Source organism: Triticum aestivum, chromosome 2B (assembly GCF_018294505.1).
Source record: "Triticum aestivum cultivar Chinese Spring chromosome 2B, IWGSC CS RefSeq v2.1, whole genome shotgun sequence".
Classification (NCBI taxonomy): domain Eukaryota; kingdom Viridiplantae; phylum Streptophyta; class Magnoliopsida; order Poales; family Poaceae; genus Triticum; species Triticum aestivum.
Window position 1 is genome coordinate 719,398,590 of NC_057798.1, and position 144,179 is coordinate 719,542,768.

Genomic DNA, 144,179 nt, shown 5'->3' on the forward strand with positions numbered 1-144,179 from the left:
CATAGTGTCCAGCAGATATAAATCCCAAGTGACTCAAAGAATAGAGCTATGCTCCCCGGCAACGGTGCCAGAAAAAGGTCTTGATAACCCACAAGTATAGGGGATCACAACAATTTTCGAGGGTAGAGTATTCAACCCAAATTTATTGATTCAACACAAGGGGAGCCAAAGAATATTCTCAAGTATTAGCAGCTGAGTTGTCAATTCAACCACACCTGGAAACTTAGTATCTGCAGCAAAGTGTTTAGTAGCAAAGTAATATGATAGTGGTGGTAACGGTAACAAAAGTAAAGACAGCAAAAGAAATGTTTTTGGTATTTTGTAGTGATTGTAACAGTAGCAACGGAAAAGTAAATAAGCGAGAACCAGTATATGGAAAACTCGTAGGCACCGGATCAGTGATGGATAATTATGCCAGATATGGTTCATCATGTAACAGTCATAACATAGGGTGACACAGAACTAGCTCCAGTTCATCAATGTAATGTAGGCATGTATTCCGAATATAGTCATACGTGCTTATGGAAAAGAACTTGCATGACATCTTTTGTCCTACCCTCCCGTGGCAGCGGGGTCCTATTGGAAACTAAGGGATATTAAGGCCTCCTTTTAATAGAGAACCGGAACAAAGCATTAGCACATAGTGAATACATGAACTCCTCAAACTATGGTCATCACCGGGAGTGGTTCCGATTATTGTCACTTCGGGGTTGCCGGATCATAACACATAGTAGGTGACTATAGACTTGCAAGATAGGATCAAGAACTCACATATATTCATGAAAACATAATAGGTTCAGATCTGAAGTCATGGCACTCGGACCCTAGTGACAAGCATTAAGCATAGCAAAGTCATAGCAACATCAATCTCAGAACATAGTGGATACTAGGGATCAAACCCTAACAAAACTAACTCGATTACATGATAAATCTCATCCAACCCATCACCGTCCAGCAAGCCTACGATGGAATTACTCACGCACGGCGGTGAGCATCATGAAATTGGTGATGGAGGATGGTTGATGATGACGACAGCGACGAACCCCCCTCTCCGGAGCCCCGAACGGACTCCAGATCAGCCCTCTCGAGAGAGATTAGGGCTTGGCGGCGGCTCGTATCTTAAAACGAGATGATTTCTTCTCTCTGATTTTTTTCTCCCCGAAAGCCAATATATGGAGTTGGAGTTGGCGTCGGAGGGCCACCAGGGGGCCCACGAGGTAGGGGGACGCGCCCAGGGGGGCGCCCCCCACCCTCGTGGACAGGGTGTGGGCCCCCTAGTCTTCATCTTTGGCGAGGATTTTTTATTGTTTTTTCTAAGATGTTCCATGGAGTTTCAGGTCATTTTGAGAATTTTTATTTTCTACACATAAAACAACACCATGGCAATTCTGCTGAAAACAACGTCAGTCCGGGTTAGTTCCATTCAAATCACACAAGTTAGAGTCCAAAACAAGGGCAAAAGTGTTTGGAAAAGTAGATACGACGGAGATGTATCAGCTTGTTAGATGATAATATCCCATTTATCTTTATATGATCATTCACTTTGCTTGGTGATGAGTGCATGTATTCAATCTTTATTATTTTAAGCGCTCCACCAAGATGTATGTGACATGGAAGAGTAACCCATGAGCCTAACTCCTTGTGCATTTGTAGTCCAAAGCAAATCTTAAACTATGCACAAATTTAGGGGGAGCTCTTGCTTATCACATACTTCTCAAAGCGACGATGTTTTTCAATCTTATTATCATTTGTCGAAGCTTTGATCTATATGTTGTCATCAATTACCAAAAAGGGGGAGATTGAAAGTGCAACTATCCCTAGGTGATTTTGGTAATTCCTAACAACATATAGCTCATTGAGCTAATACTATTCCAGGACAAACATTTCAGGAAAAGCTCAATGAATGGCATGGCATGGATGAGGAAAGTGGATCCCTCAAAATTCTAAGGATAAAAGGATTGGCTCAAGCTCAAAAGCTCAAGACTCTACATTTTACATTTTAGTGATCCAAGATCACATTGAGTCTATAGGAAAAACCAATACTATCAATGAGGGATGAGGAGTTTCTTAATGAGTTTCTTGCTTCAAGTGCTTATTGATATGCTCCAAAACCCTCAACTACTTTCTCATATCCACACATGACCTAAACCTAAAGTCAAACTCGGCCCCACCGATTCTTTCTATCCGGCGCCATCGAGTCCAGATGTCATAGCCACTGCCACAAACCCTAGGAAAATCGGTCTCACTGATAGGGATCTCGGTCTCACCGAGATGGGATTGTAATCTCTTTGTTTCCCTTCGTAACATTTCGGTCTAACCGAAGTGAGCGATCGGTCCCACCGAGATTGCAATGTAAACTCTCTGTTTCCCTTTCATAACATTTTGTGTTGGGGAACGTTGCAGAAAATAAAAAAATTCTATGCTTCACCAAGATCAATCTATGGAGTTCATCTAGCAACAAGAGAGAGGAGTGCATCTACATACCCTTGTAGATCGCGAGCGGAAGCGTCCAAGAGAACGGGGTTGAGGGAGTCGTACTCATCGTGATCCAAATCACCGATGATCCTAGTGCTGAATGGACATCACCTCCGCGTTCAACACACGTACGGTTGGGGAAGACGTCTCCTCCTTCTTGATCTAGCAAGGGGGAAGGAGAGGTTGATGGAGATCTAGCAGCATGATGGCGTGGTGGTGGAAGTAGAAGCGATCTCGGCAGGGCTTCGCCAAGCTCTACGAGAGGGAGAGGTGTTGCAGAGGGAGAGGGAGGCGCCAAGAGCATGGGTGCACAGCCCTCCCTCCCCCCTCTTTATATAGGGGCCCTGGGGGGCGCCGGCCCCCTAGATATTGGATCTCAAGGGGGGCGGCGGCCAAGGGGGTGGCTTGCCCCCCAAGCCAAGTGGGGCGCCCCCCACCCCTAGGGTTTCCAACCCTAGGCGCAGGGGGAGGCCCAAGGGGGGTGCACCAGCCCACCAGGGGCTGGTTCCCCTCCCACTTCAGCGCATGGGGCCCTTCGGGATAGGTGGCCCCACCCAGTGGACCCCCGAGACCCTTCCGGTGGTCCTGGTACAATACCGGTGACCCCTGAAACTTTCCCGATGGCCGAAACTGGACTTCCTATATACAATTATTTACCTCCGGACCATTCCGGAACTCCTCGTGACGTCCAGGATCTCATCCGGGACTCCGAACAACTTTCGGATTATCGCATACTAATATCTCTACAACCCTAGCGTCACCGAACCTTAAGTGTGTAGACCCTACGGGTTCGGGAGACACGCAGACATGACCGAGACGACTCTCCGGTCAAGAACCAACAGCGGGATCTGGATACCCATGTTGTCTCCCACATGTTCCATGATGATCTCATCGGATGAACCACGATGTCTAGGATTCAAGTAATCCCGTATACAATTCCCTTTGTCAATCGGTATGTTACTTGCCGAGATTCGATCGTCGGTATCCCAATACCTCGTTCAATCTCGTTACCGGCAAGTCACTTTACTCGTACTGTTATGCATGATCTCGTGACCAAACACTTGGTCACATTGAGCTCATTATGATGATGCATTACCGAGTGGGCCCAGAGATACCTCTCCGTCATACGGAGTGAAAAATCCCAGTCTCGATCCGTGTCAACCCAACAGATACTTTCAGGGATACCCGTAGTATACCTTTATAGTCACCCAGTTATGTTGTGACATTTGGTACACCCAAAGCACTCCTATGGTATCCGGGAGTTACACGATCTCATGGTCTAAGGAAAAGATACTTGACATTGGAAAAGCTCTAGCAAACGAACTACATGATCTTGTGCTATGCTTAGGATTGGGTCTTGTCCATCACATCATTCTCCTAATGATGTGATTCCGTTATCAACGACATCCAATGTCCATAGTCAAGAAACCATGACTATCAGTTGATCAACGAGCTAGTCAACTAGAGGCTCACTAGGGACATGTTGTGGTCTATGTATTCACACATGTATTACGATTTCCGGATAACACAATTATAGCATGAATAACAGACAATTATCATGAACACAAAAATATAATAATCATTTTATTATTGCCTCTAGGGCATATTTCCAACAGTCTCCCACTTGCACTAGAGTCAATAATCTAGTTACATTATGATGAATCAAACACCCATAGAGTTCTGGTGTTGATCACGTTTAGCTCGCGGAAGAGGTTTAGTCAATGGATCTGCGACATTCAGATCCGTATGCACTTTGCAAATATCTATGTCTCCATCTTGAACATTTTCACGAATGGAGTTGAAGCGACGCTTGATGTGCTTGGTCTTCTTGTGAAACATGGGCTCCTTGGCAAGGGCAATAGCTCCAGTGTTGTCAGATAAGAGAGTGATCGGCCCTGACGCATTGGGTATGACTCCTAGGTCGGTGATGAACTCCTTCATCCAGATTGCTTCATGTGCTGCCTCCGAGGCTGCCATGTACTCCGCTTCACATGTAGATCCCGCCACGACGATCTGCTTGCAACTCATGGTTTTTGAGTCGCGACTCATGCGAGTCACTCTGGGACAGCGACTCGGAAGAAGTCGAGGTTGCGTTGTGACTAGTCGTGACTCAGGGTTGCGAGTCGACACTAAGCTAAGTCGACCATATTTTTGCGACTCATAGACTAGTCGTCGACTAGTTATGACTAGTCGAGCGACTCAAAATCCATGTTGCAACTGCACCAGCTTAATACCCCACCATTCAAAATATACACGTATCCGGTTTGTGACTTAGAGTCATCCAGATCTGTGTCGAAGCTAGCGTCGACGTAACCCTTTACGACAAGCTCTTCGTCACCTCCATAAACGAGAAACATGTCCTTAGTCCTTTTCAGGTACTTTAGGATATTCTTGACCGCTGTCCAGTGTCCTTGCCGGGATTACTTTGGTACCTTCCTACCAAACTTACGGCAAGGTTTACATCAGGTCTGGTACACAACATGGCATACATAATAGACCCTATGGCTGAGGCATAGGGGATGACACTCATCTCTTCTATATCTTCTGCCATGGTCGCGCATTGAGCCGAGCTCAATCTCACACCTTGCAATACAGGCAAGAACCCTTTCTTGGACTGATCCATATTGAACTTCTTCAATATCTTATCAAGGTATGTGCTTTGTGAAAGACCTATGAGGCGTCTCGATCTATCCCTATAGATCTTGATGCCTAATATGTAAGCAGCTTCTCCAAGGTCCTTCATTGAAAAACATTTATTCAAGTAGGCCTTAATGCTTTCCAAAAGTTCTATATCATTTCCCATCAAAAGTATGTCATCTACATATAATATGAGAAATGCTATAGAGCTCCCACTCACTTTCTTGTAAACGCAGGCTTCTCCATAAGTCTGCATAAACCCAAACGCTTTGATCATCTCATCAAAGTGAATGTTCCAACTCCGAGATGCTTGCACCAACCCATAAATGGATCGCTGGAGTTTGCATACCTTGCTAGCATTCTCTGGATTGACAAAACCTTCCGGCTGCATCATATACAGTTCTTCCTTAAGATAGCCGTTAAGGAATGCCGTTTTGACGTCCATTTGCCATATCTCATAATCATAGTATGCGGCAATTGCTAACATGATTCGGACAGACTTCAGCTTCGCTACGGGAGAGAAAGTCTCATCGTAGTCAACCCCTTGAACTTGCCGATATCCCTTAGCGACAAGTCGAGCTTTATAGATGGTAACATTACCATCCACGTCTGTCTTCTTCTTAAAGATCCATTTATTTTCTATCGCTCGCCGATCATCGGGCAAGTCTGTCAAAGTCCATACTTTGTTTTCATACATGGATCCCATCTCGGATTGCATGAATTCAAGCCATTTGTTGGAATCTGGGCCCGCCATCACTTCTTCATAGTTCGAAGGTTCACCATTGTCTAACAACATGATTTCCAGGACAGGGTTGCCATACCACTCTGGTGTGGAACGTGTCCTTGTGGACCTACGAAGTTCAGTAGCAACTTGATCTGAAGTACCTTGATCATCATCATTAATTTCCTCTCCAGTCGGTGTAGGCACCACAGGAACATCTTCCTGAGCTGCACTACTTTCCGGTTCAAGAGGCAGTACTTCATCGAGTTCTACTTTCCTCCCACTTACTTCCTTCGAGAGAAACTCTTTCTCCAGAAAGGACCCATTCTTGGCAACAAAGATCTTGCCTTTGGATCTAATGTAGAAGGTATACCCAATGGTTTCCTTAGGGTATCCTATGAAGACACATTTTTCCGACTTGGGTTCGAGCTTTTCAGGCTGAAGTTTCTTGACATAAGCATCGCATCCCCAAACTTTTAGAAACGACAGCTTAGGTTTCTTCCCAAACCATAATTCATACGGTGTCGTCTCAACGGATTTAGACGGTGCCCTATTTAAAGTGAATGTAGCTGTCTCTAGAGCGTATCCCCAAAATGATGTAAATCAGTGAGTGACATCATAGATCGCACCATATCCAATAGAGTGCGATTACGACGTTCGGACACACCGTTACGCTGAGGTGTTCTAGGCAGCATGAGTTGTGAAACAATTCCACATTTCCTTAAGTGCGTACCAAATTCGTGACATAATATTCTCCTCCACGATCTGATCGTAAGAACTTTATTTTTCGGTCACGTTGATTCTCTACCTCATTCTGAAATTCCTTGAACTTTTCAAAGGTCTCAGACTTGTGTTTCATCAAGTAGACATACCCATAACTACTTAAGTCATCAGTGAGAGTGAGAACATAATGATAGCCTCCGCGAGCCTCAACGCTCATTGGACCGCACACATCAGTATGTATGATTTCCAATAAGTTGGTTGCTCGCTCCATTGTTCCGGAGAACAGGGTCTTGGTCATTTTGCCCATGAGGCATGGTTCGCATGTGTCAAATGATTCATAATCGAGAGACTCTAAAAGTCCATCAGCATGGAGCTTCTTCATGCACTTGACACCAATGTGACCAAGGCGGCAGTGCCACAAGTATGTGGGACTATCGTTATCAACCTTTCATCTTTTGGTATTCACACTATGAATATGTGTAACATCACGTTCGAGATTCATCAAGAATAAACCATTGACCAGCGGGGCATGACCATAAAACATATCTCTCATATAAATAGAACAACCATTATTCTCGGATTTAAATGAGTAGCCATCTCGTATTAAACGAGATCTAGATACAATGTTCATGCTCAAAGCTGGCACTAAATAACAATTATTGAGGTTTAAAACTAATCCCGTAGGTAAATGTAGAGGTAGCGTGTCGACGGCGATCACACCGACCTTGGAACCATTCCCGACGCACATCGTCACCTCGTCCTTCGCCAGTCTCCGCTTATTCCGCAGCTCCTGCTTTGAGTCACAAATATGAGCAACCACACCGGTATCAAATACCCAGGAGCTACTACGAGTACTGGTAAGGTACACATCAATTACATGTATATCACATATACCTTTAGTGTTGCCGGCCTTCTTGTTCGCTAAGTATTTGGGGCAGTTCCGCTTCCAGTGACCCTTCCCTTTGCAATAAAAGCACTCAGTCTCAGGCTTGGGTCGATTCTTTGGCTTCTTCCCGGTAACTGGCTTACCGGGCGCGGCAACTCCCTTGTCGTCCTTCTTAAAGTTCTTCTTACCCTTGCCTTTCTTGAAACTAGTGGTTTTATTGACCATCAACACTTGATGCTCCTTTTTGATTTCCACTTCCGCTGACTTCAGCATTGAAAATACTTGAGGAATAGTTTTCACCATCCCCTGCATATTGTAGTTCATCACAAAGCTCTTGTAGCTAGGTGGGAGCGACTGAAGGATTCTGTCAATGACCGCCTCGTCCGGGAGGTTAATGTCCAGCTGGGACAAGTGGTTGTGCAACCCAGACATTTTGAGTATGTGCTCACTGACAGAACTATTTTCCTACATCTTACAACTATAGAACTTGTCGGAGACTTCATATCTCTCGACCCGGGCATGAGCTTGGAAAACCATTTTCAGCTCCTCAAACATCTCATATGCTCCGTGTTGCTCAAAACACTTTTGGAGCCCCGGTTCTAAGCTGTAAAGCATGCCGCACTGAACGAGGGAGTAATCATCAGCACGTGACTGCCAAGCGTTCATAACGTCTTGGTTCTCTGGTATGGGTGCTTCACCTAGCGGTCCTTCTAGGACATATGCTTTCTTGGCAGCTATGAGGATGATCCTCAGGTTCCGGACCCAGTACGAATAGTTGCTGCCATCATCTTTCAGCTTGGTTTTCTCTAGGAACGCGTTGAAGTTGAGGTTGACATGAGCGTTGGACATTTGATCTACAAGACATTTTGCAAAGGTTTTTAGACTAAGTTCATGATAAGTAAGTTCATCTAATCAAATTATTTAATGAACTCCCACTCAGATTAGACATCCCTCTAGTCATCTAAGTGATGCATGATCCGAGTCAACTAGGCCGTGTCCGATCATCACGTGAGACGGACTAGTCATCATCGGTGAACATCTCCATGTTGATTGTATCTTCCATACGACTCATGTTCGACCTTTTGGTCTCTTGTGTTCCGAGCCATGTCTGTACATGCTAGGCTCGTCAAGTTAACCTAAGTGTTTATGCATGTGTAAATCTGTCTTACACTCGTTGTATGTGAACGTTAGAATCTATCACACCCGATCATCACGTGGTGCTTCGAAACAACGAACTTTCGCAACAGCGCATAATTAGGGGGAACACTTTCTTGAAATTATTATGAGGGATCATCTTATTTACTACCGTCGTTCTAAGCAAATAAGATGCAAAAACATGATAAACATCACATGTAATCAAATAGTGACATGATATGGCCAATATCATATAGCTCCTTTGATCTCCATCTTCGGGGCGCCATGATCATCTTCGTCACTGGCATGACACCATGATCTCCATCATCATGATCTCCATCATCGTGTCTCCATGAAGTTGCTCGCCAACTATTACTTCTACTACTATGGCTAACGCTTTAGCAATAAAGTAAAGTAATTACATGGCGTTTAATCATTGACACGCGGGTCATACAATAATTAAGACAACTCCTATGGCTCCTGCCGGTCGTCATCCTCATCGACATGCAAGTCGTGATTCCTATTACAAGAACATGATCTCATACATCACATATATATCATTCATCACAACTTTTGGCCATATCACATCACAAGTCATATGCTGCAAAAACAAGTTAGACATCCTCTAATTGTTGTTGCATGTTTTACGTGGCTGCAATAGAGTTCTAGCAAGAACGTTTCTTACCTACGTAAAAGCCACAACTGATATGCCAATTTCTATTTACCCTTCATAAGGACCCTTGTCATCGAATCCGCTCTGACTAAAGTGGGAGAGACAGACACCCGCTAGCCACCTTATGCAACTAGTGCATGTCAGTCGGTGGAACCTGTCTCACGTAAGCATACGTGTAAGGTCGGTCCGGGCCGCTTCATCCCACGATGCCGCCGAAGCAAAATAAGACTAGTAGTGGCAAGAAAATTGACAACATCTACGCCCACAACAAATTTGTGTTCTACTCGTGCAAAGAAACTATGCATAGACCTAGCTCATGATGCCACTGTAGGGGAATGTTGCAGAAAATAAAAAATTTCTATGCTTCACCAAGATCAATCTATGGAGTCCATCTAGCAACGAGAGAGAGGAGTGCATCTACATACCCTTGTAGATCGCGAGCGGAAGCATTCAAGAGAACGGGGTTGAGGGAGTCGTACTCGTCGTGATCCAAATCACCGATGATCCTACTGTTGAACGGACATCACCTCCGCGTTCAACACACGTACGGTTGGGGAAGACGTCTCCTCCTTCTTGATCCAGCAAGGGGGAAGGAGAGGTCGATGGAGATCCAGCAGCATGACGGCGTGGTGGTGGAAGTAGCAGCCATCTCGGCAGGGCTTCGCCAAGCTCACGAGAGGAAGAGGTGTTGCAGAGGGAGAGGGAGGCGCCAAGAGCATGGGTGCGCAACCCTCCCTCCCCCCCTCTTTATATAGGGGCCCTGGGGGGGCGCTGGCCCCCTAGAGATTGGAGTTGTCCTTACTTCCCCTCCCACTTCAGCCCATGGGGCCCTCCGGGATAGGTGGCCCCACCCTGTGGACCCCCGGGACCCTTCCGGTGGTCCCGGTACAATACCGGTGACCCCCGAAACTTTCCCGATGGCCGAAACTGGACTTCCTATATACAATTCTTTACCTCCGGACCATTCCGGAATTCCTCGTGACATCCTGGATCTCATCCGGGACTCCGAACAAATTTCGGGTTATCGCATACTAATATCTCTACAACCCTAGCGTCATCGAACCTTAAGTGTGTACACCCTACGAGTTCGGGAGACACGCAGACATGACCGAGACGACTCTCCGGTCAATAACCAATAGCGGGATCTGGATACCCATGTTGGCTCCCACATGTTCCATGATGATCTCATCGGATGAACCATGATGTCTAGGATTCAAGTAATCCCGTATACAATTCCCTTTGTCAATCGGTACGTTACTTGCCCGAGATTCGATCATCGGTATCCCAATACCTCGTTCAATCTCGTTACCGGCAAGTCACTTTACTCGTACTGTAATGCATGATCCCGTGACCAAACACTTGGTCATATTGAGCTCATTATGATGACGCATTACTGAGTGGGCCCAGAGATACCTCTCCGTCATACGGAGTGACAAATCCCAGTCTCGATCCGTGTCAACCCAACAGATACTTTCGAGGATACCCGTAGTATACCTTTATAGTCACCCAATTAAGTTGTGACGTTTGGTACACCCAAAGCACTACTACGGTATCCGGGAGTTACACGATCTCATGGTCTAAGGAAAAGATACTTGACATTGGAAAAGCTCTAGCAAACGAACTACATGATCTTGTGCTATGCTTATCATTGGGTCTTGTCCATCACATCATTCTCCTAATGATGTGATTCCGTTATCAACGACATCCAATGTCCATAGTCAGCAAACCATGACTATCAGTTGATCAACGAGCTAGTCAACTAGAGGCTCACTAGGGACATGTTGTGGTCTATGTATTCACACATGTATTACGATTTCCGGATAACACAATTATAGCATGAATAACAGACAATTATCATGAACAAGGAAATATAATAATCATTTTATTATTGCCTCTAGGGAATATTTCCAACATTTCGGTCCCACCGAAATGAGCGAACCGGTCCCACCGAGTTTACCTGACCAACTCTCTGGTTAGCTTATTACCAAAATCGGTCTCACCGAGTTTGTGTAATCGGTCTCACCGAGATTACGTTATGCCCTAACCCTAACCATATCGGTCCTACCGAGTTGCATGTCGGTCCCGCCGAAAATCACTAACGGTCACTAGGTTCACTAAATCGGTCTGACCGAGTTTGTTGATTCGGTCCCGTCGAGATTGGTAAATTGTGTGTAACGGTTAGATTTTGTGTGGAGGCTATATATACCCCTCCACCTCCTCTTCATTCGTGGAGAGAGCCATCAGAACAAGCCTACACTTCCAACTTGTTGTTTATGAGAGAGAACCACCTACTCATGTGTTGAGGCCAAGATATTCCATTCCTACCATATGAATCTTGATCTCTAGCCTTCCCTAAGTTGCTTTCCACTCAAATCTTCTTTCCACCAAATCCAAATCCTGTGAAAGAGAGTTGAGTGTTGGGGAGACTATCATTTGAAGCACAAGAGCAAGGAGTTCATCATCAACACACCATTTGTTACTTCTTGGAGAGTGGTGTCTCCTAGATTGGCTAGGTGTCACTTGGGAGCCTCCGACAAGATTGTGGAGTTGAACCAAGGAGTTTTTAAGGGCAAGGAGATCGCCTACTTCGTGAAGATCTACCGCTAGTGAGGCAAGTCCTTCGTGGGCGACGGCCATGGTGGGATAGACAAGGTTGCTTCTTCGTGGACCCTTCTTGGGTGGAGCCCTCCGTGGACTCGTGCAACCGTTACCCTTCGTGGGTTAAAGTCTCCATCAATGTGGATGTACGATAGCACCACCTATCAGAACCATGACAAAAACATCCGTGTCTCCAAATTGCGTTTGAAATCTCTAAACCCTTCCCTTTACATTCTTGCAAGTTGCATGCTTTACTTTCCGCTGCTCATATACTCTTTGCATGCTTGCTTGAATTGTGTGAAGATTGCTTGACTTGTGCTAAGATAGCTAAAATCTGCCAAAGACTAAAATTGGGAAAAGGTTAAGTTTTTAATTGGTCAAGTAGTCTAATCACCCCCCCCCCTCTAGACATACTTCCGATCCTACACCGTGGAGTAACGCCTCATACTCAGATGCATTGTTAGTACAAGGAAACATTAAGCAGAGAACATAATGAATTTTATCACCTCGAGGGGAAGTAAGGACAACTCCAACCCCCGAGCCCTCCAATTGCCTGGATCCATCAAAGTGAATAGTCCAGTATGTGTTATCTGGTTTGTCCTCTGGTGCCTATAACTCGGTCCAATCATTGATGAAGTCAACAAGCGCCTGATATTTGATGGCTGTTTGAGGCATATACTTCAACCCATGGGGACCAAACTCAATTGCCCACTTTGCAACCCGGCCAGTTGCCTCCCTGTTCTGAATTATTTTGCCCAAAGGAGCAGAACTGACCACTGTGATGGGATGGCCTAGAAAGTATTGCTTGAGCTTCCGGCTTGCCGTAAAAACCCCATATACCAGCTTCTGCCAATGCGGATATCGTTCCTTTGACTCGATAAGCACTTTACTGATATAGTAAACCGGCCATTGAACCGGATATTCCTTCCCAGCCTCCTTGCGCTCAACCAGAATGGCCACACTGACAGCACGTGCATTAGCAGCAACGTACAATAACAAAGGCTCCTTGTCAACCAGAGCAGTAAGGACCGGCGGTTCAGCCAATTGCGCTTCAAGTCTTCAAATGCCGCATCAGCCGCATCACTCCAGACGAAAGTGTCTGTTTTCTTCAACATCTGATATAGAGGGATCGCCTTCTCTCCCAAGCAGCTAATAAACCAGCTTAGGGCTGCAATTTGACCTGCCAGACGCTGAACATCATTAATGCACGCCGGTTTAGCCAAAGACGTAATCGCTTTGATCTTTTCTAGATTAGCCTCAATGCCTCTGTTGGACACCAGAAAACCTAGAAGCTTGCCTGCCGAAACACCAAAAACGCACTTGTCCGGATTGAGCATCATCTTATAAACCCGAAGATTGTCAAAGGTCTCCTTGAGATCATCTATCAATGTCTCCTTCTTCCTGGATTTTACTACAATGTCATCCACATAGGCATGAACATTACGCCCAATCTGAGTGTGAAGACAATTTTGCACACAGCGCTGATAAGTTGCCTGGGCACTCTTGAGCCCAAAGGGCATAGAAACATAGCAGAAGGCTCCAAAGGGAGTGATGAAGGTTGTCTTCTCCTGGTCCTTAACTGCCATTTTGATCTGATGATAACCTGAATAAGCATCCAAGAAACTCAAACGCTCACAACCCGCCATTGCATCAATGATCTGATCAATACGCGGGAGAGCAAAAGGATCTGCCGGACAAGCCTTGTTCAAATCTGTGTAATCCACACACATGCGCCAAGTGCCATTTTTCTTAAGGACCAACACCGGATTAGCCAACCACTAAGGGTGAAACACTTCGATGATAAAACCAGCAGCCAATAGTCGGGCTACCTCCTCACCAATTGCCTTGCGTCTTTCCTCGTTAAAGCAGCGAAGAAACTGCTTGACCGGTTTAAACTTGGGATCAATATTGAGAGTGTGCTCAGCAAGTTCCCTTGGTACACCTGGCATGTCAGAAGGTTTCCATGCAAAAATGTCCCGATTCTCACGGATGAACTCGATGAGCGCGCTTTCCTATTTCAGATCCAGTTTGGTGCTGATGCTAAACTGCTTGGATGAATCGCCAGGAACAAAATCAACAAGCTTAGTTTCATCTGCTGGTTTGAACTTCAGGGTCGGGTCATGCTCAGTGGTGGGCTTCTTCAGAGGGGTCATGTTTGCCGGATCAACATTGTCCTTATAGAACTTCAACTCCTCTGTAGAACAAACCGATTCAGCATAGGCCGCATCACCTTCCTCGCAATCCAAAGCGATCTTACGACTTCCATGGATTGTGATGGTCCCCTTATGACCCGGCATTTTGAGCTGTAAATAAATATAGCAGGGCCTGGCCATGAACTTCGCATAAGCCGGCCGTCCAAGCAGTGCATGATATGGGCTCTGGATTTTTACCACTTCAAAGGTCAATATTTCAGACCTGGAATCGTGCTCATCTCCGAACACAACCTCCAAAGCGATCTTGCCAACAGGATATGCCGATTTACCTGGTACTACACCATGAAAAACAGTGTTTGACGGTTTAAGACTCTTGTCTGTCAACCCCATGCGATGGAAGGTCTCATAGTACAGGATGTTGATACTGCTCCCTCCATCCATCGGCACCTTGGTAAACTTATAACCTCCCACCTGAGGTGCCACCACCAAAGCCAGGTGACGCGGATTATCAACCCGGGGCGGATGATCCTCTCTGCTCCACACAATAGGCTGCTCGGACCACTGCAAGTAACATGGTATTGCCAGTTCAACAACATTAATTGCCCTCTTGTGAAGTTTCTGATCACGCTTGCACAAACTAGTAGTGAACACATGATACTGCCCACCATTCAACTGCTTTGGGTGACTCTGAAAACCTGATTGCTGCCGATTCCCCTGATTATTCTGTTGGCTATTGCCACCTTGATTGTTCTGGTTGCCCTGATTATTCTGAAATCCAGAGTTGGAACCACCGCCACTCTGAAAACCTGGACCTGAATCGCCCGACGGACCCTGATCATACCGAAAGAGATCAGAGTTTTGAACTCCTTCATGATGAAACAATCCTTCCAAAGATGTGTTGCTGGAACCTCCTTGGTCCCATGCTTTGGGCAGGGTTGGTTTAACAGTCGTTCCAGATTCATACTGCCACCGCGCTGGGGCGGTTTACCTTTATGACGCTGCATATTAGTGTTAGCCACAAAATCTGAATTATCTGCTTTGCGCTTACCATTATTCCCATGGCCCCCTTGGTTGTGCTGCTGTCCCTTTGCACCGTCGTTCTTCTTTCCCTTCTCCGGTTTCTCCTCATCAAAATCGGGATCCTTGGTATTATCAGAATCGACATATTTAACCAAGGCTGTCATAAGCGTTCCCATGTCATTGCAGTGGTACTTGAGCCGTCCCAACTTCATTTTTAATGACTTAAACCGGTAGTTACACTCCAGTGTTATGATCGCTTGGCCAGCATTAATCCGGTCCGACGAATGCAAAACTTCTGAAACCCGGTGCACCCAATGAGTTGTTGACTCGTTCTCTCCTTGAACACAGGCATCCAGATCCACAATGGACATGGGCTGTTTGCATGTATCCTTGAAATTTGCTATAAACCGGGCCTTCAATTGGTCCCATGTCTCGATGGAGTTAGCTGGCAGGTTCTTCAACCATGTACGGGTCGTCCCTTCCAACATCATTGTGAAGTATTTTGCACAGGCCGCTTCATCCACATCCAGCATATCCATCGCCATCTCATAACTTTCAACCCACGCCTCAGGTGGTTGATCGGCGGTGTAATTAGGCACCTTACATGGACCCTTGAAATCCTTGGGCAGTCACACATTACGGAGAGCCGGAATGAGACATGGCACTCCCAGGAACTGAAGGCAAGTCTGGTGCCTCGGTCTACTGACGCTGCTGGATGAACCGGGGCGGGTTGATAACGGCCTGTATATTGTGCTGCTAAAGCAGCCTCCCTTCATGCTCTGCCATTATCCACTACATCTTGAGCATTTACTTCACCACGCGCCGGATTGGGTCCTTGAGGGACATTACGGCGCCGCGCACTGCTGGACACCTCTGGTTCATCTATGTGCCTGCTATAGCTTTTGCTCGGACGGGGGGGGGGGGGTCATGTGAATCCCGTCTCGGCTATATGAATAAGCATGTTGCTGCACCATAGCAGTCTGAAGAAGATCCCTGGCCTGCCATGTATCAACCACCGCTGGCGATTCACCCTCCATCGGAATAGCTGCTAGCCGAGATGCCGCTGCTAGCATGTTATCCAAAGGGGTAGAGAAGTGACCCAGCGTGGGTGTTGTGTACCGCGGTGGGTTGTCTGTTCGTCGGGGTGGACCCATCACCTGAGGTTGATCCGGAGCTTCGGTCCTCGGCACGGTAGTCCAGTTTTCTGCTGCTGGGTTGCTAGTTCCTGCCCCTGGTGTACTGAAGAGATTCATTGCATTATAATCCACCGACAAGCGAGACTGATGTCTCCTACTCAATACTTCATTCGAGGCGTTTTGATCCAGCAAAAGTCGATAATTCTCGGCTTGAATCCTCTGCGCCTGGGCATCTAAAGCGGCCCGTTCCTCAGCCATCCTGGTATCCTCAACCGCCAAGTCCTCCTTGGCCTGCGTTATCTGATCCCGTAGCTTAGTGACCTCTGAGTTATGCCGATCTTGAGTCTCCGGGGTAACTGTTGTGACCAATAACGTCGTCCAGGCGTCCAACAAATCGGACAGAACTTGAGTCGGTCGGCGCGCGGGGCCTCCTGCCCCAGCTGCTGGTCCGGAACCCAATGCCGCCGCCATAGAATTTTGCAACGTTGGCTGTGTACTGGCCATGAAGATTGCGACTCGGTTTGGCGGTTCAAGAAATTCCGGAATACTAGTGCCATTGGAATACCCTTCGAACACACCGTCATGAACTTGGTACAGGGACTCGGTTTCGCCGATGGATGACTTGCCATTGGAATAGACGGCCGTATCACCTTCGGACACCGGTTCAGATCCAATCCCGTGTACACATCCTATGAACGCACGCTTCATGGTGGGCTGAATCCGGGCAGGACTCGCACGCTGAGCCGTTTCGACGAGGTCGGTGCAGATGTCCGGCTCAGGGCTCGGTTCGCCGATCTTGCCGATGAAGACGTGAATTCCTCCGAAGGGGACCCGGTACCCGTACTCGATTGAGTCGGCGTCGGGGCCCCAGCCTGCATCGTCGATGTAGAGCTTGCCGCGATGACTCTTGGTCATCTGGCCAACCGTGTATCCTTTGAGTCCTTCAAAGCTGCCCTTCAAGAACTCGAAACCATCGTGCGATAGCCCCACGGTGGGCACCAACTGTCGTGGAATTAACACGTCAGATGTCCTTGTGAAAGGACTTAGTCGTGGAGCCATCGCGACGGGTTAGCTTAAAGGGGTTAAACCAGACAAAGGACACGGGAGTTTTATACTAGTTCGGCCCCTTACGATGAAGGTAAAAGCCTACGTCTAGTTGTGATGGTATTATTGGGGTTTCGATTACCAGGGAGCAAACACGCTATGCCTGGCTTTCGAGTTGTTGTTTCTTGTCCCTGAACCAATGTTGGGTCGTCCCTTTATATACACAGGTTGACGCCCGGCCGGTTTACAGAGTTCCGAGGCCGGCTCATACAAGTGTCTGGCTCGGTCTTTGCCTCCTTAACTTACAATACAAGTTATACAACTATGGCGGTTTACAACTATGGGCCCTAATCTGCCTTTGGGCTTTGGGCCTCTAAGCTTCATCGGTAAAGCGCCATCTTCCAGGTCTTCATGGGCTTCAATGTAATTGAGGGTGAACCGGCCCCTCCTGGGCGGTTTACACCCAGTAGTTGTATCCCCAACAGAGGGGGCGGCCGGCCAGGGAGGAGGCGCGCCAAGGGGAGTCCTACTCCCACCGGGAGTAGGACTCCGTCCTTTCCTTGTCCAAGTAGGAGAGGGGGAAGGAAGGGAGAGAGGGGTGGAAGGAAAGGGGGGGAGCCGCCCCCCTCCTTGTCCAATTCGGACTAGAGGGGGAGGGGGTGCGCAGCCTGCCCTGGCCGCCCCTCCTCTTCTCCACTTTGGGCCCAAGTGGCCCATTAACCCCCCGGGGGGTTCCGGTAACCCCCAGGTACTCCGGTATATATCCGATAACCTCCGAAACTTATTCCGGTGTCCGAATATAGTCGTCCAATATACCAATCTTCATGTCTCGACCATTTTGAGACTCCTCGTCATGTCCGTAATCACATTCAGGACTCCAAACAAACTTCGGTACATCAAAACTCATAAACTCATAATATATCTGTCATCGAAACCTTAAGCGTGCGGACCCTACGGGTTCGAGAACTATGTAGACATGACCGAGAACAGTTTCCGGTCAATAACCAATAGCGGAACCTGGATGCTCATATTGGCTCCTACATATTCTACGAAGATCTTTATCGGTCAAACCGCATAACAACATACGTTATTCCCTTTGTCATCGGTATGTTACTTGCCCGAGATTGATCATTGGTATCTCAATACCTAGTTCAATCTCGTTATCGGCAAGTCTCTTTACTCGTTACATGATGCATCATTCCGTAACTAACTCATTAGCTACATTGCTTGCAAGGCTTATGTGATGTGCATTACCGAGAGGGCCCAGAGATACCTCTCTGTCACACCCTAGCTAGTTCATGCATTAGAGTGTTGCATCATGTCTATTTTTCTCAACAGAAACATGAAATGGGGATGACAGAACCCCCAGCCCCCTCTGAAACCAACTAGGGTTTACTAAAAATATTTTCAATGAACCTGAAGTGCCCTTCTAAAATGTCCATCATTTTTGTCTTGGTTCAGACCTTTGCCAAAAGTGGTGCACAATTTTCTAGGTCATCCTAAGGTCTTTGAATTAAGTCATAAGTATTTGAGTTTGGGCATTTAAATTATATAAATTATTTTAAATGCTCAAATAATCCCAAACTAAAATGTTCCATGCTGGATATATTTCAGTTGGTGGCCATGAGCAGTTTGGGAAATTTTGGAGTTGTTTAGGTATTTTTAGTAAGTCCACAAAGTTACAGAATAATTAAAAAAGATAAATAAGAGAGAGAGAGAGAGAGTGAACTAACCTGGCAGCCCGCCTAGCCAGCCCACCAGTCGGCCCAGCCCAGCAGCCGCTCCAGTGAGCTGCTTGCCTTCGCCAGGCAGGCAGGCAGGTGCTCGACGGCGACGCCAGCACGCGCCACACAGCTGCCCGCCGCCCTGCTTCACCCCCTCGCCTCTCTGCTGGCCTGGATGAGCTCCACCTCGTGCCCCGAACCCTGTGGACACACCCATTCGCCCCCAGCTCCTCTCCCTCGCTCTCCCGCAAGATGGCCGACGCCACCGCAGCCGCACCATCGCCGTAGTCGCGCTCTCCGTCGTCCCCGCGCCGCGCCACCGTGTCTAGGAGCTCCGCCGCCCTCCTCTCCTTCGAGCTAGTCGAGCCCCGAGCGCTCACGTGCCCCGAAGCCACTGCACCGACCTCGTCCGATCCGCCATCGCCGGAGATCCACTTCACCGTTGCCGCCGCACCAGCTCGTCCTCGACCGCGCCGTCTGGTTCCTCGAGATCGCCGTGAGCCCAGCTACCTCCTCCCCCCTTCCTCTCTCGCTCTCATGCACCACAGCGAGCGCACGAAGCTTCACCGCACGCACCGCCGCCGAGCTCGTCGCCGACGTGTCTCCGGCCAACCACCGGCCGCACCACCGTGTCCATCGCACTCGCCGCACCCGCAGGAACCCGTAGCATCACTCCACGCGCCTCGCCGTGCCCCATAGCGTCGAGTTCGACCTCTCCCGAACTCCGGCGACCGCCAAAGTCGTCGCCGGCGCCGTTTCCGGCCACCCCGACCCCAACCAACACCACCAAGAGTTGCGGCTTGGCCCCAGCTACACGTAGATGCCCTCCGCGGCTCTTTTGGTCACCGGAATGCACAAAACCACTTCCGCCGCCGCGTTCGGCCTCGTCGGCGGCTAAACGCCGGTTGACCCCGCTGACCCCTCGTTTAACCACGAGTGGGCCCAGTTTGACCCCCTGGGTCAATGACAGGTGGGGCCCAGCCCTGTTAACTATCAGGATTAGTTTTAATTAATATTTAGTTAAACTAATTACACTGACACACGGGACCCACTAGTCAGGGTTGACCTGGACTATTCCGTTGACCGCTGACGTCACCCTGACGTAATGCTGACGTAGTAATTAATTTACTGGAATTATTATTACACAGGAAATTACAGTAAATACCACAAACTTTGAAAAATCTTAGAAATTAATCTGTAACTCCAAATGCAAAGTTTTATATATGAAAAATGATCAGAAAAATCCAATCTATCCATCTGTACTGGTTTCATGCATGTTTAAGCAATCTAATCTGATGTTTAGTGCAGAACAAGATAAAGCACTTATAAGGGCCATGTATGAGTTTGGAACTTGAATCTTTGATTCAAAATGGTTCAAACCCATCTGGTCTTAGTTGCATTAGCCCAATACACTCATTTTGCCATGTCTCATGCATGCATCATATTGTTGCATATTGTTTGGTGATGTTTGTGTATCGGTGCTCTTGCGGCAGGTTCTGCCCCCGAGGAGTACCACGATTACCCTAGCAAAGATCAATATCAGTGCATCGACCCATCAGGCAAGCAACCAACCATTTGATCATATCGATACAATCCCATGTTCTCGCTTCTGCTCTCTTTTACTGCATTAAGACAACGCGTTTCAAACTGCTGTGTGCTATGGTAGTTGAACCCATTTCCTCTGCATGACGTGTCATTGCCACAGTAACTAGATGAAACCCACTAGCATGTGTAGGAGTTGATTGAGCAATATGTATGTGTTGTTCGTACCTTGCTATGCCTTCTATGCTTAGAGTCGTGTCAGGTCTAGTTCATCTGGGTGATGAGCTAGAGTGAAATGATCATGCCGGTAATAAGAGTGATGCGGTGAACACGATTTGGTAAAGGTATCGATGAGAGGCCATGTAGGAGTACATGGTGGGTTGTTTCATTGAAGACGACCTTAAGCACTAAGATCTGTATTTGTGATTTAAGATTCAGCTACTACCATGCATTGGGCCCTGAAATATGACCCCGCTCGACTTCTTATTCACCCTAGTCCTCTGTCCAGGAGTTGCAAGTAGTTTCTGGTGTTTGTAGCTTACTGGAGGCCGTGGACAGCGCTGACCCGCGGGGTGGGCTGTGATGCGGTAGGTACGTGGCACGGTGTACCGAATACCCGTTAGGTATCTCGGGAACCCTGTACACATCGTTCAGAGCCGTATGGGAAACCTCGGCCGGACTCCCTGCGGATGGAACCTGGATAGGCGATAAACCTGGACTATAGACTTAGGTGTTTAGGTAGGTCGTGGTCTACACCCACGTCGGCTTTCGCTTGAAGTCTGCCGAGCACATGTCGTGTGCAGACGCTAAGTGGTGGAAACATGTATGAAGAAGTACACCCCTGCAGGGTTAACATTATCTATTCGAATAGCCGCGTCTGCGGTAAAGGACTACTTGGTTGCCTATACAGTTCATAGACAAGTAAATGGATACTACTAAAATCCTCAAGATAAGCGTGAGTGCCGAGGATGGCTCTTCCGTAGGATGACGGAGGTGGATCCTTGGTGGTGTATTGAAGTGGTGAGTAGTGGACTCGTGTGCGCAAAACCATTTCAAGTTGGTGTATCGTAGGATAGCTTAGCCAAGAGTCAAAGCTGGCTTGCTGCAATAACCCCACCAACCCTTCTTGATAATGTGCATGTATGTAGGATCTGATGTAAGTCTTGCTGAGTACCTTTGTACTCATGTTGCTTTAATTTACATTTTTCAGAAGACGCTGCAACCCCTTCTGATGGGTTCTTCATAGACATTGACATCGATGAGTAGACTGAGGCCCAGGTGGTGACCCTGAGCTTGTGAAGGACCACGTAGTATAGCCAGGCTTTCCAAGCCTCTTTTATTTTACTAGTTGTCTGTACTCAGACAAGCTACTTCCGCTGTTGTCTTGTATGTCTGTATGACTTGAATGTGCGTCATGTGACCCGTACTTGTGTGTATGCTATGTATGGCTCTCTGAGCCCTTAAATAAAGTACTTGTGTTGTAGAGTCGTGTTGTGATGCCTTGTTGTATTTGCACATATCGAGCATATTGTGTGTATGATTGAAATGCTTGGTATGTGTGGGATCTGACTATCTAGTTGTTTATTCTTAGTAGCCTCTCTTACCGGGAAATGTATCCTAGTGTTTCCACTGAGCCTTGGTAGCTTGCTACTGCTCCGGAACACTTAGGCTGGCCGGCATGTGTCCTTATTCGTTCTTGTGTCTGTCCCCTCGGGGAAATGTCACGCGATGGATACCGGAGTCCTGTTAGCCCGCTACAGCCCGGTTTACCGGAGTCCTGCTAGCCCAGTGCTACAGCCCGGATTCACTTGCTGATGACCGACACGTTCGATGCTGGGTCATGGATGCCTGTCCCTGTAAGTCTGTGCCACTTTGGGTTTACGACTAGCCATGTCAGCCCGGGCTCCTTACCATATGGATGCTAGCGATGCTATCATATACGTGTGCCAAAAGGCGCAAATGGTCCCGGGCAAAGGTAAGACGACACCCGTGGGAATACCTTGCGTGAGGCCGCAAAGTGATATGAGGTGTTACATGCTAGATCGATGTGGCATCGAGTCGGGGTCCTGACAGCGTTGGCATCAGAGCCGGACTGCTTGTAGGTTCTCCAAGCCAAACTGGTCGATGTTGAGTCTAGAAATGCTTTAGTTATATGTAGGGGAATTGATTGTTGGATGGAACGTAAGGCTCTTTTTACTCCTTTATCTCATGACATTCTGATCTGAGTCAGTCTATTCTTCCACCGGGGGTTAAGGAATTAGGATCTCTTCTCTCTACCAGGTTCACGTGTTACTAATCAGTAGTACCTTATAGGGTTGATGGATACAAGCCTAGTCCAGTTCTACTACCCCATTATGTGCTAAGATGGACCTAGCACCTTGATATGATATTATTGAGTGGCTATGCAATTCTTCGTCAAATGCCTCAAAATCCTTTTTGAGCATTTACAGCCGTTATGCTGTCCAAATTCTGCTAGGAATCTTAATGTCTTGTGTTTATCATGTTCCAGATGGCGTCCCGTCCTCAGAATCAAGTGGTTCGTTTGACTCGATGCCTAGATGTACCCGGCCATACTGCCATGTTGGTCAGGGTAATGACTGAGGCTGGATACCGTTGGTATCCTGAGTACACGGTCGAAAGAAATTCCGAGACTTTAATCAAAGCCAATATTTTTGCATTGTCAGGATATTTCCATCTTATCCTGGATCTACCGAGCCCCTCCACTGCTCCTACGGACTCGGGGTTACTATTGAGATGGCTGTGCAGGATGCTGCCTACTCTATGATGACCATCATGCGAGTCAGGACTGGTTTGTTTCGGGACTCTGACTTCCGGTATATGCCAGCTTCACTCCCGGGAGCACAAGGGTATCTCCAGGCTATCTATGCTGACTCCACTCAGGAGGATTCACTGACCCGCACCACTGCACAGTTGCTTGAAGACAAGGACCGTGAAAATCGGGCCTTGAGACTAGAGCTTTTCAATACCCGTGCTGATCATTGGGCCACTTTGACTCGGTTTGCACTGGCTGTGCAAGCGGGATATATGGATATGCGAGATCTCTATCCGTGAGATCTGCTCTGCCAGACATGATGGATTGGCGTGATGTAGGAGGCATCACCCCACCTCGTGGTCCCCGCAGGCCACCATTTGTTGGTCCAAGACCTCATCCTAGCCCCTATGGTCCACAAGCTCCACGGGACTGACTGTTTCCGGATGATCACATTGAGCTTCCAGGCTATGGTGGTGACTTCTATGAAGACTACTACGGAGCTGTCTGAGTTAGTAGTAGTATCACTAGTATCGTACTAGTTATATCGTCCACCGTCCTGCGTGACTCGTGGGATATGACTTAGTTTTTACTGCCTTCCGGAGGTGTAGAAAAATAATGTATAGGAGCTTGGAATGCCTCCGATGAGATGTAATCCTCTTTTCACCGTAGTAGTACTTTGTTTGGTTCTGTACTAAACCTTGTATGGTGTGTATGACGATGGAATAAAAGAAGCGGTTTCTGTATCTACCATGTCATACGGATGATCATCTTACATTCCAAGTTATCCATTACATTCTACATTTCTATGTCAAAATCCTACCATCCTGGACTAAACCATTGTCTTGTTTCCTAGGATGGTTAACACCCGCACCAACCCTGCTCCCCCAAAGCAGGCCGAAGGCAGTAGAGTTGGGGGAACAAACCTGCCTCACCCTCCTTCTCTGGCCGAGGTTATGCTGGAAGCCGAGAGAAACAAGCGGGAGACCAACCGTTTGTTGGAGCGCATCGAGCAGAACACAGCACACCATCAGAGGAATAACTTGGTGTCACTCAGTGATTTCATCAAGTTACATCCACCCACTTTCCACCACTCCGTCGAGCCCCTCGACGCTGATGACTGGCTTCGCAGTATTACTCATAAGCTACGCTCTGCACTCGTAGCTGAGGCTGATAAGGTCACCTTTGCTGCATATCATCTCGAAGGCCCCGCCAGTCTCTGGTGGGAGAACTATGGAGCCATGCGCCCAGTGGGCCAGGTCACTACTTGGGCTGAATTCAGCGAGGCTTTCCGTGAACATCACATTCCGGAGGGTCTCATGGACCGTAAACGTGAGGAGTTCTGCAGTATCACTCAAGGTCGACTCTCTGTGGATGCATACAGCAGGGAGTTCGATAACCTAGCACGGTATGCAACTGAGGAAGTTTCCACTAATGCAAAGAAGCAAGCAAGGTTCCGCAAGGGACTTAGCCCTGAGCTTCGCCGTGACCTCCGTCTGCATGAGTGCACATCTTTTCAGAAGCTTGTTAACAAAGCCATCAGTGCTGAGTCTGGTCAGACTGATTATGAAGCAACCCGCAAGCATGGCCGTGACATGGGTTCCTCATCCGGTGCTGGTCCTCAGAAGCGTCGGGAGTGGGTGCCTAACACTGCCCTGCCACCCAGGTTCACACCGAGGCCATCCTTTCAGGCGCCTCATCCAGCTCAGCAGTTCGCACCAGCCAAGCCCTATGGTGGGCTAACCAACAATGCTCCCCCACGCACCAGCTCCGTGACATGCTTCAAGTGTGGGGAATCGGGCCACTACCTGCGCGAGTGCCCCTAGACCAACCCCAACCAGTCTGGAAAAGCTGTTGGCCGTGGCAAGCCGACAGGGAAAGTGTTCTACGCCAAACCGGCCACCGCTACACGTGGTCATGTCAACTGTATCTCTGCTGAAGAAGCTCAAGAGGATCCCAACGTTGTTCTCGGTACGCTCCTTGTTAACTGCCACCCGGCATCTGTTCTTTTCGATAATGGAGCATCTCATTCATTTATATCCGAGAGATATGCTCGTCTGCATAACACCACATTCTGTGAGATGCCCACCTCTATGGTAATTCAAACCCCGGGATCCAAATGGCAAACTTCTAGAGTAAGCCATGGGAATGAAATTCAAGTCGACAGACTTGTTTTTCTCGCATCTTTGATAGCTCTCAAATCTTCGGATATTAATATCATCTTGGGTATGGACTGGATGTCAGCCCATCATGCCAAGATTGATTGTTTCTCTAGGACTGTTCAACTCACACATCCTTCAGGAAAGATAGTCAATGTCTTGACCCGAGTAGCCAAGCGACAGCTATATTCTCTTAACGCCAGTCCGTTGCCAGACCTCGAAGACGTTCCGGTAGTCCGTGACTTTTCGGATGTCTTTCCAGAGGAATTGCCAGGTGTTCCACCTGACAGAGATGTCGAGTTCGTAATAGATCTCATTCCAGGAACTGTCCCAATTTCTAGAAGACCCTATAAAATGGCACCACTAGAACTAGCCGAGCTTAAGAAACAACTCGATGAGTCCTTGAAAAAGGGTTTCATCCGTCCTAGTTCGTCTCCATGGGCTTGTCCCGTTCTCTTCGTCAAGAAGAAGGATGGTACGGACCGGATGGTTGTAGATTATCGACCAGTCAACCTGGTCACAATCAAGAACAAGTATCCGCTCCCCAGGATCAACGACCTGTATGATCAGCTCGCTGGATCCTCAGTCTTCTCTAAAATGGATTTGAGGTTGGGCTACCATCAAATCAAAATCAGGAACGGGGACATTCCTAAAACGGCCTTTGTTACTCGTTATGGCCAATACGAGTACACCGCCATGTCCTTCGGTTTAACCAACGCCCCAGCCACCTTTTCTCGGTTAATGAACTCAATCTTCATGGAGTATTTGGATAAATTCGTCGTGGTTTACCTCGATGATATACTCATCTACTCCAAGAACGAGGAGGAACATGCCGAACATCTAAGGCTAGTGTTGATGAAACTTCGAGAGCATCGCCTTTATGCCAAATTTTCTAAGTGTGAATTTTGGTTGCCAGAAGTGACCTATCTAGGACATGTAATTTCTGGTAAGGGTATTGCTGTTAACCCCGAGCAAGTTCAAGTCGTCCTTAATTGGACTCCACCTGAATCGGTCAAGCAAGTTCGGAGTTTTCTTGGCTTAGCGAGCTATTGTCACCGCTTTGTCGAGAACTTCTCCAAGGTTGCTAAACCTCTAACTGAACTCCTCAAGAAAGATAAAAAGTTCGAGTGGACTCCACAATGTGAGCACAGCTTTCAGGAACTGAAAAGACGCCTGACATCTGCTCCCGTATTGGTATCACCAGATTTCTCTAAGGACTTTGTTATCTATTGCGACGCCTCGCGACAAGGACTAGGTTGCATTCTTATGCAAGATCGTCACGTAATTGCTTACGCTTCATGGCAATTGCACCCACAAGAGGAGAATTATCCTACTCATGATCTAGAGCTTGCAGCTGTAGTCTATGCACTTAAAACCTGGCGACATTACCTCCTCGGTAATCATTGCGAAATCTTCACCGATCACCAAAGTCTGAAGTACATATTCACCCAACCGGATTTGAATCTCAGGCAAAGACGTTGGGTCGAGTTGATCACAGACTTCGACTTAGGGATAACTTACACCCCAGGAAAGGCCAATGTCATGGCTGATGCACTAAGTCGTAAATCTTATTGTAACAATCTAATGTTACAACAAAGTCAACCACTTCTCCATGAGGAATTTCGGAAGCTTAATCTTCACATTGTTCCTCAAGGATTTATTTCCACCTTGGTGGCGAAACCTACTCTTACGGATCAAATCATCGCTTCCCAAAAACGAGATAAAGGAATATCTAGGATCCAGGAGAACATTGCTAGCGGAGGTGCTAGATGTTTCTCCACAAATGATCATGGTGTTGTGTACTTCGAGAACCGTTTAGTGGTTCCCAAGAACCAGCATCTATGGCAGTTGATCCATAAGGAGGCTCATGAATCTCCTCTCACCATTCATCCCGGTAGTACCAAGATGTATCAGGACCTACGCCAGAGGTTCTGGTGGACTAGGATGAAGAAAGACATTGCTCAGTTTGTTGCTAGTTGCGACGTCTGTCGTCGTGTAAAAGCAGAGCATCAACAGCCTGCTGGCACCCTTCAACCCTTAGCTATTCCTGAATGGAAATGGGATAAAATTGGTATGGATTTCATCACCGGTTTTCCCAGGACCAAGAGAGGGAATAACGCTATCTTCGTCGTTGTCGATCGTCTTTCCAAAGTAGCCCATTTCTTGCCTATTCACGAGAGTATAACCGCTAGTCAACTAGCAGACTTGTACATCTCCCGAATAGTATCCCTCCATGGTGTTCCACTGGAAATTAACTCGGATCGAGGAAGTCTCTTCACCTCTCGATTTTGGGAAAGTTTCCAAAATGCTATGGGAACCCGCCTTTCCTTTAGCACTGCCTTTCACCCTCAATCAAGTGGTCAAGTAGAACGCGTCAATTAGATTCTAGAAGACATGCTTCGAGCCTCTGTTATCTCATTCGAAATGGATTGGGAGAAATGTCTTCCATTTGCCGAATTTGCTTATAACAACAGCTATCAATCTAGCTTGGGTAAATCCCCTTTTGAAGTTCTCTATGGACGAAGGTGTCGAACGCCTCTTAACTGGTCAGAAACCGGGGAAAGACAATTCTTTGGCCCGGACATGATCCAGGAAGCAGAAGAGCAAGTTCGCATCGTTCGTGAAAAGTTGAAAACAGCCCAATCTCATCAAAAGAGTCAATATGACCGAAAACATAAGGCTATGACTTTTGAGGTTGACGAGAAGGCTTACCTTCGGGTTACTCCTCTGAAGGGAACCCATCGCTTCGGTATCAAAGGCAAATTGGCTCCTCGCTACATTGGACCCTTTCGCATTCTCGCTAAACGGGGAGAAGTTGCCTACCAATTGGAACTACCTCTGCATCTCTCCAGAGTCCACGATGTCTTCCACGTTTCCCAACTCAGGCGTTGCTTCTCGGATCCTATCCGTGGAGTGGACCACAAAACGCTTGATCTTCAAGATAATCTCACGTATCGAGAGTACCCCGTTCGTATCCTCGATCAAGCCGAGCGTACCACTCGACGTCATAATATCAAGTTTCTCAAGGTTCAATGGTCGCACCATTCTGAGAAGGAAGCAACTTGGGAAAGGGAGGATCGTCTTCGACTTGAGTACCCCGCCTTCTTTCCGGAGGAACCTAAATCTCGGGACGAGATTCTTTTGAGTGGGGGTGAGCTGTCACACCCTAGCTAGTTCATGCATTAGAGTGTTGCATCATGTCTATTTTTCTCAACAGAAACTTGAAATGGGGATGACAGAACCCCCAGCCCCCTCCGAAACCAACTAGGGTTTACTAAAAATATTTTCAATGAACCTGAAATGCCCTTCTAAAATGTCCATCATTTTTGTCTTGGTTCAGAACCTCTGCCAAAAGTGGTGCACAATTTTCTAGGTCATCCTAAGGTCTTTGAATTAAATCATAAGTATTTGAGTTTGGGCATTTAAATTATATAAATTATTTTAAATGCTCAAATAATCCCAAACTAAATTGTTCCATGCTGGATATATTCCAGTTGGTGGCCATGAGTAGTTTGGGAAATTTTGGAGTTGTTTAGGTATTTTTAGTAAGTCCACAAAGTTACAGAATAATTAAAAAAGATAAATAAGAGAGAGAGAGAGAGAGTGAACTAACCTGGCAGCCCGCCTAGCCAGCCCACCAGTCGGCCCAGCCCAGCAGCCGCTCCAGCGAGCTGCTTGCCTTCGCCAGGCAGGCAGGCAGGTGCTCGACGGCGACGCCAGCGCGCGCCACGCAGCTGCCCGCCGCCCTGCTTCACCCCCTCGCCTCTCTGCTGGCCTGGATGAGCTCCACGTCATGCCCTGAACCCTGTGCACACACCCATTCGCCCCCAGCTCCTCTCCCTCGCTCTCCCGCACCATGGCCGATGCCACCGCAGCCGCACCGTCGCCGTAGCCGCGCTCTCCGTCGTCCCCGCGCCGCGCCACCGTGTCCAGGAGCTCCGCCGCCCTCCTCTCCTTCGAGCTAGTCGAGCCCCGAGCGCTCGTGTGCCCTGAAGCCACTGCACCGACCTCGTCCGATCCGCCATCGCCGGAGATCCCCTTCACCGTCGCCGCCGCACCAGCTCGTCCTCGACCGCGCCGTCTGGTTCCTCGAGATCGCCGTGAGCCCAGCTACCTCCTCCCCCCTTCCTCTCTCGCTCTCATGCACCACAGCGAGCGCATGAAGCTTCACCGCACGCACCGCCGCCGAGCTCGTCGCCGACGTGTCTCCGGCCAACCACCGGCCACCCCACCGTGTCCATCACACTCACCGCACCTGCAGGAACCCGTAGCATCACTCCACGCGCCTCGCCGTGCGCCATAGCGTCGAGTTCGACCTCTCCTGAACTCCGGCGACCGCCAAAGTCGTCGCCGGCGCCGTTTCCGGCCACCCCGAGCCCAACCAACACCACCAAGAGCTGCGGCTTGGCCCCAGCTACACGTAGATGCCCTCCGCGGCTCTTTTGGTCACCGGAATGCACAAAACCACTTCCGCCGCCGCGTTCGGCCTCGCCGGCGGCTAAACGCTAGTGAGTTGACCCTGCTGACCCCTCGTTTGACCACGAGTGGGCCCAGTTTGACCCCCTGGGTCAATGACAGGTGGGACCCAGCCCTGTTAACTATCAGGATTAGTTTTAATTAATATTTAGTTAAACTAATTACACTGACACACGGGACCCACTAGTCAGGGTTGACCTGGACTATTCCATTGCCGCTGACGTCACCCTGACGTAATGCTGACGCAGTAATTAATTTACTGGAATTATTATTACACAGGAAATTCCAGTAAATACCACAAACTTTGAAAAATCATAGAAATTAATCTGTAACTCCAAATGCAAAGTTTTATATATGAAAAATGATCAGAAAAATCCAATCTATCCATCTGTACTATTTTCATGCATGTTTAAGCAAGCTAATCTGATGTTTAGTGCAGAACAAGATAAAGCACTTATAAGGGCCATGTATGAGTTTGAAACTTGAATCTTTGATTCAAAATGGTTCAAACCCATCTGGTCTTTGTTGCATTAGCCCAATACACTCATTTTGCCATGTCTCATGCATGCATCATATTGTTGCATATTGTTTGGTGATGTTTGTGTATCGGTGCTCTTGCGGCAGGTTCTGCCCCCGAGGAGTACCACGATTACCCTAGCGAAGATCAATATCAGTGCATCGACCCATCAGGCAAGCAACCAACCATTTGATCATATCGATACAATCCCATGTTCTCGCTTCTGCTCTCTTTTACTGCATTAAGACAACGCGTTTCAAACTGCTGTGTGCTATGGTAGTTGAACCCATTTCCTCTGCATGACGTGTCATTGCCACAGTAACTAGATGAAACCCACTAGCATGTGTAGGAGTTGATTGAGCAATATGTATGTGTTGTTCGTACCTTGCTATGCCTGCTATGCTTAGAGTCGTGTCAGGTCTAGTTCATCTGGGTGATGAGCTAGAGTGAAATGATCATGCCGGTAATAAGAGTGATGCGGTGAACACGATTTGGTAAAGGTATCGATGAGAGGCCATGTAGGAGTACATGGTGGGTTGTTTCATTGAAGCCGACCTTAAGCACTGAGATCTGTATTTGTGATTTAAGATTCAGCTACTACCATGCATTGGGCCCTGAAATATGACCCCGCTCGACTTCTTATTCACCCTAGTCCTCTATCCAGGAGTTTCAAGTAGTTTCTGGTGTTTGTAGCTTACTGGAGGCCGTGGACAGCGCTGACCCGCGGGGTGGGCTGTGATGCGGTAGGTACGTGGCACGGTGTATCGGATACTCGTTAGGTATCTCGGGAACCCTGTACACATCGTTCAGAGCCGTATGGGAAACCTCGGCCGGACTCCCTACGGATGGAACCTGGATAGGCGATAAACCTGGACTATAGACTTAGGTGTTTAGGTAGGTCGTGGTCTACACCCACGTCGGCTTTCGCTTGAAGTCTGCCGAGCACATGTCGTGTGCAGACGCTAAGTGGTGGAAACATGTATGAAGAAGTACACCCCTGCAGGGTTAACATTATCTATTCGAATAGCCGCGTCTGCGGTAAAGGACTACTTGGTTGCCTATACAGTTCATAGACAAGTAAATGGATACTACTAAAATCCTCAAGATAAGCGTGAGTGACGAGGATGGCTCTTCCGTAGGATGACGGAGGTGGATCCTTGGTGGTGTATTGAAGTGGTGAGTAGTGGACTCGTGTGCGCAAAACCATTTCAAGTTGGTGTATCGTAGGATAGCTTAGCCAAGAGTCAAAGCTGGCTTGCTGCAATAACCCCACCAACCCTTCTTGATAATGTGCATGTATGTAGGATATGATGTAAGTCTTGCTGAGTACCTTTGTACTCATGTTGCTTTAATTTACATTTTTCAGAAGACGCTGCAACCCCTTCTGATGGGTTCTTCGTAGACGTTGACATCGATGAGTAGACTGAGGCCCAGGTGGTGACCCTAAGATTGTGAAGGACCACGTAGTATAGCCAGGCTTTCCAAGCCTCTTTTATTTTACTAGTTGTCTGTACTCAGACAAGCTACTTCCGTTGTTGTCTTGTATGTCTGTATGACTTGAATGTGGGTCGTGTGACCCGTACTTGTGTGTATGCTATGTATGGCTCTCTGAGCCCTTAAATAAAGTACTTGTGTTATAGAGTCGTGTTGTGATGCCTTGTTGTATTTGCACATATTGAGCATATTGTGTGTATGATTGAAATGCTTGGTATGTGTGGGATCCGACTATCTAGTTGTTTATTCTTAGTAGCCTCTCTTACCGGGAAATGTCTCCTAGTGTTTCCACTGAGCCTTGGTAGCTTGCTACTGCTCCGGAACACTTAGGCTGGCCGGCATGTGTCCTTCTTTGTTCCTCTGTCTGTCCCTTCGGGGAAATGTCACGCGATGGATACTGGAATCCTGTTAGCCCGCTACAGCCCGATTTACCGGAGTCCTGCTAGCCCAGTGCTACAGCCCGGATTCACTTGCTGATGACCGACACGTTCGATGCTGGGTCATGGATGCCTGTCCCTGTAAGTCTGTGCCACTTTGGGTTTACGACTAGCCATGTCAGCTCGGGCTCCTTACCATATGGATGCTAGCGACGCTATCATATACGTGTGCCAAAAGGCGCAAACGGTCCCGGGCAAAGGTAAGATGACACCCGTGGGAATACCGTGCGTGAGGCCGCAAAGTGATATGAGGTGTTACATGCTAGATCGATGTGGCATCGAGTCGGGGTCCTGACACTCTCCGACAATCGGAGTGAAAAATCCTAATCTCGAAATACACCAACCCAACATGTACCTTCGGAGACACCTGTAGAGATCCTTTATAATCACCCAGTTACGTTGTGACGTTTGGTAGCACACAAAGTGTTCCTCCGGTAAACGGGAGTTGCATAATCTCATAGTTGTAGGAACATGTATAAGTCAAGAAGAAAGCAATAGCAACATACTAAACGATCAAGTGCTAAGCTAACGGAATGGGTCATGTCAATCATATCGTGCTCCTAATGATGTGATCCCATTAATCAAATGACAATTCATGTCTATGGTTAGGAAACATAACCATCTTTGATTAATGAGCTAGTCAAGTAGAGGCATACTAGTGACTTTAAGTTTGTCTATGTATTCACACATGTATTATGTTTCCGGCTAATACAATTATAGCATGAATAATAAACATTTATCATGATATGAGGAAATAAATAATAACTTTATTATTGCCTCTAGGGCATATTTCCTTCAGTCTCCCACTTGCACTAGAGTCAATAATCTAGATTACACAGTAATGATCCTAACACCCATGGAGTCTTGGTGTTGATCATGTTTTGCTCGTGGAAGAGGCTTAGTCAACGGGTCGGCAACATTCAGATCCATATGTATCTTGCAAATCTCTATGTCTCCCACCTAGACTTGGTCCCGGATGGAATTGAAGCGTCTCTTGATGTGCTTGGTCCTCTTATGAAATCTGGATTCCTTTGCCAAGGCAATTGCACTAGTATTGTCACAGAAGATCTTCATTGGTCCAGATGCACTAGGTATGACACCTAGATCAGAAATGAACTCCTTCATCCAGACTCCTTCATTTGCTACTTCCGAAGCATCTATGTACTCCGCTTCGCATGTAGATCCCGCCACGACGCTTTGTTTAGAACTGCACCAACTGACAGCTCCACCGTTCAATATAAACACGTATCCGGTTTGCGATTTAGAATCGTCCGGATCAATGTCAAAGCTTGCATCGACGTAACCATTTACGACTAGCTCTTTGTCACCTCCATAAATGAGAAACATATCCTTCGTCCTTTTCAGGTATTTTAGGATGTTCTTGACCGCTGTCCAGTGATCCACTCCTAGATTACTTTGGTACCTCCCTGCCAAACTTATTGCTAAGCATACGTCAGGTCTGGTACACAGCATTGCATACATGATAGAGCATATGGATGAAGCATAGGGAACACCTTTCATTTTCTCTCTATCTTCTGCTGTAGTTGGGCATTGAGTTTGACTCAACTTTACACTTTGTAATACAGGCAAGAACCCTTTCTTTGCCTGATCCATTTTGAACCTTTTCAAAACTTTATCAAGGTATGTGCTTTGTGAAAGTCCAATTAAGTGTCTTGATCTATCTCTATAGATCTTGATGCCCAATATGTAAGCAGCTTCACCGAGGTCTTTCATTGAAAAACTTTTATTCAAGTATCCTTTATGCTATCCAGAAATTCTATATCATTTACAATTAACAATATGTCATCTACATATAATATCAGAAATGCTACAGAGCTCCCACTCACTTTCTTGTAAATACAGGCTTCTCCAAAAGTCTGTATAAAACCATATGCTTTGATCACACTATCAAAGCGCTTATTCCAACTCCGAGAGGCTTGCACCAGTCCATAAATGGATCGCTGGAGCTTCCACACTTTGTTAGCACCTTTTGGATCGACAAAACCTTCTGGTTGCATCATATATAACTCTTCTTCCAGAAATCCATTCAGGAACGCAGTTTTGACATCCATTTGCCATATTTCATAATCATAAAATGCGGCAATCGCTAACATGATTTGGACAGACTTAAGCATTGCTACGGGTGAGAAAGTCTCATCGTAGTCAACCCCTTGAACTTGTCGAAAATCTTTTGCAACAAGTCAAGCTTTGTAGACAGTTACATTACCATCAGCGTCAGTCTTCTTCTTGAAGATCCATTTATTCTCGATGGCTTGTCGATCATCGGGCAAGTCAACCAAAGTCCATACTTTGTTCTCATACATGGATCCCATCTCAGATTTCATGGCCTCAAGCCATTTTGCGGAATTTGGGCTCATCATCGCTTCCTCATAGTTCGTAGGTTCGTCATGGTCAAGTAACATGACTTCCAGAATAGGATTACCGTACCACTATGGTGCGGATCTTACTCTGGTTAACCTACGAGGTTCGGTAGTAACTTGATCTGAAGTTTCATGATCAATATCATTAGCTTCCTCAGTGATTGGTGTAGTTGTCACAGGAATGGTTTCTTGTGATGAACTACTTTCCAATAAGGGAGCAAGTACAGTTACCTCCCTCCCACTCACTTCTTTCGAGAGAAACTCCTTCTCTAGAAAGGATCCGAATTTAGAAACAAAAATCTTGCCCTCAGATCTGTGATAGAAGGTGTACCCAATAGTCTCTTTTCGGTATCCCATGAAGACACATTTCTCCAATTTGGGTTCGAGCTTATCTGGTTGAAGTTTCTTCACATAAGCATTGCAGCCCCAAACTTTAAGAAATGACAACTTTGGTTTCTTGCCAAACCACAGTTCATAAGGCGTTGTCTCAACGGATTTTGATGGTGCCCTATTTAACGTGAATGCGACCATCTCTAAAGCATAACCCCAAAACGATAGAGGTAAATCAGTAAGAGACATCATAGATCGCACCATATCTAGTAAAGTACGATTACGACGTTCGGACACACCATTTCGTTGTGGTGTTTCGGGTGGCGTGAGTTGCGAAACTATTCTGCATTGCTTCAAATGCAAACCAAACTCGTAACTCAAATATTCTCCTCCATGATCAGATCGTAGAAAATTTATTTTCTTGTTACGATGATTTTCCACTTCACGATGAAATTCTTTGAACTTTTCAAATGTTTCAGACTTGTGTTTCATCAAGTAGATATACCCATATCTGCTCAAATCATCTGTGAAGGTGAGAAAATAACGATACCCGCCGCGAGCCTCAATATTCATTGGACCACATACATCGGTATGTATGATTTCTAACAAATCAGTTACTCGCTCCATAGTTCCGGAGAACGGCGTTTTAGTCATCTTGCCCATGAGGCACGGTTCGCAAGTACCAAGTGATTCATAATCAAGTGATTCTAGAAGTCCATCAGTATGGAGTTTCTTCATGCGCTTTACACCAATATGACCCAAACGGCAGTGCCACAAATAAGTTGCACTATCATTATCAACTCTGCATCTTTTGGCTTCAACATTATGAATATGTGTATCACTACTATCGAGATTTAATAAAAATAGACCACTCTTCAAGGGTGCATGACCCTAAAAGATATTACTCATATAAATAGAACAACCATTATTCTCTGATTTAAATGAATAACCGTCTCGCATCAAACAAGATCCAGATATAATGTTCATGCTCAACGCTGGCACCAAATAACAATTATTCAGGTCTAAAACTAATCCCGAAGGTAGATGTAGAGGTAGCCTGCCGACCGCGATCACATCGACTTTGGAACCATTTCCCACGCGCATCGTCACCTTGTCCTTAGCCAATCTTCGCTTAATCCGTAGTCCCTGTTTCGAGTTGCAAATATTAGCAACAGAACCAGTATCAAATACCCAGGTGCTACTGCGAGCATTAGTAAGGTACACATCAATAACATGTATATCACATATACCTTTGTTCACCTTGCCATCCTTCTTATCCGCCAAATACTTGGGGTAGTTCCGCTTCTAGTGACCAGTTTGCTTGCAGTAGAAGCACTCAGTCTCAGGCTTAGGTCCAGACTTGGGTTTCTTCTCTTGAGCAGCAACTTGTTTGTTTTTCTTCTTGAAGTTCCCCTTCTTCTTCCCTTTACCCTTTTTCTTGAAACTAGTGGTCTTATTGACCATCAACACTTGATGCTCCTTCTTGATTTCTACCTCCGCAGACTTTAGCATTGCGAAGAGCTCGGGAATAGTCTTGTCCATCCCTTGCATATTATAGTTCATCACGAAGCTCTTGTAGCTTGGTGGCAGTGATTGAAGAATTCTGTCAATGACACTATCATCAGGAAGATTAACTCCCAGTTGAATCAAGTGATTATTATACCCAGATATTTTGAGTATGTGTTCACTGACAGAACTATTCTCCTCCATCTTGCAGCTATAGAACTTTATTAGACACTTCATATCTCTCAATCCGGGCATTTGCTTGAAATATTAACTTCAACTCCTGGAACATCTCATATGCTCCATGACGTTCAAGTCGTTGAAGTCCCGGTTCTAAGCCGTAAAGCATGGCACACTGAACTATCGAGTAGTCATCAACTTTGCTCTGCCAAACATTCACAATGTCCGCAGTTGCATCTGCAGCAGGCCTGGCACCCAGCGGTGCTTCCAGGACGTAATTCTTATGTGCATCAATGAGGATAATCCTCAAGTTACGGACCCAGTCCGTGTAATTGCTACCATCATCTTTCAACTTTGCTTTCTCAAGGAACGCATTAAAATTCAACGGAACAACAGCACGAGCCATCTATCTACAAGAAACATAGACATGCAAAATACTATCAGGTACTAAGTTCATGATAAATTTAAGTTCAATTAATCATATTACTAAAGAACTCCCACTTAGACAGACATCTCTCTAGTCATCTAAGTGATCACGTGATCCAAATCAACTAAACCATGTCCGATCATCACGTGAGATGGAGTAGTTTTCAATGGTGAACATCACTATGTTGATCATATCTACTATATGATTCACGTTCGAACTTTCGGTCTTCGTGTTCCGAGGTCATATCTGTATATGCTAGGCTCGTCAAGTTTAACCTGAGTATTCCACGTGTGCAACTGTTTTGCACCCATTGTATTTGAACGTAGAGCCTATCACACCCGATCATCACGTGGTGTCTCAGCACGAAGAACTTTCGCAATGGTGCATACTCAGGGACAACACTTCTTGATAATTAGTGAGAGATCATCTTAAAATGCTACCGTCAATCAAAGCAAGATAAGATGCATAAAGGATAAACATCACATGCAATCAATATAAGTGATATGATATGTCCATCATCATCTTGTGCTTGTGATCTCCATCTCCGAAGCATCGTCGTGATCACCATCGTCACTGGCACGACACCTTGATCTCCATCATAGCATCGTTGTCGTTACGCCATCTATTGCTTCTACGACTATCGCTACCGCTTAGTGATAAAGTAAACCAATTACAGGGCGTTTGCATTTCATACAATAAAGCGACAACCATATGGCTCCTGCTAGTTGCCGATAACTTCGGTTACAAAACATGATCATCTCATACAATACAATATAGCATCACGTCTTGACCATATCAAATCACAACATGCCCTGCAAAAACAAGTTAGACGTCCTCTACTTTGTTGTTGCAAATTTTACGTGGCTGCTATGGGCTGAGCAAGAACCGTTCTTACCTACGCATCAAAACCACAACGATAGTTTGTCAAGTTAGTGCTGTTTTAACCTTCGCAAGGACCGGGCGTAGCCACACTCGGTTCAACTAAAGTTGGAGAAACTGACACCCGCCAGCCACCTGTGTGCAAAGCACGTCGGTAGAACCAGTCGCGCGTAAGCGTACGCATAATGTCGGTCTAGGACGCTTCATCCAACAATACCGCCGAAACAAAGTATGACATGCTGGTAAGCAGTATGACTTGTATCGCCCACAACTCACTTGTGTTCTACTCGTGCATATAACATCTACGCATAAAACCTAGGCTCGGATGCCACTGTTGGGGAACGCAGTAATTTCAAAAAATTTCCTACGCACACGCAAGATCATGGTGATGCATAGCAACAAGAGGGGAGAGTGTCGTCCACGTACCCTCGTAGACCGAAAGTGGAAGCGTTAGAACAACACGGTTGATGTAGTCATACGTCTTCACGGCCCGACCGATCAAGCACCGAAACTACGACACCTCTGAGTTCTTGCACACATTCAGCTCGATGACATCCCTCGAACCCAATCCAGCCGAGTGTCGAGGGAGAGTTCCATCAGCACGATGGCGTGGTGACGATCTTGATGTTCTACTGTCGCAGGGCTTCGCCTAAGCACCGCTACAATATTATCGAGGAGGACTATGGTGGAGGGGGGCACCGCACATGGCTAAGAGATCAAGAGATCAATTGTTGTGCCTTGAGGTGCCCCCCTGCCCCCGTATATAAAGGAGCAAGGGGGAGGGGCGGCCGGCCAGGGAGGAGGCGCGCCAAGGGGAGTCCTACTCCCACCGGGAGTAGGACTCCCTCCTTTCCTTGTCCAAGTAGGAGAGGGGAAAGGAAGGGAGAGAGGGGAGGAAGGAAGGGGGGGCGCTGCCCCCCTCCTTGTCCAATTCGGACTAGAGGGGGAGGGGGTGCGCGGCCTGCCCTGGCCGACCCTCCTCTTCTCCACTTTGGGCCCAAGTGGCCCATTAACCCCCCGGGGGGTTCCAGTAACCCCCCGGTACTCCGGTATATATCCGATAGCCTCCAAAACTTATTCCGGTGTCCGAATATAGTCGTCCAATATACCAATCTTCATGTCTCGACCATTTCGAGACTCCTCGTCATGTCCGTAATCGCATTTGGGACTCTGAACAAACTTCGGTACATCAAAACTCATAAACTCATAATATAACTGTCATCGAAACCTTAAGCGTGCAGACCCTACGGGTTCGAGAACTATGTAGACATGACCAAGAATCGTTTCCGGTCAATAACCAATAGCGGAACCTGGATGCTCATATTGGCTCCTACATATTCTACGAAGATTGTTATCGGTCAAACCACATAACAACATATGTTGTTCCCTTTGTCATCGGTATGTTACTTTAAGCCCAAGATTTGATCGTCGGTATCTCAATACCTAGTTCAATCTCGTTACCGGCAAGTCTCTTTACTCGTTACGTGATGCATCATTCCGTAACTAACTCATTAGCTACGTTGCTTGCAAGGCTTATAGTGATGTGCATTACCGAGAGGGCCCAGAGATACCTCTCCAACAATCGGAGTGACAAATCCTAATCTCGAAATACGCCAACCCAACATGTAACTTCGGAGACACCTGTAGAGCTCCTTTATAATCACCCAGTTATGCTGTGACGTTTGGTAGCACACAAAGTGTTCCTCCGGTAAACGAGAGTTGCATAATCTCATAGTTGTAGGAACATGTATAAGTCATGAAGAAAGCAATAGCAACATACTAAACGATCAAGTGCTAAGCTAACGGAATGGGTCATGTCAATCATATCATTCTCCTAATGATGTGATCCCGTTAATCAAATGACAACTCATGTCTATGGTTAGGAAACATAACCATCTTTTATTAATGAGCTAGTCAAGTAGAGGCATACTAGTGACTTTAAGTTTGTCTATGTATTCACACATGTATTATGTTTCCGGCTAATACAATTATAGCATGAATAATAAACATTTATCATGATATGAGGAAATAAATAATAACTTTATTATTGCCTCTAGGGCATATTTCCTTCATCACTCACCCTGAGTAGTCTCACAACTATGGCATGTAGAGAGGCTCTCAGTCTCATGGGTGAACTTCATTTTGGATAGTATTGTGTGTGGCCTCTGACTATCCGGAGGTTATACATGGTATCCAAGGGCGACAAAATGTTTATACGGTTAAATCCTTGAGGATATCAATACCAGTGCGGCGACCGAGAGGGAATTGTCTTTAGACATGGGAGCAAGAAATATAACAGTGAGGCTCGTGATATGGCTCATTTAACAACTACCCATTTAGTCGAACATCATGTTTGGTTCGCGAGCAGGGATGAAAATGGAGCAAAAGCGGAATAAAAATAGTGTTGCCACATGTGTTTTCACATTTCTCTCTGAAAGTGGAAACGAATATAGAAATCCCGGAAACGAATACTAACGGGAACAAATGGATAGCAATTATGGTGCAAACTCGGATACAAATTTGGATGTGTGTAATAACTAAAAGATCCCTTGAACCATTGAGAGAAACACAAGCAAACCAACAATAATTTAGATTGATATCACTACAATATTTATCGATGTTCTCCTAAGACATTGCCATAACACCTAAACCGGCCGCACCACATGGTGGTGCCTGGACAGTACAACAAGGATGAGTGGGTGGCATGTGGAATGGTTTCTTAAGGATAGGTGTTGGCGCATATCATGTCAATGGTGGCATGGATTTGTAAAACATAGAAGGGAATTAGGTTAGATATTAATGTTCTGGTTGTTGGACCACAATATGGGTTTTATTGAGTGTCGGCTTGAGCTACATAATGGATATAGAAAGTTACGCTGACGAGCTCCTCTACTCGGGGTACCTAACATAAAGGGCTCCAGCCTCGCCAGATACACAAGGCCCGCTAGGACCAACACTAGGAGGAAACCCTAAGAGGTGGAGGCGACCTTCGTGCTATTCAAGACTAGAGGGCGACGGTGCCATAGATGACATCTACCCCCCATGTAAACCCTAGACCTCTCCTATATATATAAAGGGAGATCTAGGTCCCCATTCATCATCCAATCTTAGACCCAAACTCTCGGTAGTAATCCGGTACACCATTGTAATCCTTTGCATGAGGTATCCCCTCACCATGAATAACAATAAGTAGGATGTAGGGTATTACTTTTCGGAGGCTCGAACCTAGGTAAAAAGTGTGTGCAGACTCTGTCTAGGTACTTCCGATCTCGTCATGAACCCTACCGATGGACCTAACGATATTTCGCTCCATTAGTTGGTGCGCCAGGTAATGGCAATGTTTATCGAAAACCTAACCCACTGCAGAGAATTAGAAGAGGACGGCAAGCTCCCGCCAGGCCAATCCCTCACGTTCGACTCTTTTGAGCTAGTCTCTGATGGATCAGGACGACTTTTTACATCTCGCCCTCACACCTCGTCAACCACATGTACGATTAGCAAGGGAAGGCCTTGGGGGTCTACCCTGGCCCTAACCACCTCACGTGGAAACGCGAGCGAGGAGTTGTATAGGCTCCACAAAGTCGTCAGCCCGCCGCTCACAAGACCTCTATGAATATGATATTCACGACGGCGGATACACGGCGAAAACAGAAACTTGGGCGATGCGCGATCTACGCAACAGAAAATGCAACCAGCGAGTGGCTTGCATGGACCTAGGAAATGGTGAACTTCAATGCCGGGGATCACCTCAAGGACGTCGTCCTCCAGGCAAGCATGCACTAGTGCTAGATCCAAACATGGGGGGCTGCTGCCTCTCACACGTCATAATGGATGGAGGCAGCGACCTCAATATTATCTTCACTAACACCCTGGAGAAGATGAAGATCTCAATGTCTACTCGACATAGGTCGGACGCGGGGTTTCATGGGGTGGTGTTGGGCCGCCCAGCCTGTCCCTTGCGGTAGATCGAGCTCGAGGTTGTCTCCGAAGACAGGCACAACTATGTAAGCAAAGCCGCAATTTGAGGTCGCTCGCTTTCAGAGTGGCTAGCACGTGATCTTGGGCAGGCTCGCATACGTGAAATCCATGGCAATCCCATCCTACGCCTATCTATAGATGAAGATGTCAGGCCTAAATGGCGCAAATACCTTACGGGGGAGCTCTAAAAGGCCTACGAAGCTGAGGTTGCCAACATGGAACTCGATGAGGCCACCTTGGCCTCCGCCGAGCTCGCCAAGATAAGAAAATGGATAGGGTCATCAAAGGCCGAGCTCCCATAGAAACCAAGGTCAGGGCCCGTGTTCTAGCCAGACAAACAAACAAAAAAATTCCAGATACACCCGGATGATCCCAACAAGACGATAACCATCAGCGGAGACCTCTTAGAGAGCCAAGAGGTTGAGTCCTCGCCTTCCTCCGAGCCAGCTGGGACATATTCGCCTGGAAACCGCCGACATGCCAGAGGTGCCAACCAACAAAGTCGAACACTGCCTAAACGCCCGCAAGGACGCGAGGCCGGTGAAACAAGCCACACACTGCTTTGCAACAGAAAAGCGAATGTCGATAGGGGAAGAAATAACGCGCCTGCTCGTGGCCAAGTTCATAAGAGAGGTCGCGCACCCGAAGTGGCTGGCAAATCCAGTAACGGTATTGAAGAAAAACCACACATGGCGCATGTGCGTGGACTACAACGACCTCATGTCATAGGATTTTGCCTTAATCCCTTCAAAACATGTAATCAAGTATTAGTTGCCCCCAAAAAAAGTATTAGTTGCCCAAAGAAGTAACACATGTGTTGTAAGCTATGAATCTCATATGAAGACCCCCACTAGTCAACAATATTGTCTAATTAGTCAAACCAAACACGTCATCACTACCATTATTTGTTGCCGCTTGCTTAGCCAAGTAGTCATCCTTTCTTCTTGGGATTTTATTGGGTCGTGCACGTGTGTTGAAGAAGCGGAGGTTCGTGCGTGCCTTGCCCGGGCTCTATGTCGGTATCAGTCTCAATAAACCCATTATTATAGAATCTGATAGCTCTTCTGTGTGGCCTCCTTTCTTGCAAATGATTTTCTTGTCGGGTCCCCTTTTGTTGATCTTAAGAGGGAAGCACGAAGTATTATGAAGCTTACAAATAATTTTAAGATTGTCGAGATCAATCGCCAGGCAAACATGGCGTCTTACAAGATTGCCAAGTTTGGTTTTGATAATAGGCCGGACGGTCTTCTTTACTATAGTGTTCCACTAAACCTGGGCAAACGTCGGGCCGGGCCGGGTTTCGGGCCGGGCTTGTAAAAGCCCGAACTTCATTTCTTAAGCCCGAGCCCGGCCCGAAGCCCGAAATACTCCCTGATTTCAAGCCCGAGCCCGGCCCAAAATCAAGCCCGAAGCCCGAAAGCCCGGCCCGAATGCTGTTTTTTAATATGTGTACGTGCAAGCCCTGCCCGAAGCCCGAAAACCCGACCCAAAAAATAGAAAGAGAGAAGCCCAAGCCCGGCCCGAACTACCTTTCGGGCTGCAAAACAAAGCCCGAGCCCGGCCCGAGTGTCAAGCCCGGCCCGGCCCGGCCCGGGTTTTTCGGGCCGGGTCGTCGGGTCGGGCTGCCCATGCCCGGGTTTATGTTCCGCCCTACACGGCGTATTATGTAATGAACGGTTGTAAGCATGTTTTAAGCTGATTAATATACGAGGCTGTTTTTTTTTCAAAAAAATGGTAGCAACATAAGCATTGTCATAGGCTCACAATGCATAAATTTCACCATTGTACATGGTACGCTCAGACTGGGTGCATCAAACATACCGATGTACTAACCGTCTTTGATGAAATAAAGTTACCGAAGTTTCAAAAAGTATTGTCTCACATTTTCATGTTTTGCTGAACTTTTTCACTTTTTGCAGATTCGCAGAAGAAAGAAATGACAAAAAGAAAAAGAAAAAGAAAACCCTGCCCGACCGCAACCGGGAAGGTACTGTAGACACGACAGGGGATATTTGGTCGATTTCGGAAAACCAGCCCAGCAAAACCCTCCAAAAATCCCCCAAAACCCTAGAGTATTGCACGCCAGATCCCCTCTGCTCTCCTCCCGGCCACCTCTCCCCATCCCCATTCCCCCCACGGCCAAGGGAAAATGGCGCCCTCCACCTCGTCGGCCTCCGCCCTCCTCCACGTCCCTGGCCTGCCTCCCCGGGGACCCCATAGAGGCGGGTGCCGGAACCAGCCGCGGCGGCCGCGCCATGCGGCCGTGCGGTGCTCCTTCGCGTTCGCGCCCGTGGAGACGGCGAGGATAAAGGTCGTCGGCGTAGGTGGCGGCGGCAACAACGCCGTCAACCGCATGATCGGCAGCGGCCTCCAGGTAGCGCGGTGCCCCTTGCTTGGACCTCCTCCCCTCCTCCCGCGGAACTGGGGTTCCTTTCTGTCCCGTGCTCGATGGTAGATCCATTTCCAGTCTGATTTGCAATTCGAACTTAGCAAGTGAACGAGCTAATCCGCGGCATTGTTTCCGCGCTGCCAATCCGTTTCAGGCCGTAATTCGTGGCATGCTTCAGCTCAGCGTACGAGTCTATGTAGGCTGATGTGAGGGTGTTCATATATGCTTACTATACATTGTTCCCTAAACAATAAAAATGTGTGCTTATAGATTGAAAATTATTCCTTGCCTTCGCAGAAGAATCCAGGGAAGTCTAATGCAGTATAATTTTATAGTGATGATGACTGCACATTCCTTGTCTGTTTTCTCAAATACTGATGACTGCATTTATACAATTTCAGGGTATCGAGTTTTATGCTATAAACACAGATTCCCAGGCTCTTGTGAATTCGCAGGCGCAACATCCGCTACAAATTGGAGAGCAATTGACTCGTGGACTGGGTAATACTTCCTATTTTCTTATGAAAGAAGGATGTCTCTATGGGCATTTTCACCCCTAATGCAAACTTGTGTTGGTGGCTTGGTGCACTGAAAAATAGAACAGAAATCAAACAGTATACCAGATGACACATGGTTACTGACTGTAAATTCCATTGCAAATAACACGTATGTTAACTAGACTAAATATGTCTGTGCAAACAGGTACTGGTGGAAATCCTAATTTGGGAGAACAAGCTGCCGAGGAATCAAAGGAAGTGATAGCCAATGCCCTCCGAGATTCTGATCTTGTCTTCATAACAGCTGGGATGGGAGGGGGTACTGGCTCCGGTGCTGCTCCAGTTGTTGCCCAGATAGCAAAGGAAGCCGGTTATCTTACTGTCGGTGTTGTCACCTACCCATTCAGCTTTGAAGGACGCAAGCGCTCTCTACAGGTATGTATTTGAACCCAAATATAAATAATTTTTGGTGTCTCGTTGAGCAATATTTGGTAATTTTGGTTAAGGTTGGAATGACTTTTGCTTACATCACTTTTTATTTATTTATCATATAGACTGTTATGCAAACGCTAGCTACAAGAGTTAGCCCTACCCTCCAGCAATGTCATTTTCAGTCCTTACAGTAGTCTTAGCGTCAGTCCCCTAATGCTGTTGTATACAGTTTGTTGCTATTTGTTTTGTGAAAATACCCCTAAAATGCATTCGATTATTAACTACCATCATTTGCCTGATCTGAATTCATTTGATTGCTAGTCATTGGAATTTCTGTTTGCGGTGTTACTCTTTCTTTTTGGACCACTCCTGCTTAAGTAGCTTTTGTTTTTCTCTAGTTAGTTTAATTTCTTGTCACCACTTCAGGCACTCGAAGCATTGGAGAAGCTGGAAAGAAGTGTTGACACTCTGATTGTGATCCCAAATGATCGGTTGTTAGATATTGCTGATGAGAATATGCCCTTGCAAGACGCGTTTCTCCTTGCAGATGATGTCCTTCGACAGGGTGTCCAAGGAATATCAGACATTATCACGGTGGGTTTTCCCCTTCTCTATGCTGCAGTTACTTAGTTGTGACTAGCACAATGTAGTGTGTTTTTGCTATTGTTAAAAACAAAACTGTATGCTTAAAAAGGTTGTTCTTGCTATTGTTAAAAACAAAACTGTATGCTTAAAAAGATTTTTAGTTCTAAGTTTGCCCTCAATTCCATCCATTTGTGACAAATTCAACGTGTGGTGTAAGCCAAACGTGAACAGATCGGCACCAGCAATTGACATCTTTATAGCAGTATAAAGATGACATAATATATCTTAAACTCTGTAGATACCTGGGCTCGTGAATGTTGATTTTGCTGATGTGAAAGCTGTGATGAAAAATTCTGGAACTGCCATGCTTGGAGTTGGTGTTTCTTCCAGCAAAAACCGTGCCCAAGAAGCTGCTGAGCAGGCAACTCTTGCCCCTTTGATAGGGTCATCCATTGAGGCAGCTACTGGTGTTGTGTACAACATCACTGGCGGGAAGGACATCACTTTACAAGAAGTGAACAAGGTCTCTCAGGTGCGTGAACAACATCACTGACTCCTTACCATTATCTTTGATGGTCTTTGAAGAATTGATGAAGGCCATTAGAACATCGAAACAGCCGGCAGTAGAACCAATGCATGCATATTTAGGTCATTGACATGGAAGTGCTGTACTGTTGACTGTTTTGAGAGTAACCACCATTCATTCACTTTCTGCAGATCGTGACAAGCTTGGCTGATCCCTCGGCCAACATAATTTTCGGAGCTGTGGTCGACGACCGTTATAATGGCGAGATCCACGTGACCATCATCGCAACAGGATTTCCGCAGTCCTTCCAGAAGTCCCTTCTGGCTGATCCCAAGGGAGCACGGATACTGGAGGCGAAAGAAAAAGCGGCTAGCCTCGCAACGGCTGCTGTGGCGCAACAACCGGCGGCGGCCGTCCCGACATGGTCCCGGAGGCTCTTCTCCTGAACACTGTTCACCAGGCAAACAACCTTGCGGTTGTGAGGCTGTGGTTCTCGCTTTCTCGAGGCAGTAGAGAGTTTTAGCCTGTGTTATTCTTTTTGGCTGTGTAAACACTCTGAAAACTAGTTTCGCGTAGTGATTAGGTTCTCGTCTAGTGTATGTATTGTTCAGACACTTGACTCGGCTGTTTTTGAAAGTGTTCTGTTCGTTTTATAGCTTTGGCAACCTCAGGGCTCGCCTGTTTCATTTTGTGGGTGTGTATGAGCTTGTGTTCGATTGTTGAATCCAGCTAGATTCTGCGTGTTAGTGTATCCACGTTCTTGCTCGAAAATGAAGGGGCTACGGAAATTGTCAAACTCTTTCAAATTTCATCCGTCTTTTCTACTGCCTCCGTCCTAAAATAAGTGTCTCAATCTTAATACAATTTTATATTAAAATTAGTACAAAGTTGAGACACTTATTTTGGGACGGAGGGAGTAGTAAGGAAGCTACAAATAATGCAACTATGAATTCTCATGGAGAGTTTGATCCAGTGTCATATGGTGTGCGTATGGTAGGGCTAGGGTTCCTACCGGCTCTACTCCATAGGTTATACGGGCAGAATAGCGAGGGTTGGGGGCGAGGGCGGCGGCTCCGGCGTGTTGGCGCCGTCGCGAGGGAGAAGAAGGCCGGCGGCGGCTAGGGTTTGGTGCGGCTAGGGTTTCCGGCTCCTCTGGAGCCGGGCAATATGATAGAACTATCTTTATTGCTTAATCTCAAACGATGTCTTACAACTAGTATTTATAACTTTAACCTAAGATAACTTTCCTAAAATAATTTGCCTAAGATAACTTGTGGGTCAAGCCCCTAATACTAAGGCCCGGTGGGCCTCTTTCGGTTATAGACCAAACCGGTCATAACATCTCTCCCCGCCTGTGCAAACAGCTCGTCCTCGAGCTGAAAATCTGGATAGTGTTGGCGGAATACTTCACGCTGCTCCCAAGTAGCCTCCTCCTCCGGAAGGCCTGTCCACTGAACGAGGATGAACCAGACGCCACGGCGAAGCTGTGCCTGCAACACCTTTGCCGGCTCTGGAAGAATGCGACCATCGGCGATGGGAGGAAGCGCCGGAGGAGCCGCCGGTGGCTCGCCACGGAAAGGCTTGAGCAGCCCCACATGGAAGACGTCGTCGATGCGAGCGCGGGCTGGAAGCTGAAGACGATAGGCCACCTTCCCAATGCGCTCCAAGATAGGGAAGGGCCCGGCGCAGCGCGGGCCGAGCTTGCGCCTTGCTCGCGGGTCGAGTGACTGCGTAGAGCGGTGGAGAAGACGCAGCCACACCCAATCACCCACCGCAAACTCCGCCTCGCGATGATGATCGTCGTAGTAGTGCTTGGCCAACTGCTGGGCCTGAAGGAGACGCTGACGAACCTCAGCAAGCATCTCGTCACGAGTGCGGATGAGTTCACCCGCAACCTCCGTCCGAGTTGTCTCCGGATCCACCGGAAGGATAGGTGGGGGTGGTCGCCCATAGACCACCTCAAATGGCGTAGCGCGCAGGGCGGAGTGATAAGAGGTGTTGTAGCAGTACTCCGCCCAAGAAAGCCAGTCCACCCAAGCGCGAGGCCGATCACCTGTCACACAACGCAAATACATGGCAATGACCTTGTTAACCACCTCGGACTGTCCGTCCGTCTGAGGATGGAACGCCGTACTCAGGCGGAGCTGGACACCCGCCATCCTGAAGAGGTCGCGCCATACATGGCTTGTGAAAACTGGGTCCCGATCACTGACGATCGAAGTAGGAAATCCGTGTAGACGGACGATGCCGTCGAAGAAGGCCCGGGCGCGATGAAGTGGGTGTACTTGGAGAAGCGGTCGACCACCGTGAGGATGACCGACTTGCCACCCACCTTGGGAAGGCCCTCAATGAAGTCCATGGATATATCCGCCCAGACCTGAGATGGCACCTCCAAGGGTTGGAGTAACCCGGCCGGCCTCAGGGTCTCTGTCTTGTTGCGCTGGCATGTCTGACAAGACCGAACCCAATCGCGGACCAGGGCGCGATCGCCAGGGATGTAGAAGTCGGCGCGAAGACGATGGAGGGTTTTCTGCATACCCTCATGGCCCGCCGAATGGGCGAGCTGCAACACCTGGTGACGGAGATCATCATGCGCCGGAACAAAGACCCGACGCCCATGTAGGAGCAGTCCGTCAGAGAAGCGCCAAGGCTCCTCCAGGTCGCCGGTCGTGAGCTGCTGCTGAAGACGGACGTCGTCGTCGGCCGTCGCAGTGGCGCGGCTAATGTCGGCGAAGAGGCCGAACGTCGGCCCAGAGCGGATGCACAGGGCCGCCCCGGTGGACTCGTCGGTGGAGGAAACAAAGTCGGAGTCGTGATGGGACAGTGCGTCGGCCACTGTGTTAAGGCGGCCCGGCCGATACTCGATGGAAAAGTCAAAGCCGAAGAGCTTGCTGATCCACTGATGCTGCGGCACGGTCGACAGTCGTTGATCCAGCAAGAACTTTAGGCTGTAGTGGTCAGTGCGAATGAGGAAGGACCGGCCCCACAAGTACGGCCGCCAATGACGAACGGCCTGTACAAGACCAATGAGCTCCCGCTCGTATGCCGCCAGCTTAAGGTGACGTGGAGCGAAAGGCCGGCTGAAGAAGGCGAGGGGCCCATCGCCCTGATGAAGCACGGCGCCGAACCCTGCGCCTGAGGCGTCACAGTCCACCACGAGCGGGCGGTCGAAGTCGGGCATCTGGAGGACGGGGCCCGTCGTGAGGGCCCCCTTGAGGGCCTCAAATGCCGTTGTCGCCTCGTCGTCCCAGGCGAAAGCGTCGCGGCGAAGCAACCGCGTGAGGGGCGCCACGATGAGCCCGAACTCCCGAATAAATTTCCGGTAGTAGCCGGCGAGGCCGAGGAACCCGCGGAGAGCCCGCGGCGAGTGAGGCGTCGGCCATGCGGAGACGGCTGCCACCTTGTCGGCGTCCATAGCCACCCCGTCGGCGGAGATGACGTGGCCCAAGTAGGCCACCGAAGGCGTCCCGAACGAGCACTTCGAGCGCTTAAGGTGGAGGTGGTGCACTCGAAGCTCGTTGAAGACGATGGCGACGTGCTGGAGGTGCTCGGCCCAAGAATCGCTGTAGATCAGAATATCATCAAAGAAAACAAGCACAAACCGGCGTAAGTAGGGCCTGAGGACGTCGTTCATCAGAGCCTGAAAGGTCGCCGGGGCGTTGGTGAGGCCAAAGGGCATCACCAAGAACTCAAAGTGGCCGTGATGAGTCCGAAACACCGTCTTGGCGATGTCATCCGGGTGCATGCGCACCTGGTGGTACCCCGACCGAAGGTCGAGCTTGGTGAAGAAGCGCGCCCCGTGTAGCTCATCGACCACCGGAATAGGGAACTTATCCTTAAGTGTGATAGCATTAAGGGCACGGTAGTCGATGTAGAAACGCCATGTGCCGTCTGACTTGCGGACGAGAAGCACCGGCGCAGTGAACGGCGAAGTGGAGAGCCGGATGATGCCGACTGCGAGCATGAGCGCACACTGCCGCTCCAACTCATCCTTCTGCAACTGCGGATAGCGGTAAGGGCGGACCGCCACCGGCGCGGAGCCTGGCAGAAGATGTATACGGTGATCATACGTGCGGGCGGGCGGCAGCCCCTGTGGCTCGGTGAAGATGTCATCATGCTGCTGTAGGAGGCTCTCCAAGAGTGGGTGCTCGGCCGTTGCGGTGGTCGCGGCTAGCTGTAGGGGTGGTGAGGGTGCGGCACCCCCAATGCCGTCCCACCGAATGCGGCGGCCCAACTGCCAGAAGGTCATCGTCAGCGCATCGAAATCCCAGAGAATAGGACCAAGAGTGCGCAAGAAGTCAACGCCGAGGATGAAGTCGAAGCAGCCCAAGTCGATGCCGGCGCAGGTGATGGAGAAGTGCTCACCGCCGATAGTGATGGGCACGTCACGGGCGAGCCCATGGCAGTGGAGACGGTCGCCATTAGCGACTGTGACTCGCAACTGCTCGCCGCCGGTGGGCTGTAATGCAAGGCGCCGCATGGTGGTCTCTGGCAGGAAGTTATGAGTGGATCCCGTGTCCACGAGGGCCACTAAGCGCTCGCCCTGGATCATGACCGGTAAGAGCATCGTCCGTTCATCACGGATACCGGCCAACGCGTGTAGGGACACCACGAGGGCGGTGGCCGGGGCGGACGCGGGCGCCGCTGCGGTCTCCGCAAGGGCTGGGGCGCCGAGGCCATCCTCCAGAGTCTCCTCGCCCGTCTCGTCTGACGTCTCCAAGTAGAAGAGGCGGGGACAGACATGGCCTGGTGCATAGGGCGCATCACAGTTGAAGCACAAGCCCAGGCGTCGGCGTTCCAGCTGTTCCGCCTAAGTGAGACGCCTGAATGGCCGCGTCGGAGCCGGGGTGGCCGCCGGGGCGGCCGTGGACGGCGTCGGTGCTGCCGGAGACGGCCGAATAGGCTGTCGCCCCCCCACGTGGCACGGATGGACGCGTCAAGGCCTGGGCGCGTTGTTCGAATGCTCGGGCATAGTACATGGTCGTCTGAAGGTCTTGGGGCCCCTTCATCTCGACGTCCACGCGAATGTGGTCGGGAAGGCCACCGATGAAAAGCTCCGCCCGCTGTAAGGCCGTTACACCGGGCGCGTGGCACGCCAGGGCCTGGAAGCGGTCGGCGAAGTCTTGTACCGTGGAGGTGAACGGCAGGCGGCCCAACTCGGCCAGGCGGCTCCCGCGGACCGGTGGCCTGAAACGAAGAAGGCACAGCTCCTGGAAACGATCCCACGGGGGCATGCCGCCCTCGTCCTGCTCGAGGGCGTAGTACCATGTCTGGGCGGCCCCGCGGAGATGGTAGGAAGCCAGCCAAGTGCGCTCCGACGCAGGCGTGCGCTGTCCGCGGAAGAACTGATCACACTGGTTGAGACAGTTAAGCGGGTCGTCGGAGCCGTCGTATGTGGTGAAGTAGATCTTGGCGAACCGGGGCGGCTGCTGGTGTGGCGCGCCCTGGCCCACTGCCTCGGCGGTGCGGAGGGCGGATGATGATGCGCGGTCCATGTGGGAAAGCCCGGCGTAGTTCCCGGTGGCGCCCGACGCCTCGGGCTGCAACGGAAAACCGGACGGTGGACGAGCCTCCGGGTAGGCCGAGGATGGCCCGTGGAGCCAGCCGGGAAGTGGCGAGGGTGACGACGGGAAGCGGACCTCTTGGATCGGAAGCCCGCTCGGCGACGACCGGCCCAGGTTAGGGCTGGGCGGGGGCGGTGGAGGACCCTGCTCCAGGGCCGCTGGCAGGGATGGCGCGGCGTGAGACGACACGGGCGGCGCGGTCCAGGTGGGCCACTGCGGCCCCGTGGTGGCGGCGAGTGGCGCGGTTGGCGCAAGCTGCGGCGGCCATGGTGGCCACAGCGACGGTGCGGCCGCCTGGGCGGGGAGCGCCGGGTAGCCTCCGGTGACGGCCCCCGGTACCGAGTACCACGGCAGCGCCTGCTGAGTTGCGGCCATGGCTGGATGGAGTGGTGGCGGCGGCCCGTAGGGACTCGCCAGGTAGAGACGGATGCCTTGTACCGCGGCGACGATGTCGGTGAGGACGCCGGCCATTGCCTCCGTTGTGAGCTGCGTCTGCGGGGGAGGTGATGGCGGCGGCGTAGGTTGGACGGGGGCTGGTGGCCGCCCGTGGCCCGGCGCGGTGCCGGGTGCCTGGAGGGGCGGCGCTGAGAGCGACGCCGTGACGCCCGCCAGGAGCGAGGCCGTGGTGCCCGGCGTGGAGGCGACGGCGGTGGAGGAGTTGGCGGCAGCGGCGGTGGTGGAGTAGACGGGTAGCGGCGGTGGTGGCGGCGGTGGATGTGGAGGTGGAGATGACATGGTCGAAACCCGGGTACCTGATACCAAATTGGTAGGGCTAGGGTTCCTACCGGCTCTACTCCGTAGGTTATACGGGCAGAATAGCGAGGGTTGGGGGCGAGGGCGGCGGCTTCGGCGTGTTGGCGCCGTCGCGAGGGAGAAGAAGGCCGGCGGCGGCTAGGGTTTGGTGCGGCTAGGGTTTCCGGCTCCTCTGGAGCCGGGCAATATGATAGAACTATCTTTATTGCTTAATCTCAAACGATGTCTTACAACTAATATTTATAACTTTAGCCTAAAATAACTTTCCTAAAATAATTTGCCTAAGATAACTTGTGGGTCAAGCCCCTAATACTAAGGCCCGGTGGGCCTCTTTCGGTTATAGACCAAACCGGTCATAACAGCGTACCCGCCTATTTATATTGCAAAAGTAGAAATGCTAAAATGCTGTCGACATACATGAGTTTTTTTTTTTGTTTGAGGGGTCACATACATACATGAGATTTGTCAAGTATAGATCAAGAAAACCAGTCATGTCCAAGCAATATACATCCGTCCATGCATGCCTGCAAACACATTTTTTTTTTGTGGGAATGCAACACAACGTTTTTTTGTGTGGATTTTTTAGGGGGTTTTATTGATGAGAATACATGCAGCACAGGTGCTCAACACCGGACAAGAAAGTATCGTATTGCGTCGTGCCGCCTCTGGCATTTCCTTTTTTTTTTAGGCAAGCCTCTGGCATTTGCTCCCCGGTAGTAGTATCACCGGGCCAAGAAGCCCACAGGGTTGCCCGCCCGTGAGCCCTTTGCCTCGGCCTTTTCCAGCTACTTGCGGCTGCGTGGAGGGGAGGCTTGCACTTCCTGCAGAGATTAGTCCCACATCGCTCCCTCGACGTCTACGGCGCTCGGAGGGAGCAGTATATAAGGAGGGTCAAGGCTTCCATTCGAAAGCACGCAGCTGCGCAGCGGGCACAAAGCGAACTATTCTTTCGCCTTTTACTAAAGAATACCGTGTGCACACTGCAATTAGCAGCATACCCTAATTTTTGAAGGGGATCCTCTTATCTGGAGAGCCCCACAATCAAAGAATAATCATTAGCTGGTTCTAGTTCGGGCATTTTAGTCTCAATGCCCAGAGTCAGACAGTAGCCGCCAACTGGGTTGTATCCACTACAAGAAGCAAGTTCCTTCAAATAAGGAGCTCGCTGGATTTTGTGGAGCGAGGCAGGTGGGAGAGAAGGATTTGGGACTTCCATGGCTGCTGGTGGCGCCACCGGGGGCACTCCTCCCCGTGAATCCGGAGCCCGCATTCCCTCCGCGCGCAACCGAGGCGTCCAAATCGAATGCCAGGTGCCACTCTCATAGCTACCCCGACGCGTCAAGGAGGAGTGCCGCTCGCCGCCGAACGCGGTCCCCTTTGCCATTACCTCAGCGGCGAAAGCAACAACGACATCTCTTCATCGTCCCGGAGCACCCTAACGACGCAGGAGTACGCCGACGCGGTCCCCTTTGCCATTACCTCAGCGGCGAAAGCAACAACGACATCTCTTCATCGTCCCGGAGCACCCTAACGACGCAGGAGTACGCCGACAAGGAGTGGGACAGGCGCAACCCGGAGCTGGCTTATGCCTGGGCCCTGGACCGCTTCGTGACGACCGTTGTGACGAGCAAGTGTCTTCTCCGCCGCCTCGACTGGAGATGGCCAAGTACGGCGAGGAGTGGTCTCTCAGTGAGTTCGCCGCCGTCAACGCTGCCTCTTCCAAGGCCCGTCGCCTTCTCCCCCCGGTCGGTGGCCGCGGCCGCGCACGGCGCCGGAGGAAGCAGCGAGGATCATCCGCGAGCGTTAGCCGGTTGCCAGGAAGCCCTGCCACGGCGCCGCCCCCGTCCTCCGCGTGAAGCCCAACTCCGACGACTCTAACGCCGGATCCAGCCGCGATGACGGAGGACCTGCCGGCCAGCCCGGCATGGCCTACGAGGTCACCGTCAAGTATATGGTAGTTTAGGGTTTTGTTTTGATATTTTTAGTTCACCTAACGAAATATCATCCGGTTTTATATAAAAGTTATCCTAGTTTAAATTAACTCTGTCCGGTTATGAAATCAATCGTGTTGGCATGTTCAAACAATACTTCAAATGTATGCGAGCAACGTTAGATAACGGCCTCAACATCAGTGTCCTTGGACTGGTCCCCTTGTCCGCTGCCTTGGAGATGCCCTAAGGGCCTGCATTATTGGATACTCCTAGCTTGCGGCCGCTTAATTAGATCCGCATGGAGTGAAGACCCCTTGTGCAACATCGTGGCATCCTACAACCCACAACATACGTCGACGTCTCGTAATTAGACCTTTCCATGCGGACGGCGTGTGAGTATATTAATACTCATCCAATCTCATCCAATAATAATACGGTAGGTGCTGATGCGTGGAGCAACATATCATTGACGCGCCTACATGTGCTCAAGTTGGCTTAGGCTATGACTGTCCCGCTCGGCGCTATATAAAACCCTAGAGCCACAGATCAACACATGCATTGCCCACTCACCAGTCACAAGTCACAACACATGGCTCGATCTCTCCGTCCGATGCATCTCGTCGTCCTGGTGATCCTTTCCACTATGCCCCTGCCTTCTTCGTGGGGTGCCATGTCCGACAACCATGACCTGCTGATGCTCGGCAGGTTCCACAGGTGGATGTCGACGCACAACCGCACCTACCCCGGCGCCCACGAGGAGCTGCGCCGGTTTGACGTGTACCGCCGCAACATGGAGTACATCGACGCTGCAAACGCGGGCGGTGAGCTCGGCTACGAGCTCGGGGAGAACGAGTTCACCGACCTCACCCACGAGGAGTTCACGGCACGGTACACTGGAGGTAAATTTGTCATGAACGACGATGATTTTGTTGATGAGACGATCATCACCACTCTTGCCGGGGATGTCCACGAGGGGCGCGAAACGATGGAGGACGAGGATAGCCTGGGACTTCCTGAAAGGTGGGATTGGAACGAGCAGGGCTTTGTTACACCGGCTAAAAACCAACAGAAATGCGGTAAGGCTGCACAATTCTGTGTTCATACACTTTTTTATACCTTGAATTTACGAGGAAATAATTTCACTCCGAGTCCTCATGGTAATTAGCTTTTGTGCTCGAAACTAACACCCTTTAATATTGTTTGTCCTAAACACTAATTTGCACCGGTTGAATACTGAATGGAACCGGGTAATACTTGACGACATGAAATAAACATTATTTGATTAGCAGTGCTCCTAAAAAATGAACATTTTTAAACTGTTTAAGATTTGAGAATATATAATTACTCCCCCCGTTTCAAAATAATTGAAGTTCCCTAGGATTGATTATCCTAAGTCAAACTTTTTTTTAAGTTTGACCAAGTTTTAGAACAATCCGCAAACACTGTGATCTACAAAACCAAAAACTTAATGAGAACAACACTGGCGGCGAATGAGAAAAAGCATGGGAATGATTGAAATACCTAACTAAGCTAGAAACAAATTGATTATATACTGACACATACGCTCATCCAAAACACTCTTTTTAATGAAATAGGGGCCACCCTCTCTGGTTTCTACTCCCTCCATTCCTAAATATTTGTCTTTTTAGAGATTTCAACGAGTGACTACATACGAAGCAAAATGAGTGAAGCTACATTTTAAAATATGTCTACATACATCTGTATGTTGTAGTCCATTTGAATATCTAGAAAGACAGATATTTGGGAACGGAGGGAGTATTACAGAAACCATTTGGTTCATGTATAACACAAATTACTAGCATATATCTTACAGGGAGCTCAAGATCACAACGGATCTCTGGCAGACAGAAGCAGCAAACCTACAACAAGTAATGCCCAACACCGTGATAACCGTTTCACCAGCCAACCCCAAACTCCAGACTAAGTTTAAACTTCGAATTACATCAAACATGACAACAAAAATAACATAACTAGTAAAGCAGAGATAAGAAAAACAACAAAAGGTGGATGAAGTTGGTGCAAAAACTTACGCAGAAACCAATAACAGAGCGTTATGCCTGCAATCACCAATCCGCAAAACGCCTTGCCTTCACCCCTATGATGTGCGATAAACTTCACTTGCTACTTGTTCTAGCAGTCTTGCCCTTAGCATAAGCAGCCTCCGATTTTCCTCCTTTATCTGTAGAATTGACCAGCCGGAAATCCAATAGCCAATCATTTTAATCAAATTCAATTGACCATTGATAATTTTTCTCTCAGAAATCACATCATTTTTGCATCTCCATATAGACTAGAAAACAGCAAAGGCCAAAGACCCCCTGCTAACACCAATTTCTTTTCATTTTTTGGATTCTTTTTAATGCAGTTCCGAAAGCATGAATTTAGGTCGGTAGGGGTTGAATGTAAACTAAAGGCACATTTCAGAAGACTCCGTATCAATCGAACAGCTGAATATTGAGAAAACAGATGATCAATACTCTCATCTTTGCCACAGAAGACACACTATATAAGTATATATACATCTCGTAAAAACATTATATGTATTGCAGGAGCATGTTGGGCATTCGCCACAGTGGGAGCAGTTGAAAGCCAGCTGAAAAGGAAAACCGGGGAGCTACTGGATCTATCTGAGCAGGAGCTACTAGACTGTGACACGACACAGAAACCCGGCGGCTGCAAGGGTGGGAATCCCTACAGGGCGTTTCTGTGGATAAAGAGCAAGGGAGGCATCATGAAGGAGGCCGAGTACTCATATGAGGCACAACAGGGGCAGTGCAGGACCAACAAGGACGCCACCCGTAGGGGCCTGGTCTACCGGGCACAACTACTGAGGTCAGGGGAGAGGTTTCTGCAGGAGGCCGTATATACGATGGGCCCGACGGTCGCCGGCATCGACACGCACGACCGCAGCCTGCAGCACTTCAAGAGCGGCATATACAAAGGGCCATGCGGCACTGCGCTGGACCACGCGGTGCTCGTGGTGGGATACGGGGTCAGAGACGGGGAGAAGTACTGGGTCGTCAAGAACTCGTGGGGGCAGACGTTTGGCGAGAATGGCTTCTTCCTCATGAGCAGGGGAGCTAATGGAAACGCCGGGCTGTGCGGCATCGGGAAGGCGGGCGTCTACGCCCTCGTGTAGTACAGCATGCAGCATCAGGCTGGCATGCATGATGGGTGCATGAGACGGTCGTCTTCTACATCAACTCGTGGTATGCGTTGTGATGATATAATATACTCCTACTACGTACATGGCTTGTGGGTGTTGCCAAATAAGATGCAGTGTCCAGATAAGATGCACTGCTGCATGAAGAATGACACAACGAAGAGCTCATCGACCTGGTGCAGCAGCCAGCGGGGTTTGTTGTGTGACGTGATTTCGATTCGTGTTTGTAGTAGTAACTACTATACCCTCATATATACAATGAATGAGTCATGAGGCGTAGTGTGTAATAACTAATAAATAAATCAATGTTTTATTTCATCGTCCAAAGTTGGCACACTGCTCGATTAGTTCATGATACTACGAGTGATATGAGTTGAACTTTCTCCATTCATTTCAAGGGAAAAAACAGCTTATAGCAGTATTGACTTTTCATGATCTGGTTTCACTGCTCCTAAATAGGGGGACTAGCGAACAGGACCTGCAACCAGGAGCACACCAAAATCAGGCACGGCTTCGTTCTTAAAATCTCTCCCTAATAATAAAGCACATATTGGGTCTCTGGGTTCACCGTCGCTGCGTTTTTGCAAACAAGTCCCTCATCTTTTATGAAATCAACCCGCACTCCATATGGGCATCATCAACCGGGTAGAGGAAAAAAACACGTCGTCGTCGGTCTCGCACACGAAGGAGCAGTCCGTCTCCAACACGAACACGAGTGCGAACTAAAAAAGTCTATCTGTCGCTGATTTTCCCCTCATCCCTGTCTCTTCTGATCTCTCTCACCTCTCGTTGCTTTCCGCCGTCGACTGATTCCGAAAAGCGCCGCGCTCGACGCAGGCGTGCTCGCTGCCGCCGCCGCCGCCGCCGCGCCCCGTCCCCCTCTCCCCGGTGCCCGTCCTCTTTCCACCGTCGCCGAATCCGGACGAGACCGGCAGGATCCGCCGCATCTCACGCCCGCGGCCCGCCGTGGCTTTCGGCGGCATCGGGGGCGCCGGTCCGCCCCCGCTCCTCCGGGGCTGGCAAAACGGCGGAGCGGCGCTCTGGTCAGGTTCCTCTGCTTCAAGGGCGGCGCGTGGGCTGATGTCGAGGGCGAGGCGGCTGTGCCTCTGCGCCGGGCGTTCCTGGACGGGAGGGTGGTCGCAGAGGCCGCGTATGGCGGCAGGGAGTTCCTGTTCGACTTCCTGTGGATGGTGCGCATCGACGCTGGCACCGCCGAGGTGGTCGCCATGGGCTGGATTGACCGCGGGGCCTGCTTCTTCCCTGTGCCAGAAAGCGGGAGGAAGAGGAAGAGGGGCGAGCATGAGCCGGGGGACGGGGCGTCGTCCGAGGTGGATGAGAGGTCCGACGAGAGCAGCGACATGGTGGAGTCCTCAATCCAGCCTAATCTCCTGCCACTCTCAAGCACTCCCCGTGCAGCAGGCCTGATGTGTAGGCTGCCATGGCAAGGCTACATCCATGCATTCGGTACTGCTATCTCCCCCTCTCTCTCTTGATTTGCCTCTTCCATTCTCTCATTTGATTTAATCCCTTGAGCATATTTTCTTATGTATGCCTACAACATGCTAGGTGATTGTCTGATCTACCATGTGATTTGCGGTTCATGCGAAGTCATGAAATCTGGTCCAGATAGTGACATGATTTACTCTGTTTGATCAAACAGGTAGAAGCCGAAGTTGTTTTACTTTAATCTGATGAAGTCCGTGCTGCTATAAGCTAGGAAATCGGAAAATTCAACATTGGCAAGCTGGTCTTGTGCTCTTTGTCTAAAAGCATATTCTGAAAGCGAGGTTCTTATTGTGGATGTTTCAGCGTCAACCTGAATTTTCTTTAACCTACTACAGAAAGACCTTCTAGGGTGATTAGCTGCAGTACTGTGACAAATAATCAAAAAAGATCATTGTTTTCTCATTTAATATTCTAGCTGCCGGCCAAACATTGAAGGTTGCACTACAACTACTTGATTACAAGTTTTATGTGAATTTTTTTTGTACAGCTTGCACAAACTCAGTGAGATCAGGAATCATCATCTCTCACATTTTTTCTCTTCAAAGGGAGGTGTCATCTCCTACATTTTTTTCTCAGAATCAACCATGTTTCTAATCCTAACCAGAAAGTTTCCATCGCTCGGCTCCTGATGGCATGATGCCTCATTTAAATTCTCTTATGTCATGGTGTTTGTATTCAGAAAATTAATTTATAATGCCTCATTTAGATTCTCTTATGTCATTGTGTTTGTATTCAGAAAAATAAGGCATGCTTATCTTATCTCGGTGTGTTTGTGCTTAGAAAATTAATTTGCTTATTTTTGCTTTTTGAGGGCTATAACAATAGATTTCATTTTTGAAAATCTGCTTCTTCCCTGTTCCAGAGAGCGGGATGAAGAGGAAGAGAGGCGAGCCTGAGCTGGAGTACGGGGCCTCGTCCGGCAAGATGAGAGGTCCAACGAGAGCAGCGACAAGATGCAGGGCCAGCTCCTAGCCGCTGCGCGCGGCGCCGACGGGGGCAATGCCAAGTTCGCGTGGTATGGCGCTCCATCGGTGGATGTGGCCGCGGCGGCGGTGGAGCACGGGTTCGGTAGGATGAACAACCGGGTCCTTTTCCATCACGCGCACGGCGACGACGTCCACCTCTCGCCGCCTCGGTCTCCTTATGCCAGGTCAGGTCAGAGTTCTGAATTTGTGGTTTTGATCGATGGCAAGCATGAATATAGGCATATAGCTGTAGGATAATTTATCAGACACAGTTACCAATTCAGGATCTGTTCCAAATTGCATTCATATTATCCCTCCGTCCCATAATATAATTGATTCCATGTTATTTTAGCCTTTGGTTTCTATATCTTGATTCATACTCCTAGCTCAAAAATTATGGGGAAACAAGTTTGCATGAACGACAGTATTAGTTTATCTATGAATGCAGTAATTTGATTGGGTAATGGTTTGTGGAAGGGAGGAATACGAGCAAAACTAAATCATGTTCCCTGCTACCTAGAGTCCGGGTGATGAAATATGTTCTGAATGTTCTGTGAAGGAGTGCATAAAGAAACTTACGAGTATGAAATCATTTTTATGCAGCGCAACGCTAGCAAATGTAGATGAGAACGGCGAGGCGCATATCATGTTGTGCCGTGTTCTGTTGGGCCGGCCAGAGGCCATCCCGGCCGGGTCCTCCAAGCTCCACCCCAGCAGTGACAATTACGACAGTGCCATCGACAACATGCAGAACCCACAGTGGTATGTTGTTTGGGGCAAGGACATGAACATGAGGATCCTCCCAGAGTACGTCGTCAGCTTCAAGTGTCCCAACCTCCATCAGATGCAAGGTTAGTGAGTGCTCCGTCTGAATTGGTGTTGTAATTGTTCCTAGATGTGCCTGGATCTCATGTTATTATTCGTTGAAATTTTGGGTTTCAGGATCATCGGGAGCGAACTCCACGCTAAAGAAGCCTTCGCCGGTGGCTCATGACATGTTTCCGACGCTTCTAGCAGAGATCCAGTGGTTCATGCCATCTTCCAAGCTGCAGACATCGCAGGGGACCTACAATTGCTTCAAGGTAAATTGGTGGGGGTGCTTATTAGTATAGGGTGTGCCAATATAATAGTAATTACGGAGAGAAATCTAGAGAATTGGTCTCTGGCAGGGGGACTCTTGAGAATGGAAAACGAGGGAAGGGAGATGAGTTTGGGTGTCTTTTTTTATATATAGAAAAAGAGAGTGTGTTTTATCTGTAAGTGAAGTGTGTACGTGAAGTGCTTTTTATTGGCTAAGCCTAAATGATGAAAAAAATAAAAAGAATCTTCCCAACCAAGCAACAAACTCTATTGATAAAAATCAACATAGTAAAAATAGTTAAAAAAATGTACATAATTATATATTTATTCACACTTTCTAAAAACTGGTCAAATTTTCCTTAAAAACCAAAATAAAAAGTATTCACAATATTTAAAAAACATTCAAATAATGTTCTCCCTAAAAAAAATCGAGTTTTAATAAAACATTCACTTTTAAAAACAAAGAAATATTCATGTTTTTCAGAAAAAAGTAAAAAATAAAAATTGATTCACAAACTATTCCAAACTAATCTTCCATCAGATAAAGAACGCTAAGAGGGCTTTTTAACGTGCAAACTTCAGACTCTAAAAATAATAATTAATGCAACTTTATTACAAATGTTAAACTATAGTGCATAATATCACATGGATAAGGATGTATATAGATGGATTTTAAAGTGAGATTCACCCATTTCCACCGTTTGTAGTCCATATTGAAAAATCTTCTAAGACTTTATTTAGAAACGGATGGCGTACTTTGTTTGTAGTCTTTGTACAACCTGCTTCGTTTAGAAGAATGTTCTATCAAAGCAACCATGTCTGATATGTTCACATGAATTCTTTCATGTGTCCGTCCCTCACATTCCTTTGCTTTCAACTATTCCAGCCAGCTGCAATGAAGTCCTTCATAGAGAAGGGTTTGCAGAAAATGATCTTGGCATCCCAGATAAGCAGGTCGGGGTCAAAGCCGGTGCCCGGGGGATTTCAATGGATCACCAACACGAGAAACTGAAATGGCAGGACCAGAAAAGATGGTCCCAGATCTCACTGCAGCCGGATGTGCAAGAACACATCAATGATCATCTGTGAGACTGTGACACTGGAATTTTGTTGATGGAGCATTACCTCTACTATTTAGCTTCTAGAGTACAATGACTTGTATGTCCAACTATAACAGCTAGCAGCATGGTTTATCCCCTTCTGGTTGTACAATTTCTCTAGAGTGATGGCATAGGAAGAGCATGTGTATATGTTGAGGTTAGTCTTCTGATACTAATGCTCCAGATGTTCTTTGTAAACTAATGCTGCAAGTGTTTGTTTGGGACAAGACAAATAGTGTCCCAATTTTTACGAAAATGTGAATTAACTTTTATTAAAAATAAGAAAATTACCAAAATTAACCTAATTATCGATGTTTATTTAAATTGGACATAAAAATGATGCATAATGGCACATGAAGCAGATTGTGCCTTTTTTTGCCCGGTGCAACGCACGGGCATTTGTACTAGTAAAGATAAAATAAAATAGGAACGTCTTCGTTAGGTCCCGTCGTGTTGAATAAAAAAAAAGGCTTGCCCAATAGCTGTATTACCTGGCCCAGTAGCCCAGTGGGCTTCCCCCGGCTGTGAACGCCTCGGCCTTTTCTCCTACAGACTGCGCGGTTTCCCGCAGAGATTAGTCCCACATCGCTCCTCGATGTCACAGCGCTAGGAGGAAGCAGTATATAAGGAGGGTCAAGGCTTCCATTCGAAAGCACGCAGCTGCGCAGCGGGCACAAAGCGAACTATTCTTTCGCCTTTTACTAAAGAATACCGTGTGCACACTGCAATTTGCAGCATACACTAATTTTTGAAGGGGATCCTCCTTTACTGGAAGGCCCCACAATTCAACTGCAAATTTTTCAATTTAAGCTTTGTGGTGACTAGTAAGCTGGCATGTGTAATGCACGTCTCAGCCAAAGCAACACATGAAACTCATGCATATTGAAATTCTGAATCCATATTCTAGAAATTTAATAAAGCACAATGACTATAATGTCTGATGATCCCTGACTGTTTAAAGGTCATATAGTAAAGAAATTTAATACAAAGCCCATCAATGCTTGATGAGTCTGTCAGTTTTTAGGACCATTTTTGCCCCCATTCTGAGTTTCTCATCTCCTGGACTGCAACATTCATGAACAAAAAATGAAGGGAAATTAAGATTTTTTTTGTATGACATGGATGGCATGCAAGCGGCAAGCCACACTTTCTTTAAGTTAATCTTAGTTCTGGCCAGATTAACCATGAATGAAACCTGTCCTATCAACATAAAGTCTATTGCATAATAAAAGGAAAGATATAATATTTTTATTTTCTTGACACAGATCTCATCATTGAAAAAGCCATGCTTTTATTACTCTCTATTACTAAATCATGTAGTGTTTATAGGGTCAGCTTGTTTAAGCATCCTCTACTTTTTCTTCTTTTCTTTCTTTGCCATTAGAGTATGGTGATTGTTGCATCCCAAGTACGGGAAGGGCCTAAATGATCATATCGTGATGTGAATATTTAATATGCAAATATAAGACGCTATTAGATAGCAGGCAATATATGTTCACTTCTGTTTAAAAAAATACCAGCATGATCACACATTTAATCGAGATGCATAAATACCTATACAGAATTCTCATGTATGTTTCCGAACTAACCTGCACTTTAAGGCCATATTTACCAGCATGTAGGAGATTAGCTCTAGAAAAATGGCACTTCAATGCATCGAAAACAGGATGTTGAAATGAACAACAATACCTGGCAGACTCTATACATAACATGCTTGCTGTATTTGGCTCCTGAACTTTAGCTCCTCCGTCCATTTTAGAGTCCCCATTCCTAAAAACAAAACATTTCACACATGAAAATCTTATATGTCTCCAAGGGATAGTGGTAACCACAATGTTTAATTCAGGAGCTATTATCAATATAAAATATAAGATGAAAAGTGAGCAATTTATTGTATGTGCTAAAAGTGCTTTGTAAGTAGAATTAATAAATGGTGCAGACCTCTAACTCATAATTGGGAACCTAGAATACTCGCCGATGAGTGTTTGTATGGCATCAAGGGACGAATAAGGTCAGGGGCTAAGGCAGGTGGTCGAGGATTGGACCTGATCTTGCCTATCATCTGATTCTATGACTCTCGGGGCTGAGCATCCCCATGCCTTCTGCTTAACCGTATCCTTGTCTGCGCCATGCAGTGTACGCAGCTCAGCTCGAGGAACACAACCCTTAATTCCCTCTATCAATGAAATAATACGCAACATGTTTATTCACGTAAAAAAGTACTCTTCTTTTTATTACTATCTAGATGTTCTAACCAAATTGAATAAAACGTAGGAGCAAGCTAGCGCTATTTATACAGTAGTTAAGCACGCGAAATGCACATCTTGACTACTATAAATACAAAAAATATAAATTGTAAGTGTTAGGAGTGTAAAAAATACATATGCGTTTAGACTAAAAATAACCTCTCTAGAATTATGCCAGCCTATGTGTTATGCTTATTGGTATATCAGGTTGTTGCCAATAGACGATCGCCTAGGCTTCTTGGTTTATCCTTTTCCTTCAAAAGCTCCACATAGTCACCTGTCGAAAGAACACTTCAGTATACCAAGAAATGAGTTAATGTATTTATAGTTAAACATCCCTTCATGAACATCTATTCGCTTATTAGATTTAAGAAAAATACCCAGATGAGTATTAGATCAATACTCTGCAACCACAACTGAATTGGCATTGCCATCATCATTGTTGCAGACCTACAGTTAGGGCTGCAAGAAAAGCTCGAGGCTTGTGAGCCGCTCGAGATCGACTCGTATTTTAGCTCGACTCGAGATTGAGTCGAAAAAAAATGAGCTGAGTATGAACACTTTATGTAGCTCGATTAAGAAACGAGCCGATCTTGAGCCAACATTGGCTCGCTCGATTTTAGAGCTCGATATCATATAAGTATATTAAATAACCTTCATATCTATTGCCAAGAATTAGGATCATTCATTTTCGTATATGTTCTGTACGATTTTTATCTTCACTTTACCTACTAGCAAACATGGAAATTAAGCATGGAGAAAATTTATTCTCATCACGTGGGCAACCGTGTGTTCAATATTTTGTTCTTTTGGTCAATGTTTGAGAGCTGGCGCACCTTCATCGCCTTCTATCCATGATTCCTTGTTATTAAATACTAGTCTTCACTTGAAAAAGAATAAGTTGAATTTATAGAGATTTTTTTGTTGTGTTGTGGCCTATCTTGCTTTTAAAATTTCCTTAAAATAATTTTAAAAATCGTCTTATTAGCTCGAAACTAGCTCGAGATCGACTCGAGATCGTTACAAGCTGAGCACGAACCACTTTCTGCAGCTCGACCTTGAGTTTCGCACATTTTAAGCTCGCTCGAATTTTAGTATGAGTTGAGCTGAGCCAAGGCCAGCTCGCTCGAACTCGACTCGTTTGCAGCCCTACCTGCAGTCCTCATGCAATCACACACACCACCATCATGACAATGACATTCAAGCCATGGTAACTGTGTTGGTGGATGCCATTATTCTGGTTTCGTGTTTACAGAATACAATACATACCATCTCGTTGAACAAACATATTCTATCAGAACTAAAATATTTTCATTTACGGATCTTCTCGAAAGAGAAGCACACCTTTACTTCCCCTTCGTTCTTTCACAATAGAGACATAGACCAAATACATGTTAGATGGTGAAACAAACACAGTTAAGAGATAAGAGGAAGTGCATATACAGATCATGTGTCCATGACTCTACTCAGCACAAAAGAATTTCAGAATTGGAAAGCAGATTCATAAAAGTGGAACACATCATTAATAGGAAGAAATAAACCAGCAACAAACTTATATATTCAATGAGTTAGGTGCATAGTAAAATGTTGGTAATCCGTATTTTAACACTTGGCCTACATATCCTTTTATTGTAGTGTACTTTAGGCCTTGTTTTTAATCCTTTTTCACTGTTCTTGTGCATTGATTTTTTTAAAATCGCATGTCATAAAGATAAGCAAGGAATATCTATGATAGACGAATAAATAATGACCAACATAGCAATGAACAAGATGTTGTTGCCTTCAACACTTGACTGCCATTGATTTAATGTTTAAAAATCTCCATTTGACATCTAACAATCAAAATTCAGATCATCTTGCTTCCCGAAGCACATGTCCATTTGACATCTAGCCATCAAAATAAACGGGGCAGCAACGACGAACTTTCTACGGGGCCGAGGGGTTGTTCTGTTGCGCCCTGCGAGAATTAGAAGATGAGGGAGGTAGAGGGAACCTAGGAGAAGAGCAGAGAGGAGAAGGAAGATGCTAGGAACCTCCGATGGCGTGGAATTTTTCCGGCGGAGGAGCTTCTACGGCGGCGGACTACGGCGAGATAGGGACGACGCCCTAGGCCGAGGCGTCGGCGGCGCGCCGCTGCGGGCTGGCAAGGTTAGTAAAATTCAGAATGATGCAACATAAATGTAATTTCCATGAACATGCTTAGGAAAAGATTATCATGATATATACATCTGTTTGCTCTAAAAACCTGAAATCAAATGTGTCATGGCACAGAAATGTCATAGTACGCTCCCAAAAATATTTTTCTTCTATACATGGACACAGAGCAAGCTCTAATCAGAAATAATAAAACAAATGTCATTTGACGGAATATAACTATAATATATCATGACAAACTGTATCAAAACAAAAGCATCACAAAGTACATAATTATTATCTTAACCATGAGACATTAAAAATAATTAGAAGCACCAAGAAAAGGGCAATTTTCACCTTTGCACATATGTCCAGTGTGTAGTGCAGGCTGCTGGGTGTTGCTGTCTCCTGAACAACACATTTCTGAAGTCTGAACAAATTCTTCTGCATTTCTCCATACCATGAGATATTATATTTAGTGGTATGTTAGTCACAATATAGCAAGTATCAGACAGTCTTGCTAATTCGAAGTAACAGTAAGCAACTCCATACCTATTCGTTAATGTAGAGATGAACAATTGTTCAAGCAGACACCATAGAATTCTTGCTTTAATTCAGATCGCCTCCTGTAATAAAAGTGAACTACAGATTAAAAAAAAAATAAGTAAAAGCTTGCTTGGCTGGAAGTTGCATGAAGATGAGATGATTCCACATTATTCTCAGAGATCCATGCATACCATACGTGACCACAACCTGGGACGACATGTCTTTCAAATACCATGTCACAGGAGGCATGCACCTGAAGGAGTTCTCCGGCTGCTCGGAACACAACAGAGATGGAAGACAGGAAGTGGGCAGGCGCGGCCACAATAATCGGCCTTGGTGGCGGCCTGTGATCCTCGATGGTGGCGTTTCAAGCTAGGTGCTCGATGGTCGTCATCGGTGGCGATAGCCGGAGTCCTCAACGGAGGTGGTTCCGGCTCAGACCTCGACGGCAGCGCCCACCTCGATGCCATGCCACCGACCCCCATGCGTAGCCCGGATCTGACCGCCACGGCCCCGCGTGCAAACCAGGCCTCACCCGCGCACGGATCCGGCCGTTGCCTTCCCTGTTGCGCGCACCCCCCCGACAGACGTTGCATCATAGTACAGAAGCGTATGCCGCCGCTTGCCCTGGCCCTCTCCCCGCCGGTGGCCGTGCCGGCGACCAGAGAGAGCACAACTGCGCCTCCCCTTGTCGTCTCCCCCGCTGGTGGCTATTCTCCTTCCCGACTCCGGCTTCCAGTGGACGGCGCTCCGACGAAGAATGCGCCGATGAGGAGGTCGTGGGGGGCGGCGGTGAGGGCTTGTGAGGATGTCGCTGGGGCAGTTTGGGAGAGGCGGGGGTCGCGTGATTGATGTTTTTTTTTTGAGGTGGAGCGGTGAAAAAGGAAAGGATCATCGGGAGAGGCGAACCGGTTAGCGATGGGCGCGCGGGCAGGGGTTAGCGATGGGCGTGCTGGTTGCGAGAGGAGAGCGTATAAGTAATGGCATTGGTGGGTAATTAAAATGTAAAACACGTTTAGTATGTTAGAGGGATGTAGACCATCAGATTGCAGGTTTTTATGGATAGGATGATCTGGTTCTCCACCCTCTCTTTCTTTTATAGTGGTAGTAGATAAATGAATGATTAGGTGCGGAGCTCTCTGTCGTGCCCATAATAATCCTCTCTGACTGAGCTTAAGAAAATTTGCCCCCTTGGGCCATCTCTCCAAATAATTTTATAAAGCCTCCTGAATTGGTATTAGTCATATTTTTTTCTCCATGACAGGTGGGCCATGTATGCCACGTGTGTGTACGTGTGTTGTATGTATTTTTTCTTTCATGGATTTTTTGCTTGCCGAGTGTTGTGTTGTATACTTGTTTTTTTTTTTCTTTTGCGAAAAACTTCCAATCTATTCATCTTCAATCATGGCAGTACAACGAACACCAGAAATAAAAATTACATCCAGATCCATAGACCACCTAGCGATGACTACAAGCACTGAAGCGAGCCGAAGGCGCGCCGCCGTCATCACCCCTCCATCGCCGGAGTCGGACACAACTTGTTGTAGTAGACAGTCGGGAAGTCATCGTGCTAAGGCCCCATAGGACCAGCGCACCAGAACAGCAACCGCCGCCGAAGAAGAATAACGTAGGTTGGAAGGATTCAACCCGAAGACACACGAACGTATACGAACAACGAGGAGATCCGAGCAAATCCACCAAAGATAGATCAGCCGGAGACACACCTCCACACGCCCACCAACGATGCTAGATGCACCGCCGGAATGGGGGCTAGGCGGGGAGACCTTTATTCCATCTTCAGGGAGCCGCCGCCGTCTCGCCTTCCTGAGCATGACACAAACACTAACAAGACAGGAAAAAACGACCGAAAACGGAGCCCTCCCGCCGGCCCTTGGCAGGATCCACCGCGCCCCATGGCCTTAGGGCCACCGGAGACGAGGCGGACCTGCGGCGACGCCGGCGAGAGGCAGAAACCCTAGCTTTATTACTTGTTTTGCATGAATATTTTTCGTGGAGTCTGTACGTGTACGCGTGTGCGTTGTGTGTGTATGAGACGTGTACGGTGGCGAGTTGTGTGTTCTGTGTGTATGAGACGTGTACGCTGGCGAGTTGTGGTAGTATTATGTATTCATCTACGTAAGCTAGTGTGTAGTTTGTATAGCAAACTGTTCCCACGTGCCATTGTGTGTTTTGTACAAATATAGCAATTCAATGTACAAAGGCTACGAAAGCAAAAAACATGTTGGCTTTGTAAACTTTCTCTCTTCTCTTGATATAGCAAGTTTTTAGCAACCCAATATACAAAGAATGTTGGAGATGCTCTTAAATTATGGGAAACGTTTGCTGTTGGGTATCAGACGCACGCTCCTTCCCCACGACGCGGACACCAGGGGCACACTCCGCCATGCGCGTGCCCCATTGCTCCCATTCGTCTCATGCTGGAAGGAGCTCATGTTCCTGCGCGCGCCCCTCTTGCTCCCATTCGTCTCCCGCTGGAAGGAGCTCATGTTCTTGGCGTTTGAAGCTTTTTCCACCAAGGTTGAAGCTGTTTTTCGCGATGGTTGCAACATCTGCACGATGGATCACGCCGGTTCCAAAGTCCGTCGTCGAGGTGGCAGCTCCCCGTCGCCGCACCGCTCGTAGCACGCGGTCACCGCAGTGGTAGCAAATCGTAGTCGCCGTGGTCACCCCTGTCGCCGCTTGTCACACCATCACACGTCGGTTGCACCACCGCACACCAGCTGCAACAAATTCGGTCGCTGGTGGTAGATTTCTCCACTGTTGATTGCAACAAAATCGCAACTCGTCGTCGCCGGCCACACTTCGTCGTCTTCCTGGTTGCAGCAAAAAATGGCCACTGGTTGTAGATTTTGCTCACGCCGTTTGCAGCAAAATCGTGGATAAAACGCTTCAACCGCGAAAAAAATATCTTCGAGCGAAGCGGGAAAAGCTTCAACTGGTGTGTGAAAAAGTTTCAACTAGTCTGTGAAAAGCTTCAACCTTGAAAAAGGCTTTAATGGCCATGGAAAAAAGCTTCAACCCGGCATGGCGGTCGACAACATGGGCGGTGCTGCATCCCCATCGATCTACAACCATCGCCACGCAGAGCTACAACCAGAGGGTGCAGCTGTTGCATGGGTGGGGATGGGGGCAGTGGGATCGTGGGTCCCCTTCGCAATACATGAGCGCTTTAATGCCCCGGGAAGCCCAAACGCCGGGCTCGGCCATAGCGGATCTCGCACGCGGGCCGAGGCCACAACCTGGTGGGCCCGGTCCACGGCGATGTCCCGTCGAGCGCGTGGCCTGGCAGGGCTCGGCCCACCGCTGGGCCACACGTGGCGCGCTCCCCAGCCTGCGGCGGGCGCGCCTTTTTGTGCAGGTGGGTGCGAGCCGGCCGGACCGTTTGGTTTCTCCTCTGGTCGGCCTCCTACCGGGGGCGCGGAGCCGTCCAGCTCCGCGCTTGGCGAGATCTACTATCTCCTTGGGGGATAAGCTGCTGAGGTCTGCCGCTTCGGACCGTCGGGCCTCAATAACTTCGGGGACTACCGTTGGAGGATGACCCCCTGATACGCCCATTTTACATCATGCTTTTATATCGATATTTATTGCATTATGGGTTGTTATTACACGTTATGTCACAATACTTATGGCTATTCTCTCTTATTTTACAAGGTTTATCATGTAGAGGGAGAATGCCGGCAACTGGGATTCTGGCTGGAAAAGGAGCAAATATTGGAAACCTATTCTGCATAGCTCCAAAAGTCCTGAAACTCCACGAAAGTCATTTTTGGAATTAATAAGAATTATTGAGCAAATAAAGTACCATAGGGGGCCCACACCCTGGCACGAGGGTGGGGGGTGCGCCCTCCTTACTGGGAGTGCCCCCTGTCTCGTGGCCTCCCTAGTGGCCCTCCGGTGCCCATCTTCTGCTATATGAAGGCTTTTACCCTGAAAAAAAACCATAAGCAAGCTTACGGGACGAAACTCCGCCGCCACGAGGCGGAACCTTGGCGGAACCAATCTAGGGCTCCGGCGGAGCTGTTCTGCCAGGGAAACCTCCCTCCGGGAGGGGGAAATCATCACCATCGTCATCACCAATGATCCTCTCATCGGGAGGGGTCAATCTCTATCAACATCTTCACCAGCACCATCTCCTCTCAAAACCCTAGTTCATCTTTTGTATCCAATCTTGTATCAAAACCACAAATTGGTACCTGTGGGTTGCTAGTAGTGTTGATTACTCCTTTTAGTTGATGCTAATTGGTTTACTTGGTGGAAGATCATATGTTCAGATCCTTAATGCATATTAATACTCCTTTGATCATGAACATGAATATGCTTTGTGAGTAGTTACGTTTGTTCCTGAGGACATGGGTGAAGTCTTGCTATTAGTAGTCATGTGAATTTGGTATTTGTTCGATATTTTGATGAGATGTATGTTGTCTCTCCTCTAGTGGTGTTATGTGAACGTCGACTACATGACACTTCACCATTATTTGGGCCTAGAGAAAGGCATTGGGAAGTAATAAGTAGATGATGGGTTGCTAGAGTGACAGAATTTTAAACCCTAGTTTATGCGTTGCTTCGTAAGGGGCTGATTTGGATCCACTAGTTTCATGCTATGGTTAGGTTTACCTTAATACTTCTTTTGTAGTTGCGGATGCTTGGAATAGGGGTTAATCATAAGTGGGATGCTTGTCCAAGAAAAGGTAGTACCTGTCGTGGAATTGTCACGTCAGATGTCCTCGTGAAAGAACTTAGTTGTGGAGCCATCGCAACTAGGAAGCTTGAAGGGGTTAATTGGGACAAAGGACACGAGAGGTTTTTATACTAGTTCGGCCCCTTACAGTGAAGGTAAGGCCTACGTCTAGTTGGATTGGTATTGATGTCTCGATGACCAGGGAGCGAGATACGCTATGCCCGGCTCTCGATGAGTTGTTTCTTGCCCTAAACTGCCAGCAGGTCGTCCCCTTATATACACGGGTTGACGCCCTCTGGCCTACAGAGTCCCGACCGGCTTATAAACAGTGTCCGGCTCGGTGACTAGTTAAATCCGCCTTATGATACAAGTCATGCCATTATGGCGGTTTACTACAACGGGCCTTAAATCGCCTATGGGCTTAAGCCCTTTATTGAACCGCCGTCTTCATACTTGGTTTTGGGCTTCCTTCTGGTAATTCTTCTTTGCGTAACCCGGCCCCTCCTGGGCGGCTTACACAAATAGTTACATCCCCAACATTAGGCCCCAGATTAATTTGAACCTCTTCATGTCAATCTTAAAATACCTTAAAACATAAATCTTCAGCCCTCTAACTATGCAAAAGGCTTTCTTTAACCTGCCCTGACGTCATCTTTTGGATCCGTGTTAACCCGCCGTGACGTCATCTTTTCTTAAATTCCCCTTTTTTTATTCCACCATATCCTTCAACGGATCTCTGTCTTTATTGACTGTTCCGAAAACCAAGGCGTCAGGGCTGCGGGATAATAATTCTTATCTCCTCGTTTCTTGCGCCGTCTCCTCGTTTCTCATGTCGTCTCAGTTTTCCTTTCCTTATAAATACGCGCAACCTAGGTCTTCCATTCTCCTCCTTCCAGTCGTCTCCTTCCTCTCGCTGCTTCTCTATCGCTTGAGCTCTGCCGCCGCCGCCGTCGCAGATCTCGTCTTCACCAACTCTGGCCACTGCATCAACCTGGTTTGACCAGAGAAACGCGACGACCCTCCGCTGCAACCCTGCATCCATAAGTCTCCTCTTTCCTGCCTCTTAGATCCACATTAAGACCTTCGAGTTCTTGTGTTCTTCGCTATTTAGCAGTTCCCTTTCATAGATTCCATTACCCCCGCTTTTCTTGATCTTTAGAGATGGTAGAAACCGATATGGTAGATTTTCCGCACCTACTTTGGACGTAGATAGATCCCTTTCTGTTACATAGAGGCCCCATTCGAGCTCTTGAACTTCATCTGCATCAGTTTTAGGTCTAGAAAATTTTCTTGTCAGTGTCACTTTTTGATCTCAAATATCAATAGCAGATTATGAAACCTGTTTGTATCACCCGGAAGACTACTTCTATCAAATACTCTTCCACACAACTGTCCATGTAGCCAGCTTAAATAAATGACACTGAACTGTGAACCTTGCTTGCTTCTCATGACCTTAAGAAGTTGGAACTACTTTTGATATTTGTGGCGGCTTAAATACCGTTGCGTAGTTATCCTTATATCATTAGGCCCCTTATTAAGCCGCCACCTTAAATAATTAAGATATTTCTCCTGGGTTAAAATTGAACCAGAACTTCTGATTTTGTCGTAGGCCAACTATTGTCATGGCACCTAAGGCAACCAAGGCCCGTGTGACCTGCAATTGGGTTCCATCCATAGTCACCAATAGTAAACTATCTGAACTTGTGAAGTCCGACCATCTGCCAAAAAAGGAGGTCATGTCTTATCGTGCCCCTAACCCTTCTGAAGAGAGGCCTCAACCCAAAGAAGGGGAGGTAATAATTTTTACAGATCATATGAACCGGGGATTTGCTCTTCCCGGCTCAAAATTCTTCAGGGAGGTTTTGAATTTCTTTGATCTTAGACCTCAAGACATTGGACCCAATTCCATGTCAAATATTTGCAATTTCCAAGTCTTCTGCGAGGTGTACCTGGGAGAGGAGCCAAGTCTGCTATTGTTCAGGGAACTTTTCTACTTGAACCGACAGAATGAACGTGCCAACGGGCCTAGTCTTGAGCTTGGCGGTATTTCAATTCAGCGGCGAAGAGATTGCCTTTTTTCCTTACGCTGAGCTACCGAGTCATCCAAAAGATTGGAACCATACGTGGTTCTATTGTCAGGATACTTCACCGGCCGATGAGAGCCCTCTGCCCGACTTCCGTGCCCTGCGCCTTGAGTCTAACCATCCGCTAGCGGACAAACTGACGGCCATTGAGCGTCTGCCTTTCAATCCCACCATCAAGAAGATCAAAGCTCTCTTGGGAAACGGTTTAAATGGCATCGATCTGGTCCGAGTCTGGGTCACTTGGCGAGTACTTCCATTAAGCCGCCGCTCCGGCTTAATGTGTTCTTACACAGGCGAAAAGGATGACCCACTACGCCATAGTCTTGACGACTTACCAGATGATGTGGTGGATGCTACGACCCAGTCGCTGCTGAAGGAGGGCATTGTAACTAGTAATGCCTTCGGCTTACTCCCCTTTTGCAAGAAGAACCCGGCCCCTGTAGTAAGTTATCAATCTTAATAAATACTCCTTGCTATGTTATACCTTTTTTTGTACTCATAGTTCCTTATCCTTGTCCACATGCCGATGATAACTTCTGGAAGGTCAAATATGATCATGAGGCTGCCAAACAAGCCAGGACGACCAAGAAAACCGAAAGGAAAGCCGCCAAGATGGGAACCTCAAAGAAGAAGAAACCCAGCGCCTCCGACTTACTCAAATTGGATGATTCTTCTTCGGATGATGAAGAGGTAATCTTTAAATTTTCTTAATTCCCTTGTCATTACCTGACTTACATTCTATCCCTTCAGGAGGATACGGGGAACAGTCAAGTAGCTGATGAAGAGGTAACTATAATCTCCTCCGACTCAGAGCCTTTGCCAATGCAAAAGATCCGAAGGGTGACCCGGAAAGTAAGATTTTCTCATCCTCACAGTGGGCGCCAACTATCGTGGAATTGTCACGGCAGATGTCCTTAGTGTGAGGACTTAGTCGTGAGGCCAACACATCTATGTGGTAGCTTTAGAGGGGTTGAGCGGAATCGAGAGACGCAACACAATACAAGGGTTTAGACAGCTTCGGGCCCCGGGAAACATCATCTAGTAACAACCCTACATGCTGTTTGAGGCTAGATCTCATTATCATCACGAGGGAGTCACCGTAAACCGACTCTCCTCTAGTTGTGTCTAGCCCTAGAGATTGTTTCTTCTTGCTTATCAAGATCCTCAATTTCTTTTGAAGCAACAACAGCTTGAGAACCGGAGGCAGACCCGGAACAACAAGGATGCAGAACTCTCCTTCGGCTTACCCGACGTAACCAGGAAGTGTCAGACTGAGGTTATCTCCGATTTACGTTCTGCTTTACCTTTAGCGGGCTAATTCGTCAACCTCTCAATTCATCTGACTCCAATTATCAGGATACCTCTCCTTCTTCCGGCGAATCCATGTAATCAAACATGCCGGCTTTCAAAACTACTCCCGGGTAATGTAACCTTATGTACCTTGAGCTTTATTTTACCCATGCTTTAGTATTCATCCTTCTGCCTTTGTTAACAGCATGCAAGTGAAACCCAGCAAGAGGGCAAAGAAGAATAAGCCGTCCCAAGACCCGATTGTAACTAAACCGGTGATTAATACGTCTGCTCCAGACAGCTCTACCCATCAGCCGCCTGAACCGGCCTCTGACATTCCAGTGCCAACTTCTGACCCGCCTGCCGAAGATACTCTCAATAGCTCCGATAACCCGGAAGCTCCTAGCCCGGTTAAAACGTCTGAACCGGAAGTTAAGTTTGTGAAAAGTCAGTTTGTTGAACCTGGGCGGCCTACTGTCCTCGCCAAATGTTCTGCCAAAGAAGAACTTGTCGAACACCGAAAGGCCAAGCAGGATATTACTGATTATACTCACTTAAGCATTGGTGATATAGTCTCGGGCTATCTGAATCAAGTGCATAATAGCCGTGACCTGGAAATTGACATTGTAAAACAAATACAACACAAATCGGAGGTATAACTTATGCTTTTTCCTGAATCTTATTTACTTTCCTGAATCTTATATACTGTACCAGCCCCCAAGTCTATTGCTTATGAATAAATATGCTGTAGACTTAAAAATCTACTTTACTATTAGTTTGCCCGGTTTTAAAGAGAATATATTTAACCCGGTTGTAACACGATAGCTTAAATTTACGATACACATTAGCCCCCAAGTGTCAAGTATCTTTACTTGTAAAGTGCTTGAGACTTAATATGTGTGACCCGGCATGGTAGGCTTGAAAAAATTCTTCAGTATACATTAGCCCCCAAGTGTCAAGAAACTTTTCTTGCAAAGTACTTGGGACTTTAATATTATCTTACCATGATTCTTACCATAACTCGGTATCGATGCAGGCCACTATAAGTCAATTTGAGTCAGAGCTTGCTGTCCTGAAGAGTCGGCTGGAAACTCAAGAACTTGAAACTCAAAAGGCCAATTCCAAATTTGAATTCACTGTCTCTGAAAATGAGAAGTTGAAGAAAAGTTTTGAATCAGAGAAGAAAGCCTGGGCTGATGAGAAGGCTTCTCTGGTGACTCGGGCCGAGACGGCAGAAACATCTCTTGCAGAGGCAACAACCGAGCTGTCCGACCTAAAACGACAGATATCTCAAATGGTCTTAGCCATCTTCGGTAAGTTACTGTGCAAAACCTCAAACATTGTAATCTTCCAATGACTATTGTAATAGTTACCTCCGGCTTACTGTTATGCTTGTGCACACACATGTCCCAGGAGTACCAACCTTAAGCAAAATATGCTGATCAAGCTTAAGGCGGTTTACACCCTAGTGGAATAGCTGTACTCCGGGTCACAACGTGCCTTGGCCGTTGTAGCCTTATCAAACACCACTCTCCGCCTTTTTCAAGACGTGCTGAAGCATCTCGCTGTGCTACCTCAGCGAATTCAGGATTTAAGGCGGGCATCCGCCAGAGCCGGAGTCGTAGCCGCATTGAGCCGGGCAAAAGCATGGCTTCCAGAGCTAGACCCGGCCGACCTTGCTCTTGGATATCCCAGTCGGAAGGAGGACGGTACTGTATTTGATGATCATGACTTCATCGCCTGTGTCAAAGTTATACGTCCCGTGGCAACCCTTATTGGGAATGACACCGACCTCACCAAGTATTCTCCGGGCTATGACAGTGAGAACAGGAGAATTCCAAACATTCCATATGATGATGTCACCCTGATCCCTCCTACTCGTAAGCATACTTATGCCCTTGAAGTGGACCCAGCTGATTTAATAGATGATGAAGCTGAGTTTGAAGCTTTGAGCGGCATTGACTGGGCCTCGTCAACTTTCCAGGACAAAACAGCCGACGGAGAGGCGGAGAAGGATAACCCGTAGTCTTCAAGCCCACCGAAGGAGTAAAGCGTCATGCGTTTTACAAAAACAATGCTTCATTTGTTCAGACTCGGGGAGTCTTGTAATAGGGTAGAAAAACTTCTCAATGTTTGTCATGCCTTCACACATATTCCTAGCGCTTAACATTTCCGTGAGCCGCCATTCCTATATACTTCTGGCTTATATTGATCGTTCATGTCCTTGGCGTTTTAAATTTGCTTACCTTATCCTGCACATAAAAACAAGCAAAAATTCCCTTGGCGGTTTATTGCACCGGGGGTCCCATAAAGTATTGACAACCCGGAATACCAACCAAAGATACCATATACGAGCCGGTTTACGGCTATAGCTGTTAAACATAACCATGATAACATACCTGCAATCCCCGTGATAATCTTTCCTGCTGATATGATGCTCACCTGGTACTTAACAACCTGGTGTGACCAATATTAAACCGGAAAAGACAAAAAACATTTCATAATGCCTTTCACAAGGTCTCAGGATAGTCAAAATATTTTATGCTTATAATGGATAATAACCAACATTTACAGGCTTCTGATTCGAATACGATCAGTAAACCGTTCCAAAGGGGTTAAGCTAAGATTCGGATACGATCATATGGCCCCCAGTGGCTTTGGCGATGCCGATCAAGTGGGTATTGACAGCTATGTTCTCTTTGGTTCGAATACGACCCATGTGTGAATAGGAAGCCCCCAAGTGACCATAATAGTTGTTTAATGACGCTGATTCGAATACGATCCACGTCAGACCCAAAGGGGTTAAGCTGTGATTCAAATATGATCAAGAAGCCCCCAAGTGAGTTTGGCAGTATGCCGATCAAGCGGGTATCGACAGCTATGTTCTCTTTGGTTCGAATACGACCTATGTTTGAACAGGAAGCCCCCAAGTGATCATGGCTAGATTCAGATATGATCATAAGCCAAACCAAAGGGAAAGCCGGATTCAGATATGATCGGTTCCCCGTTGGTAGTTTCCACCACCTGATAAAGAAGACATAAAAACATTCTTTATGGGAAAAAAGGACAGAGGTCCTGCTTTATTGCTTTATATAATATGTACATCGTCAAAATATATACATCTTGAGAGCCGTAGCTCAAGTATAGTAAGGCCGGAGATGGGCGATATTCCACGGCCGGCGGGTCTCCTCCTCCGACTTACATGAGTCCTTGTGCTCTCGAATATCAATGAGGTAGTATGACCCGTTCTTCAGATTCTTGCTGACCACAAAGGGTCCTTCCCAAGGCGGAGACAGCTTGTGCATGTCAGATTGATCCTGGATGAGCCGGAGCACCAAATCACCTTCCTGAAAGGTTCTGCTCTTGACCCGACGGCTGTGATAACGGCGCAGGTCTTGTTGGTAAATCGCCGAGCGGGCTATTGCCAAGTCTCGCTCCTCATCCAACAAGTCAAGTGCCTCCTGACGAGCCTTTTCGTTGTCCACGTCAACATAAGCCGCCACACGGGGTGAGTCATGTCGGATGTCACTTGGTAGAACTGCCTCTGCTCCATAGACCATGAAAAAAGGTGTGTAACCTGTAGATCTGTTAGGCGTAGTGTTGATGCTCCATAGTATAGAGGGTAACTCCTCCACCCAGCAACCTGGAGTCCATTTTAAGGGGACTAAGAGCCGGGGCTTAATACCCTCCAGTATCTCTTGATTAGCTCTTTCTGCTTGACCATTGGATTGAGGATGAGCAACGACCGAAACATCAAGCCGGATATGTTCTCGCTGACAGAACTCTTCCATGGCTCCCTTGGAAAGATTAGTACCATTATCAGTTATAATGCTGTGTGGGAAACCAAAACGAAAGATCACTCTTTTCATGAACTGAACCGCTGTGGCCGCATCACACTTACTGACCGGCTCCGCCTCAACCCACTTTGTAAACTTATCCACTGCCACCAGGAGATGTGTCTTTTTATCCTTAGACCTCTTGAAAGGTCCAACCATGTCAAGCCCCCAGACTGCGAATGGCCAGGTAATTGGGATCATCCTCAATTCTTGAGCCGGCACATGAATACATCGTGAAAACTTCTGACAACCGTCACATTTACTGACCAGATCCTCCGCATCAGCATGAGCCGTGAGCCAGTAGAAACCATGACGGAAAGCCTTGGCCACAAGAGATTTTGAGCCGGCATGGTGACCACAATCTCCTTCATGAATCTCACGAAGTATCTCTTGTCCCTCTGCAGGTGACACACAGCGTTGAAACGCCCCTGTTACACTACAATGATGCAATTCACCATTAACAATCATCATAGATTTGGATCGCCTGACAATTTGTCTTGCCAAAGTCTCATCCTCTGGTAACTCTCCCCGGGTCATATAGGCCAAATACGGCATAGTCCAATCTGGGATGACATGAAGAGCCGCCACCAGATGTGCCTCCGGGTCTGGCACCGCTAGTTCTTCCTCAGTAGGCACCTTGACAGAAGGGTTATGTAGAACATCAAGGAAGACGTTAGGTGGCACCGGCTTACATTGAGATCCCAGTCGGCTCAGAGCATCATCCGCCTCATTCTTCCTTCGATCAATGTGCTCCACTTGATAGCCCTTAAAATGCCCAGCCACAACATCTACCTCACGACGATAAGCCGCCATGAGAGGATCCTTGGAGTCCCACTTGCCTGACACCTGTTGAGCCACAAGATCTGAGTCGCCCAGACACCTTACCCGGCTTAAGTTCATCTCTTTGGCCATCCGGAGACCATGGAGTAAGGCCTCGTACTCAGCCGCATTGTTAGTACATGGAAACATAAGCCGGAGTACATAACAAAATTTGTCACCTCGAGGGGAAGTTAAAACAACTCCAGCCCCCGAGCCTTCTAGTTGTCTGGACCCATCAAAATGAATAGTCCAATATCTGGCTTCTCCTCAGGTGCCTGCAACTCTGTCCAATCATTGATAAAGTCCACCAAGGCCTGAGACTTAATAGCAGTACGTGGCATGTACTTCAAACCATGAGGCCCAAGCTCGATAGCCCACTTGGCGACTCGCCCTGTGGCCTCCCTATTCTGGATGATGTCTCCAAAAGGGGCAGAACTTACCACAGTTATAGGATGACTTTGAAAGTATTGCTTCAACTTCCAGTTGGCCATAAACGAGTTTCTGCCAATGTGGATACCTTTGTTTAGACTCAATGAGCACCTCACTGATATAGTAAACTGGCCATTGAACCGGATGCTCCCTGCCAGCTTCCTTACGCTCCACTACGATAGCAACACTGACGGCTCGTGAATTGGCAGCCACATATAACAGCAACGGCTCTTTGTCAATAGGAGCTGCAAGAAACGGCGGTTCAGACAACTGTCTTTTTAAGTCTTCAAAAGTGGCATCAACAACATCACTCTAGACAAAAGTGTCTGTTTTCTTCATCATCTGATATAACGGCAGGGCCTTCTTCCCCAACCGACTTATGAACCGGCTTAAAGCGGCAACACGACCCACCAGGCGCTGAACATCATTGATACATGCCGGCTTAGCCAGAGAGGTAATCGCCTTGATCTTCTCCGGATTAGCTTCAATGCCTCTATTTGACACCAGAAAACCCAAGAGCTTGCCCGCAGGTACACCAAACACACACTTGGCTGGGTTAAGCATCATCTTGTAAACCTGGAGATTGTCAAAGGTCTCTCTCAAGTCAGATATTAAGGTTTCCTTTTCTCTACACTTCACCACGATGTCATCTACATAAGCATGAACGTTACGCCCAATTTGATCGTGTAAACAGTTCTGTACACATCGCTGATAAGTCGCCTGGGCACTTTTGAGTCCAAACGGCATAGATACATAACAGAAGGCTCCAAACAGAGTGATGAAAGCTGTCTTCTCCTAGTCCTTAACTACCATCTTGATCTGATGATAACCATAGTAAGCATCCAAAAAGCTCAAACGTTCACAACCCGCCGTAGCATCAATGATTTGATCAATACGGGGAAGAGCAAAGGGATCAGCCGGACAAGCTTTGTTTAAGTCCGTGTAATCCACACACATCTGCCAAGTGCCGTTCTTCTTTAGTACAAGCACCGGGTTAGCCAACCACTCCGGGTGAAAAACTTCTACAATAAATCCGGCCGCTAAGACTCGGGCGACCTCTTCCCCGATAGCTTTCCGTCTCTCTTCGTTGAACTGTCGAAGAAACTGCCTGACCGGCTTATACTTCGGATCAATATTGAGAGTGTGCTCAGCGAGTTCCCTCGGTACACCCGGCATGTCAGAAGGTTTCCATGCAAAGATGTCCCGGTTCTCACGGATGAACTCGATGAGCGCGCTTTCCTATTTGGGATCCAAATTGGCACTAATACTGAACTGCTTAGAAGCATCTCCTGGGGTAAAATCAACAAGCTTTGTCTCATCAGCCGATTTAAACTTCAACACTGGGTCATGCTCAGTCGTCGGCTTCTTTAGGGAGGTCATATCTGCCGGGTCAACATCGTCTTGATAAAATTTGAGCTCCTCCGCAGCACAGGCAGACTCAACGTAAGCCCCGTCGCCCTCTTCACACTCCAAGGCCACCTTTAGACTCCCATGCACAGTGATTGTGCCCTTATAACCCAGTATCTTGAGCTGTAAATAAACATAACACGACCGTGCCATGAACTTAGCATAAGCCGGTCGCCCAAATAAAGCGTGATATGGACTCCTGATTTTGACCACTTCAAACGTCAATTTCTCAGCCCTAGAATCATACTCATCTCCAAAGGCCACCTCCAATTCAATCTTGCCAACTGGGTAAGCCGACTTGCCTGGAACCACCCCATGGAAAACAGTGTTGGATGTTCTCAAATTCTTCTTAGTCAACCCCATGCGCTGAAAAGTCTCGTAGTAGAGGATATTGATGCTGCTACCTCCATCCACGAGTACCTTAGTAAATTTATATCCACCAACCTGGGGTGCTACCACCAAGGCTAACTGACCCGGATTATCGACTTGTGGAGGGTGATCCTCTCTGCTCCATATAATGGGTTGCTTTGACCATCTCAAATAATGAGGAATTGCCGGCTCAATAGAATTTATGGCCCTCTTATGAACCTTCTGGTCACGTTTGCACAAGCTAGTGGTAAACACATGGTATTGCCCACCACTCAACTGTTTCAGATGGCTTTGATAACCCGACTGCTGCTGCTGTTGTCCTCCCTGACTAGACTGCTGCTGATTATTTCCACCCGGATGTCCCTGAAACCTGGAGTTTGAACCGCCGCCCGGGCCATGAAAGCCGCCAGCCCCTGAACCGCCGCCAAATCCATGACTGCCATCAAAGGTATTGGAATTTTTAAACGCTTTCATGATCGTGCAATCTTTCCACAGGTGTGTGGCGGGGCGCTCCCGGGTGCCGTGTCTCGGGCAGGGCTCATTGAGTAGCTGCTCAAGAGATGGGCCTGATCCGCCGGATCGAGGCGGCTTACCCTTACGTCTCTGATTGTTACCCTGTGCATTAGCGTTGGCTACAAACTCCGGGTTGCCGTCCGCCTTACGCTTATTGCCGCTTTGATTCACCGGGTTGTGCTGTTGACCCTTTCCATTGCCGTTCCTTTTTCCCTTCCCTGTCTTCTCATCGTCAGACGCGGGATCCTTGGTACTATCAGAATCGGCATATTTAACTAAAGCCGCCATTAGCGTACCCATATCCTTGCAGTCACGTTTAAGGCGCCCCAGTTTCTGCCTCAGCGGCTCAAAGCTGCAATTTTTCTCCAACATAAGGACTGCAGAGCCGGCATCCATCTTATCAGATGAATGGATTATCTCCTTGACCCGGCGTACCCAATGGGTGGTGGATTCACCCTCCCCCTGCTTACAATTCGTCAAGTCCACGATCGACATAGATTGCTTACCGGTGTCCTTGAAGTTCTGGATGAAGCGGGCTTTTAACTCCTCCCACGAACTAATGGAATTGGGTGGTAACCCTTTTAACCAAGACTGGGCCGTTCCATCTAACATCATGGTAAAGTATTTAGCCATTGCCGCATAACTGACTTCCAACAGCTCCATGGCCATCTCATAACTCTCGATCCATGCTCCAGGCTGTAAGTCAGCTGTGTAATTTGGCACCTTTCGAGGTCCCTTGAAGTCCTTGGGCAGGCGCATGTTGCGCAAAGCCGGTACCAAACAAGGAACACCACCGGTTCTAGTGGCTACTCCCGTCTCAACAGAAGTCGTCGGATACTCTGGAATATCCAGCTGAGCCGCCAGCTGAGCCGCCCGCTCGTTCTCCTGACGTACTCAGTCTTGCACCGGGTTATAGCCACCATGTTGGCGTTGGGCATTGCTTGACAAAGCTTCAGATTCCATGTGCCTGCTGTAACTCGGGCTCCGGTTCTAAGGAGGCGGTGCTAACCACGGCGGTGGAGTTGAATGAATCCTGTCCCTACTGTAAGAATAGGTCTCTTGCTGAGCCAGGTCCGTCTGGAGAAGCTCTCTGATCCTCCGGGTCTCCACCGCTGTCGGGTCATCACCGTCCATGGGCAGAGCCGCCAAGCGCGTCGAAGCCGCGATTAAGTTCTCCATGGGGTTGGAAAAGTGACCCTTCGGTATCGGCACATAACGCGATGGTGCCATGCTCACATGAGGAGGTGGCATCTCTCGAGCCTGAGCCGGTCCTCCTGCTTCGGCTGTCATAAACTGATCGGCATCTGGTGGGTTACTTGGGCCGGCTCCGGGTGTAGCGAGAAGAACCCGAGGGTCGCAATTCAGAGGTAAACGAGATTGGGTCTTCTGGTGTCTCCTCCTCATTACCTCATTGGACGCGTTTAAGCTCATCGTGAGCTGGTAAGCTTCTGACTGCAACCGCTGTGCCCGGGCATCGAGAGCCGCCCGCTCCGTAGCTAGTCTAGTATCCTCAGCTGCCAAGGCCTCCTTGGCCTGAGCTATCTCCTCACGTACCCGTGCCACCTCCGCGTCATGCTCATCTTTGTTCGCAGGGATAACCGTGGCGGTTAACATAGCCGTAAGCTTGTCCATGAGGTCTATCAGCACCTGAGCCGGTGGGCGCACAGGGCCACCTGCCCCGGCTGTGCCTATCTCGGATGTTATTGCTGCAGCAGCTGTAGAATTAGAGCCGGGCTGAGTCCCAGCCATAAAGATTCCTGCCCATCTTGGCGGCTCATAGGGGTCCGGAATACTGATGCCATCGGAACAGCCCCCGAGCACGCCGTCTTGCACCTGGTACAACGAATCTGTTGAACCGGCGGACGAGTCACCGTCTGAGAGGACGGTCGTCTCACCATCTTCAGATCCTTCAGAAAGTTCCTCTCCGTGGATACAGCCCACGAAAGCACGCTTCATGATGGGTTGAGCTCGGGTCTTCCTCGCACGCTGAGCCGTCTCGATGAGGTCGGTGCTGCTGTCCGGCTCAGGTCCCGGCTCTCCAATCCGGCCGATGAAGACGTGGATTCTGCCGAAGGGGACCCGGTACCCGTACTCAATTGAGCCGGTGTCGGGGCCCCAGCCTTCATCGTCGATGTAGATCTTGCCGCGATGACTCTTGGTCATCCGGCCCACTACATATGCCTTGAGACCTTCGAAGTTGCCCTTCAAGAACTCAAATCCACCGTGCGCTGGCCCCATGGTGGGCGCCAACTGTCGTGGAATTGTCACGTCAGATGTCCTCGTGAAAGAACTTAGTTGTGGAGCCATCGCAACTAGGAAGCTTGAAGGGGTTAATTGGGACAAAGGACACTAGAGGTTTTTATACTAGTTCGGCCCCTTACGGTGAAGGTAAGGCCTACATCTAGTTGGGTTGGTATTGATGTCTCGATGACCAGGGAGCGAGATACGCTATGCCCGGCTCTCGATGAGTTGTTTCTTGCCCTAAACCGCCAGCAGGTTGTCCCCTTATATACACAGGTTGACGCCCTATGGCCTACAGAGTCCCGGCCGGCTTATAAACAGTGTCCGGCTCGGTGACTAGTTAAATCCACCTTATGATACAAGTCATGCCATTATGGCGGTTTACTACAACGGGCCTTAAATCGCCTGTGGGCTTAAGCTCTTTATTGAACCACCGTCTTCATACTTGGTTTTGGGCTTCCTTCTGGTAAGTCTTCTTTGCGTAACCCGGCCCCTCCTGGGCGGCTTACACAAATAGTTACATCCCCAATAGTACCCAAGCATCGGTCCACCCACATATAAAATTATCAAAGTACCGAACGCGAACCATATGAGTGTGATGAAACTAGCTTGACGATAATCCCCATGTGTCCTCGGGAGCGCTTTTCTCATTATAAGAAATTGTCCAGGCTTGTCCTTTGCTACAAAAAGGATTGGGCCACCTTGCTGCACTTTATTTACTTTCATTGCTTGTTACCCATTACAAATTATCTTATCACAAAACTATCTGTTACCTACAGTTTCAATGCTTGCAGAGAATACCTTACTGAAAACCGCTTATCATTTCCTTCCACTCCTCGTAGGGTTCGACACTCTTACTTATCTAAAGGACTACGATAGATCCCCTATACTTGTGGGTCATCAGGACTCTTTTCTGGCGCCGTTGCCGGGGAGTGAAGCGCCTTTGGTGAGTGGAACTTGGTAAGGAAACATTTATATAGTGTGCTGGAATTTTCTGTCACTTGTTACTATGGAAACTAATCCTTTGAAGGGCTTGTTCGGGGCATCTTCGCCCCAACCAGTAGATCTAAGAGTTGCTCCTCAACCTACTGAACCTAATAAAAATGTTTACTTTGAGATTCCTTCGGTTATGATAGAGAAACTGATAGCTAATCCCTTTGCAGGAGATGGAACATTGCATCCCGATTTACACCTTATCTATGTGGATGAAGTTTGTGGATTATTTAAGCTTGCAGGTATTCCCGATGATGTTGTCAAGAGGAAGGTCTTCCCTTTATCTTTGAAGGGAGATGCATTGACATGGTATAGGCTATGTGATGATACGGGATCTTGGAACTATAAATGATTGAAATTGGAATTTCACCAGAAGTTCTATCCTATGCATCTTGTTCATCGTGATCGTAATTACATATATAATTTCTAGCCTCGTGAAGGAGAAAGCATTGCTCAAGCTTGGGGGAGGCTTAAGTCAATGTTATATTCATACCCAATCATGAGCTCTCAAGAGAAATGATTATTCAAATAATTTATGATCGGCTTTCTCTCAATGATCGCACCATGCGTGATACTTCCTGTGCTGGTTCTTATACGCTAAAGATTATTGAATTCAAGTGGGACTTATTGGAAAGAATTAAATGCAACTATGAAGATTGGGGTTTCGACGATGGTAAGGAGTCACGTATGACACCTAAGTTTGATTGTGTTAAATATTTTATGGATACTGATGCTTTTCGTGGATTTAGCGCTAAATATGGACTTGACTCTGAGATAGTAGCTTCTTTCTATGAATCTTTTGCTACTCACGTTGATCTCCCTAAGGAGAAGTGGTTTAAATATAATCCTCCCACTGAAGTAAAAGTAGTTGCACCTATTACAGTTGAAGAAAAGACTATTACTTATAATGATCCTATAGTTCCTACTACTTATGTTGAGAAACCACCTTTTCCTGTTAGGATAAAGGATCATGCTAAAGCTTCAACTGTGGTTCGTAAGAGTAATACTAGAACATATACACCTCCTGAGCAAATTAAAGTTGAACCTAGTATTGCTATGGTTAAAGATCTCTTGGATGATAATATAGATGGGCATGTTATTTACTTCTGTGATGAAGCTGCTAATATTGCTAGACCTGATGCTAAGATACATAGACCTGTTGTAGGCATGCATGTTATTTCTGTTAAAATAGGAGATCATTGTTATCATGGCTTATGTGATATGGGTGCTAGTGCTAGTGCAATACCTCATTCCTTATATGAAGAAATTATGCATGATATTGCACCCCCTGAAATAGAAGGTATTGATGTTACTATTAAGCTTGCCAATAGAGATACTATTTCACCAGTTGGGATTGTTAGAGATGTTGAAGTCTTGTGTGGGAAAGTTAAATATCCTGCTGATTTTCTTGTTCTTAGTTCCCCACAAGAGAGCTTTTGTCCCATTATATTTGGTAGACCCTTCTTGAATACTGTTAATGCTAGGATTGATTGCAAAAAGGATGTTGTTACAACTGGCTTGGGGGATATGAAACATGAGTTTAATTTTGCTAAGTTCCATAGACAACCCCATGATAAAGAATTGCCTAGTAAGGATGAGATTATTGGTCTTGCTTCTATTACCGTGCCTCCTACTGATCCATTAGAACAATATTTGCTAGACCATGAAAATGATATGTTTATGAATGAAAGAAGGGAAATAGATGAGGTATTCTTTCAACAGGGTCCTATTCTGAAACACAACTTACCTATTGAAATCCTAGGGGATCCTCCTCCACCCAAGGGCGATCCCGTGTTTGAGCTCAAACCTTCACCTGATAATCTTAAATATGCTTATCTTGATGAAAAGAAGATATATCCTGTTATTATTAGTGCTAACCTTTCAGAGCAGGAAGAGGAAAGATTATTGAAAACTCTGAAGAAGCACCGTGCTTCTATTGGATATACTCTGGATGATCTTAAGGGCATTAGTCCCACTCTATGCCAACACAAAATTAAATTGGACGAAGACTCCAAACCAGTTAGAGATCATCAACGACGGTTAAATCCTAAGATGAAAGAAGTGGTAAGAAAGGAGATACAAAAGCTCCTTGAGGCAGGTATAATTTATCCCGTCGCTGATAGTGATTGGGTAAGTCCTGTCCATTGCATCCCTAAGAAGGCAAGTATTACTGTCGTTCCTAATGATAAAGATGAATTGATCCCGCAAAGAATTATTACAGGTTATAGGATGGTAATTGATTTCCGTAAATAAATAAAGCTACTAAGAAAGATCATTACCCTTTACCTTTTATTGATCAAATGCTAGAAAGACTATCCAAACATACACATTTCTGCTTTCTAGATGGTTATTCTGGTTTCTCTCAAATACCTGTGTCAGCGAAGGATCAATCAAAAACTACTTTTACTTGCCCTTTCGGTACTTTTGCTTATAGACGTATGCCTTTTGGTTTATGTAATGCACCTGCTACCTTTCAAAGATGTATGATGGCTATATTCTCTGACTTTTGTGAAAAGATTTGTGAGGTATTCACGGATGACTTCTCCGTTTATGGATCCTCTTTTGATGATTGCTTGAGCAACCTTGATCGAGTTTTGCAGAGATTTGAAGACACTAGTCTCGTCTTGAATTGGGAAAAGTGCCACTTTATGGTTAATGAAGACATTGTCTTGGGGCATAAAATTTCTGAAAGAGGTATTGAAGTTGATAAAGCTAAAGTTGATGCTATTGAAAAGATGCCGTGTCCCAAGGACATTAAAGGTATAAAAAGTTTCCTTGGTCATGCCGGTTTTTATAGGAGGTTCATTAAGGTCTTTTCTTAAATCTCTAGGCCTCTGACTAATTTATTGCAAAAAGATATTCCTTTTGTCTTTGATGATGATTGTGTAGAAGCATTTGAAATACTTAAGAAAGCTTCGATCACTGCACCTATTGTTCAGCCACCTAATTGGAATTTACCCTTTGAAATTATGTGTGATGCTAGTGATTATGCTGTAGGTGCTGTTCTAGGTCAAAGAGTTGATAAGAAATTAAATGCTATCCAGTATGCTAGTAAAACTCTTGATACTGCCCAGAGAAATTATGCTACTACTGAAAAAGAATTCTTAGCAGTTGTATTTGCATGTGATAAGTTCAGACCTTATATTGTTGATTCTAAAGTTACTATTCACACTGACCATGCTGCTATTAAATATCTTATGGAAAAGAAAGATGCTAAACCTAGACTTATTAGATGGGTTCTCTTGCTCCAAGAATTTGATTTGCATACTACTGATAGAAAGGGAGCTGAGAACCCCGTTGCAGACAACCTGTCTAGGTTAGAGAATGTTCTTGATGACCCACTACCTATTGATGATAACTTTACTGATGAACAATTAGCGGTCATTAATGCTTCTCATACTGCTCCATGGTATGCTGATTATGCTAATTACATTGTTGCTAAATTTATACCACCTAGTTTCACATACCAGCAAAAGAAAAAGTTCTTTTATGATTTAAGATGTTACTTCTGGGATGACCCACACCTTTATAAATGAGTAGATGGTGTAATTAGACGTTGTGTACCTGAGCATGAACAGGAACATATCCTACGCAAGTGTCACTCTGAACCATATGGAGGACACCACGCTGGAGATAGAACTGCACATAAGGTATTGCAATCCGGTTTTTATTGGCCTACTCTCTTCAAGGATGCCCGTAAGTTCGTCTTGTCTTGTGATGAATGTCAACGAATTGGTAATATTAGTAGACGTCAAGAAATGCCTATGAATTATTCTCTTGTTATTGAACCATTTGATGTTTGGGGCTTTGATTATATGGGACCTTTTTCCTGCCTCTAATGGATATACACATATTTTAGTTGTTGATTACGTTACTAAGTGGGTAGAAGCTATTCCAACTAGTAGTGCTGATCATAACACCTCTATTAAGATGCTTAAATAAATTATTTTTCCGAGGTTTGGAGTCCCTAGATATCTCATAACTGATGGTGGTTCACATTTTATTCAGGGTGCTTTTCGTAAAATGCTTGCTAAGTATGATGTTAATCATAGAATTGCATCTCCTTATCACCCACAGTCTAGCGGTCAAGTAGAGTTAAGTAATAGAGATCTCAAATTAATTTTGCAAAAGACTATTAATAGATCTAGAAAGAATTGGTCCAAGAAACTTGATGATGCATTATGAGCCTATAGAACTGCATATAAAAATCCTATGGGTATGTCTCCGTATAAGATGGTATATGGAAAAGCATGTCACTTACCTCTCGAACTTGAACATAAGGCATATTGGGCTATTAAAGAGCTCAACTATGATTTCAAACTTGCCGGTGAGAAGAGGTTATTTGACATTAGCTCACTTGATTAATGGAGAACCCAGGCCTACGAGAATGCCAAGCTGTTCAAAGAAAAAGTTAAAAGATGGCATGACAAAAGGATACAAAAGCGTGAGTTTAACGTAGGTGATTATGTGTTGCTATTCAACTCTCGTTTAAGATTTTTTGCAAGAAAACTTCTCTTTAAATGGGAAGGTCCTTACGTTATCGAGGAGGTCTATCATTCCGGTGCCATAAAAATCAATAACTTCGAAGGCACAAGTCCAAGGGTGGTGAACGGTCAAAGAATCAAGCACTATATCTCAGGTAACCCCTTAAATATTGAAACTAATATTATTGAAACCGTAACCCCGAAGGAATACATAAGGGACACTTTCCAGAACGTTTCAAACTCCGAAAAGGAATAGGTATGTGGTACGGTAAGTAAACCGACTCCAAAACAGTTCTGATGGCAATTTTTCTCTGTTTTGGAATATTTAAGAATTTAGGAGAATAAGAAGTAGTCCGGGAAGGACACGAGGCCTCCACAAGGGTGGAGGGCGCGCCCACCCTTACTGGGCGCGCCCCCCTGCCTCATGGGCACCTTGTGTGCTTTTCGGACTCCGTTTTCTTGCACGTTACTTCTTTTGGTCGGTAAAAATTCATTATATAATCTCCTGAAGGTTTTGACCACCGTATCACGCAAAAATCTTCTGTCTTTGTTTCGAGCTGTTTCTGTTACAGACTTAGAGCAAGATGTCTTCTCAAGAGTCAGTCGGGGAGAGTCGGGTGTCCCACCTGACGCCAGGTCTAGGAGAAAACAGTGATGCTTATCACTTTGGGCCATCAACGGAGGATGAGATTGAGGCCGACTTGAAAAGGATAGATGCCATGGAGGAGGACCAAGAAGTTACCTCTCGCTTCCAAGCATGATTCATGATGGGGGAACTACAGAGCTCAGCTATTCCAAACTTGGCCATCCCTTCCAATGTTAAATTTCTTTCTTATGAAAATATGAAAAAGAATGTCACTTGTTCTCCAGAAGCTATGCAACATCCTTGGGTAAAAGGAGCTTTAGCCGTCATGGGAAAGCTCCGCAAGGAAAATATGGACCTCAAACAACAAGTCAATAAGCTTGAGAAGGAGAATTGTATCCTGAGGGGCATCATTGCAAGGAAGATCACAACCCCAACTCTTAAGAATGAGACATAATCACATGGGTATGGGCACCCCCCTTGGCAACTGCCAAGCTTGGGGGAGGTGCCCCGGTATCGTATCACCATCACACTCCTATCTTTACCATTTTACTAGTTCGATCCTTTTAGTAATATCTTGATCTAGTAGAATAAGTTTTGGTATGAAGTAGTTTTGAGTTTTGCTTTGTGACCTCTTTATGTAATCGAGTCCGTGAGCTATATAATAAAGATTAGTGTTGAGTCAAGGGCTTTGCTATCTTGCTATGATCTTGAGAAATTAGAAAGAATAAAAAGAATAAAAGAGTTCATATTGATCTTATGGATAGTAATGACTTCACACATAAAGAGTACGAGGCATAAAAGTTGTTGAGAGTTGGCAGACGTAGTTTTGGTCATCGTTGCAATTAATAGGAAGTAATAAAGAAAGAAAGGTTTTCACATGTAAATATACTATCTTGGACATCTTTTATAATTGTGAACACTCATTAAAGTATGACATGCTAAAGAGTTGATGTTGGACAAGGAAGACAATGTAATGGTTTATGTTTTCTCACATCTCAGTTAAAATATATTGTCATGGACCGTCCAACATGTTGAGCTTGCCTTTCCCCCTCATGCTAGCCAAAATTTCTTGCACCAAGTAGAGATACTACTTGTGCTTCCAAATATCCTTAAACCCAGTTTTGCCATGAGAGTCCACCATACCTACCTATGGATTGAGAAAGATCCTTCAAGTAAGTTGTCATGTTGCAAGCAATACAAATTGCTCTCTAAATATGTATGACTTATTAGTGCGGAGAAAATAAGCTTTATATGATCGTGTGATATGGAAGTAATAAAAGCGACGGACTGCATAATAAAGGTTCGTATTACAAGTGGCAATATAAAGTGACGTTCTTTTGCATTAAGATTTTGTGCATCGAACCCTAAAGCACATGACAACCTCTGCTTCCCTCTGCGAAGGGCCTATCTTTTACTTTATGTCTTTTACTTTATGCAAGAGTCAAGGTGATCTTCACCTTTCCCTTTTTCATTTTATCCTTTGGCAAGCACCTCGTGTTGGAAATATATATATATATATATATATATATATATATATATATATCCAATTGGATGTAACTTAGCATGAACTATTATTGTTGACATCACCTAAAGGTGAATATGTTGGGAGGCGAAATTATAAGCCCCTATCTTTCTCAGTGTCTGATTAAAACTCCATAACCATAAGTATTGCGTGAGTGTTAGCAATTGTAGAAGACTATATGATAGTTGAGTATGTGGACTTGCTGAAAAGATCTATTCTTGACTCTTTCCAATGTTATGATAAATTGCAATTGCTTCAATGACTGAGATTATAGTTTGTTAGTTCTCAGTGAAGTTTCTGAACCATACTTGACATTGTGAAAAGATTGTTACTTGAGCATAAGAAATCATATGACAAAATCTATATATGTTGCTGTTATGAGAATGATCATGATGCCCTCATGTCCGTATTTTATTTTTATCGACACCTGTATCTCTAAACATGTGGTCATATTTTTCGATTTCGGTTTCTGCTTGAGGACAAGCGAGGTCTAAGCTTGGGGAGTTGATACATCCATTTTGCATCATGCTTTTATATCAATATTTATTGCATTATGGGCTGTTATTACACGTTATATCACAATACTTATGGCTATTCTCTCTTATTTTACAAGGTTTATCATGAAGAGGGAGAATGCCGGCAGCTGGGATTCTGGCTGGAAAAGGAGCAAATATTGGAAACCTATTCTGCACAGCTCCAAAATCCTGAAACTCCACGAAAGTCATTTTTGGAATTGATAAGAATTATTGAGCAAAGAAAGTACCAGAGGGGGCCCACACCCTGTCCACGAGGGTGGGGGGCGTGCCCCCTGTCTTGTGGCCCCCCTGGTGGCCCTCCGGTGCCCATCTTCTGCTATATGAAGGCTTTTACCCTGGAAAAAAAAATCATAAGCAAGCTTACAGGACGAAACTGTTGGGGAACGTAGCAGAAATTCAAAATTTTCCTACGAGTCACCAAGATCTATCTATGGAGAGACTAGAAACAAGAGAGAGGAGAGTGCATCTACATACCCTTGTAGATCACTAAGCGGAAGCGTTCAAGAGAACGGGGTTGAAGGAGTCGTACTCGTCGTGATCCAAATCACCGGAGATCCTAGTGCCGAACGGACGACACCCCCGCGTTCAACACACGTGCAGCCCGGTGATGTCTCCCATGCCTTGATCCATCAAGGAGAGAGGGAGAGGTTGAGGAAGACTCCGTCCAGCAGCAGCACAACGGCATGGTGGTGATGGAGGAGCATGGCAATCCTGCAGGGCTTCGCCAAGCACCGCAAGATATGAGGAGAAAGAGAGGTAGGGCTGCGCCAGGGAGAGGTGGAAAACCTTATCTGTGGTAGCCCCAAAACCTCAAGTATATATAGGGGAGAGGGAGGGGGCTGCGCCCCCTTCTAGGTTTCCCACCCCAAGGGGTGCGGCAGCCCCAAACCCATCTAGGGTGGCGGCCAAGGGGGGGGGGAGAGGGAAACTTGCCCCCCAAGTAAGGTGGGTGCCCCCCTCCCCAAACCCTAGGCGCCTTGGGCCCTTGTGGGGGGGCGCACTAGACCACCTGGGGCTGGTCCCCTCACACACTTGGCCCATACTGCCCTCTGGGGCCGGTGGCCCCACTTGGTGGACCCCCGGGACCCTCCCCGTGGTCCCGGTACGTTACCGATAGCACCCGGAACTTTTCCGGTGACCAAAACAGGACTTCCCATATATAAATCTTTACCTCCAGACCATTCCGGAACTCCTCGTGACGTCCGGGATCTCATCCGGGACTCCGAACAACATTCAATAACCACGTATATCTATTCCCTATAACCCTAGCGTCATCGATCCTTAAGTGTGTAGACCCTACGGGTTCGGGAACCATGCAGATATGACCGAGACGTTCTTCGGTCAATAAACAACAGCGGGATCTGGATACCCATGTTGGCTCCCACATGTTCCACGATGATATCATCGGACGAACCACGATGTCAAGGACTCAATCGATCCCGTATACAATTCCCTTTGTCTAGCGGTATTATACTTGCCCGAGATTCGATCGTCGGTATGCCGATACCTTGTTCAATCTCGTTACCGGCAAGTCTCTTTACTCGTTCCATAACATATCATCCCGTGATCAACCCCTTGGTCACATTGTGCACATTATGATGATGTCCTACCGAGTGGGCCCAGAGATACCTCTCCGTCAACCGGAGTGACAAATCCCAGTCTTGATTCGTGCCAACCCAACAGATACTTTCGGAGATACCCGTAGTGCACCTTTATAGCCACCCAGTTACGCTGTGACGTTTGGTACACCCAAAGCATTCCTATGGTATCCGGGAGTTGCACAATCTCATGGTCTAAGGAAATGATACTTGACATTAGAAAAGCTTTAGCATACGAACTACATGATCTTTGTGCTAGGCTTAGGATTGGGTCTCGTCCATCACATCATTCTCCTAATGATGTGATCCCGTTATCAACGACATCCAATGTCCATGGTCAGGAAACCGTAACCATCTATTGATCAACGAGCTAGTCAACTAGAGGCTCACTAGGGACATGGTGTTGTCTATTTACCCACACATGTATCTGATTTTCCTATCAATACAATTATATCATGGATAATAAACGATTATCATGAACAAGGAAATACAATAATAATAACTAATTTATTATTGCCTCTAGGGCATATTTCCAACAGTCTCCCACTTGCACTAGAGTCAATAATCTAGTTCACATCGCCATGTGATTAACATTGACAGGTCACATCGCCATGTGACCAACATCCAAAGAGTTTACTAGTGTCACTAAACAGGTTCACATCATCATGTGATTAAGACTCAATGAGTTCTGGGGTTTGATCATGTTTTTCTTGTGAGAGAGGTTTTAGTCAACGGGTCTGCAACATTCAGATCCGTATGTACTTCGCAAATCTCTAGGTCATATTGTAAATGCTGCTTCCACGCTCCACTTGGAGCTATTCCAAATGGTTGCTCCACTATACGTATCCGGTTTGCTACTCAGAGTCACTCGGATAGGTGTTAAAGCTTGCATCGACGTAACCCTTTACGCCGAACTCTTTATCACCTCCATAATCGAGGAACATGTCCTTATTTACTCCAAAGACAATTTTGACTGCTGTCCAATGATCCATTCCTGGATCATTCTTGTACCCCTTGACTGACTCATGGCAAGGCACACTTCCGGTGCGGTACACAGCATAGCATACTATAGAGCCTACGTCTGAAGCATAGGGGACGACCTTCGTCCTTTCTCTCTCTTCTGCCGTGGTCGAGCTTTAACTCTTAACTTCTTACCTTACAACTCAGGCAAGGACTCCTTCTTTGACTGATCCATCTTGAACAGCTTCAAGATCATGTCAAGGTATGTGCTCATTTGAAAGTACCATTTAGCGGTTTTTGATCTATCCTCATAGATCTTGATGCTTAATGTTCAAGCAGCTTAATCCAGGTTTTCTATTGAAAAACACTTTTCAAATAACCCTATATGCTTTCCAGAAATTCTACATCATTTCTGATCAACAATATGTCAACAACATATACTCATCAGAAATTCTATAGTGCTCCCACTCACTTCTTTGGAAATACAAGTTTCTCATAAACTTTGTATAAACCCAAAATCTTTGATCATCTCATCAAAGCGTATATTCCAACTCCGAGATGCTTACTCCAGTCCTTAGAAGGATTGCTGGAGCTTTGCATACTTGTTAGCGTCTTTTAGGATTGTCAAAACCTTCTGGTTGTAACACATACAACCTTTCCTCAAGAAAATTGTTGAGGAAACAATGTTTTGACATCCTATCTGCAAGAATTCATAAATAATGCAGCAACTGCTAATCCAATTCCAACAGACTCTTAGCATCGCTACGAGTGAGAAAGCTCACCGTAGTCAACTCCTTGAACTTGTCGAAAAACATCTTAGCGACAAGTCGAGCTTTCTTAATGGTGATACTTACCATCATTGTCTGTCTTCCTTTTAAAATCCATCTGTACCCAACGGCCTTATGACCATCAAGTATTTCTTCCAAAGTCATGGATCCTCTCTCGGATTTTATGGCCTCGAGCCATTCGTCGGAATCCGGGCCCACCATCGTTTCTCCATAGCTCATAGGTTCATTGTTGTCTAGCAACATGACCTCCAAGACAGGATTACGTACCACTATGGAGTAATACGTATCTTTGTCGACCTACGAATTTCGGTAGTGACTTGATCCGAAGTTTCATGATCACTATCATAAGCTTCTACTTCAATTGGTGTAGGTGCCACAGGAATAACTTCCTATGCCCTGTTACACACTAGTTGAAGTGATGGTTCAATAACCTCATCAAGTCTCCACCATCCTCCCACTCAATCCTTTCGAGATAAACTTTTCCTCGAGAAAGGACCCATTTCTAGAAACAATTACTCTTGCTTCCGGATCTGAGATAGGAGGTATACCCAACTGTTTTTGGGTGTCCTATGAAGATGCATCTTATCCGCTTTGGGTTCGAGCTTATCAACCTGAAACTTTTTCACACAAGCATCGCAACCCCAAACTTTTAAGAAATGACAACTTAGGTTTCTCCAAACCATAGTTCAAACGGTGTTGTCTCAACGGAATTATGTGGTGCCCTATTAAAGTGAGTGCGGTTGCCTCTAATGCCTAACCTATGAACGATAGTGGTAATTCGATAAGAGACATCATGGCACGCACCATATCCAATAGGGTGCAACTATGATGTTTGGACACACCATCACACTATGGTGTTCCAGGCGGTATTAATTGTGAAACAATTTCCACAATGTCTTAATTGCGTGCCAAAGCTCGTAACTCAGATACTCATCTCTATGATCATATCATAGACATTTTATCCTCTTGTCACAATGATCTTCAACTTCACTCTGAATTACTTGAATCATTCAATAATTCAGACTTTTGTTTCATCAAGTAAATATACTCAACATCTACTCGAATCATCTGTGAAGTAAGAACATAACGATATTCACTGCATGCCTCAGTACTCATTGGACTGCACACATCAAAATGTGTTACTTCCAACAAGTTGCTATCTTGTTCCATCTTACTGAAAACGAGGCTTTTCAGTCATCTTGCCCATGTGGTATGATTTGCATATCTCAAGTGATTCAAAATCAAGTGAGTCCAAACGATCCATCTGCATGGAGTTTCTTCATGCGTATACACCAATAGACATGGTTCGCATGTCTCAAACTTTTCAAAAACGAGTGAGTCCAAAGATCCATCAACATGGAGCTTCTTTATGCGTTTTACACTAATATGACTTACATGGCAGTGCCACAAGTAAGTGGTACTATCATTACTATCTTATATCTTTTGGCATGAAAATGTGTATCACCACGATCGAGATTCAATAAACCATTCCTTTTAGGTGCAAGACCATTGAAGGTATTATTCAAATAAACAGAGCAACCATTATTCTCCTTAAATGAATAACCGTATTGCAATAGACATAATCCAATCATGTCTATGCTCAACGCAAACACCAAATCTCGATGGTAGAGGGAGCGTGTGATGCTTGATCACATCAACCTTGGAAACACTTCCAACACATATCGTCAGCTCACCTTTAGCCAGTCTCCATTTATTCCGTAGCTTTTATTTCGAGTTACTAACACTTAGCAACCGAACCGGTATCTAATACCCTGGTGCTACTAGGAGTACTAGTAAAGTACACATTAACATAATGTATATCTAATATACTTCTATCGACCTTGCCAGCCTTCTCATCTACCAAGTATCTAGGGTAATTCTGCTCTAGTGGCTGTTCCCCTTACTATAGAAGCACTTAGTCTCGGGTTTGGGTTCAACCTTGGGTTTCTTCACTAGAGCAGCAGCTGATTTTCCGTTTCATGAAGTATCCGTTCTTGCCCTTGCCCTTCTTGAAACTAGTGGTTTCACTAACCATCAACAATTGATGCTCCTTCTTGATTTCTACTTTCGCAGCGTCGAACATCGCGAATAGCTCAAGGATCATCATATCTATCCCTGTTAAGTTATAGTTCATCACGAAGCTCTAGTAGCTTGGTGGCAATGTCTTTGGAGAAACATCACTATCTCATCTAGAAGATTAACTCCCACTCGATTCAAGTGATTGTCGTACCCAGACAATCTGATTACAAGCTCAACGATTGAGATCTTCTCCCTCAGCTTGTAGGCTAGAAAACTCGTCGGAGGTCTCATACCTCTTGACGTGGGCACGAGCCTGAAATCCCAATTTCAGCTCTTGGAACATCTCATATGTTCTGCGACATTCCAAAAATGTCTTCGGTGCCTCAATTCTAAACCTTTTAACATTACCGAACTATCATGTAGTCATCAAAACGTGTATGTCAGATGTTCGCAACATCTATAGACCTCGTTCGAGGTCCAGCACACCGAGCGGTGCATTAAGGACATAAGCCTTCTACTGTCCGCATAATTGCTACTGTCAACTTTCAACTATATTTTCTCTAGGAACATATCTAAAACAGTAGAACTAAAGCGCGAGCTATGACATAATTTGCAAAGGGCTTTTGACTATGTTCAGGATAATTTAGTTCATCTAATGAACTCCCACTCAGATAGACATCCCTCTAGTCATCTAAGTGATTACATGATCCGAGTCAACTAGGCTGTGTCCGATCATCACGTGAGACGGACTAGTCATCATCGGTGAACATCTTCATGTTGATCGTATCTACCATACGACTCATGCTCGACCTTTCGGTCTCTTGTGTTCCGAGGCCATGTCTGTACATGCTAGGCTCGTCAAGTCAACCTAAGTGTTTCACATGTGTAAATCTGTCTTACACCCGTTGTATGTGAACATTAGAATCTATCACACCTGATCATCACGTGATGCTTCGAAACAACGAACTTTCGCAATGGTGCACAGTTAGGGGGAACACTTTCTTGAAATTAGTTTGAGGGATCATCTTATTTACTACCGTTGTTCTAAGCAAATAAGATGCATAAACATGATAAACATCACATGCAATCAAAAAGTGACATGATATGACCAATATCATTTTGCTCCTTTTGATCTCCATCTTCGGGGCTCCACGATCATCATCGTCACCGGCATGACACCATGATCTCCATCATCATGATCTCCATCATCGTGTCTCCATGAAGTTGTCTCGCGAACTATTTCTTCTACTACTATGGCTAACTGTTTAGCAATAAAGTAAAGTAATTACATGGCGTTGTTCAATGACACGCAGGTCATACGATAATTAAAGACAACTCCTATGGCTCCTGCCGGTTGTCATACTCATCGACATACAAGTCGTGATTCCTATTAGAAGAACATGATCAATCTCATACATCACATTCTTTTTGGCCATATCACATCACATAACATACCCTGCAAAAACAAGTTAGACGTCCTCTAATTGTTGTTTGCATGTTTTACGTGGCTGCTATGGGTTTCTAGCAAGAACGTTTCTTACCTACGCAAAAACCACAACGTGATATGTCAATTGCTATTTACCCTTCATAAGGACCCTTTTCATCGAATCCGATCCGACTAAAGTGGGAGAGACTGGCACCCGCTAGCCACCTTATGCAACAAGTGCATGTCAGTCGGTGGAACCTGTCTCACGTAAGTGTATGTGTAAGGTCAGTCCGGGCCGCTTCATCCCACAATACCGTTGAAACAAGATTGGACTAGTAACGGTAAGCATATTGAACAAAATCAACGCACACATCTACTTTGTGTTCTACTCGTGCATAGAATCTACGCAATAGACCGAGCTCATGATGCCACTGTTGGGGAACGTAGCAGAAATTCAAAAATTTCCTACGAGTCACCAAGATCTATCTATGGAGAGACTAGCAATGAGAGAGAGAGGAGAGTGCATCAACATACCCTTGTAGATCGCTAAGCGGAAGCGTTCAAGAGAACGGGGTTGAAGGAGTCATACTCGTCGTGATCCAAATCACCGGAGATCCTAGTGCCGAATGGACGGCACCTCCGTGTTCAACACACGTGCAGCCCGGTGATGTCTCCCATGCCTTGATCCAGCAAGGAGAGAGGGAGAGATTGAGGAAGACTCCGTCCAGCAGCAGCACAACGGCATGGTGGTGATGGAGGAGCGTGGCAATCCTGCAGGGCTTCGCCAAGCACCGCGAGATATGAGGAGAAAGAGAGGTAGGGCTGCGCCAGGGAGAGGTGGAAATCCTTATGTGTGGCAGCCCCAAAACCTCAAGTATATATAGGGAGAGGGAGGGGGCTGCGCCCCCTTCTAGGGTTCCCACCCCAAGGGGTGCGGCAGCCCCAAACCCATCTAGGGTGGCGGCCAAGGGGGGAGAGGGAAACTTGCCCCCCAAGTAAGGTGGGTGCGCCCCTCCCCAAACCCTAGGCGCCTTGGGCCCTTGTGGGGGAGCGCACCAGGCCACCTGGGGCTGGTCCCCTCCCACACTTGGCCCATGCTGCCCTCTGGGGCCGGTGGCCCCACTTGGTGGACCCCCGGGACCCTCCCGGTGGTCCCGGTACGTTACCGATAGCACCCGAAACTTTTCCGGCGACCAACACAGGACTTCCCATATATAAATCTTTACCTCCGGACTATTCCGGAACTCCTCGTGACGTCCGGATCTCATCCGGGACTCCTAACAACATTCAGTAACCACGCATATCTATTCCCTATAACCATAGCGTCATCGAACCTTAAGTGTGTAGACCCTACGGGTTCGGGAACCATGCAGACATGACCGAGACGTTCTCCGGTCAATAACCAACAGCGGGATCTGGATACCCATGTTGGCTCCCACATGTTCCACGATGATCTCATCGGATGAACCACAATGTCAAGGACTCAATCGATCCCGTATACAATTCCCTTTGTCCAGCGGTATTATACTTGCCCGAGATTCGATCGTCGGTATGCCGATACCTTCTTCAATCTCGTTACCGGCAAGTCTCTTTACTCGTTCCGTAACACATCATCCCGTGATCAACCCCTTGGTCACATTGTGCACATTATGATGATGTCCTACCGAGTGGGCCCAGAGATACCTTTCCGTCAACCGGAGTGACAAATCCCAGTCTCGATTCGTGCCAACCCAACAGACACTTTCGGAGATACCCGTAGTGCACCTTATAGCCACCCAGTTACGTTGTGACGTTTGGTACACCCAAAGCATTCCTACGGTATCCGGGAGTTGCACAATCTCATGGTCTAAGGAAATGATACTTGACATTAGAAAAGCTTTAGCATACGAACTACACGATCTTTGTGCTAGGCTTAGGATTGGGTCTCGTCCATCACATCATTCTCCTAATGATGTGATCCCGTTATCAACGTGTCCATGGTCAGGAAACTGTAACCATCTATTGATTAACGAGCTAGTCAACTAGAGGCTCACTAGGGACATGGTGTTGTCTATTTACCCACACATGTATCTGAGTTTCCTATCAATACAAATATAGCATGGATAATAAACGATTATCATGAACAAGGAAATATAATAATAATAACTAATTTATTATTGCCTCTAGGGCATATTTCCAAAAGAAACTCCGCCGCCATGAGGCGGAACCTTGGCGGAACCAATCTAGGGCTCCAGCGGAGCTGTTCTGCCGGGGAAACTTCCCTCTGGGAGGGGGAAATCATCACCATCGTCATCACCAACGATCCTCTCATCGGGAGGGGGTCAATCTCCATCAACATATTCACCAGAACCATCTCCTCTCAAAACCCTAGTTCATCTCTTGTATCCAATCTTGTATCAAAACCACAAATTGGTACCTGTGGGTTGCTAGTAGTGTTGATTACTCCTTTTAGTTGATGCTAATTGGTTTACTTGGTGAAAGATCATATGTTCAGATCCTTAATGCATATTAATACTCCTCTGATCATGAACATGAATATGCTTTGTGAGTAGTTACGTTTGTTCCTGAGGACATGGGTGAAGTCTTGCTATTAGTAGTCATGTGAATTTGGTATTCGTTCGATATTTTGATGAGATGTATGTTGTCTCTCCTCTAGTGGTGTTATGTGAACGTCGATTACATGACACTTCACCATTATTTGGGCCTAGAGGAAGGCATTGGGAAGTAATAAGTAGATGATGGGTTGCTAGAGTGACAGAAGCTTAAACCCTAGTTTATGCGTTGCTTCGTAAGGAGCTGATTTGGATCCACTAGTTTCATGCTATGGTTAGGTTTACCTTAATATTTCTTTTGTAGTTGCATATGCTTGCAATAGGGGTTAATCATAAGTGGGATGCTTGTCCAATAAAGGGCAGTACCCAAGCACCGGTCCACCCACATATCAAATTATCAAAGTACCGAACACGAATCATATGAGCGTGATGAAACTAGCTTGACGATAATCCCCATGTGTCCTCGGGAGCGCTTTTCTCATTATAAGAAATTGTCCAGGCTTGTCCTTTGCTACAAAAAGGATTGGGCCACCTTGCTGCACTTTATTTACTTTCATTGCTTGTTACCCGTTACAAATTATCTTATCACAAAACTATCTGTTACCTACAATTTTAGTGCTTGCAGAGAATACCTTACTGAAAACCGCTTATCATTTCCTTCTGCTGCTCGTTGGGTTCGACACTCTTACTTATCGAAAGGAATACGATAGATCCCCTATACTTGTGGGTCATCACCCCCACGATAGATCCACTTTCCAAAATGTTGGGGCGGCCAACGCCCCTCAATCTGGCTGGCCCTCAGGCCGGCTTCCCCGCTATGGGCTGGCTAGCTACGGACCGACATCCGGCGAGGTCAGCGCCCGTCCCATCTAGCCGTACGGTAAGACCTCTCCCACACCGAGGAGGGCAACAGTGCCCTCGGTACCACTGACTGGGCAGAGTGTCACAACAGTCCCGCAGTACCGCTGACCGAGGCGGAGACGACACGACACGACACTGTAGTTGCACAGTGCCAACAACTCTGTGACGCGGTAGACGACGGGCCTCAGTGACGGGCAGACGACGGGCCCCACCGGAGGCCAGGGAGGATGACAACAAAGCCCCGCCCTTCTTGTCTTACCCATTGTAACCTGGGAGGACATGCTATATGACCTCCCAGGAGCACCCCGAAGAGGGGGTTGGCTCAATACACACACATGCACACACACACACACACACACGAGGCAAGGAGGAGAGCCAGCTCCTTCTTCCTCCTCCACCAAACAGCTCCAAGAGGGCCATTGTTATCCTTGTGATCCTCATAGTTCATCTAGCAGGACTAGGGGTGTTACCTCCCACCAAGGGCCCCGAACATGGGTACATCGTGTGTCTCGCACCGCTTGTCCCCGATATTGCATCCGGAACCCACTGGCGTCCTCTGGCCCGAACCACTCTCGATTAACCATCCCATGCCATCTGTCGTGAGAACACCACGACATTCATAGTTTGGAGCTTCACTTTAAAAGGTAATAAAGCCACTATCTAACTTACTAGCCCTAGTATTGAATTTGCTAACAATAGTCTCATACCTGCCTCCTGTTACTCCAAGATTTCATTCACTGCCATCTTGGAGTCACATGCAATAACAATCTTAGAGGTGGAGAGATCTTCAGATAACAATAAAACTTGTCGTGTCAGTGGTGCCATGCAAAATAATAGAAGATCCCAAGTATCTGCCATCTCTGCTCTTGCATATTGCAGCTGACGCACAGGCCTTGGCATCTGCAGAAAGGTCTCCCGCTACATGAATTTTATAGAACCCTTCCTCCGGCTGCCTCCAGGAGATTGATGCAACAGTACGAGGAGAGCGCCTCATCGCTGCTCTAGTCGTGATAGTACTGATGGAGTCAATCTCACCGACGAACCGTTGAACAAATAAATGAGTAGACATCGGGCTTTGGAATATTTGTTCATGAATGGCCTTTCTCCGAGCGGTCCAAATTGCCCACAAAGTCACAACCAACTTGACAAACAGGGCATGCGGTAGTGAATCCCGAGCTCAAACAACCATCTCTTCACACTCGGATTGTTCATCTCAATAAGTTTTTCCGATAGATCCCTGTCCAGGAGAGCCCAAACACATTTAACTGATGTGCATTCCACAAGCGAGTGTTTCCAAGAGTCCATTGAACAACATAATTGGAAATTATCTGCATTACTCATATGGCGGTGATGATGAACATCCTCTATGGGCAGCGAATGTCTAGCAAGACGCCAAAGAAAAACTTTGATCTTTGCTGGGACCTGAGTGTTCCATAATGGCGTCCAACTTTTATCCTCATAAGTGTTATCTGATGAGCCAGCTCAGCCCTCCAACACCTCCTCCCTGTTCTTCTTGATAGAATCAAGTAACCTGTATGCCAGAAGAAGAAAGCTCCTGATCTTTCAAACTAGCATGCCCAGAAGTCATCAATGTTACTTGTACATAATGGTATGTTTCAGATAGCATGAACATCCGCTGGGGGGAAGAAATTTTCCAGCACATCAACTCACCAAGAAGCGGAAGTGTGATCAATCAAATTGTTAACATAGACTGGGGGGTTCGGGGCTAGACATACCAGGGGCCGCAGATTTGGTTCCCTTGGAATCCAATTTTGGTCCAAACCCTAGCAGGTGTTCCATTAACAATTCTTTGAATGATTCCATGTTTGAGTGCGTCCCTACCCTCTAGGATTGCTCTCCATACCTGTGATGGGTGAGAGCCCAGCTCGGCCTCCAGAATAGTAGAATTGGGGAAGTAAATTGACTCCAGAAGTTGTGAGCTTAATGCTTCAGGTGAAGCTAGTATCCTCTATGCCTCCCTGGACAGTAAGGCTATATTAAAGAGCTCCAAATCTCTAAACCCAAGACCACCACAACGCTTTGGTTGGAACATGTCCTTCCACGCTACCCAACTCGGTTTACATTGCCCTTCCTTGCTGCCCCAAAAGAACTGTCGAATTAGCTTGCTCAAGTGTTCACATAAGCCTCTTTGGCAACTTGAAACAAGACATGGAATACACTGGGACAGCCTGGGCAACAGATTTGATCAAAATTTCTTTTCCAGCTGTCGAGATCAATTTCTCAATCCATCCTTTCACTTTCCCCCATAGCATGTCTTTGAGATACTTAAATGCACTTGTCTTTGACACCCTAATATCATATGGTATTCTGAGGTATTTCTCATTCAATATCTCATTCTACACATTCAACACCCATTTTACCTCGTTCTTGATAGTATCCGGGCACCCTTTGCTCAAGTAAAGAGACGACTTACCATTGTTAATTCTCTATCCTAAAGCTTGACAGTACAATTCGAGTAGGTTTGAAACCTCTGCCCCTCCCACTCCATTCACCTTAAAAAATAGCAGTCTATCGTCAGCAAACAATAAATGGTTAACCGATGGCGCCGAGGGCCACGTGCCAGGCATGACCCAGTTAGATATGTGCTAGGCCAGGCCCACCACGGGCCGGGCACTGATAACCCACAAGTATAGGGGATCGCAACATTTTTCAAGGGTAGAGTATTCAAGCCAAATTTATTAGTTTGACACATGGGGAGCCAAAGAATATTTGCAAGTATTAGCAGCTGAGTTGTCAATTCAACCACACTTGGAGATTAATTATTTGCAGCAAAGTGATCAGTAGCAAAGTAGTATGATAGTTTTGATAGTAATAGCAACAACAATAGTAACGGTGACAGTGATAGTAATGATTTTGTAGCAAGTGCAATAGTAACAATAGCAGTAGTAAATTAGCAAGAAGAATATGAGAGAAATTAGTAGGCATTGGATCGGTGAATTCATTGGGTGATATTCATCATATAACAGTCATAACCTAGGGCGATACAACACTAGTTTGAGTTCATAAATATAATGTAGGCATGCATTCCGTAAATATTCATACGTGCTTATGGAAAGAACTTGCATGACATCTTTTGTCCTACCCTCCCATGGCAGCGGGGTCCTATTGGAACTAAGGGATATTAAGGCCTCCTTTTAATAGAGAATCGGAACAAAGCATTAACACACGGTGAATACATGAACTCCTCAAGCTACGGTCATCACTGGGAGTGGTCCCGACTTCTGTCACTCCGGGGTTGCCGGATCATAACACGTAGTAGGTGACTATAACTTGCAAGATCAGATCTAAAACATGGATATAATGGTGATAACATAAACGGTTCAGATCTCAGAACCCTCCCATGGCACCCGGGCCCAAAGTGTCAAGCATTAAGCATGACAAAGCCATAGCAACATCAATCTCAGAACATAGTGGATACTAGGGATAAAGCCCTAACAAAACTAACTCAATTACATGATGAATCTCATCCAACTCCTAACCGACCAGCAAGCCTACGAAGGAATTACTCACTCCCGATGAGGAGCATCATGGAATTGGCGATGGAGAAGGGTTGGTGATAACGAAGATCGAAGATCCCCCTCTCCGGAGCCCCAAACGGACTCCAGATCTGCCCTCCCAAGGAAGAACAGGGCTTGGCGGCGGCTCCGGCTCGTGAAACGTGATAATTCTTTCTCTCTGATTTTTTCTCCGAAAATATGACTTTATAGTATCAGGGTTGGAGTCTGCGGGGCCACTAGGTGGGGACAACCCACCTGGGCGCGCCTCGAGGGGGGCACCCTCGTGGGTTGTGCCCACCAAGGTGCCCTGATACATCCATTTTGCATCATGCTTTTATGACAACATTTATTGCATTATGGGATGTTATTTCACGTTATGTCACGATACTTATGGCTATTCTCTCTTATTTTACAAGGTTTACATGAAGAGGGAGAATGCCGGCAGCTGGAATTCTGGGCTGGAAAAGGAGAAAATATTGGAGGCCTATTCTACGCAACTCCAAAAGTCCTGAAACTCCACGGAATACCTTGAAATAAATAAAGAAAAATCATCGCCAAAGATGAAGGCCAGGGGGCCCACACCCTGCTCATGAGGGTGGGGGCGCCACCCCCCCTGGGCGAGCCCCCTACCTCGTGGGCCCCCTGATGGCTCTCCGAAGTCCATCTTCTCCTATATGAAGTCTTTCGATGAGAAAAATCAAAGAGAACCTTTAGGGACGAGACTCCGCTGCCATGAGGCGGAACCTTGGCGGAACCAATCTAGGGCTCTGGCAGAGCTGTTCTGCCGGGGACACTTCCCTCCGGGAGGGGGAAATCATCACCATCATCATCATCAACGCTCCTCTCATCGGGAGAGGGCAATCTCCATCAACATCTTCACCAGCACCATCTCATCTCCAAACCCTAGTTCATCTCTTGTATCCAATTCTTGTCTCCAAGTCCGGGATTGGTGCTAGTAGGTTGCTAGTAGTGTTGGTTACTCCTTGTAGTTGATGCAAGTTGGTTTATTTGGTGGAAGATCATATGTTCAGATCCTTTATACATATTATTGCCCCTCTGATTATGAACATGAATATGCTTTGTGAGTAATTATGTTTGTTCCTGAGGACAAGGGAGAAGTCTTGCTATTAGTAGTCATGTGAATTTGGTATTCGTTCGATATTTTGATGAGATGTATGTTGTCTAACCTCTAGTGGTGTTATGTGAACGTCGACTACATAACACTTCACCATTATTTGGGCCTAGAGGAAGGCATTTGGAAGTAATAAGTAGATGATGGGTTGCTAGAGTGACAGAAGCTTAAACCCTAGTTTATGCGTTGCTTCGTAAGGGGCTGATTTGGATCCATATGTTTCATGCTATGGTTAGGTTTACCTTAATACTTTTGTTGTAGTTGCGGATGCTTGCAATAGAGGTTAATCATAAGTGGGATGCTTGTCCAAGTAAGGGCACACTATAGGAATCAGCTACTTTGCCATCTGCCACTATGGGCAAACTGACCAAATTGGTCAGCCTCCCAGGAAGCACAGTTGCCTGCCACGTGGCCTCTTTGCCGTCTGCCGCTGATGGCAAAGATCTGTTTGCTGTCGGTGGCAGATGGCAAAGATCCTGCATATTGTCTCTTTTTTTACTCCAACAATTTTCACAGCAAATATATATCACATATCCAGCACATAAGTTTCGTATCAAATATCCAGCACATAAGTTTCATATCACATATCACATATCACATCAGTTTCATCCATACACATTGTTCATACATAAGCAAGTTCCATCCATACACATTGTTCATACATAAGCAAGTTCATGATAGCAAGCTAGATACAATGCAAAGTTTCATCAAAGGAAAAGCAAGCACTCCATCATAGCAAGCTAGCTTCCATGAAGTGAATGAAATCTACGAAATGGTAAATAAGAAAGTTAGAAATAGGTGACTAGAATAAGAAGAAGACTAGAACAAGAAGTATATGTCATTTATGAGCTAACTTAGGTGAAATGGATCATATATGAGCTAACAAAGTTGAAATGGGTTGTTTATGAGCTAACTTAGTTGAAATGAATCATTTATGAGCTAACTTAGTTGAAATGGGTTGTTTATGAGCTAACTTAGTTGAAATGGATCATTTATGAGCTAACTTAGTTGAAATGGGTCGTTTATGAGCTAACTTAGGTGAAGGGCATCCTTTTTGAGCTAAGTAAGGTGAAATGGATCGTTTTTGAGCTAACTTAGTTGAAATGGGTCGTTTATGACCTAATTAAGGTGAAATGCCACGTTTTTGAGCTAACTAAGGTGAAATGGATCGTTTTTTAGCTAACTTAGGTGAAATGGATCATTTATGAGCTAATTTAGGTGAAATGGATCATTTTTTGCTAACTTAGGTGAAATGGATCGTTTAGGAGCAAATCTAGGTGAAATGGGTCATTTTGGAGCTAACCTAGGTGAAATGGGTCATTTTGGAGCTAAACTAGGTGAAATGGGTCATTTTAAAGCTAACGTAGGTAAAATGGATAATTTAGGAGCTAATCTATGTAAAATGGGTCATTTTAGAGCTAACTTGGATAAATTGGATCACTTGTAAGCTAACCAAGGTAAAATGAGTCATTTTAGAGCAAACTTTAGGTAAAATGGATCGTTTATGAGCTAACTAAGCTAATTATGCAATTTTTGACATAAGTAACCTAAGTACATATCGTTTTAGAGCTAACTTAGGTAGAATGGATGGTTTATGAGGTCAGTAAGCATATTAAGTCATTTTGGAGGAAAAGAAGCTAACTCTAGGTCATTATGGTAAGCATATTGGAGGAAATAAAGCTAAGTCTAGGTCTTTGTGCATTTGTTAAGCAAAACACTAGAGAAACTTACCGTGATCAGGGAGGTGTACGAGCGGGCTGGCTCGCGCCGGTAGCTGGAGAACGATCATGCGATGCGTTTCTGGAGCTAAGCTGCACCAAAGATCATTTCCAATGTCTCGTTAGCATTATGACACTCAAATGTTAAGACTAGCAAGTAATGTCCATTCTAATTAAACTCACCGTGCTCCCAGGAGCAATCACTGGCATCGGCGGAGCAGTCTGACCGGACTTCTCGCACACAGACTGCACATTTGGTTTTCACAACAGAGTCATACTAGTTAGTAATGAGACTCAAATCTTAAGACTAGCAAGTAATCTGCAGAAGAAACTTACCACAAGGAGCTCATACATGGCCCTTGCCTGCATGTCATTCCGTGCCCTCTCCTCCTCCAACATCTTTGTCGTCCTCTCCTCCAACTCCCGCTGCCTCTCCGCCGCCTCCGCCAGAAGTTTCTCCGTTCTATCTCTCTCACTATGTATAGCAGCCTGCAACACCACTCACATGACCATTTGTAATCATTGATGGAAGCGCACACAATGTAATGGAGAAAGATAGCTGAGTACTTATAACTAACCTTGAAGGCGAGTTGGATTGGCCGTTCATGAGGCCTTATCTCAGGAGCGGAGCTCGACTGGCGTGCCTTGATCTTCGGGAGAGTGCTAGGACAACAGATAAGTCCATCTCCCATGGCTATGGAGCCATGGGACCTCCCGCCACCAGATATCATCAGCAGCTCTGTATCAATGGGACCCTGGCTCGGGTTAAAGTCCTCCCCTTTCCTCGCCTTCCCCTGATCTCTATATTGCACGAGCTTGTCGTGGGCGGAGATGTTGGTGAAGTTCTTTGGATCATCGAGGTCAGGCGCAGAGAATGCCTCGACTTTCTTGTAAGAGCCAGTGTGGGCCATGGCATACAGGTCGTACACCTCTAGCACCTTATCCGCCTTATTGTAGTGTGCCTGAAAGAGAGAAACAAAGTAAATTAGTAATTAAAGGCTAAAGCTAGCATGATGAATGAATTGCATGAATCATGAAGCAAACCACATACCCAGTTCCGCCCGTACTGAAATAAGTTGGAGTTGCCTTGGTGGTGTGGCACACCTTCCATTTGGGCACGTTTGTCCTTGGCCTCGTTGTGGGAGGCTCGCCATTGTTTTGAGCACCACGCATTGACCAACACCTCCCAACAAGACACCATCGATAATCTCACCCGGCGGGGCCGGGGCAGCCAAGTAGTGCTCCCAACTCAATCCAACCTCTGGAAGCCGACCCTCACCAGGCAACGTGACAAACCCCGGGAAGTTTTGCCGAATCAGAACTCCAAGGACGGAGTTGGGCCGGCGGACACTTTGATGGTGGTCCCAACCCCTGCAGCATGACAAGGCCAATGCATTAGTTATTTGAAGAAACGTGAATGCAGAAGGTACAAAAAGATTAAATGCACTTACCTCTCCCCATCAGGGAAAATCAACCACCTCTGCTCGCGGGTCGCCGGCACGGACGGGAGCCGTGTAGCCCACGCTGGTAGACGTTGCCCCCTCCTCCTCAATATCAGTCGGCTCCCCGTCATCATCAGCATGGCCACTCGGCTCCCCGCCATCATCAGCATGGCCACTCGGCTCCTCAGGCTGACCCGACCAGGTACCCCATCCAGACGTGTGCTCCTCCGGGGTCTCGTGGGCCCAACTCTTGTGGGCTGAAGGCCCGTGGACCGGAGGCTCGTGGGCCGAAGACCCGTGGACCGGAGGCTCATGGACCGGAGTCATGTAGCCTCCTCCTCGGACGAGTCCACCCTAGCAGTCACGTGCTCGGGTGAAACAGCTGGGGGTGGCGGTGAGGAAGGCGCCGTAAGAGTCACCCTACCTCCTCTCGCGCGACCACGTGCTCCACCTCCTCTCTTCTTCTTACCTCGTCCCCTGCTGGGCACCACAGTCGACGAAGAAGGGCCCGGTGGTGTCAACATACTGTCCAGCAACGCTCGGCGGAGAGGTGCGTGTGCAATGGAAGACCTCGCAACACGCGCCGACAAAGAAGGGGCCTCGGCGCGCTCCCGACCAGCGCCCACCATCTTTCAACACCTGCCATGACAAAGAATAAACGAAATTAGTACAACATAAAAAAAAGTACCGACATGAATAATAATATGTATATCACTTAAGTGTATCATCATCAAGTACAACATAAAAAAATTGAATACCTGACACTACTAATAATCGCGATCAGTATCATCAATAAATGCATAATCATCATCATCACTATAATCAATGATGGGCTCACTATAATCATCATCATCACTATCATCACTATAATAATCATCATCATCACTGGACACACAACAATTATATATATAATTCACCATGTATATATTCATCAGTTGATCTACTTTGTCAATTTTATTACGTCCATGCAACCTACACTCTAATAGGCACTGACGAAATTTATGCGTCGGATCCGGAGCAAAGCATATGCGTCGGATCGGGTGTTGTTTCGGGGTCGGGGGTTCGGGGTGTCGTGTTGGTGTCGGGTGCCGTGTCAGGGTAGGGGGGTTGGGGTGTCGTGTCGTGGTTGGGGTGTCGGGGTCAGGTGGTCGGTTGTCGGGGGCGGGGTGTCGGGTCAGGTTAGGCTCGGGGTCGGGGTGTCGGGTCAGGCTCGGGGTCGGGGTGTCGGGGTCGGGGTCGGTCTCGGGGTCGGGGTGTCAGGTCGGGGTCGGGGTGCCGTGTCGGTGTCGCGGTCGGGGTGTCGATCGGGTCAGGCTCGGGGTCGGGGTGTCGGGGTCGGGGTCGGGGTCGGGGTGTCGGGGTCGGGGTCGGGGTCTCGGGGTCGGGGTGTCGTGTCGGGGTCGGGGTGTCGTGTCGGGGTCGGGGTGTCGGGGTCAGGGGGTCGGTTGTCGGGGTCGGGGTGTCGGCTCAGGTCAGGCTCGGGGTCGGGGTGTCAGGTCAGGCTCGGGGTCGGGGTGTCGGGGTCGGGGTCGGTCTCGGGGTCGGGGTGTCAGGTCGGGGTGCCGGGTTGGGGTCGGGGTGCCGTGTCGGTGTCGCGGTCGGGGTGTCGGGTCAGGTCAGGCTCGGGGTCGGGGTGTCGGTTCAGGCTCGGGGTCGGGGTGTCGGGGTCGGGGTCGGGTTTTTTCCCTCTTTTTTTCTTTTCTTCTTCTTCCTCTTCTTCCTTTTCTTCCTTTTCTTCCTTTTTTCCTTCTTCTTCTTCTTTTTCTTCCTCCTTTCCTTTTTCCTCTTCTTCTTCTCCTCCTCTCCTCTTTTTCTTCTTCTTCTTCTTTCCTAAACCTAAACCTAAACCTAAAACTAAACCTAAATCTAAAACTAAAACTAAAACTAAAACTAAATCTAAACTAAACATAAACCTAAAACTAAAAAAATAGAAAAAGGAAAAAACTAAATCTAAACCTAAAACTAAACCTAAAACTAAACCTAAAACTAAAACTAAAACTAAATCTAAACTAAACATAAACCTGAAACTAAAAAAAAGAAAAAACAGAAAAGAGAGAGGAGGTAGAGCTCACCTGGGGCAGGGCCGATGGAGGAGGTGGCCGGTGGAGGAGGGGGCAGGGCGGCCTAGGGCGGCGGCGCCGGGCGGCAGTGGCGCCGGGGCCGGGGCCTGGGCGGTGGGGCGCGCGGGGGCCGAGGCGCCGTGGGGCCGGGGCGCGGCGGCCCCAAGACGGCAGGGCGGCGGGGGTAACAGGGCGCGGGGCCGGTGGGGTGCCGGGTGGTTGGGCGCGGGGGGGGGGGGGGGAGGGGGCGGAGCCGGGGCGGTGGGGCGCGGGGGGGCCGGGGCACGGTGGCGCCGAGACAGCAGTGCGACGGGGGGCGACGGGGCCGTGGTGGCACTGGGGCGGGGGCCGGTGGGGCGGCGGGGTGGTGGGGTGATGGGGCGGCGGAGAGTGGTGGGGGCGGCAGAGAGTGGTGGGCGACGGGGCGGCGGAGAGTGGTGGGGGCGGCGGCGCGCGTGTGAAGAGGGAGAGAAACAGAGAGAGGGGCGGGGTGGGGCGCGGCCGCCGTTAGATGAGTTAAATCTTTGCCGTTCGATTTTTTGCTCTTTGCCGTCCGCTAGCGGACGGCAAAGAGGTGGGGCGTTAAGTTTTTTTAATCAGGCGGGTGGGTGGGGGCCACCTCCCTCTTTGCCGTCAGCTGGCGGATGGCAAAGAAATGGCGCATGGCAAAGAGCTTCTTTGTCGTCTGCCCTTTCTTTGCCGTCGGCTTTTCGGCGGCTGATGGCAAATAGCTTCTTTGCCATCCGCTAGCCGACGGCAAAGATCTGGCAGATGACGAAGTAGCTGATTCTAGTAGTGGCAGTACCCAAGAACTAGTCCACCCACATATCAAATTATCAAAGTACCGAACGCGAATCATATGAGCGTGATGAAAACTAGCTTGACGATATTCCCATGTGTCCTCGGGAGCGCTTTTCCTATCATAAGAGTTTGTCCAGGCTTGTCCTTTAGTACAAAAAGGATTGGGCTACCTTGTTGCACCTTATTTACTTTTATTGCTTGTTGCTCGTTACAATTTATCTTATCACAAAACTATCTGTTACCACTTATTTCAGTACTTGCAGAGAATACCTTGCTGAAAACCGCTTATCATTTCCTTCTGCTCCTCATTGGGTTTGACACTCTTACTTATCGAAAGGACTACGATAGATCCCCTATACTTGTGGGTCATCAAGACTCTTTTCTGGCGCCGTTGCCGGGGAGTGAAGCGCCTTTGGTAGGTGGAATTTGGTAAGGAAAAATTTATTTAGTGTGCAGAAATTTTCTGTCACTTATTACTATGGAAAGTAATTGTCTGAGGGGCTTGTTCGGGGTATCTTCACCCCGTCCAGTAGAGCAAAGAGTTGCTCCTCAACCTACTCAACCTACTGAACCTATTGAAAATGAAACTCCTTTTGAGATTCCTTCAGGTTTGATGGAAAAACTGCTAGCTAACACTTTTACAGGAGATGGAACAAAGCATCCTGATGAACATCTACGTTATGTGGATGATGTTTGTGGACTATTTAAGCTTGCAGCTATACCCGATGATGCTGTTAAGAATAAGGATTTCCCTTTATCTTTGAAGGGAGACGCATTGATATGGTACATGCTATGTGATGATATGAGATCATGGAACTATAAAAGATTGAAATTGGAATTTCATCAAAAGTATTACCCTATGCATCTTGTTCATTGTGATCGCAATTATATATATAATTTTTGGCCTCGCGAAGGAGAAAGCATCGCTCAAGCTTGGGGGAGGCTTAAATCAATGTTATATTCATGCCCCAATCATGAGCTCGCAAGAGAAGTAATTATGCAAAGTTTTTATGCTCGGCTTTCTGATAACAATCGCTCCATGCTTGATACTTCCTGTGCTGGCTCTTTTATGATGAAGAATATTGAATTCAGATGGAATTTACTGGATAGAATTAAACGCAACTCTGAGGATTGGGACCTCGACGAAGGTAAGAAGTCAGGTATGACACCAAAGTTTGATTGTGTTAAATCTTTTATGGACTCCGATATTTTTCGTAAGTTTAGCACTAAATATGGACTTGTGTCAGAGTAATGGGCCACGGGTAGGCTAACCCGAGACCCAAGACCTTTCAAGACATCGGGGCAGGCCGCGCACCTCAGGGCGAGTCCCAGACGGCGACTCCGAGATAAGCCGACTCCGAGCTGGCGACCTCCAGAGAGGCCGACTCCAAGCTAGCGACCTTCAAGGAGGCCGACTTTGGAGAATCGGCCCGTGGCTCCTCCTTCATCCCGAAGTATGATGCGGGGTACGGTCACGACGTGGCCGTCTCCCCCTACTCACGAAGGGCCGGCATGGCTACAGTGAGCCGTATCGCTGGGAGATCTCCGGTGAGGCGCGACACTATTGCTATGCCTGCCCTGACCTCAGCCACAGTGCGCAGTACACTGTGCCCACGACGCCGGCCTGTACGACCCAAAGGCGGCGGGGCCACCTGTCAGTGGGAGGGCCGAAGGCGGCCTGGGCGCCCAAAGACGGACTTGTGAGAGTCGGCCTCCCTGGAGTCGGCCGACTCCTCCCCAGGGCCCCACGTGCCATTAACCAGATAAGATGGGGAATGGCGACAGTGATACCCTGATAGACGGCGGCACTGTTGCCACGACCCGATGACCAAGCATGCGTCACCAGGAGTGTCGCTACAGCATCAAGCCTGTCTGCGGGACCCGCCAGTCGGTGGGCCCCAGAGGCCGGCGGGATGGACGGTGGCCAGAGAGACAGACGGCTGGGACCCGCGCCCAGCCATGTTACTATTGTACCCCCGGGGGGTAGGCCTATATAAACCCCCCGGGGCACCCATGCAAAGGGTTCGGACCTGAGTAGAGATAGACCATATAGCACGGGAGGGGAGAACTAGCCTTGCTCTCTCCTGTCTCCCAAAACAGCTCTAGGAGCACCATTGTAGACACCTTGCTTGAGTGATCATGCGGAGACCCCGTAGAGCAGCAGTAGGGGTGTTATCTCCTAGGAGAGCCCTGAAGCTGGGTAAGATCCGCCGGCATGCATGTCTTCGCCTCATCCTGCTTCCAGGCACCGGCGACGTTCTACTCGCTCCCACCATGATAAGCCATCCTTTGGCATATGTCGTATCCAACCCCCGACAACTTGACTCTGAGATAGTAGCTTCTTTCTGTGAATCTTTTGCTACTTATGTTGATCTTCCCAAGGAGAAGTGGTTTAAATATCATCCTCCCATAGAAGTGAAAGTAGCTGCACCTATTAAAGTTGAACAGGAAATTGTCACTTATAATGATCCTATCGTTCCCACTTCTTATGTTGAGAAACCACCTTTCCCTGTTAGAATGAAGGACCATGCTAAAGCTTCAACCGTTGTTCATGAAAGCAATATTAGAACTTATACACCTCCTGAGCAAGTCAAAGTAGAACCTAATATTGCTATTGTTAAAGATCTCTTGTCTGATAATATTAATGGGCATGTTATTCAATTCCAGGGTGAAACTGCTAGAATTACTAAAGCTTGTGTTAAAGATAAACATAGACCCGTGGTAGGCATGCCTGTTATTTCTGTTAAAATAGGAGATCATTGTTATCATGGCTTGTGTGATATGGGTGCTAGTGCTAGTGTTATACCCATTGACTTATACAAAGAAATTATGCATGATATTGCACCTGCTGAGTTAGAAGGTATTGATGTTACAATTAAACTTGCCAATAGAGATACTATTTCTCCAATGGTAATTGTTAGAGATGTTGAAGTCTTGTGTGGAAAAACCAAATATCCCGCGGATTTTCTTGTTCTTGGTTCTCCTCAAGATAGCTTTTGCCCCATTATATTTGGTAGACCCTTCTTGTCACGTCCCTAGTTCTGGTCTGCTCTGGGTTAGCTAGTCTTGTGTTGCATCATGTTTAAATTTCTTTGAAAGTTGAATTGGGGATTGTTCAAACCCTAGCATCAAAAGGAATTCAAATAGGTTCAACCAATTTTTTTTCAATGATTTCAAAATGCCCTTTAAAAATGTTCATCATTTCTGGATCAAGGTGGAAGCATCTACCAAAAATGGTTCACATTTTTGCAGTACATATTTGGACTTTGAATTAATCCAAACATATTTGAATTGGGGCTATTTAAATGCTATATATATTTTAGATGCTCCAAAAATGTTGGAAATTGTTGAGGGTCACTGGAATAATTCAGAAAGCACCCATAATTATTTCCAGGATTTTATGAAATGGTTTAGCATTATTACTAAACCAAAACAGAGAAACAAAATAGAAAAACAGAAACCAGAGAGAGAGAGAACTTACCTGGCCTCACCTGCGCAGCCCACCAACTGGCCCAGCACTGTAGCTGGCCGGCCCAGCCCACCACCGCCTCCCTCCCTGTTGTCTTCCTCCTCTGCCAGGAGGACACGCCTGTGGCCGACGCGCGCACGCACGCGCCCCGGCCACCTCCTGCTTGCCGCTTCCCTCTGGACCCCGGACGACGCCACGCACGCCGCGTGCCCAACCCTCTCACCCTCGCCCATTTTCCCCTCTCTCCCACAAGTACACGAGCGCAACCGAGCGAGCTCGTCACCGCCAACGCCGTTTACCGTGGCCACAGCCACCCCCTTGCTCCCCTGACCTGTCCAAGAGCTCCGGGACGTCTTCCTCATCCTCTCCACCAAGCCATGGAACTACGGACGCGCCACAATGTCGCCAGCATCGCCGTTTCCATCGCCGGCCGCCGTGGATCCTCGTCGTCGATTCGAGAGCTCCCGGACGTCCCCGAGCCCGCTAACCATCCCTGCAGCTCCGCGGTGAGCCGCTAACCCGATTCCCCCTTGCCCCATTGTCCCTAGCATCCTGTAGTTGCCGTCCCCTTGAGCTCCGAAGCTCGCCGCCGTCAGGCCTCATCGCCACCGCGGCCAGAGCTAGCTATGACCGCAACCGAGCACTACAACATGCTCAGCACGCCGTCAGGAGTCCATATCACCCAGCCGTTGTTCCTGTCGTGCGCTGCAACACCATTCTTGCTGAGGTCCGAACTCCGGCCACCGCGGTTGTCGTCGTCGCCGATGTTCCCGGCCTCCCTGCACCCTACCGCTTGCACCACTGGATGCGGCACCCATCCAGCTCGCCGTAGAACCCAACCGCGCCCTAAGCGGTGCCCTGTAGCATGAACCCGACGCGTCTCCGCCATCCCGTTGGTTGTCGCCGGCCAAACTCCGGCGTGCTGACGTGGCCGCGAGATTAGTGCTAATCACATCTAGCTAACCAATCTATAGTCACTGACTAGTGGGCCCAGCACCCTAATAGTTTTAACTTAATCACTAATTAGAGCAAGTGCCACTGACATGTGGGCCCATGCCTTAACTAATCTAGATTAGGTCTAGTTTAATTTTAATTAACTTTGTTAGTTAACCGTGTCACTGACATGTGTGGTCCACACGTCAGGTTTGACCTGGACCGTCTCCGTTGACTGCTGACGTCACAGTGACGCAATGCTGATGCAATAAAGTATTTTCTGGATTTAATCTTATTCAGGAAATTCCAGAAAATAGTATAAACTCCTAAAAATCATAGAAATTTAACCGTAACTCCAAATGAAATAAATTATATATGAAAAATGATCAGAAAAATCCAATCTATCCATCTGCACTAGTTTCATGCATGTTTAAACAACTAACCTGCTGTTTATATCAAAACATGATAATGCACTTTATAAAGTCATAGTTTGAATTTAACTTGAACCTTGGGTTCAAACTAACTCAAACCCATCTAATTATAGTTGCATTAGCCCAACAAACTCATTTTGCCATGTCATGATCATGCATCATATTGTGCATTGCATTGATTGTGTTTCCTTTTGTGTTGCCAGCGAGGAAGCGCATGACCCGCTTGACGCGGCCCTACGAGACCTTGCAGCGCCGATTCCAGAAGACGCCAACGCCGGGACGCTGGAGGCGCTCCACCTTCAGCTCATCGAGGGCGCGTAAAAGCTGGCAAGCATGAGGCACTTGTCAGAAGCTTGCCAACGAGAGATGGATCACGCCGTAGGCGGTTCGCCGGCTCCAACTGGGCCAAGCCGCCTAGGCGCGGTCCGACAACGCGGCGCGGCAATCGCAAACCTCTTCGGGGCTGATTGCCCTGTGTACGCCACGCCCGCAGAGAACATCCGTGCCACCCAGGCGGCGGCAGACGAGCTCGACAACTTCGAAGGCGAAGAGCTCCGCATAATGACGGAGCGAGTTCAGCAGCTCCTCGACGCGGCCGCCGTGCAGAACTGTGCCGGCTGCCGCCCCAAGGCGCCGCAGCGCCAAAACAACGACCCACCGCCTCACCGAGACCAAGGTGCGACATCTCAGACGCCGACTGGCGGGGCCCGTGGGAAGAAGGACAAGGAGCCAGCTGTCAGCCATAGCCGGACTCACATCACCATCGAGCGCGACCAAGACGGCCGCCCCAGAGCGGTGGAACGGCGGGACGACTACCAGCCTCCCCCTCCTCGTGGAGAAAGGCGAGTCTCCCCGCCGCCCGTGGAACATCCGACTCTCGGCGACCGCCTCGGCCGCTGAGAGTGAGTCGGAGAGAATGACGCCCGCCACCGGATCGACCGACTCCACCGATCCCTGGCGCTGGAAGAAGAAGACGAGTTGGGTCCCCCCTGCTTTGGACCCCGCATCCGAGACGAGCCCTTCCCCAAAGGGTTCACACTCCCCCGTGACACGCCCAAATATACCGGCACCGTGAAGCCGGAAGATTGGCTGATCGACTACTCCACGGCTGTCAACATAGCGAACAGCAACAAGCGTGTTGCCGTAAGATATGTCCCGCTCATGCTCCAGGGCTCGGCCCGGACGTGGTTAAACAGTCTGAAGCCTCGCAGCATCAACAGTTGGGTTGACTTCACTGAGGCTTTTGTCCGCAACTTCACGAGCACGTACAAGCGACCTCCCAAGCCGCGCCAGCTCTCCTTGTGCGTGCAAGGCCCTGACGAGTCTACTCGCGACTACCTCACGCGCTGGGTGGAACTCCGGAACTCCTGCGAGGGCGTGCACGAGGTGCAGGCCATCGAGTACTTCACTGTCGGGTGCAGAGAAGGCACCCTCCTCAAGCACAAGCTCCTCTGCGACGAGCCCAGGACACTCGACGAGCTGCTGATCACGGCGGATAAGTACGCCACAGCCGACTCCTCCATGAAGGCGGAGATTCGGGTCAGCGCAACTGGCAAAGTCGCCCCTCAGGCTCCAAGAACTCCGGCTGGAGACACCAGTCGGCGGCAGCAGCAGAATGACCAGAAGCGCAAGGCCCCGCTGCCGACCTCCAGCAGTCGGCAGGTGGCAACGGCAGAGGACCAGCAACTGGAGGGACCGCCTCCGGCGAAGCGGCAGAAAGGCGGCAAGTCCAACCGGCTGCCGGCTTTCTCCTACGAGTAGACTCTGGATGGTCCCTGCAAGTTCCACAGCGGCGCGAAGCCGTCCAACCATACCACCAGGAAACGTCACTGGCTGACAAGAATCGCCAAGGGGGACGGCTTGCCCCCTCCCCGTCCTGCTGGGCCGCCTCCTCCGCAGCCACCCCAGCAGCCGGCCATCAGGCCAGTCGGCGTGATACAAGACGAGTTCCCGGACGAGCACGGAGCCTATGTGGTGTTCACCAGTGTAGCGGACGAGCGGTGCAGCAGGCGCCAATAGCAGCAAGAAGTAAATGCAGTTGCATCAAGCACTCCAGAGTTCATGCATTGGTCCGAAAGGCCTATCAGTTGGAGCAGAGCTGATCACCCAGAGGTGATGCCGAGCCCAGGCTCTTACGCCTTGGTCCTAGGTGCCACACTTGCCACGGACAGACGGGCCGCTCGCTTCTCGCGAGTACTGATAGACGGAGGCAGCAACATCAACATCCTGTACACGGATACAATGGAGAAACTAGGAATCAAGCGAAGACAGCTTCAGAGCAGCTGGACTGTGTTTCACGGAATCGTCCCCGGCCTTTCCTGCTCGCCAATCGGCAAGATCCTGATAGATGTCCTCTTCGGAGACAAGGATCATTTCCGCCGAGAGCCACTTTGGTTTGAGGTGGTGGACCTTGAAAGCCCATATCACGCATTGATCGGCCGACCCGCCCTGGCCAAGTTCATGGCGGTACCCCACTACGCCTACCTCAAGATGAAGATGCCGAGTTCCAAGGGAATCTTAACCGTGTCCGGCGACTATAGGAAGTCATCCGCTTGCGTGGCCGAAAGCAGTCGGCTGGCCGAGTCCTTGGTGATCGCGGCTGAGAAACGGCTTCTTGATCGGGTCGTGGCGATGGCCGGCAAGTAGCCCGAGTTATCGCCCGACCCCAAAGAGTCGGAAGCAGAAGGATCATTTAAGACGGCCAAGGAAACAAAGAAGATACCGTTGGACCCAGAGCACCCGGAGAGGCACGCTGTCATAGGCACTGGCCTTGACAGCAAATAGGAAGGCGAGCTCGTCGATTTCCTCCGTGAGAATCACGACATCTTCGCATGGTCCCCCAAGGACATGCCTGGTGTCCCGACGGAATTCGCCGAGCACAAGTTACATGTCCGACCTGATATGAAGCCCATCAGGCAGCCCTTGCACCGCCTGTCTGAAGAAAAAAGAAGAGTTGTTGGAGAAGAAATAGCCCGGCTCCTGGCGGCCGGCTTCATCATGGAAGTGTTTTTTCCAGAGTGGTTGGCAAACCCGGTTCTAGTACTGAAGAAGAACAAGCAGTGGCGGATGTGCATTGATTACACAAGCCTCAACAAAGCTTGCCCCAAGGACCCATTTGCTCTGCCGAGAATCGATCAGGTGATAGACTCCACAGCCGGATGCGAGCTGTTGAGTTTCCTAGATGCGTATTCAGGATATCACCAGATCAAGCTGAGCCCAGCTGGCAGACTGAAGACCGCCTTCATCACGCCGTTTGGAGCCTTCTGCTACCTGACCATGACGTTCGGCTTGAGAAACGCCAGCGCCACCTTTCAGCGTTGCATGCAGAAGTGCCTCCTGAAGCAACTCGGCAGAAACGCCCACGTCTATGTGGATGATGTAGTGGTGAAGACGGAGAAGCGTGGAACCTTGCTGGAGGACCTCAAGGAAACTTTTGAGAATCTGCGCCGATTCCAGATCAAGCTCAACCCAGAGAAGTGCGTTTTCGGAGTACCAGCCGGCCAACTCCTCGGTTTCCTGGTCTCCGAACGCGGCATAGAGTGCAATCCTGTGAAGATCAAGGCCATCGAGAGGATGGAAGCACCCAGACGACTGTTAGATGTGCAGAAGTTCACCGGCTGTTTGGCATCCATCAGCCGATTCATCAGTCGGCTGGGCGAGAAGGCTCTCCCCTTGTATCAGCTCATGAAGAAGACGACTTTCTTTGAGTGGACTCACAAGGCGGACGAGGCTTTTCTCCAACTGAAGAAGATGTTGACTACTCCCCCTGTGCTGGCGGCTCCGACTCCCAAAGAGCCCATGCTCCTATACATTGCCGCCACCAGCCGAGTAGTCAGCACAGTCATGGTAGTTGAGCGCAAGGAGGAAGGCAAGGCGCTGCCTGTCCAGAGACCGGTGTATTATCTGAGTGAAGTACTGTCGACCTCCAAGCAGAACTACCCCCATTACCAGAAGATGTGCTACGGCTTGCATTTTGCCGCCAAGAAACTGAAGCCTTACTTCCAGGAGCATCCAATCACTGTGGTCTGCACAGCTCCACTGGCCGAGATTATCGGAAGCCGAGATGCTTCTGGCCGGGTGGCCAAATGGGCCATTGACTTGGCTCCCTACACCATCTACTACGAGCCCCGCACCACCATCAAGTCGCAGGCGCTGGCCGACTTCCTCGTCGACTGGGCCGAGACCCAGTACCTGCCGCCAGCGCCTGACTCCACCCATTGGCGGATGCACTTTGACGACTCCAAGATGCGCACCGGCTTGGGAGCCAGCGTCGTCCTCGCTTCCCCCAAGGGCGACAAGCTCAGATATGCGCTGCAGATCCATTTCGCCGCCTCCAACAACGTGGCCGAGTACGAGGCGCTCATACACGGGCTCCGTCTCGCCAAAGAACTCGGCATTCGCCGGATCTTGTGTTATGGCGACTCCGACTTGGTAGTCCAACAATCATCTGGTGATTGGGATGCCAAGGACGCAAATATGGCGAGCTACCGTTTCCTCGTTCAGCAGCTCAGCGGATACTTCGAGGGGTGCGAGTTCCTCCACGTGCCAAGGAATGACAATGACCAAGCAGACGCCTTGGCACGAATCGGCTCCACTCGCCAGGCAATACCATCTGGTGTCGCCCTCTGGCGCCTCCTCAAGCCTTCTATCAAGCCGTCACCAGAATCAGATTCAATCTTCATGCCGGCTCCACCTGAGGACACCGGACCAGACTCTAGGAAGCACACAGTCGAAGCCGGCCCGGGTACTCCAGAGCCCGGCCCGGGGACTGCTGCGGCAAGATCGAAGACTCCAGAGCTCGGCCCGGGGACTGCTCCAGTCAGCCCCGGGACTTTGTCAAACCAGCAAGCAGCTGCGGACTCCAACCCGCCGCCTCCCATCCCGGCCGCCCTTATCCAAGTCGCATTAGTGGCAGTTGAAGAAATAGCAGCACCTTCATGGGCCCAGCCCATCCTCAGATTCTTAGTAAACAGAGAGCTGCCAACTGATGAAATCTTGGCTCGGCAAGTGCAACACCGAGCATCAGCCTACACCATAGTCAACAGAGAGCTGGTCAGGCGTAGCGTTACCGGCGTCTTCCAATGCTGGTTGAGGCAGAACAAGGCCAAGCAATCCTCAGAGACATCCACGAAGGCGAGTGCGGTCACCACGCGGCCTCCAGAGCACTCGTCGCCAAAGCCTTCTGGCATGGTTTCTTCTGGCCAACCGCCCTAGAAGAGGCTAAAGAGCTAGTCCAAAAGTGCAAGGGGTGCCAGATTTTCCGTTCCAAGCCACTTCAGCCGGCTTCCGCACTCAAGACTATCCCCATCGTCTGGCCCTTTGCAGTCTGGGGTCTGGACATGGTGGGACCATTCAGGACGGCACGAGGTGGCTTGACTCACCTGCTTGTCGTAGTGGACAAATTCACCAAGTGGGTTGAGGCGAAACCCATCAAGAAGTTGAATGGTCCGACTGCAGTGACCTTCATTGCTGACATCACAACTCGGTACGGCATCCCACACAGCATCATCACCAACAATGGCACGAATTTTGCCAAAGGCGCCTTGGCCCGTTTCTGCGTGACGCAGGGCATCCGACTGGACTTAGCGTCCGTTGCCCATCCGCAGTCAAACGGCTAGGTGGAGCGAGCGAACGGCCTCGTCTTATCCGGCATCAAGCCTCGACTCGTCGTCCCGCTGGAGCAATCTGCCGGCTGCTGGCTTGAGGAGCTGCCAGCCGTCCTCTGGAGTCTGCACACGACTCCGAACAAGTCAACCGGCTTCACACCCTTCTTCCTCATCTATGGTGCCGAAGCCGTCATCCCAACGGACATAGAGTTCGACTCCCCGCGAGTCACCATGTACACTGAGGAAGAAGCAGAAGAAGCACGTCAAGACAGCGTCGATCTGCTGGAAGAGGGCCGGCTGTTGGCACTCAGCCGGTCCGGCATCTACCAGCAGAGCCTGCGTCGATACTACAACAGGAAGGTCAGGCCAAGATCTTTCCAGGAAGGCGACCTTGTGCTCCAGCTGATCCAGCGAACAGCCAGCCAGCACAAGCTGTCGGCGCCTTGGGAAGGCCCCTTCATCATCAGCAAGGTGCTAGGAAACGACGCCTACTATCTGATCGACTCTCAGAAGCCCCGAGCACGCAAGAGGGACGACTCCGGCAAAGAAACAGAGCGCCCATGGAATGCAAATCTTCTTCGAAGATTTTACAGTTGATGCAGTATGTATCGCACTACCCCTTTGTATTAAAGTACTAAGACTTTGGGCCCCCCAAGACGAGCTCGGGGACTGCCCTTTTTGTTATCTATATGATAAGCATTATGCCTTCGAGAAAATCACTTTCATTGCAAGCCGCTTGGCACCGAGCCAGACTAGTCGGCCCGGGGACTTGCCGCCTTGCGCTATGAGGAGCTTCCCGCAGTCAGACAAGTAGTGCGCGGTTCCCAATCCGCCTCCTGGTAAAGCCGCAGCTCGCAGAGCGACTGTGAGGCGAACAGGAGGGGGGAAGAACGGGCGCCCACACGAAAAATGGCTAAGGACCTAAAGCATGAACATAGCGTAAGACAGCCTCCAGCATTTCTAAAAGCGGAAGCCGACTCATGAGTAGCCGGCTCGCCATCTTTATGAGCTTTTATCAAGGACGGCCGACTCTTGGGTAGTCGGCCTGTCGCTTTCTATCCAACTTGCTAAAGAAACTCTAAATGGCCAAGTACTTGCCTTCCCAAAGTAGCTGAGCACTTGACCCAGCGACAGTCCACGGAGCGGCTGACCGACTGGCAAGGCAGCGACTAAGGGAAGGCGGCAAAGGGAAAAGCCTAAAAGAGCAGTAAGCAAGGGAAGACGGAAATCGGATAAATATTTACATAGGCCCTTGTCCGAATTTTCGAATAGAGGTTCAAGATACACCCCGCGGGTGGAACTGTTCGAAACTAACAAAGTTTTCAAAACACTACTAAGACAGACAGGCAGAGGCAGCCTAGGAGGCGGCATCGGGGATCGGAGGATCGGAGGAGATGGCGGTGTCAGGCGCCAGGGCAGTCGGCTGGGCGGTCTCGGCTTGATCACCTCCGGTGGCAGTCGCCTTCTCTTGACGTGGCTCGTTGCTGGAGGCGCGGTCGAGCTGAGGCTGGCCGCCTGCTCCGTCTTCTGGTGCCTCTGCCTCGCCTTCATCCTCCGCCTCGTCCTCCTCCTCAGTGCTGGAGTCGATCACCTCCGCCGAATCTTCGCCATACTCCGGGTTCATTCCGAACCACTCCGGCGCCACTTCCTCGCCGCCTTCAGCCCGCTCGGGGACAAAGACGCTAGTGTCCGTGTACTCGGCGATGGCCGCTGCACGCTCGATCAGGGCGCCCTCCACGGCCTCCAGCTCGGCCTGGGCTTCTGACCGGAATGCGGCCAGACAGTCCAGGTCCAGCCCTAGATACCACGCCTTGACAAACTCCAAGGCCCGGCGCGGTCCGGCCCGGGCCGAGGAGCCCTTCCAAGCCTCAAGACGGCCGGCAGTGACCTCCAGCCAGTCGGCAGTTCGGCTGGCGGTACGCAGCGCCGGCGTGCCTGGCCACAAGGCGGCAACCGCCTGGGCGCCGACACGCTGAAGTCGGCGCATCAGCCGGTGAGCCGGACGAATACGGGCTTTAATGCTCAGAAGCTACTCATCGACGGTTCAGGGGGCATTGGCAGCGATCTTCTCACCGTTCGCCCTTCGCGCCTCACGAGCAGCCTCGATGGCCAGAGGAACTGCCTACGAATGACCAGGGAAGAAGTCTGCCAAGACAAGAAAGAAGCAAGACGAAAACATCAGAAGTCGGCCTAACACATAGTCGGAAGCCCGAAGAAACGAAAGAAACTTACCATCAACGATATCCTCGATCTCGTGGAAGCCGGAGGTCAGCATCGCCTCCCTGTCGGTCTAGGAGGAGTGCTCGCTCTCGAACTCGGCCAGGAGTGCGGCCTCCCTCTTCTCGGCCTCGTCCTGCGCCTTCTTGAGCAGCTCCTTCTGCTCGGCCAGCTGCGCCACCAGCAGGTCGCGCTCCGTGGCGAGCTTGCCACACTCCTCCTCTTTGGCACGACGGGCGGTATTGGCCTCGCCCAGCTACTCCTGAAGAACGGCATTGGCCTCTGAGGAACAAAGAAGAGACAAAACAAGTCATTAACAAAAAAGATCGCCGGGAACATCCGGCTCGACCGATCAGCAGTCGGCCCGAATCTCGGGGACTACAGCCCGCGGGTGCGCCAGTGCGCCCCCGCGAAGAAGAAGAACTTACTCCGGCTTTTCGACAAGTCGGAAGCCCGCTTGTTCAGCTCCTCGACATTGCGGTTGAAGGCAGTGGTGCGGAGGTTGTGATACTCCTACAACGGGTCATTGAAGGCAAAGTTAGTGTTTGGAACTCGCCAGAGGGAGTTCCGAACCGCCTGCTCAGCAGCCGGCCCGGAACTCGGGGACTACACCCAGTGGGTGCGCTGGCGCGCCCCCACAGAGAAACGAACAAGAATCCAAAGGAAAAAGAAACTTACTCGGACGGCCGTTCATGCGGCCAGATGCGCTCTGGTGCAGGCTTGAAGGGCGTCGCCCTCGGCCTGCAGCTTCGCCTGGACTTCCAGGAGCAGTTGATTCAACGGCCTGGTGCCGCCTCCGCGCACCCACCGGTGGGCGCGGCACTCGTAGCCTCGGCGTCTAGGGATGCCGAGCCGGCCACGCTGGTCTCCCAAGGACGCGGCGCCGAGGTCGCCCTCTCAAGACGGCGACGCACCGGCGAGGCGACTTGGAGAAGCAGTCGCGCTTCAGCCTCGTCCATAGCCGGCGGCTCTGACGGATCCACCGGCTATTTGCCGTGCGGCCTCCCAGACGGCGGTGGAGGCGGTGGTGGTGGCACGAGGGTGTCCGACATGGAAACATCGCCGCCCTCCTTCTCCACGATGGGGTCCTCGGTGCCGGCCCCTCCAGTTTGCCCCGTGAACTCCGGAGGCGGCGGCGCAGACGATAGTGGGGGGACGAGCATCGCTGATCGGCGACGCGCGGCCTCCTCGGCACGCCGTCTCACTGCGAGGGTAGCTTCGGCATCCTCCAGCTCCTTCTGGGCGGAGGCGGCCGCCTTGTCGGCCTCCGCCTTCTCCGGACGTTCGGCTTCCTCCTCCTCACGCTTCTCCCGCGCATTTCGCTCCGTCGCCTCCCGGAGGGCGGCGGCGGGGTCGGCCCGCCGAGTATTGGCGGACGTCTCCGCCGACCCCATGACAGAGGGGACGGCGACTCTCTCAAGGGAGAGAGGGGCCCTGGAGAAGATCGAAGGGAGTACATAAACGAAGACTCGGACAAGACTCAACAAAGAAAATAAAAGAGCATGAAGACTTACGCGGATACTAGCGGCGGCCTTCTCACTTCCCTTCGGAAGCGGTTGGCCTTCGCGGCCGCTTCCTCCCGCCTGGTCACGGCGGCCGGCCCCTTAAGCTTCTTCAATTTGCCGCCGGGCGCACTCGGCCCGGCGTGACGCCTCTTCGCGCCGCCCTGGCCGGTGGAAGAGCCGACCTTCGGCTGGTGGCGCGGGGCGACTTCCCCTTTAGCGTCGTCGTCGGGCCAGTCGTCGAAAGTGGCCGAAGGCCTGAAGTCGCCTTCCGCTACTCCTCCCCCGCCTTCGGCGTCGGCTTCCATTGCCGCCGCCCCCAGGTCGGGGTCATCGACGTCGCTCTCCGCACGGTCGGGGACATACTCGCGGGGCTGTCTCGTAGCACCGGCGGCAGGCTGCATAAGAGGATTCTGGTTCAGAAGAAGCCGACAAGAGTTAGAAGCCGGAGTCGGCTGAGGAAAAAAGACAAAGCAATAGGAAGACGCGACTTACCACTGGCGGAGGGTTGTCGCGCGAGTACGGCTCCTTGCCGAACTGCCAGTCCTCCTCGTACTCGCAGTGCGCGATGTAGTTCACCATGTTCGCCACCTCCTTGCGGGGCATCTCCTTGGTGCTCATCCAACTTGGGTCTCGGGGGCCGCTCATCTGACAGATCAGGTGTGGCCGGCCTTGGAGCGGGAGAACTCGGCGCGCCACGAAGGCGGCCAGCAAGTCGGTCCCGATGAGTCCCTCCGACTGTATCAAGACTCGAAGTCGCGCTACGGCGGCGGCTCTGGCAAGGGACAACGACTTGACTCTATGGGACCAGCTGGGGAGCCTCCCGGTCAGGGGAGTGGCGTTGTAGGGCGACAGGTTGACCCAGTCACTGTCGGAGGCGAGGTTCTTCACGTAGAAGTACGTGGCGCTGCCACATCTTCACCGACTTGATCAGCGCGATGGGAGGAAAGGGATTGTCGGCCGTCGAGCGTCGCATCGCGATGAAGGCGCCGCACTGAGCCGGCACGCCGGTGATGTGCGTGCCGAGCTTAGAAGAGAAGAATTCACCCCACAGCTCGATGGTGGGGAGAAGGCCGAGGAAACCTTCGCATAGAGTGGCGAAGGCGGAGAGCAGCACCACCGTGTTCGGTGTAAGGTGGTGCGGCTGAAGACTGTGGAACTCCAGGAACGAGTGGAAGAAGCCGCTCGCCGGCAGCCCCAGGCCGCACATGAGGTGCGAGCGGAAGACGACCCGCTCGCCCTCTTCCGGCGCCGGCCGGATTTCCCCCTTCGGCGCGGCGCGGGCGCGCACGAGGTCCGCGCTGGGAAGACAACGTGTCTGATGGAGGAACTCGATGTGTTCCTCCTCTACCTCCGAGCCGTCCCACACGCCGGAGCGCACGGCAGAGGCCGCGGCAGAGGAAGAGCTCATCGCCGCGGTATGGTGTGCTCTGGCTCAACGGTTGTGACGCCCCGAGACCGAAGCTTCAGATGCCTTCTAGTTATTCCGAGTTTCCCGTGTGTTTCTTTTGTGCTTGCTCTTTTATTTTTGCATTGCATCATGTCATCATGCCAGCATGTCATTTAATTTTTAAAACTCATCTAAATAAATTGTATGGTTTTTTTGATCCATTTAAATCGAGGGAATTCACATGGTGACTTCTCTTTATAACATATCCTCCAATATTAGGGAGCTATATTAAATATTTCTTTATTTTGGAAATCACCAAAACACACTTGAAAAATAATTTCGTTCCTTTTCTGCTTCAAGTTTGGTCTCCAACCTTGCCAATAATTATTTTATCATTTTCCGGAGCTCCACCAAAAATCCGAACATTTTTGGACCTTCCCAAACCTCACTTCCTATTCAAATCATTTGAATTTAATTCAAATGAGTTTGAATTTAAATCTTTCAAGCATGCCTCTTTTATTTTCCTGGATCGAGCTCATTTTTGCGAGTTCGGGAAAATAATCCCAGTGTCCAACTTCTCCCCCCAACACCTCCTTCCTTCTTCTTTTCTTCGTTGTTATTTTCTATTTTAGAAAATAAGAGTTAAAGAAGAGGAGGAAGAAGCCTTACAGCCCAGCAGTCCATCTAGGCTCATCCGCAGCCCACCTCTAAGGCCCAGCCGCGCCTAACCCTAGTCTCCCCTGCCCGACCCCCATCTCCCTCTAGCGCCGCACGCATCGTCCTCCCTCCTCTCGATCCCCATCTCCCTCTCACCTCTCACCTCGGGCTTGCCCGAACCTAGCGCCACTCTCCCCTCGATCTCCTCCTTCGCGCGCGACCCCACCACCTTCATCCGTCCCCGTCGCCCGAGCGCTCAAGGAGAGCAGCTCCTCGCGAGTCTCCCTTCGTCGCCACTACCTCCTCCCTCCACCGCCAGAGAGGAGCGAGTGCCTCTCACTCGAGCCGCGCCGCCGGCCAAGTTCCTCTTCTTCTCCTCGCGTCGCCTCTCTGCCCGCCTCGACCTCACCTCCGCTCCTTCCTCTGCGCCCGCCACCACCTCCTGGTCCGGCCGCCACCGCCCGCTTCTCCGCCGCCGCGCCCTCGTCCCGTCCCCTCGGCCTCCTCCTCGAGCGCGACTCTTCACCCCGCGTCCCCACCGGCTCCCATCGCCCCTTTGCAGGAGCAGCCCATGCCCCGCCTCTGCCTTGTTCGAGCAGGGAGGAGGATGCGCCTCCGCTCGCCCTCATCGACCAGGAACGCCAAGGCCAAGACCATCCCCGGGCAGGACCTCGTGTACATCTACACCGCCAAGACCGGACCGACAAGTACCCCAACGTCGCGTGTGTACCACTACCATCGACATGAACATCTACGAAAACGTGTACTACTACCGTCGCCACGTGAACAACGACTTCCACTACGCCGTGTACGTCTACTTCCCACGACGACCCGTGAACGTCTACCTCCACTACGGCCCGTGAACGTCTACGAGATGTACCACTACCGTCGGCCCGTGAACGACTACTTCCCTCTACGAAATATGAACCGTCCCGTTTGAACGCTTCGAAGGTATAACCCGAGACGACCGCGATGAGATGCCCTTGCATGTATGAGTTGTACCATATGTTTGCACCGTGATCGAATCGTCCTTGCGATGCCCCTCTTTGCCATGCCACCGTCCCGTGGGAACCCGGAATCCGGGATCACCCCACCATCTTGCATGTTGCGCTCATCCGCACGCTTCCTTTTGCACCGGTATCTCCATGAGCTACCGAAACCGATATGTTGCCGTGGCATCATTTTCAGATATGTTGCCGTGGCACCATTTTTCGTTTCGCCGCCGTGGCACCATTTTTCCTTCCGCCATGGTGACAAATGCTTCATAACATGCTCATGTCAACGTTTTCATTAAAAAAATGCATAAACTTGTATATGTCATCCGCATCATGATAACAATTAATATGGTTAAAATTGTTGTTTGCATTAAATTGTTAAATCATATGGGGATTTCCGGAATTGTTGTTTGTTATTTCCGGCCTCATTTAAACTTGCCTAGCTAGGTAGTTTGATTATGCTTCACCCCTTGCCATGTTTAATAACATTTAATATTGTTGTACCTAAACAAGAGAGAACTAAATAATTGATGTGGTGTTCCGTCAATATGCAACTCGTTGCATATTGAGCTCCATTTAACTTGTAGTATTGTTTGTTGCACTTTGCCATGCCATGCCTCATTAAACCGGACATGCATCATACTTGTCTGTGCATCATGCCATGATTATGCTTGTGTGTTTACCATGTTGTTTGCTTCTTTCCGGTTTGCTTCTCTCGTTAGCTTCGGTTTCGTTCCGGAGTTGTGAGGATTCGTTCGACTACGTCCGTTTGTCTTCTTCATGGACTCGTTCTTCTTCCTTGCGGGATTTCAGGCAAGATGACCATTACCCTTGATATCACTTCTATCTTTGCTTGCTAGTTGCTCCGTTCTATCGCTATGCTGCGCTACCTATCACTTGTTTACCATGCCTCCCATATTGCCATGTCAGCCTCTAACCTTTTCACCCTTCCTAGCAAACCGTTGCTTGGCTATGTTACCGCTTTGCTCAGCCCCTCTTATAGCGTTGTTAGTTGCAGGTGAAGTTGAAGATTGCTCCATGATGGACAGGATTATGTTGGGATATCACAATATCTCTTATATTATTAATGCATCTATATACTTGGTAAAGGGTGGAAGACTCGGCCTTATGCCTGGTGTTTTGTTCCACTCTTGCCGCCCTAGTTTCCGTCATACCGGTGTTATGTTCCCGGATTTTGCGTTCCTTACGCGGTTGGGTGATTTATGGGACCCCCTTGACAGTTCGCTTTGAATAAAACTCCTCCAGCAAGGCCCAACCTTGGTTTTACCATTTGCCACCTAAGCCTTTTTCCCTTGGGTTCTGCAGACTCAAGGGTCATCTTTATTTTACCCCCCCGGGCCAGTGCTCGTCGTGAGTGTTGGTCCAACCTGTCAACCGCCGGTGGCCACCAGGGGCAACTCTGGGCTGGCCTACCGGAAGTTTGGACAATCCGGTGTGCCCTGAGAACGAGATATGTGCAGCTCCTATCGGGATTTGTCGGCACAGCGGGAGGCTTTGCTGGTCTTGTTTTACCATTGTCGAAATGTCTTGTAAACCGGGATTCCGAGTCTGATCGGGTCTTCCTGGGAGAAGGTCTATTCCTTCGTTGATCGCGAGAGCTTATCATGGGCTAAGTTGGGACACCCCTGCAGGGTATAATCTTTCGAAAGCCGTGCCTGCGGTTATAGGCAGATGGGAATTTGTTAATGTCCGGTTGTAGATAACTTGACACCAGATCGAATTAAAACACATCAACCGCGTGTGTAGCCGTGATGGTCTCTTTTCGGCGGAGTCCGGGAAGTGAACACGGTTTTGGGTTATGTTTGACGTAAGTAGGAGTTCAGGATCACTTCTTGATCATTGCTAGTTCACGACCGTTCCATTTGCTCTCTTCTCGCTCTTATTTGCGTATGTTAGCCACCATATATGCTTAGTCGCTGCTGCAACCTCACCACTTTACCCCTTCCTTTCCCATAAGCTTAAATAGTCTTGATCTCGCGGGTTTTGAGATTGCTGAGTCCTCGTGACTCACCAGATACTATCACAACAGTTGCAGGTGCCGATGATACCAGTGCAGGTGATGCAACCGAGCTCAGATGGGAGCTCAACGAAGATCTTAGTTGTTGCTATGTTTCGTTTCATGTTGATCAGTAGTGGAGCCCAGTTGGGACGATCGGGGATCTAGCAGTTGGGTTATCTTCTTTTCTTTTGGCTTCGTCCGTAGTCGGACTATGTGTGTACTCTGAATGATGTATGATTTATTATATGTTCATTGTGTGAAGTGGCGATTGTAAGCCAACTCTTTATCCCATTCTTGTTCATTACATGGGATTGTGTGAAGATGACCCTTCTTGCGACAAAACCACAATGCGGTTATGCCTCTAAGTCGTGCTTCGACACGTGGGAGATATAGCCGCATCGTGGGTGTTACAAGTTGGTAATCAGAGCCATCCCCGACTTAGGAGCCCCCTGCTTGATTGTTTGCTGGCGTTGTTGAGTCTAGAACAAAAATGTTTTGAGTCTTAGGATTATATATATCGGAGAGTAGGATTCTTTTTACTCCTCAGTCCCTTCGTCGCTCTGGTGAGGTCTCCTGACGTAGATGTTTTGACTTTCCTCTCCTCAAATTTCACTAATTTTTTTAGGATCACGCGGGTATCTTGGAATCGTTCCGATGGTTTTGTGACGAGAACATTGTTCTTGGTGCCTCCTGTCTATTATGTGGCATTGACCCGGGGAGTTGAGCTCCGAGGTGTTGTCGTCACAATTTTATCGTTGCAGTTCTGGAATACCTGAGTTTTGCCGACATCGAAAATCTCTTTTATGCAGTTGTTGGTGAGATAACCTCGATAACCCAGTACTGGGGCGAGCTCGAGAGTATTGCCATAACTCGTATAACGGATGCTTTTCGAAGGTTGAGGTACACGATTTCCGAAGGTTTCTTGGTTATGTGTTGACGGATGGATACAGCTTGGATGTAGGAATTGTTAGTTTTGGGTGAGATATATATTGCTTCCCCTGTATCCCCAACACCAGATTGCATAACCAGAAAGTTTCGGGAGTTTTATAGGTGGGAATTCAAGTAGCTCCTAGAATATCTTTTCGACAGATGCATGATATGAGATTGGGGTTTGACGTCTAGTGGTCCGCCTTTCCACGGTCGTTTTTACAGTGGTCTCGTTGTGTCTTAAAGAACCCTTGGCTATGCTGGTTCGGGGACACTTCGTATGTCATGTGCACTGCCTTGTACATGATGGTGCTGTACAATCGAGCCCGTGTGGGCCCCACCACGAAAACTTCGGACGAAATCTCTATCATATGTTTGTTCCGGCTTATTCTGCAAGCCAAATCCTTTGTTTTGTTTTATTTGTGGTATTCGAGTTGCTTCGAAGTCAAATGTTGAATCCATACCTTTCCTAAACGGTGTTCTCATATTGCTATGTGAATACTAATCCTTCTTGATCATCGAGGTTGTCATGTTAATTCTTTTCCAACCGGCGTGCTTCTCTTCAAGTGGATCCGATCATTTCAACATCCGCAAGATCAATTCTAAGTTTTCTCAACGGTGTTCCATTCCATCTGCCCCAAGTTGCCTTTGTTTTCCCGCCCTCCCACCCTTTTCTTCAAGGACTCAGATTTCTTAATCAGGTATCCTTTTATTGATGGGAAGTCTCTCCATTCTTTTCCGTCAATGTTCTTATCCGGTGATTCTCAAGAAGATGCTAACGGAGTTTCAAGCTCATCATTTTTCATTCTTTTCTTTTCCGGTGGATCCAATTCAAGCTTTCGGTGTTGATCATATCTTTCCTCGTTCAAATGCTATCCCATGCCGGTGCATCTCATAATTGTTCACCTCTCTCTATTCTTATCCGGAGTGCTCAAGATATCTTGGAAGATTCGTGTTTCCATTCTCAATCCGTTCAAGTTATTTTGAGATTGTTATCTCATTCAAGCCATTTAATTCTACCGGTGCAATCTCTATTTCAATCAACCGTTCAACGGTGTTTCTCTTGAGTGGGCCCTAACCCACAGGTGTTTTCCTAGGATCTTACCTGACTCTTCTTTTCCCGGAGTTATTCTCAAATTCATTTCCAAGTTTGATGTAATAATGAATTTCATCAGTCATATGCCTTTGTCCAAGATCTTCCAAATTCTTCCATCGTTGATTCAACCTTTCTATTCTTTATTATGGACTGTCTCAACAATTCATGGTGGTTCTCGTCATCATTCTCAGCATGTGAAGACCGAAGAAGGATTTCTCTTAAATCTTGCTCCATTCTCTTCAAGATTCATGGTTCTAGCTTGATGCCTTCCTCTCATAATTGTTTTCGATTGTGAGAATTCCTTCCATACCCATCCGGAGCAATTCAGGAGTCTCTTCAGTTTGATTCTCCGGAGCCCATCTTCTCAGAATTATTCATTCTAGCTTTCAGTTCTCGTTCTCCAAATCTTACCGGTGCATCGTTCAAGTTTACTCTAGTCAGCTCACGATCTCTTTGTTCTCTTGTATCTAAATTCTGTCAAGTATCTTCATTCATTTTCCAATTCTTCCCGGTGATTTGTGCCTTTGCTACTTTCATTTTCAATTCTTCCGGTGGTTCGTTCAAGATTTCTCTTCCTTCGTGACCGTATCAATTCATTAATTCATTCGTTGTTTCCAAATCCCACCGGTGGTTCCATCAATACCTTCTCAAGCTTGCGCTATATCTCTCTTAATCATTTTCTAACGAGAATAAGTAGTATTGCCAAATCCGTTGCTTGTCATCAACTTAAATTGGTGAAGGATAGCATGACATAATTCTTATTATTGTTTCATCTAAGTATCTAGTTTCTTTCTTCCCAGAGTTGTGCATCATGTCACCATTTCTCGGTTCGAGATGCTTCATCTTTTCTTTTACCGGAGTTCTTCATGGAGGCTCTAACATGGTGGTTCATCAAGGATTCTATTCATCCTTCAATTGTTCTTCAAGATTTCTCTCGAAGTTAAGATCCGCCAAGCTACACTCTAAAATACAACATGGTGTTCAACTCATGTTTTATTTTGAGGAGTTCAAGCATTCTTCTTCTTGCATTTCGAAGTGCAATTCTTTCCTACCTTATCTTTTGAGTGGTGTTATGTCACTCTTGACAATTTCCTTCATGTTTCATGATTCATATGTTGTCAAGAACGAGGTATTTTAAATCCATCAATCTCTTCGTTGGAGTTATCTTGGTATAGATTTCACCTAAAGCCTTCCCTAAGGAATGTTGTATTGTGGTGCTTATCAATGATCCAAGTTTTCTCCTATCCTCTCGGCAAAAGCAGTTTTCATCTCTTCGTTGATCTCAAGCAAGCAATTGTTTCCGTTAGTGGCGGATGTCACCTCATAATTTTGAGATGTTTTCCATAAGCCCACTACAAGCTTATTCTTTTCGTTGTTGGTTTTCCAACAACTCCGTTCTAACCTTCTTGGAAGGTGCTTTCCAAGCTCATTTGTGGCAGAAGTTGGCATTTTCTTCTCCATTCTGTTATTCCAATGATCTATCTTCTATTCTTTCTTCCGGAGGCATTGTGATGTTGCTCTTTTCACTCATCATCTCGAATTGTGAGGATCGTGTTCTTTTCGTGCTTATCCATTTAACCGGAGTGACATGTCCTCTTTTCAAGTTCTTTTCATCTTATCAAGTCTTGTTTATCTTGTTTCAACCAGAGTGGTTCCAATTCCTTCTTGTCCATTGTACTCGTCATTCATAGCTCTGCAACCTCCAAGGTTCAAATGGTGTTCCTTGCTTCTATTTTCTACCGTGGTGCTCTCAATTGTGTTCAACTCTGTTTGTGTTCTCTCTTTCAACTTTTCAACCTCTAAAGGTTCATGGTTACACTCATTGGTCGAAGAAGCAACTTAGTTTTACCTCCTCTCTTCCTCTTCCGTTTTCTCTCCGGTGCCATCCTAGATCTCGGGACGAGATCCTCTCGTAGTGGTGGAGTGTTGTGACGCCCCGAGACCAAAGCTTCAGATGCCTTCCAGTTATTCCGAGTTTCCCGTGTGTTTCTTTTGTGCTTGCTCTTTTATTTTTGCATTGCATCATGTCATCATGCCAGCATGTCATTTAACTTTTAAAACTCATCTAAATAAATTGTATGGATTTTTTCGATCCATTTAAATCGAGGGAATTCACATGGTGACTTCTCTTTATAAAATATCCTCCAATATTAGGGAGCTATATTAAATATTTCTTTATTTCAGAAATCACCAAAACACACTTGCAAAATAATTTCGTTCCTTTTATGCTTCAAGTTTGGTCTCCAACCTTGCCAATAATTATTTCATCATTTTCCGGAGATCCACCAAAAATCCAAACATTTTTGGACCTTCCCAAACCTCACTTCCTATTCAAATCATTTTAATTTAATTCAAATGAGTTTGAATGTAAATCTTTCAAGCATGCCTCTTTTATTTTCCTGGATCAAGCTCATTTTTGCGAGTTCGGGAAAATAATCCCAGTGTCCAACTTCTCCCCCCAACACCTCCTTCCTTCTTCTTTTCTTCGTTGTTATTTTCTATTTTAGAAAATAAGAGTTAAAGAAGAGGAGGAAGAAGCCTTACAGCCCAGCAGGCCATCTAGGCTCATCCGCAGCCCAGCTGCCACTTGTATCCATCTGGGCCGGCCTCTAAGGCCCAGCCGCGCCTAACCCTAGTCTCCCCTGCCCGACCCCCATCTCCCTCCAGCGCCGCACGCATCATCCTTCCTCCTCTCGATCCCCATCTCCCTCTCGCCTCTCACCTCACGCTCGCCTGAACCCAGCGCCACTCTCCCCTCGATCTCCTCCTTCGCGTGCGACCCCACCACCTTCATCCGTCCCCGTCGCCCGAGCGCTCAAGGAGAGCAGCTCCTCGCGAGTCTCCCTTCGTCGCCACTGCCTCCTCCCTCCACCGCCAGAGAGGAGCGAGTGCCTCTTGCTCGAGCTGCGCCGCCGGCCAAGTTCCTCTTCTTCTCCTCGCGTCGCCTCTCTGCCCGCCTCGACCTCGCCTCCGCTCCTTCCTCTCCGCCTCGCGCCACCACCTCCTGGTCCGGCCGCCACCGCCCGCTTCTCCGCCGCCGCGCCCTCGTCCTGTCCCCTCAGCCTCCTCCTCGAGCGCGACCTCTTCACCCCGCGTCCCCACCGGCTCCCATCGCCCCTTTGCAGGAGCAGCCCCATGCCCCGCCTCTGCCTTGTTCGAGCAGGGAGGAGGATGCGCCTCTGCTCTCCCTCATCGACCTGGAACGCCAAGGCCAAGACCATCCCCGGGCAGGACCTCGTGTACATCTACACCGCCAAGACCGGACCGACAAGTACCCTAACGTCACGTGTACCACTACCGTCGACATGAACATCTACGAAAATGTGTACTACTACCTTCGCCACGTGAACAACGACTTCCACTACGCCGTGTATGACTACTTCCCACAACGACCCGTGAACGTCTACCTCCACTACGGCCCGTGAACGTCTACGAGATGTACCACTACCGTCGGCCTGTGAACGACTACTTCCCTCTACGAAACGCGAACCGTCCCATTTGAACGCTTTGAAGGTATAACCCGAGACGACCGCGATGAGATGCCCTTGCATGTATGAGTTGTACCATATGTTTGCACCGTGATCGAATCGTCCTTGCGATGCCCCTCTTTTGCCATGCCACCGTCCCGTGGGAACCCGGAATCCGGGATCACCCCACCATCTTGCATGTTGCGCTCATCCGCACGCTTCCTTTTGCACCGGTATCTCCATGAGCTACCGGAACCGATATGTTGCCGTGGCATCATTTTCGGATATGTTGCCGTGGCACCATTTTTTGTTTCGCCGCCGTGGCACCCTTTTTCCTTCCGCCATGGTGACAAATGCTTCATAACATGCTCATGTCAATGTTTTCATTAAAAAATGCATAAACTTGTATATGTCATCCGCATCATGATAACAACAATTAATATGGTTAAAATTGTTGTTTGCATTAAATTGTTAAATCATATGGGGATTTCCGGAATTGTTGTTTGTTATTTTCGGCCTCATTTAAACTTGCCTAGCTAGGTAGTTTGATTATGCTTCACCCCTTGCCATGTTTAATAACATTTAATATTGTTGTACCTAAATAAGAGGGAACTAAATAATTGATGTGGTGTTCCGTTAATATGCAACTCGTTGCATATTGAGCTCCATTTAACTTGTAGTATTGTTTGTTGCACTTTGCCATGCCATGCCTCATTAAACCGGACATGCATCATACTTGTCTGTGCATCATGCCATGATTATGCTTGTGTGTTTACCATGTTGTTTGCTTCTTTCCGGTTTGCTTCTCTCGTTAGCTTCGGTTTCGTTCCGGAGTTGTGAGGATTCGTTCGACTATGTTCGTTTGTCTTCTTCATGGACTCGTTCTTCTTCCTATCGGGATCTCAGGCAAGATGACCTTTACCCTCGATATCACTTCTATCTTTGCTTGCTAGTTGCTCCGTTCTATCGCTATGCTGCGCTACCTATCACTTGTTTACCATGCCTCCCATATTGCCATGTCAGCCTCTAACCTTTTCACCCTTCCTAGCAAACCGTTGCTTGGCTATGTTACCGCTTTGCTCAGCCCTCTTATAGCGTTGCTAGTTGTAGGTGAAGTTGAAGATTGCTCCATGATGGACAAGATTATTTTGGATATCACAATATCTCTTATATTATTAATGCATCTATATACTTGGTAAAGGGTGGAAGACTCGGCCTTATGCCTGGTGTTTTGTTCCACTCTTGCCGCCCTAGTTTCCGTCATACCGGTGTTATGTTCCCGGATTTTGCGTTCCTTACGCGGTTGGGTGATTTATGGGACCCCCTTGACAGTTCGCTTTGAATAAAACTCCTCCAGCAAGGCCCAACCTTGGTTTTACCATTTGCCACCTAAGCCTTTTTCCCTTGGGTTCTGCAGACTCAAGGGTCATCTTTATTTTACCCCCCCGGGCCAGTGCTCGTCGTGAGTGTTGGTCCAACCTGTCAACCGCCGGTGGCCACCAGGGGCAACTCTGGGCTGGCCTACCGGAAGTTTGGACAATCCGGTGTGCCCTGAGAACGAGATATGTGCAGCTCCTATCGGGATTTGTCGGCACAGCGGGAGGCTTTGCTGGTCTTGTTTTACCATTGTCGAAATGTCTTGTAAACCGGGATTCCGAGTCTGATCGGGTCTTCCTGGGAGAAGGTCTATTCCTTCGTTGATCGCGAGAGCTTATCATGGGCTAAGTTGGGACACCCCTGCAGGGTATAATCTTTCGAAAGCCGTGCCTGCGGTTATAGGCAGATGGGAATTTGTTAATGTCCGGTTGTAGATAACTTGACACCAGATCCGAATTAAAACGCATCAACCGCGTGTGTAGCCGTGATGGTCTCTTTTCGGCGGAGTCCGGGAAGTGAACACGGTTTTGGGTTATGTTTGACGTAAGTAGGAGTTCAGGATCACTTCTTGATCATTGCTAGTTCACGACCGTTCCATTTGCTCTCTTCTCGCTCTTATTTGCGTATGTTAGCCACCATATATGCTTAGTCGCTGCTGCAACCTCACCACTTTACCCCTTCCTTTCCCATAAGCTTAAATAGTCTTGATCTCGCGGGTTTTGAGATTGCTGAGTCCTCGTGACTCACCAGATACTATCACAACAGTTGCAGGTGCCGATGATACCAGTGCAGGTGATGCAACCGAGCTCAGATGGGAGCTCAACGAAGATCTTAGTTGTTGCTATGTTTTGTTTCATGTTGATCCGTAGTGGAGCCCAGTTGGGACGATCGGGGATCTAGCAGTTGGGTTATCTTCTTTTCTTTTGGCTTCGTCCGTAGTCGGACTATATGTGTGTACTCTGAATGATGTATGATTTATTATATGTTCATTGTGTGAAGTGGCGATTGTAAGCCAACTCTTTATCCCATTCTTGTTCATTACATGGGATTGTGTGAAGATGACCCTTCTTGCGACAAAACCACAATGCGGTTATGCCTCTAAGTCGTGCTTCGACACGTAGGAGATATAGCCGCATCGTGGGTGTTACAAGTTGGTAATCAGAACCATCCCCGACTTCGGAGCCCCCTGCTTGATTGTTTGCTGGCGTTGTTGAGTCTAGAACAAAAATGTTTTGAGTCTTAGGATTATATATATCGGAGAGTAGGATTCTTTTTACTCCTCAGTCCCTTCGTCGCTCTGGTGAGGTCTCCTGACGTAGATGTTTTGACTTTCCTCTCCTCAAATTTCACTAAAAATTTTTAGGATCACGCGGGTATCTTGGAATCGTTCGATGGTTTTGTGACGAGAACATTGTTCTTGGTGCCTCCTGTCTATTATGTGGCTTTGACCCGGGGAGTTGAGCTCCGAGGTGTTGTCGTCATAATTTTATCGTTGCAGTTCTGGAATACCTGAGTTTTGCCGACATCGAAAATCTCTTTTATGCAGTTGTTGGTGAGATAACCTCGATAACCCAGTACTGGGGCGAGCTCGAGAGTATTGCCATAACTCGTATAACGGATGCTTTTCGAAGGTTGAGGTACACGATTTCCGAAGGTTTCTTGGTTATGTGTTGACGGATGGATACAGCTTGGATGTAGGAATTGTTAGTTTTGGGTGAGATATATATTGCTTCCCCTGTATCCCCAACACCAGATTGCATAACCAGAAAGTTTCGGGAGTTTTATAGGTGGGAATTCAAGTAGCTCCTAGAATATCTTTTCGACAGATGCATGATATGAGATTGGGGTTTGACGTCTAGTGGTCCGCCTTTCCACGGTCGTTTTTACAGTGGTCTCGTTGTGTCTTAAAGAACCCTTGGCTATGCTGGTTCGGGGACACTTCGTATGTCATGTGCACTGCCTTGTACATGATGGTGCTGTACAACCGAGCCCGTGTGGGCCCACCACGAAATCTTCGGACGAAATCTCTATCATATGTTTGTTCCGGCTTATTCTGCAAGCCAAATCCTTTGTTTTGTTTTATTTGTGGTATTCGAGTTGCTTCGAAGTCAAATGTTGAATCCATACCTTTCCTAAACGGTGTTCTCATATTGCTATGTGAATACTAATCCTTCTTGATCATCGAGATCGTCATGTTAATTCTTTTTCTAACCGGCGTGCTTCTCTTCGAGATGATCCGATCATTCTCAACATCCGCAAGATCAATTCTAAGTTTTCTCAACGGTATCCATTCCATCTGTCCCAAGTTGCCTTTGTTTTCCCGCCCTCCCACCCTTTTCTTCAAGGACTCAGATTTCTTAATCGGGTATCCTTTTATTGATGGGAAGTCTCTCCATTCTTTTCCGTCAATGTTCTTATCCGGTGATTCTCAAGAAGATGCTAACGGAGTTTCAAGCTCATCATTTTTCATTCTTTTCTTTTCCGGTGGATCCAATTCAAGCTTTCGGTGTTGATCATATCTTTTCCTCGTTCAAATGCTATCCCATGCCGGTGCATCTCATAATTGTTCACCTCTCTCTATTCTTATCCGGAGTGCTCAAGATATCTTGGAAGATTCGTGTTTCCATTCCCAATCCGTTCAAGTTATTTTGAGATTGTTATCTCATTCAAGCCATTTAATTCTACCGGTGCAATCTCTATTTCAATCAATCATTCAACGGTGTTTCTCTTGAGTGGGCCCTAACCCACAGGTCTTTTCCCAGGATCTTACCTGACTCTTCTAATTTCCCGGAGTTATTCTCAAATTCATTTCCAAGTTTGATGTAATAATGAATTTCATCAGTCATATGCCTTTGTCCAAGATCTTCCAAATTCTTTCATCGTTGATTCAACCTTTCTATTCTTTATTATGGAGTGTCTCAACAATTCATGGTGGTTCTCGTCATCATTCTCAGCATGTGAAGACCGAAGAAGGATTTCTCTTAAATCTTGCTCCATTCTCTTCAAGATTCATGGTTCTAGCTTGATGCCTTCCTCTCATAATTGTTTTCGATTGTGAGAATTCCTTCCATACCCATCCGGAGCAATTCAGGAGTCTCTTCAGTTTGATTCTCCGGAGCCCATCTTCTCAGAATTATTCATTCTAGCTTTCAGTTCTCATTCTCCAAATCTTACCGGTGCATCGTTCAAGTTTACTCTAGTCAGCTCACGATCTCTTTGTTCTCTTGTATCTAAATTCTGTCAAGTATCTTCATTCATTTTCCAATTCTTCCCGGTGATTTGTGCCTTTGCTACTTTCATTTTCAATTCTTCCGGTGGTTCGTTCAAGATTTCTCTTCCTTCGTGACCGTATCAATTCATTAATTCATTCGTTGTTTCCAAATCCCACCGGTGGTTCCATCAATACCTTCTCAAGCTTGCGCTATATCTCTCTTAATCATTTCTACGAGAATAAGTAGTATGCCAAATCCGTGCTTGTCATCAATTTAAATTGGTGAAGGATAGGCATAACCTAATTCTTATTATTGTTTCATCCAAGTGATCTAGTTTCTTCTTTCCAGAGTTGTTCATCATGTCACATTTCTCGGTTCGAGATGCTTCATCTTTTCTTTTCCGGCGTTCCAAGTTTTTCGCATTATCTCGTCGTGAAGCTCCATCTAAATCATCGTAAGGATTCACCTTGTGTTTTCAACTTCTCTTTCTTTCTATCATCCTTTTACTATCGGAGTTCTTCATGGAGGCTCAACATTGCAATTCTTCCTACCTTATCTTTTGAGGTGGTGTTATGTCACTCTTGACAATTTCCTTCATGTTTCATGATTCATATGTTGTCAAGAATGAGGAATTTTAAATCCATATCTCTTCGTTGGAGTTATCTGTATAGATTTCACTTAAAGCCTTCCCTAAGGAATGTTGCTATTATGGTGCTTATCAATGATCCAAGTTTTCTCCTATCCTCTCGGCAAAAGCAGCTTT

General features: G+C 47.9%; 3 protein-coding genes, 2 non-coding genes and 1 pseudogene across 5 annotated transcripts; 5 read left to right on the plus strand and 1 right to left on the minus strand.

The window, feature by feature from the left end:
• The first annotated feature begins 44,047 nt into the window (after window positions 1-44,047).
• Window positions 44,048-47,079, plus strand: LOC123046935 (cell division protein FtsZ homolog 1, chloroplastic). The gene is made up of 6 exons (XM_044470388.1): window positions 44,048-44,371; window positions 44,788-44,887; window positions 45,089-45,318; window positions 45,742-45,909; window positions 46,199-46,432; window positions 46,618-47,079. The coding sequence occupies exons 1-6, from the start codon at window positions 44,147-44,149 to the stop codon at window positions 46,870-46,872; spliced, it is 1,212 nt and encodes a 403-aa protein (XP_044326323.1). The 5' UTR covers window positions 44,048-44,146; the 3' UTR covers window positions 46,873-47,079.
• A 639-nt stretch (window positions 47,080-47,718) lies between these two features.
• LOC123039479 (uncharacterized) lies at window positions 47,719-52,365 on the minus strand (annotated as a pseudogene).
• A 1,294-nt stretch (window positions 52,366-53,659) lies between these two features.
• LOC123047718 (U5 spliceosomal RNA) lies at window positions 53,660-53,778 on the plus strand. Its single transcript, XR_006423092.1, has one exon. It is a non-coding gene; the product is annotated as a U5 spliceosomal RNA (small nuclear RNA).
• A 1,465-nt stretch (window positions 53,779-55,243) lies between these two features.
• Window positions 55,244-58,176, plus strand: LOC123046936 (ervatamin-B). The gene is made up of 2 exons (XM_044470389.1): window positions 55,244-55,750; window positions 57,245-58,176. The coding sequence occupies exons 1-2, from the start codon at window positions 55,264-55,266 to the stop codon at window positions 57,832-57,834; spliced, it is 1,077 nt and encodes a 358-aa protein (XP_044326324.1). The 5' UTR covers window positions 55,244-55,263; the 3' UTR covers window positions 57,835-58,176.
• A 309-nt stretch (window positions 58,177-58,485) lies between these two features.
• LOC123039480 (uncharacterized) lies at window positions 58,486-119,271 on the plus strand. Its single transcript, XM_044462628.1, has 7 exons — window positions 58,486-58,550; window positions 58,679-59,322; window positions 60,289-60,514; window positions 60,933-61,180; window positions 61,272-61,411; window positions 62,296-62,363; window positions 119,154-119,271. The coding sequence occupies exons 1-7, from the start codon at window positions 58,486-58,488 to the stop codon at window positions 119,269-119,271; spliced, it is 1,509 nt and encodes a 502-aa protein (XP_044318563.1).
• LOC123047716 (U5 spliceosomal RNA) lies at window positions 63,168-63,286 on the plus strand. Its single transcript, XR_006423090.1, has one exon. It is a non-coding gene; the product is annotated as a U5 spliceosomal RNA (small nuclear RNA).
• Window positions 119,272-144,179: the final 24,908 nt, after the last annotated feature.

Bases quoted from the DNA above. Each gene is read 5' to 3' on its own strand.
- LOC123046936 (XM_044470389.1), top strand. From the start codon at position 55,264: ATGGCTCGATCTCTCCGTCCGATGCATCTCGTCGTCCTGGTGATCCTT. The intron at 55,751-57,244 runs GTAAGGCTGCAC...TATGTATTGCAG, and splicing joins TAAAAACCAACAGAAATGCG to GAGCATGTTGGGCATTCGCC.
- LOC123046935 (XM_044470388.1), top strand. From the start codon at position 44,147: ATGGCGCCCTCCACCTCGTCGGCCTCCGCCCTCCTCCACGTCCCTGGC. The intron at 45,319-45,741 runs GTATGTATTTGA...TCACCACTTCAG, and splicing joins GACGCAAGCGCTCTCTACAG to GCACTCGAAGCATTGGAGAA. The intron at 46,433-46,617 runs GTGCGTGAACAA...CACTTTCTGCAG, and splicing joins AAGTGAACAAGGTCTCTCAG to ATCGTGACAAGCTTGGCTGA.
- LOC123039480 (XM_044462628.1), top strand. From the start codon at position 58,486: ATGGGCATCATCAACCGGGTAGAGGAAAAAAACACGTCGTCGTCGGTC. The intron at 61,181-61,271 runs GTTAGTGAGTGC...TTTGGGTTTCAG, and splicing joins CAACCTCCATCAGATGCAAG to GATCATCGGGAGCGAACTCC. The intron at 62,364-119,153 runs GTCGGGGTCAAA...TTGTGTTGCCAG, and splicing joins TTGGCATCCCAGATAAGCAG to CGAGGAAGCGCATGACCCGC.